The following is a 132,653-nucleotide window of genomic DNA, read 5'->3' as shown; positions in this document are numbered from 1 at the left end:
AGGAGGAGGCTGCAATGCTTGGTAAGAAATGTACGCATTATCCTGCCCATGCAATTGTAACCCCTCTGTACAGTTTGTTCACAAATAAAATAAAATAAAATAAAAAAAAAAGAAAAAGAAAAAAAAAAAAGTTAACACTAGTTAACAGCAGTATTCCCTCCTTTCCCTCCTGCCCCGGTAGTTAGTCCAGGGTGACTTGGTGCTTTCTTCTTGTATATTTTTGGTGTTAATAGGAATTATAGAAAAAAACCCAATTACTATTTCTATTATCAAAATTTTTATTCCAAATTTTAAAAAGAAATCAATAAAATACTGTTGATGAATATTCATGTGATAAATGCTTACGACCTAGCATGAAAAATAAAACAGGAAAATAAAATGGCTATAATTTGATTGTTTTTTGAGAAGAGCAACATTAAATTATTGCTTGCATTTGTCTCTGGATTAATAATTTTTTTCATGTATTAAAATTTTTACTGTGTTTCAAGAATGGGTACACCATTCTTCTAACTGAAAAAATAAACACTAGAATTTGACTTATCCAGTGAACTTGGAACTGGCAGTTGGCGAGTCCACTGGAAAAGTTAATTAAAGCAGTGAATCATAAAATGTGATACATACATACCTTAAAGATTTAATTTTAACTTAAAACAGATGGATGTTCATTCACTTGCCACTCTTTTGATGTGGAGCCAAGGCCCTTTCTTTGTGTTGGGATCTGCTGATCTGACTTCTTTCCTTCAAAGCTACCCATAATGCACCATCCAGAAAGTCTTTCTTTAAGGGACACTCAGCTCTTCAAGACACTTAGGTTTCTGCAGTTTTATTCTTCTCCCAGTCTGAAATGCATGGCTTGCACATTTTCTTTAGTGGTAATCTGATGAACAATTTTCTGGTTTACATATAATAGCAGCAAGACCTATTGTTTAGAAACTAGCATAAAGAGGTGTAGGGATCCAAAGCCAACTCAGTCACCACAGCTGGCAGGAATGGTGATATTGGGACATAAAGAAGAGCATCCTTAGGTACAAACTCTCAGTATGCCTTAGAAATCTACAAGAAGGCATTATAGAGGAAAGAAGGTCCAAGAAGGTCACTAGAGTTCCTGTATAAACATAAAAATGGCAGACTGCAATACAAATATTACTGCTGGATGTGTGGCAGGAACAAGGTCATACTATTTCCTCTTCTTTTACTCACATCTCCACCCACACTGGATCACTATGATTTCTTTTCCTCCTGTACTTCCTTCATGGTTCTTTGGAGATAAGGTACCAATCAATGACCATTGGTAATTTGGGATTTTCCAAGTTCATCCCACTTTATCAGCTGACAATGGCACTTCTGTTATAGAGGGAAGGGAGCTAAGATCTTTTTTTTTTCTCTTTCCTGACACTTAGTATACTGCTTCCATGATCTACCACAGTGACCTTCACTAGTGGCGGAAGTTTCATGATCAAGAAACTATGTGAAGGTACTTCAAAAATTGTCTACTTGATAAAAATGTCAGATGAGCTAGATGTCAGTAGTTCACCCCTGTAATCCTACCTTCTCTAGAGGCTGAGATCTGAGATTTGGACTTCTTTCTTTCTTTCTTTTTTCTTTTTTGTCGGTCCTGAGGCTTGAACTCTGGGCCTGGGAGCTGTTCCTCCGCTCTTTAGCTCAAGGCTAGCATTCTACCACTTGAGCCATAGCACCACTTCCAGTTTTATTGTGGTTAATTGGAGATAAAGTCTCACGTACTTTCCTGCCCCAGCTGTCTTTGAACAGTGCTCCTCAGATCTTAGCCTCCTAAGTAGCTAGGATTACGGGCTTAAGCCACCAGCGCTTGGCTGAGATTTGGATTTTACTGTCAGCCCAAGGAGGAAAGTCTGTGAGACTCTTATCTCCAATTAACCATCAAGAGCTGGAACTGGAGCTGTGGTTCAGGTGGTAGAGTGCTGGATCAGAGACAGCACCCAGGTCCTCAGTTCAAGCCCAAGGACAGGCATCAAAAATAAATAAATAAAAAGACAGTTCAGTTAAAAAATAGTCTACTTGGTTGAACACTTTTTTGGGGGTCTGTGATGGGGCTTGAACTCAGGGCCTGGGCACTGTCCTTAAGCTTTTTGGCTCAAGGTAGATTCCCTAACACTTTGAACCACAACACCACTTCTTGTTTTCTGGTGGTAAATTGGAGATAAGAGTCTCATGGACTTTCTTGCCTGGGCTAGCTTTGAACCATGATCCTCAGATCTCAGCCTCCTGAGTAGTTAGGATTACAGGTGTGAGCCACCAGCAACCAGCCTGTCAAAGACCTTTGATCCCATAATATCTCATGATATGCCCTTACTTTTTCTGAGTCTTATGATCATAGTTCTTAAAAATAGTATGTTATGCTCTATATCTCTGTTGTATATATTTAGGATAATACATGTCCATTTTCCAATCCAAAGCTCCAGTCACAAAAATCCCTTCATGACTGCTCATCTCTAGGTATACTCAGTTTCACAAGGACTACATGTAGTTGTAACTTACACCACCTGCTTACTGATGCTCAACAGAGTAAGCCTGCTTCCATACTGCCATCTCCATGGTCTTCTTCCTAGATATACAGCTTTTACTAGCACAGCTGTTATCCCTTTGTGTCTTGTATCCATTTATACTGATTTTCCCAGGTTCCTTTCTCGATATTATTTGCTTAGATTATTTCTCCTTCTTGCAATTTAGCCACTCCAAGAAGTTGTCCAAATATGGTCTCTACTTCCTAACTTCATCATCTCTCCCTCCCAGCATCACACTTCTTATCAAGGACAAGATGGCTGCCATCTTTCCCAGCCCAATGCTCTTCTCATCTCACTGAACTACTTCTTCCTCCATGGTATTCTTTTTCCTCTACCACTCCAAGACATGCATTTTTCCCATCTCAAGTCAATCTACCTTCCCTCTTTCCATGGGTTCTCTTCTACTCAGCCTCTATGCACTGAAGGAACCTTAAGGCTCTATGCTTCATTCCTTCCATTGGCCTCATTATTAAACACAACTCTATATTGGTGACTCTCTCATTTACTTCTTCTCCCTAGCCCCACCTCCTTGAGTTTTAAATTCATCCATCAACCTACTTGATATTTCCATTTGACTGGATACAAGTATTTCCAATGTTACATAGACAATAAACCAATCAGAATCTACTCGTCTTTCCATGTCTTATTCAGTGGATAAATGACAGCATGATTTTTGTTGCTCAAGGAAAGCCAATCTAGATAACACTGATTTCTCTGATAGCACTGATTTCTCTTTTGCTCACCTGCAATCACATTCAAACATCTTCACATTCTATTTGCTCTCCTAAAGTGTCCGCTTCTTTCTGTAGCTCCTATTATCCCTCTGGCCAAAGTCACTATTATCTCTTGCCAATATATCGATTAAAAGGTCTAAAGGAAGGCTCAGTATTCTGTGGGACCTTGACATCTAGTGAAACTGGAACAGTATCAAAGGGCCCGTCCAGAGGTTCTCTTTGCTCTGCTCCTCTGAGTACTCTCTCCCATGAAAATAATTCCCTTGTAGCAAGCCAAGCCAAGCGGTTTCTACTTATCCCTGAGTAGAAGGTTTTAGTTCACTAGCCTACAGAATTGTTCAAACCAACCAACTCCATTCCTGGGCAGAAAACCATTGGGTACCCTACCCCTTTGCTCCTCCAAAGCCTGCCTCCCACTGTTCTTAAATACAACCTCAGAAACATGGACGTGGTAGCCTCTTCTAAGCTGTCAGCACAGGTAATAATAAATTGTGGTCTCTATTATCTGTTGGGCATCTGCTTTGCTTCCTAACCCTAGGCTGGGACTCCCATGCCCACCAATGATTTGCATAGGAGGTGACTACAATATCAAGGTGCCAGCAGGTTACAAGTGGCTCCTGCGTATAATCCTAGCTCCTTAGGAGGCTAAAGTGGGAGGTTTGTCATTCAAGTCCAGCCCAGGAAGAAAAGTTTATGAGGTCCTATATAAAAAATAACCAATAATAACAGGGCTGGAGATGTTTTCACGTTGTAAACAGTTGCCTACATAATATAAAGCCAAATATGGCCAAAAATACTTTGTGCTCCTGCTATCCCATCACACTCCATCATTTTCTAAGTGATACTTGTCATTACCTAAATTATGGTGTGTGTGTGTGTGTGTGTGGCAGTACTAGGGTTTGAACTCAGGAGCATATGCCTGCTAGGCAGGTGCTCTACCAGTTGACCCACATCCCCAGCCCTTTTTTGCTTAATTATTTTTTTCCAGACAGGATGTCAGGTGTATACCCAGGGCTGGGTAAGGACTGTGATCTTCCTATCTGTTCCTTGTGGCTGGGATGATAAGGGCATGCTACTTATAGCTTATTTATTGAGATGGAATCTTGCTAGATGGTTGCCTGGGCTGTACTTGAGCCACAGTACATCTGATCTCTGCCTCTGTGGTAGATAGTATTAACAGATGTGAGCAACCATGCTTGGCCCTGAACATACATGAAGGTTTTGTTGCTATTGGTGTTATTATGTCTTAGTCCCTGACCTGTATTCTAACTTCTCTCCTTTATCACTATTCTCCAGGACCCTGGGTCTGCTTCCTATTGAGACATTTGCACTGTCACTGTCCTGTGTCTTCTACTTAGAATACTCATCCCTCCACACACTTCCTTCTACTCAGACATCACTGGTTTAGTCAGCACTTTGCTACCATCACAAATGTCTGCAGCAGGTTAGGAAGTGGTTTCTTTAGCTCACAACTTGGTTGATGAAGGGTATACTCAGGCATTGGCTGGTTCTGCTGGGGGCCTCATCAGGAAGTTCGCTTTTCTGAGACGTCATTCCAGAACAGAATTTCCAAGGGCAGCACCCACAATGATCTAGGGCATCCACTGGATTCCTCTTCTTATAGGTTCTCCAATATAACCACCTGGGGCTTAAGCTACCAATCTGGGGATCCTAGAGGAAAAACCTTCATCTCAACTGTCACAGCTACCTAGTCAGAAAAGCTCTAACTTATGCCCTTCACTCTGTCCTGTTACCCTTCTATATTCTTGGTGTTGCCACTTTTTTATGTGACTGATTTGTTTATTCTCCATCTACTCTGCTACATTGCTAAGAAGCAATAGGGACTCTCTCCAGTTCACACTGCATTCCCTAGACCCTAGGTCCTAGGTTACATACTTGAAATACATCGTGTGTGTGTGTGTGTGTGTGTGTCTGTGTGTGTGTGTGTGTGTGTGTGTGTCTGTGTCTGTCTATCCTGGGACTTGAACTTGGGGCCTAAGCACTGTCCTTGAGTTTTTTTGCTTGAAGGAAGCACTCTACCACTTAAGCCATAGCTTCACTTCCAGCTTTTTGACAGTTAATTTGAGATAAGAGTCTTACGGGTTTTTCTTCCTGGGCTGGCCTTGAACCTTGGTCCTCAGACCACAGCTTCCTGAGTAGCTAGAATTACTGGCTTGAGCCACCAATGCCTGGTTTTGAAATACATTTTTATTGAATTAATAAGTTTGGAGTTTTCTTGCCATTGTATCTCTAGCAGCTCAAACAGGATGTAATAAAAATGAAAATAATATTTAAAAATTTCAAATAGTTAGAAAATGACAGAATAATTGAAACTTATCTAGCAGTTACCATATACTGTATGCTGCTTTCAACTATTGATATATGTTTTCATTACTTATCACACAATTTTATAGGATAGGTACTTTTATTTGCAGTGCTGGGAATTGAACCCAGGGTGTCCTACATGCTAGGCAAGTGTTATACCACTGAGCTATACCCTCAGCCCCCAGAAAGGTGTATAAATATCCCAATTAAGAGATTAGGAAAGCGAGGCATGAAGAGGCTGGAAAACATGCCCAAGTCACATGCATAGGAAGTAGAGTCATCAGGATTCAGAACCAGATGGTCTAATTTCAGAGTGTGAACTCTTAACCACTATAAATAAATGGATGACATAAAGCAGTTATCAACCACTTCTCCTGGCAACATCCTCTTATACCCATCTATACACTGGCAAAGGTAGTGACTACCCAGGTTAGTAGCTCTATTTCCTGTCATAGAGGGAGAAAGCAACCAGTAATACTAAATTATTTTTAAAAGTACTACCTGAAACAGCAATAAATATCACAGTAGGACTTGTGAAACAAATTTTAAAGGAAGGTTATATAGCTTTTAGGTGCTAGTTTAACCCATAGGACTTGCAAACCAAAAAAAATATTAAAGATTATATTATCTTTTAGTTGCTTCCATAATCCTCAGAAGGGTTAAAAGCTGCTGCTTTTTCAAAAAAGGAAACTCCTGTATCCTAATTTATGCCTATCTATCTTTTAACTGTCAGCAGGAATGCGGCAGGTCAGCACAGGCTGCACCAATAGGTGTTTCATAAGCTAAATGGTGATAAAGAATTAGATCAGCCCCAAAGCCAGTGCAGCAATGGAAGTGGATATGTATTTCCAGCCAGCCAGGCCTTGCAGGATGTAAATTACAGCCACTCCAAGACATAGTGGGCGTTCACTCAAGTTTCTCTGTGGGTTTTCAGAGCCTTCTACTCTTGTGTTTGAAGTAAAAGTTAATAAAAGTCCAGAAACAAATTTGAAAAGGTATTGGTACCAAGAGATTAATTCAAAAGTCTTTAGAGGAAGTACCCTCCTCCATGAATGACTTTGGAATGAAAGAGGAGACTTACTCCACATATGGTCATTGGGAAAGCTCTAATGAACAGTCTGGCCACAAGCACTTGGGCCTTACCACCTTCCTCCATGGGGGGATGGTTGGGGGCGGGGGGAGCTGTGTTCTGTTATTGGCTCTTAGCTGCAGGTGAAGCTTAGCTTAAGTGTCTCTCCTGCCTGCCATGAGGCTCACCGCCTGCAGTCCATCTGGAAAATCTGTTTTTCCAACTCAATCTGGGTCCACAAAGGGAAGAGGCAGAAAGCAGTGACTTTTGACCTTTAAAGGCCTTAAGACTATCAGCAAGTTTTGTCAACAGAGACCAATGCAATGAGGAGTTGAGACAAAGGCTAAGATCATTCAAGTCCAGTGCAGCACTTGACCCTGAGCTCTGGACCAATAGTGACTTCCCCTCCCCACTCCCTGAAAACTACTCAGTAAGGAACAAAACATTGACTTGAATAGTTCACATCATCTACACCAGTTGGCCATCCCAGGAACTCTAGGAACAATCAGCCCCAGGACTTCACAGATTACACAAAGTATGTTACTGAATGATTGGTTTGGAACCAAACGGAAGTAGCTGAGACCCCACAGGAAGTTTCACTGTGAATAAAGTTGACATTCACATTGAATTAGCCTAGAGAAGTCACATTATGTCTTGGAACCAGGTAAGTAACCATAACTGAAGAGCTTTGAGGGGCAATTTTCACTTCATTCTTTTCCAATGGAGAGCAAATGATCCAGAATAACATGACATTTAAACCTTACAACACAATACAATGCAAACAAATGCAGGACAGCAGGGATTTTCCCAAAGGGAGCTACAAAGAGGTCAAGTGTGGGACTGTGGACAGGTTGATCTACAGCTATCTTGCTACAGATTTCTGATTGCTATTCCTTAAATCCCAAAATTGCTACATCCATAGTTTGAAGAAATTCATAGGTAAAGACCTATGAAATTGTGTCTACATTTAAAGCAGAATAAAATGTGTTTAGAACTTGGTTGATAGGGTGGCTCTAAGGTCAACATTAGAGTGGCATTCTAAAATTATTACATAAGGCTCAGAATTTAGAATCTATGCTAATGGACTCTGGATACTGATTTTAAACAAAAGGCTTGCTCGAGGCAGGTGTTGGAGGCTCACATCTGTATTCCTACCTATAGAGGAGGCTGAGATCTGAGGATTGTGGTTCGAAGCCAGCCTGGGCAAGAAAAGCCAAGAGATCCTTGTCTCTAATTAACCACCTGAAAACTGGAAGTGGAACTATGGCTCAAAGTGGTAGAACACTAGCCTTGAGCAAAAAACAAAAAACCCAGGGACAGAGCCCAGGCCTTGAGTTCAAGCCCCACCACCACCACCACCACCACCACCAACAGAACTTACTCTCTTCGTCTTCCTACCCATCCCGGAAGCTCCTGCCTCCCCTCCACCCCCAGGCTACTAACCCTTGGCATGAAGACAGGACTGAAGCCCACACCAAGGAAAATCCAACTTGACAGGGATTTATGGTGGATCTCCGCATCTCACCTATCCTGAGGACAATTTATCTGCCCGTTGCAGGGTCTTGTGTCAATGTGCCATATAGGTACTCAAGCACACCCCTGAAGTATGAAAGCATTAATGGCTACAGAGATAAACCTTATCAATAGGAGACTAGGATCTGCAGAAGGTGCCCCAGCCTCTCTCATCTTCAGGAAAATTCTCTTGAGATTCTCTAGAGAAGCTCTCTGATCCTCCAAGAAAATGAGCTCCAGTGGCCCATCACAGTGTTGACCAGGTATTGCACTACACCTTGGCTTTTCTTCCTTCTCTGCTTCTTTTCCTGCTCCTCTGGTCTACTTCCAGGAATCTACTCCCAAATAAGCTCCTTGTACCAAAGCTATGCTCCAAGAGAATTCAAATCGGTAGTTAGAAAGAAAGAGGTAAATGCATACGCATACACACATGTACACACACATACACATACATGTACACACACAGTCCTGTGGACTCAGAAGCATCTATCCTGGACCCTTTCCATTATTTGAGCCAAGGAAATCTCCTTCCCGTTTTCTGTTTTGAGTCCAGTGATCAGTATTGGATTTTTCCATCACGGGTAATTAAAGAAGCCCCACCTAAGACAAGTGCTTGGACATGCGGAATCATTGAAAGACTACTGTCCCACTTTTCTCCATATCCTAGGCCTCGCACAGAGTAGATGGATAGAACATACACTGAATAAGTACATCTCGATCAGAACCATATGATACATTACTTCTGTTGGGAAGATTCAAGGGGAGGGCCTGATATTTTTACATCTCTTACTGTGAGGACTCACAATTAGCTGGTTCACATTGGTATGACTACCATGCTATGAACAGCTGCTCCCTTAGCTCCTCATTCCCTACCAGCACTTCTGACCATCCCAGCATACATCTTCCAGATCCCCAGCTCTCTCCATGGTCTAAGTGAAAATAAAATAGACAGCACAGCAGAAGCTCCAGGACTGTATCTGTTCTGATTGGTCAGCACCAGTCTTGCCCCTTGTATAATATTTGGAATATTACCCATGCATAAAGCCTAATATTTTCACTCTTAATGCTCTTTTAAAATTAATCCCTATAAAGCTCTAAACTAATGCAACACAAAGTCCTTAACACAAAAGAAATGTTTTTCTTCCAGACCCACCATACTGCTAAAAATTCAGAGGAAACAGCTTTCTAGATAGTCTCCACATGAATATTAATACTGGTACAATACGCCTGCAGATGTAGCTTAGGCTTTTCATCTGGCCACATGATGCTCTGAGAAACCAACTGATCTGCAAAACTTTCCCCTCCCTCCTCCATGCAGCTCCTCCCGTGAATGGCAATGTGTGATTCTTTCAAATTCTCTTTACCCCACAGCTGGTGCTGTTCAATGGATTTTTTTTGGCACAAGAGAGCGTCCCATCTGTGTCTCAAGTCCAAAATAATCAAGAGATTTTTCACGATTATTTTTCCACGCATTTTCCCTCCTTAAGGATAAGGATTTCTTACGGGAGGCATTTCTTCACCTTTAAGAGCCAGTTCTAATTACTAGCCCTGTGGAAGCAACACAAGAGACAGTACTTTCCCTACAAAGTCTGAGGGAATCTCAGGTAGAGGTTTCAAAGTCAGTGCTCCCACTTGGTTATAACCCAGGTGGAATTCTTCAACAGGTGGACTCAGGAATGGAAGAAAATATACACATGTTCCATGTGTGCCGATGGAAAACCTCCAAAGAATGCAGAAAAAGATAGCTACGAGTCTAGTGTCGCATAGACATATGCAGAAAGCCTAAGAACATTTCAACTGATGAAAGAAATAGGTCCAGCCATCAAGTGTAGAGGTGCCTGATGAGAAAAAGACTGTGAAAGACACTTTGCAGAAAGTAGCATCATGGGAGAAAAAGAAAAGAAGATACGGGAGTGATGCACAATGGATTTGAGTTTCGGATGAAACAATCCATGCCCACAGACTCTCCTACAGCTGCTAAAAGCAACCGCTTTCAAACTTGGTGGCTGAAAAATAACATTCTATGTTGGTACTGGAGGATAGAGGTGGTGCCAACGTCCCCAGCCACTGGGTGAAGAGGAGATGTCGGCGGGGCCACACTGCTTCTGGATTCTAGCATCCATTGCTTGCCTCCTCCGGCTTCTGTTGACCACAAACATTCTTTGTGACCCCATCACTACAGCCTCTGCCTCTGAGGTCACAATGCTTTTCCCTTTCTGTCTCAACTCACCATCTGGTTACCTCTATAAGACATTTGTGATTGCATCTCGGGCTCACTCAGATCATGTAAGACAATGCCTCTGTTTTGAGACCTTTAATTGAATCATATTGGCAAGAGATTTTCTATGTAAGGTAACGTTTCTGGGGATCCGGATGTGGACATATTTTGGAGGGCATTCCTCAGCCGGCCACAGACTCTCTAGTAGAAATGGGACCTACCAGACACGCAGTGCACACATGCTGAGGCGCCTCTCCAAGTAAGTCTGTCCACAGGGTGCTCTGTCTCCGCTGGGCCCAGGCTGGACCAAAGATCCAGGAACTTGATGCCTCAGAGCACAGCCTTCAGAAGAAGCCAGATGGGACTTGGAGGATAAATACTCCAGCTCCTTAGCTAGAACAATGCTGGGAATATTCTCAATCCTCCAAGAGACAGAGTTCTGGCTCCCCCCACGGTAGGCAGCTTCCCTTCTCCGGCTCTCCTCAGTGGCCTCTGGTCCTGTTTCATAGGCCGGCCTCCTCCATATACTGCTTGTGGGCACATCCTTCTTCCAGAGCAAACTACCTATCTCCTATCTGTTCCTCTGTACTCAACATCATTTACAGGAAGTACAGGTTGCGGAACTCTCCAAAGCAATGGGCATATTTCCTTTCCCTTTCCACCTGCCAGGGTCGGGTGAAATGAGAGGAAGAAAAGGCAAAACTGCCTTCACAAATCATTACTTAGAGGACGCATGGTCTGAGGCTCTAAAGTCACATGATCCAGCCCTTGAAAGGCAGATGGGGTTAGAGCTGGGGATGAAGGATCCAATTCTTTGCCAGCAAGATCTTAAAAGAGGAGTTGTCATATTAAGAATTCAGGGCACTCCCCCCCCCAAATTCCTTTCATGTGGGAGAGTCTTACTGCTCTGTCTGAATGCAGACTATAATGGTGTTAATCTCATAGAAATAGAAAACAGCCCCAAATTGTATAATAATTTCATATACTACTTTCTTTGTCAACTTTTTGATTTAGCACAACTTGCTGTGGAACTGGGTTTCATTGTATTATGATATGACAGTAATCTTTGCGGAGGCTTTCACTTTATTTTGTTACATTTATCTAGCACGCCAGATTCACACTCCCACAGAACCATATGGGGAAAAGCCACAAAAGCTGTTAAGTACATTTAATTACTGTTTTGATGAGCTCATATTTTAATTATGTTTATTGATTCTGTGTATATTGAAATCATTTTAGCATTTCCAGAAAAAAAGGGAATCAATATGCAGTCATTACTGAACATTTTCTGATTCTGTGTGTAATTAAAACTTTCATAAACTATTTTTGAAGAACACATCCCCTTAATCCTGTAGTGGTGATTAGCTGAGTTTCTCCCTGTGCTTAGGTAAGCTTTGCTTTTCCTTCTTTGTGGAAGGGAAATCAGGTTCAGTACAAAATATGTTTACTGTCAAATATTTCTGACTTTAAATGTCTCCCTTCCAAAACAGCAGAGTGCACATATTGTACCTTACATGATTTGCTAAAACACCGCTAACAATGATAAAACACAAATTTAAACTTCTTAACAATCCAATGTTGCCAACTCAAAGATTGCTCCAACTGTCAGCTATGCATATGTTGTTGCTAACAGACAGATCCAACCCCCACCCCCAAACCCAATCCTTCAATGCCTGCCTGTATCCTCTACATATACCCTCAACATTTTTTTTACAGTTCTGAGGGAATTTTTACTCAAAAAAAAAAACCTGTCTAAGTAAGCCCCACCATGTGCAGAGAATTAAATTAGAGTCATTTTATTGTGGAGATTTCATTAAACTCAGCCTTTCTGTGAAAAAGAAAAAATAAGCAGCAGAAATAAGGAATCATCTCTTTAATAGGTGATGGGAGCCCATCTGTTCTGGGACAAATATTTCTAGCCCAGATGATCCACCTGGCTTTGTGTTTCTAGAAGGACCATTCTCCTACCTGCCTTCATCACTACCTCCAAAAGCCAACAAGAACCTGCCATTTCTCCAGGCCTCAAAGCCTCTAGAGAGAGCCCAGGAATCTGAATTGTAAATTCAGGTTACTTTCTGGTTACTGTTGTGTGCATCATCCACCCAGGACATGCAAAGGCCTTCCATTCACCTTGTTCTGTTCTTCTCTAGTGGGCTCTTCACCTGGCTCTAGAAACAAACGTAGCTGTGGGCTGCAGGTGCTACTGGCAGGCAGACTATACACCAAGATGCTCTGGGTGGAGCTTCATTCCCCCAATGGGATCTATAGGGTCCCATTCTCCCAAGCAGTAATAGGCTGACCTCCAACAAGAGCACAGAACATCTGTCCCGAGGAACTCTCCTTACTAAAGAATCGTGCATGGCCCTTACTCAACGCAGATTTAGCTGAACATAGTGTTTACAGGGCTGCTGGGACAAAGGACCACAAGAAGCTAGATGGCCTTAAGCAACAGATATTTATTCTCACGTGTGTGTGTGTGTGTGTGTGTGTGTGTGTGTGTGTGTGGTAAGAGACATATATATGCACATATATAATATATATGGGACATATATGTAGATATATGTCTATGGTCATATAAAATGTCCATAGACCCCCCCCCTCACACACACATACACCCATGTGTGTGTGTCCTATAAAGAGAGATATGTTATAAGGAATTGGCTCACATGATTAGAGAGGCTGTGAAGTTTCAGGATCTACAATAACCAATTTGGAGACCCAGGAGGGCCAGCGTGTAATTTCCAGTCTGAATCTGAAGGCTTGAGAGTAACTATTCTCCCAAGGGCACTAAAAGACCCATGTCGCAGCATAAGCAGTCAAGCCACAAGGAGGCCACAAGTCAGGACATCTTCTGCCTCTGTGCTCCCATGGGCCCTCTGTGGTTGGATGATGCCCTTTCAACATTGAAGAAAGCAACCTACTTTATTCAGTGTTAACAGTTCAAGTGCTAATCTCTTCCAGAAATATCCTCCACACACACACACTCAGAGGTAATGCTTAATCAGCTATATGGGCATCCCTTGGCCCAGTCAAGTTGACACATAAAATTAACCATTCCAGATCTCTTGAATAGCATCACCTCCTCAGGTGCTAGGATCTAGGTCTTAACCATATCTTTTAGGGGGGACACAACAATGAATAATGTAGATTGGAGAGGCTGAAGTGCCTTTTCTGCCTCCTCTTGAATTCCTCATGTTCCATGTTTCATCTTTATATACAGCCAGACCCAAAAAGGCTGATTCCCCAGCCTTACTGAAATACTTACAGAAATACTTTTCCTGAGACATCTTTCGCAATTACTTGCTGACTCTTGTTAAGGGACGCTGAAGTAACTCCAAGTGTAGTCTATAGATAGGGCACTGTCCTTAGACTCCCTGCTTATCCCCAAACATAGACATAGCAAGCTATTTCCTCTGCAAGTATTACTCTAGTTTCCAAGGAGCTCCTTGGAGGAAATGATTCACTTTCCCAGCTTCATGATTTTGTTGGACTTAAGGAATCATGGGGATTAGCACTCCTACTCCACTCAACCCTTACTAAGAACAGACTCAGCGTCCAGCACTGGATGAGAACATCAAGAACCCAGGAAGGTCCCCGATGGAAATTCCAAAACAAGGTGGACTGAATGACTCATCATGAAAGGTGCCCAGTTAGGGCAGCAAGGAGGAGGAAGCTCATTTGTTTTCTCATTCATGTCTTTGCAATTAACAAGGAAGGAATGCATCGTGGTTATGCCTATGCTAGACTTGGCTGGACAGTCGTAGTGTATCTACTGTATGTTTTCTTTGTGGTCTTGACTCTGTATTTCATTTGCCACTTCTCTCTAAAGCTACTTCTCTCTAAACCATTCTGCACCTGGGGTGAGGAGCCTAAGGGAGAGACGAAGAAACTAACTCCCAAGGAGACAAAGCTGATGACCACAGACTCAGGGAACAAGATGGAGAATGACATCAGCACCAGGATCACTAGGTGGCTGACCTTGTGCTGTAGCCCCAAGTGCTGGCCTCCTCCTTTTCTGGCTTCTGTTCCTTCCTCGCTTTTATCTGCCTCTCTCCATTAGAGAGGGGGCTAGTTAAGGCTTCCCAGAGCAACTTCATCCTCTAAACGACACTCACTCAGGTCTCAACTTAGGCTGTTGACAGCCACTGACTTTGCCACTTGACTCCAGCTCTTTAAGAGCCTGATTTCATAATAGAGTGATGCAATCCCAGAGGCATTTGTGAGGTGTGGCTGCCTGAGAGTAATCAGGTCCAGACCAGTGCAATGTGTATATGTATGTGTGCATAAGCATTCTATCCCAATGTTTCTAACAGCTCCTTGAATACTATCAGCCTGGTATTAAAAGGAAATAACACTAAGCTCTTGCAGGTTGAGATAAGAGTAGGAGATGACAGAAAACTCAAATATCTGCTAAATGCCAATTCTGTGTTCCGAGACTATATTCTGCCCATCCCTCAAATCCACCTCTGGTCCCTGAACATCACTGTGAATCCCATACACAGCAAACACAATACAGGCAACTAAATGTGCTGGAAGCTTTCATCAGAGGTCTGGTGCCCCAGACCCTCTTCTTGAGAATGGCCAAGGACACACAGGGCCTTCTTCGGATATGAAGAGCCATAAGGAACAAGGGTTAGGAGAGCAGGGTTTGGAGAGTGGTGACGTCTCAGAATTTGGCTCTATACCAAGAGAAATAACCCTTGAGATAGAAAAGAATATCAGAACTCTCTGTGGCTCAGTCTTCTTGCTTGCTCTTGAAGTTATTTTCATCCCACAAAAGATGAAAAGATAACTAGAATAGACCAGCTTTCTCTCCAACATAGCACTGGCCAACATCATTTAAATCTACTCTACTCATCTCTACTCATTGACAAGAGATTCTGACCTCAGAGCTGATGTATGCTCTTCTCAGTCCTATTTTCTGTACCAAACATAGCAGCTGCCTTTTCTGAACTATGTCCAGAACTAAGAACCTTGCATCATGTCACTTAAGGCCAACGGAAGGAATGTTATACTGTGAACGTGACATTATTATATGGAATAAAAAACCATTGTCAATATTTTATAGAGGAGAAAGATAAGTTCAGGAAGGTGAACAACAGCTCCCTCGAGAAGGAATGAAGGATTCAAATGACAATATTTTTCCCTCCAAGGATTTATTCTACTACAAACTATTCAAAGCATAGTTTGTGTAAGCAAAAGTGGTCCAATGCCACGAATATGCTGTGTAAAGGCTTCTAACTCACCAGGCCATTGGAAAAACTCAACCTCTCAGTAAGTCCCATCCTTTTGCCATGTATGGGTTATATATCCATGGGTTTGGCTGTTTTTTCCCACCACAGAGAGGTTGTACACATTTATTTAAAAATGAAAGAAACCCTAATTCTCTTGCATCGCCCCCCCCCCAAAGTGCAGCTCTTCCCTTGACTCAGTTCTATGCCTCCATATTCCACAGATCTCTAGCTCCATTCAGAGCAAGAGCTCACATGTACAAAAGACCCACAAGTACAGATATTTGTGCAGAGAGCATCTGGGTGTGATCCCAGGATGTGTGGCCTAGTGAAACGAAAGCAGATGGATGGGAGCTTTTCTCCTTGGTAAAATGAGAAGGCTCAGCGCCTGCTATGCCTCCTCCTGCTTCCCTCCACTAAGAGGCTGTGACCTGTGTCTGTGTTCTAGTCTCCTCTTCCTACCTGGCTCCCTCAGCCCCCTCTCCTCCTTGTCTACTGCCATGAAAACACATCCTTGGGCTTCTGCCTCTATTATACTCTTCTCATCTGTCATTTCCTAAGCCCTCCTCAAACTCACCTATTGCCATAGATTTCAGCATCAGCCTTGGGAGTCATTCCTTGTGCATTTTTGCTTGTAGAACCCCTTCCCAGAACATGTGAACTCTTAGGCTTTCTTGGTTCAGGTGCCCGGATCATTTGGGACACGATACCTCTATAACTGTAATGTGCCTGGACTTGTACTCTCTGTATGATTAATCAAGTTATGACCTCAGTAACACAGACCTGTTCCAAATTTTATTAGATGGCTGAGAGTTCCAATGCTCTTTGTGGGGGGGAAGATATAAATAGGAACCCCTCATTTAAAAGTCCTCCCAGGTGTTGAAAAGCAATCACCCAGAAACACCAAAGAACAGCAATTTTTTTTTTGCCAGAAAGACTCTTTCTACTTGCAGATTTGAACAGTTCCTACTTTACAAACCTGGATAGAAATCTTCATACATCAATCAACACTTATCTTTCAAACAGCCTTCTGGAACCTGGGTCAATGGAAAATTAATTTCATAATAAAACTACAGCTTTCTTCTGGGGAATTTGAGATGTTTGCTCATTGCCAAGAGCATGTGGCTATAAAAGATCCTCCCCCCTGTAATAGATCCTGCTTCATAAGCGCGAGATCAGGGTAATCCTGTAGAATTTGGGGAGCCAGTTCCAAAGTGGTGAGACCAAGAATCACTGTGGTCTCTGTCCTTGGGTGATTGCCTCAGGCAATGGCCTAGAACATTTTGTCTACATTTGACCCTCTCCGTCCATCACCAGCTTCTCTTGGGAGGCTCTTGAATATTTATTGAGAACCTACCAGGTGCCCAAGATAGTCTTAAGCATCTGACCAGCAAGTCCTGTGGCTTCTACACTAGCAGGAGGGCTCCTCCTCCAGCTTGCTACCTGCCATAAGGTATGATAAAATCTGAAGCTTCCCCATAACCTTCCTGATACAATCTAAACTCCCAAACTGCTCTTTCCTCCTCCTCACCTGGCCTTCCCCAGCTAGCACCCTCCCTGCTACAGTCAAAGGCTTAATCAGTAAGTGAACCATACAATACCTTTATTTACCTTCCCAGCCTTTGTCTGCGCTATCTACCCACTTGCAATGCCTGTATCCCCTTCTCTACCTTCTATATTCAAGATTCACTTCAAATTTAACTTCTTGAGTCCATGTGGGAAGATGATAAAGACCTGTAAGCCAAGGGTCCTATGTCTACAATTCACTAGGTATATGACACAAAATGAGTCATTTCTTACATGTTGGCCTATGACCATATTTAAAGACTTTGGAAGCTGTGGGCGGTGATCTCCTGTCTTCCTGGGTTCTATCAACGCCTTTCACTGTTTTCTAAATCCCCTAAATCCATCTTCACAAACACAGACTTTTTAAAAATATGCACACAGCCAGGTGCTGGTGGCTCATGGCTGTAATCCTAGCTACTCAGGAGGCTGAGATCTAAGGATCACTGTTCAAAGCCAGCCCAGACAGGAAAGTCCATGAGACTCTCATCTCCAATAAACCACTAGAAAACCAGAAGTGGCACTGTGGCTAAAGCTTGCCTTGAGATGAAGAGTGCAGGGACAGCTCCCAAGCTCAGAGTTCAAGCTCCACGACCGACCAAAAAATACACACACACACACACACACACACACACACACACACACAATCAGAACTTCTAGGTTCTAATTATGAGATTGTACACAGGGAGACAAAGTCAGTATCAGTGTCAGAATAGTTAGATGAATGGTAGAACCATGAAATATTAGAGAACTACTAGAAAGAGAATCAGATCCACTACAAATTGTTTCCAAGGAATGTTTTAAGTCAGGAGGAAGTAAAACTTATATACTCATATACAGAGAAACAGGAAAACACATTTTACCAAAATAGCAAGCCCTGAAGGCCTCTTATGTTTGTTAAGATTACAAGAACATGAAAAGAGATGGGCATCAGTGCTGGTGACCTAGATTCAAGGGTAGACAGAGTCAAGAAAGAAGTAACCCCTCCAAAATATATTTAAATAAAAATAATAATAAACTCCCTAATTTTAGAGAATTATATTAACTTACATGAAGTGGTATTTCTGGGCACATTACACTCAACAGGAGATGTGTCTCAAGAACAGGAGAATCTTGTGTGTTCCAGATGCTTTATACAAAGTCCCTGCTGACCCTCACAGCTGCCATGGTCTATTGCTACCCCAGTTTTAGATGAGGAACCAGGCCACAGAGCAGGGCATTAGCTAGCTCCACTCATGCAACTTGTAAGTGCTAACACCCACTGGATCCAGAGTCCAGCATCGATAGAACCACGATGCAATCCTGGCCTTGCTAACTGCAAAGACATAAATGCCATCTTCATGATGGAAAATGAATGCCCTTTCTGTGCCCTCCTGTCCTTAACTGGACACCTTTCACGAAGAATTGTTGCAGCCCACCTGCCAGATTCCTCATTCGAGTCTCCACAGGGCACCTTCCTGAGTTCTTTACTGTCCCATCCAGGGTTGGACACTGAGTCTGTTCTTAGTAAGGGTTGAGTGAAGTAGGATTGCTAATCCCCATGATTCCTTTCCAACAAAATCATGAGGCTGGGAAAGAGTTTGAAACATAATAGCTCTTGCTTTCTGAGAGCTGATGTATATATGGAGAGAGTAAAAAATAAATATGAACTTTATTAAAGTCATTACTGGGTATTAAATTGCAGTTTGAAAACAAAATCTAATGAGATGAGAAAACGATTGAGCCTTTTTATGGAATAGATATTATTTTTTTAAGTGCACACCCAGTGTAATATACATCCTAAATTGAACCTGCCAAGAAAAATGACTTACAGTTACCATTTGGACTGCCTGCAAAGGAAAGCTAACCTTCTGCAGATCCAGCCTCACTGGAACTTACGTTCTCCTGTAACTCATAATTAACATTAAAATCGGTCTAAATTATCATAATTTATATGGTGGTAAATGAGCAGAGAAGTGATAGACTCTTTGCGAACATGTTTGCACCACTCGCATTGTCAGTTGGAAGGGGCTTGGGAGCTGGCCCCACTGAATCCCCATTTCGTGAGAAGCAGCAAACTCAAGCATACAACAACCTACAACTTGAGCCACTTGGGAGATTCATTGAAAAGTTCTTGACCTTGAACAGTGATACTTCTGTTCATTCTTAATTGTTCTTCTCAGCCATGGTTTCTGATTCTCTTTTGGTTACTTTCATGCATTTCCTCTCTTAATTCCTTGTTGCTCTATTTAGTACCATCACCATATAGACGCGTAATGTTAATGAGTGGAGTAATGAGGCAGCACAGGGCTAGGCACTTTATCCACATTGGTTCTCTCCACAGGACAGGCCAATTGGCTGGAAAGGAACAAGGAAGGGCAGGGAAGTTAGGTGACCCGGTCAGAACCATTCACTTCATTTGTGTCCACAGACATAGTCCTACAGCCGGGTTCACCTAACTGCTGCAGATCACTACCCAAAAGCAAACAGGAAACAAAGCCTCATCATCCAGATAGCCTTCAAGCTCTTGATTTTTTAAAAAAAGCCATCTAAAGTTACTAGCTCCCATTCTGTTGGTTCTCTGTCTTTTTTAAACAAGAAGTAAAAGACAAAGAGGCTGACCAAGAGGGTGGGGTGCTCCTGGGTGGAATTGGTGTCCCTGTGAAGGAGGCCCCAGAGGGCTCTCTTTCCTTCTCTCAGCGACCCTGGCTGGCTGCAACCCAGGAGAAAGCCCTCATCACCATCCCTGCTTGCTTGGACTTGTTATTCACAGGACTCTGAGAAATAAGGTTCTATTGTTTCTAATAGGACTCGAGGATGGTGCCTGATTATCTGGGCCCATACTGATAAAGATGTCTGGAAACAGTCCCATGTGGATAACAGGCATGTGTGCTGAGCCACCAGTGAGTGACAATGGAATGATAACTGCCAAATCAAATCTCCCTGATTGGAAGGCAGGGAAAATGGGTTTGGAGGGGTGGACCAGAATGGACCTTTCCCTAACACTGATATTTGTCCCAGACTGGACAGAAGGGTGTACATGCAAACTCAAGAAGACTCAATTTCGGAAGACTGTAGCTCAAGACAGGGTTGTAGTATCCTCAGGAAATCTACAACCATGTTGACAATAAGTATGGGACAGAAGTACCTAAGTGTTACTCTCAGAAAGCAAAAATCTGTGGTACCACATCAGGACAGGTATGTGTGTGTGCTTTGAGTTGTCTTGGGTGTGTTAGCCTCATTGTGCATATAGGTGCATGTGTGTACACAGGTGTGTGTGTGTGTATGTGTGTGTGTGTGTGTGTGTGTATGTGCGCGTGTGCGCGCCCACCTACTGGATTATCATAGGAGCTGAATTCTGATTGCCTGGTGGTACTTTTTTTCTCCCCCAAGCCTTCAAGCAGGTCATTAGGGGAAGGCAACCAGAGCACTCAGGATGCTGGAGAGGAACCAGGCGGATACAGGGGTGCATTCAGCTTCAGATTAGTCTCAATTAAGTAGCATGGCCTGCAGAGGGGTCCCAGCTTGAAAGCAACCTGATAGTGAAGCTAGAATCTCAGTCTATCGATGTACTCAATTGATGGCAATGAAAAGAATCCTTCCTGGACACAAAAGTACACTTGTTTTCAGATTAATATATCCTGAATGTAAGCTTTTCAGCCTGCTCTGAAGGAGTTAACGCGTGCCTGCTCAAGGCCACAGGTAGAACCGGTAGTATTATTTGGTAAAGTATTTGCTTGCAGGGGTGACCTGGCCACTTGCTCATGAATACACTGAAGGACTATTCTTTCCTAACATCTCATGATGCAAACTCACAAGGACACTAAAGAGTTTGTTTAAATTGGGGGCGATGAGGACAGCCCTGGATTCATGCTAGATGGACCTTACATGCTTTCTCCTCCCCCCCACCCCACCCCCAGCAGAGTTGAAGTCCTCTCACTAGACCCCCGCTTTTCCTTCTTGCTGCCCAGCAGCTCAGTTACCTGCTGTTAAGCATCTTGGCCTTATCTTTCTGTAACCAATGCCTGTTTCTCCTTTCAAAAAAATGACTAACAGGAATTCAGGCTATTGTGTTGAATTTTAATGGTTTATTTTGTTTCTCATATGTTAGCTTTCTAAAAGCCCCCAAAGTGGTTTCCTCTCTTCCATTCCTTTATAAAACAGATCAGGACTCTTCATCTTTGATGACAGGGAGAAGTAGCATCTTTCTAATAGGAAGGCTTAGTGGTATAAGATTGGGTTGGGGGAGGGAAACTCTCATAGAAATCAGTATTGTAGATTATGACAATTCTGATCTGGAACTTGCTTAAAGTTAGGAGACGAACAAAGTTAGGGTATGGGGGAAGCTACCTCCAATGTGTGTAAATATGTCAGTTGCTCTCTTGGCAAATGGTGTTCAACTGACGCCAAAGTAACACGACGAGCCATTGCACACTTTGCAGTAAAGCCATCTCTAAGTCTGGGAACACTGGGGAACAGAAGTAGTTGTAGGAATGCAGAGCCACAGAGCTGGACTGGGTCTGCTTGCCTGTCTGCCTTCCTTCCTTCCTTCCTTCCTTCCTTTCTTCTTCCATTCTTTCTTTCCTCCCTTCCTTTCTTCCTGTCCTCTCCTCCTTTCCTCTTTCCCTTCTTTTCTTTCTCTCTTGTTCCCTTCTTCCTTTTGTGCCTCTCTTCCTCACATTATTTCTTTCTGAAACACTCAATCCAGAATTCCACCTTTAAATTTCAATTAATCATTTTGATTCCATGTCAGGAGAAATATTCTATATTCAATCCATTGGTTTAGATTGAACTTCCTGTAAGAATGCCAACATTCCCTTGGACAGCTGTTGACCGAGCTCATCAGAAGGAATTATGCTCAGTTGGCATATTTTTGTTTTCATATGAAGGGCATCTATTTTAGAGAAGTTCTGCTTTCCTGGTTTTGCAAAACAAGGGTAGGGCAGTACACTTGGCTCTTCCCCACTCAGGCTGTACCATAGCTGGGATTTCCTGAACAAAGAGTATTTATTGCAAGCCATTTGGATTTTTGTCTTTATTTGTAATTTTTCTAAGCATGCTATAATGTCATCAATGCATGCACAACTTTTCTGGTAGCTAAAATCCTTGTATGGATAATCAATACTTTGGACAAGAACTTTGGACATCTTTCATTCCTTCAAATATTCACTAGGAACATTCCATTCACAGGCCCTATTTGTCATCATTCTTCTTCCCGCAAAGTTATATTACGTCCATTTCTACTACAGAGAAGGAGTGGGAACAAAGTTGGTTACCTGGCTCTTGTTGCAGCTAAATTTTGTCTTCTGGTCCCAGTCAGAAATCCGTGTCATGCAACAGGCCACATACTCCTTCTCCAGTTGAGGTCAGATTTATTTTGTAGCAAAAACTACTTAATAAGTTCCATCTCTTTGCAGAAAATTGTCTTGAGCTTGCATTTCACAGTTTTGGTAACAGGGTCCCAAACTACAATTCCATCACCATCTCCCTTCTCTTACACTCTACAACTGAACACTATCCCTTCCCTCAAATGCACCTGGTAATTTCAATCTGCAGGCTTCGGGCTGCAGCAGTCTTTCTACCAGGGCTCTGCTTTCCCCCTCTAGCTTCTGCTTGGTAAAATCCAATCACCTATCCCATCCATCCATGAACACTGCCTAATTCTCCTGAGAAATGTGACCCTTCCTATATATGGACCCTATATGGACCTTGTCCATATAGCTTTTCTTTGATACTGCCCCTCATTATAGCCATTGATATACTGGAGATGTCATTCCACACTAATTTTATATTTCCAAAAGGCAAAGTCAGTATCAACTTAGCAACCCAACAATATCTTGCATTTGGTAGACACTGTCTCTTTGTTGCATTGAACTAAAGACTGTTAAGTGCCATCTTTGGAGCCAAATACTAGGCTAAGGTATGAAGAGATCTAGCCTAACCCAACGTTTGATGCCTAAATGAAAATCACTTAGGATCTTTTTCAACGTAAATTGCCTGAAGTCCTTCTCCTAACCTTCTACAACAGAACTTCATTAAAAAATATGGGGGGGGGAGCCTCAATGAGATTTTTTTTGGTCAGTCATGGGGCTTGAACTCTGGGCCTGAACACTGTCCCTCAGCTCTTCAGCTCAAGGCTAGCACTCTATCACTTGAGCCACTGTGCCACTTCTGGTTTTCTGAGTGATTTATTGTAGATAAGAGGCTCACAGGACTTTCCTGCCCGGGCTGACTTTGAACCCGATCCTCAGATCTCAGCCTCCTGAGTAGCTAGGATTATAGGCATGAGCCACCAGCGCCCAGCTCAATAAGATTCTTTATCCCCATCTTCTAGTCAAGTGAGTAAGTTATTTCTCATTTAAAAATATAGGGTAGTGTGGAATAAAGGTCTGATCAGTGGGGCCTCTTTGACCATCACTAGTGTGAAATAACAAAGACAATAAGCTCTGGAACATCAAATGGATATGAACTGAAATCTTGTCCCTGAGCAAGTCTCTCAACATCTTTGAACTTTGGCTCTTTCCCTTAAAATGATTGACACTGCTTGAGTTGCAGAATTCAGTGAGAGGACACATGGAGATCATCCAGTGTGCTACAGCTTAAGGCATATGATAGACACTCTAATGCTCTAACAACTTCGCTCTTCTTTTTCTCCCATGACTCCACACCGATGTCTGACCACATCATCCTCTAACACTCAACTCAGTAAAATTCATTCATTCATTAAAATGTATGCAGAGCTCACATGAGCCAGGTACTGCATTAAACAAACTTAGTCTATCCTACTTAAACCCAAACCTCTCCCACTATCACTTTACAACAGATCTGAAAGTATTACATTAAAGTATTTTATGCTATGTCACCTTTTGCAAACAAATGTCAGATTTAATATCAATCACCATCCACTGTATAAAGGGGTGAAATACCATCAATAATTTCTGTGGGTGGATGTGCTGTTCTTTGGGTGTTTCAACTCAAAAGTGAATGGCTTTTGACAGAAATGAAGGCTTGATATTAATTCTAACATTATAGGATAATATTATTATTTTCACTACTGGGGTTTGAACTCAGAGTCTCACGTTTACTGGGCAGATGTTTACTACTTCTGTCATGCCTCGAACCCTTTTTCCTCCGGATATTTTTGATACAGGGTCTCAATTTTTTCTCTGGGCCAGCCTAGATACTGATCCTCTTAATTTGCTTTCCGCATAGCTGGGATGACAGAAACATACCACCGCATCCGGCTTTTTCTATTGGGATGGAGATCTTATGAACTTCTTGCTGGAGCTGGTCTCAAATCCCAATCCTCCTAATCTCAGACTCCCAAGAAGCTAGGATTGTAGCATGAGCCAGTATTCCTGGCAAATAATTTGATTTTATCAACTTCAACTGAGCCAGATTTTTGCTCAAGCATCTTTCTTCCTTTCTTTGGTGATATTTAATAAAAATTGTATACATTTCATGTTTTTCTTAACCGGGAGAAAATAGAATTACCACTTACATAATCTAACATGGGATATGTAAATAGAATACATACCTTATGACACTGCTAGGCTTTATAAGCAATATCTACTTTTTACATTTCTCTATGTCCCTGTTAGAAAATTTAATCTATTTTCCTAGAACCCAGTTGTCAAGGATATATTGATTTCATAAATGTATACTTTATTCAATGGTTATACGTAACTTGAAGAACCAGTACAACATTTTCAGCTGTTTCACTACACAGATAGCTGAGAAGTGAGAATTGTTAATATAGTTACTTAGCCATGGGGTCTGTTCCAAAGGTTGTCCAGTAGAGTTATAAAATAGTGCCAAGTTTGACAAGTAAAATTTTCTTGCAAAGAAAAACTTGTTAAAGTAGAACAGGCTGAACTATCACTGCATGTAAGGAGAAATAACTGAGGACCAGTAAGTCAAGGACAGCAACAATCACAATAAGATATCTATATTTTATCTATATACACATATATATCTTTGCATTTTACAAATGCTTTCATAAGATTATTAAGGTGGTTGTTAAGCCTTTCAACAAATATCTGAGCATTTAACTAGGTTTCATAGAGTGTGCTGGATGCTAAGATTTGGCAGTGGGAAAACAAAAACAAGGGGTAAAAAAAAAGCCCAGTGTGGTGGTCCATACCCATAATACCAGCTACTGAGGAAGATCACATAGATGGAGGCTAGCCAAGGGAAAATTATCTCCAAGCCCAAATTCAAGCAAAAGGGTTGGAGGCATGGTTCAAGTGGTAGAGTGCTTGTCTAGTTCAAGGCCCTGAGTTCAACCCCAACACAATAAATAAATACATAAATAAATAAATAAGCCTTGTCCTCTAATGGGGAAGAAACAAAGTAATCAAAATGTTACAAAAGTTCCATGAGAGAATGACGGGTTGATTTTTGACTATCATAAAAGGAATTCAGAGAAGGATGCTGAGTTCAAGTGAGCCCTCAAAGAACTTCAACCTAAAATCATACTGCACCCAAAAATTAACTCAGAATGAGCCATAGGTCTATAGCTGTAAAATCTTAAGAAAAATAAAATATTCCTTCATTAGGATTGGATGCCATATCCTTAGATAAAACAAAATGCATTAAACATAAAAGACAATACGGATAAATTAACCAAATTAATAAATATTCCTCAAAAAAAAGCCCCACCATCAGCTGCTGGTGGCCTGTAATCCGTTATTCAGGAGGCTGACATCTGAGGATCTTGGTTTGAAGCCAGACCAGACAGTAAAATCTGTAAGACAATTTTTTTGGGGGGGTCCGGTCGTGGGGCCTGAACTCTGGGCCTTGGCACTGTCCCTCCGCTCTTCAGCTCAAGGCTAGTGCTCTACCACTCTACCACTTGAGCCACAGTGCCACTTTGGCTTTTTTCTTTTTTGCTTATGTGGTGCTGAGGAATCGAACCCAGGGCCTCATGCATGCAAGGTAAGCGCTCTACCACTGAGTCACCTTGCCAGCCCTCTGTAAGACTCTTATCTGCAAAAAAAAAAAACTACTAAAAAAATAATTCCAGAAGTAGAGCTGTAACTCTAGTGGCAGAGCAATAGTCTTGAGCAAAAAGCAGCTCAGGAACAGTGCCCAGACCCTGAGTTCAAGCCCCAGGACTGGCACAAAAAAAAACCTAAGCAAATTCTACCCTTAGTATGCTAGGAAGACAAGTATCAGAATGTAGTAAAATATTTCTACCCAAAGTATATGATAAAGAACTCGTATTCAGACTACCTAAAGAACACACTAAATTCATCAGCCACACAACAACCCAAATTAGAAAGTTGGCCAACTTAATTATACATTTCACCAAGGAGATATATATCTATAGGTAGGTAGGTAGGTAGGTAGGTAGGTAGGTAGGTAGGTAGATAGATAGATAGATAGATAGATAGATAGATAGATAGATAGATAGATAGATAGATAGATAGATAGATAGATAGATAGATGGATGGATGGATGGATAGATGGATGGATGGATGGATGGATGGATGGATGGATAGATGGATGGATAGATAGATAGATAGATAGATAGATAGATAGATAGATAGATAGATAGATAGATAGATAGATAGATAGATAGATAGATAGATAGATGATATCAAAAAGTCATCAGCACTATTAAGCACTATAGGTAGGCAAATAAAATAAGCATGAGTCACCACTATGGACCTACAAGAATTGTCCTTTGAGAATTGCTAAAAAGAAAATGTGCTGACAAAACCAAGTGCTGACAAGGACACAGAACCACTGGGCCATGCCAGAACTCAGTCAAGCACTTCTCCTAAGCATGCTCTACCATATAACCAGGTGATGCACTTTGTGAAATCTATCTAAGAAAGAGCATGTTCATACAAAACGGGCATGCCTGGAGTTTTACTTGTAATAGCCCCCAGTGATAAAGAACTCAAATTACCTTCAACAGTGAGTAGACGAGCAGATCTGTTAAATCCATAGCAAGGAAATTCCTCTGCAACGAAAGGAAGCAATGTACTGATTCACACTAAGAACTTGGATGTGTCTTGAGGAGTTACCTGAGTTTTTATGAAAGGCCCTGCCCAAGGGGTGCAAATCTTAATTGCACATATTATAACATGCCCATTTACACAATTTCTTCCCAGGAGGGAGGGCCAGGAAAAGGCAAAACTAGATAGAGGAAAGAGGAAGTGCCTTTGCTCTAAAGGAACAGTCAGGATCTTAGTGTAGTTGCCAGAAGCTCACTCCTGTAATCGTAGCTACTCAGGAGGCTGAGATCTGAGGATTGTGGTTCAAAGTCAGCCCAGGCAGGCAAGTCCATGAGACTCTTTTCTCAATTAATTGTCAGAAGCCAGAAGTAGAGCTGTGGCTCAAGTGGTAGAATGCTAGTCTTGAGCACAAAAACTCAGGGATTGTGCCCAGGCCTTAAGTTTTAAAACCACCCCCATAAAAATAATCAAAGTATAAGTCAACACCCTTCTCCCCAAATGAATCGAAGTATACACATCCTTAGATTTTACCAGAATAAATGGCATGGCACCACAATCGGCTTCTAGTTTGGAAGCTACACAGTGGTTAGGTCTCTTGTGTTTTTCTAGAGGATAGTGGGAGACACACGGGAGCCCTCAGTACTTGTGTTGTCTTTGCTGTTTCAAAGAACAAAGAAATAGCATGTGTTGCATATAACACGTGCCACCGGGAAGGGACTGGAGCTATGGAAGCTCTGATGCAGAGATTGACGTGGTCCCAAGGGCCAGGGATGCTTGTAAAGGGGCCGAGATTAAAGGGAAGGGTGGAAGTTCATGAGGTGAAAAGGACTGGAGGTCGAATCCAATTCTCTTGACTTTGGAAAAGTTCAATAAGATAGGAAGATAATCCTTCCCCTGGACCTCCAGAGTGGAACATACTTGGAGATGCTGATAAGCAGCGATGGGCTCTTTAAGGTGGGTGGGGAAGGAACAGTGTGGGGGGGAGGGCTGGAAACCGCCAAACTTCTGGGAAAATGACGAAGGCGTGGGGACACAAAGAGGAGGAGAGTGATGGATGCCAATAACACAAGTCTAGGAGCTCTTAGAGTAAGATTGGGGGTAGCTTGCTGGGCTACTGGAATAGAGGATGATCTCTAAATCCCCAGCTGTGTATGGGGATGGCCCCTATTCACACACGTTTGTGGCAGGCAGAGGGGAGCTGGAAGGGGTGATCTAGAAGGTTCTTCAGATGTACCATATTTGAAGAGAAAGAAGAGCAGAAGTCACACTCTTCTGTCATCATCTCCTTCCCCCACCACCCCAACTCTCACAGAACCCCTTCTCCCCAGCTGGCCATCTGCCCAGGTCTCTGGTGCTGGATGAGACCCAGATTCTCTATTTCCCCCCCGCAGAAAGTCACTTCAGCTCCTCGGGCTCCATCTTTCTATAAAGTGAACTTAGGTCAAATGAGCAGGCAGCGGCCTCAGCCTCGGTAGCAGTGAGTCTCTCGCCCTCTGGCACCTGTATGCAAATCACACTTTCATTTTTGCCTCGCAACTCATCTCTGTGAGATACCTGAAGACCCATGGAGAGCGTGCTCCAGAGAGATGCTGTCTTTCCAGACCCAGCCCCCCACCACCTTCTGCTGGAGACGCTTGAGTTAGGATCTGGAAATTCCATAGGAAGCACGCCCAGGAAACTATCTTGTTTCACTTACTCGGTACCAGTGAAAAATGAGGAATTGGATGTACCAGGAGAGTCTTCCAATTTTTTGTCTTCACAAATGATTTGACTGAGCTAATATTTATACATTAAAGTCAAGTTTCAACATCTTAGTTAAAATGCTACTTTGTAACAGTAGTCCTCTGATCAGAATGATTGGAATTACATTCATTAGTGATGTCATGTTCCACTGACTGAAGTCATAACATTAGAGTCAATCCAGCTGATGGGCAGAAATATATTCGCCTAACAAAAAACATAGCTATTGAGACAAATGCAGACATGAATAGGAAGGAATTTTTTTTCTTGGAAAGCTGTCATTTTTTTCCTATTGACATTGCCCCCCCCAAGGAAATGATTATTTGATTATTCACCTTTCCACCCCGTCCAATAAAATAATCACAAATATTTTGAACACTTGCATTGAAAGGTGGATTTAGAACATTCAGGGCTTACAATGGCCAGGTCTAAGGGTGCTGAATGGTTATGTATGGCTTCCTTTTAACTCCCAACCAACCAAAACACAATGTTTATCTTGAAGTCTGTGGAACAGAAGCATCTAATTGATCCCACTTAGGAGACAGACTGTGAATAATGGGCCATTATATTTTGACGAGACACACAATTGCCTTGAACTTGTCAGGAGTTCAGGTGTGGGGATCCCACTACCTGAGGCAGTTGCTGGAATGTGATGCTTTGCGCGCCCCTGATCACGCATCTGCCGGCTGCAGGCCTTGTAGGGTCCGGCTCCATTTCACGGGAATAACTCACCTATTCATGAACAATGAGGTTCAGATTGTACTTTTCCTTAACACAACATTAACTCTCAAAGAGCTGGAAATTCAGCCCTCGGTTCCGTGAGCTTAGATTGCAAATCAGTCACTGAGAACATTATATGAGCCGTAATCCCATTAAATATATCATCTTGCAAATATCTAAATCCAGTTAATTAACTTGTATTGCAAAAGAGCTCAGAGATGGTTTCTCTGAGAGCCACCATACATGTTAGGGCCCTAATACTTAAAGTAAATTTCAGGCTCTAGTTTTTATACAAAAATCAGTTGGGAAAACTGCTTTCTCAGGGAAAAAGTGGAGTGATGGAGGGCTAAGTTTATGAGATAACTCTGCCCTTATATAAATCTTTTACTTGCATTTTAGGAAGCTTTTTTGTTTAAATAAAAGGATTAAACAAAGTCTGTGATTTTAATTAAAATTAATAGCAATACACTGTCATCTTTACCCTGGTCATAGAAATTAACCAGCTCATGGATTTCCCTAGCCTTCAGAGTTCATACTAACTTACCTTTAGCACAATCATAAGGATTTAGAAATTTGAAAAAGCATAATAATTTTATTTCATTAGGTGAAATCTCTAGTACTAAGGTAGAAATAGAGACCAACAATGGCTTAATATTTTTCTAGTGGTCAGTAATTGTCTGGGATATTTACATAGAAATATCACTGAGATGTGACCACATATGTAAACATAAGGACATAAGTGTATTTGTGTGTGTATGTGTGTGTACCAATACTGGGGCTTGAATTCATGAATTCAGGGCCTGGGTGTTGTCCCTTAGCATTTTTGCTCAAGGTAAGTGCTCTACCACTTGAGCTACAGCTTTACTTCCAGCATTCTGGTGGTTAATTAAAGATAAGAATCTCACAGACTTTCCTGCCTGAGCTAGACTTGAATGTGAGCTAGACTTGAATGTCGATTCTCAGATCTCAACTTCCTGAGTAACTATGATTATCAGTGTGAGCCACGGGCTCTTGGCTCATAAGTGTGGTTTTTTTTTGCATAAGTGTGTATATATACACTTGCACATATGCACACACATGCAACCTCTGATAACACTTGCTCCACAACTGCTACGGAATTGCCTCATACCACCACCACACTGGAACTCCATTGGTATCTGCCAGCAAAATAAATCCTCCCAAGATGTGCTTTTTTGTTCTGCTTCATGAAAAATCCACACCCTTCAAGTGTGAAATTCAAGACTGACTCATTTTGCAATAGTTGAAATGCTTGTTACTCTAGACAATTGTTCAACAACAGACATAGAAAAGAATAGCCATAAAGTATCAGAATACTTCAAATATAAATAAGGCCATTCTTCCAAATAGTTCAAATTCTTACCCTACATGAAAATCCATTTATATGTATGAGGACTATATGAAATAAAATCTTTTCTTGAAATCTCAGTGCCAATTGAAAATCTGGGGCAGATACAGTTTTTAAAAGATGTCAACAGGATTGGATTTATTCGTGCTGAAATCCATGACCCCATTTGAGGCATCATGCTTCATTGTTCTGAAGAATAAAGTCCTGAAAATAATCAGAGATTCTTTCTAACATTATCACTCTCCAAATGTCACCAACATAAAACGTATTACTCTTATTAGAAAAATGTGTTTTATTGGATATTTATACCAAAACAGTTTAGGGGAGCTTTTTGTACTCAAAGGCAGACAGGCAGACTTAGAAAAATAAAGAGTTTGGTTGATTACTCAGCTTTCTTTAGAGGCATTGAAACTGAAATCTACAGAAAGTGACGAGCATATAACCCCCAAAATACAAACTCCGTCTGTGGGGTTCTTCAGAGTATAAGCAGCTGCTTCTGGTAATCATGTGACCTCTGTATGTGTATGTGCACGCATGCATGTACACACATGTATTAAAAAGTGTGTGTACTCACTATAGGAAGAAGTTTAGAGACCACCTCTTTGTCTTTACAACCACCTTCTAACTACTTGCTGTAGATGTGTCAGAATTGTGAGTTAATCAGCCCATTTTTCCCCTAACAGCTTCATGAGGCACCCAATATTAGTTATTCCATTTATACCGATGAGGAAACCTAGGCTTAGAAGCTCTTCTCAGTGCCATAAATCTAGTAAGTTTTATGACACTGAGATTCAAACTTGGACTCATCAGATTCTGAAGCCTGTACCTTCAACCACTAAGCTACACTACTCTATGAATACATGGCCCCTACAGCCAAAATAGGACAGTACTCAAGTCTGTCCTTATAAACTTACGATAATTAGAAATGCTAGACTGCTGGTGTTTAGTCATTCATGTGTGGAGCTCAGAACAATTAAAATGATATGCTCCACAGGAAACAGCCTTTGTACACAAACTTTAAGAAGCACCAGCAGGTGCCGATGGATATTGCCTATAATCCTAGCCACTTAGGAGGCTGAGATCTGAGGAACACAACTGAAAAGCAGTGGGGCAGGAAAGTCCCTGAGACTTACTTCCAATGGACCAACAAAATGCCAGAGGTTGAGCTGTGGCTCAAGTGGTAAAGGGGAAAAAAGCTAGACACCAATAAAATCAAGGAAATGAAAGCTGTAAATCCCATTTATGATCCATGATGAATGCACCATAAATGCCTTGCTGATGAGTTTGCCAATGGCAATATCCATACGACTGACGTTGATGCCCTTTACCTGCCATGTGGGAGGAATGGTTACTGTGCAGACTTCCAAACTCGGGGTCTCAGCTTTGACTATAGCCTTCGTGTTGTGTCTGGTGAAGGGTTAAACGCCATCCAGGCCTCCCGGCGCTCGCTGCCTCCTGGATCATGTTGTGGAAAAGCATGGATCCCTGCACCACAGTGAAGCAAGGACGGATCCTAATGATGGCATAATTAGAAGTATCATTGTGGTAATGATTCTTTTCATCTGGAGCACAGGCTGCACAGAAAGAGGCTCTCATTCAGCTAATTCCACCTGTCTCCTTTTTGCCTCTCCCTGGCTTTTCCCCCTAGGTCAGTAACACAGGGTTAATACCAGGTGTTTGACAAGTCCTCAGACTTGGGGCTCATCAAACTAATTAAAGAGAAACACATCCAAATTCTAGTGAATTATCTTACTTTAAAAAATGCTTCCCATTCATTGGGCCTGGTGGGTTTGGTTAATGATGAGGACAATGGGTCTCTTGTTCCTGTAACCCACAGCCACTTGGTTCAGGTTCAGTGGCCCAGGGAGAGCCGTCCAGGTCTCACTCTGGTCTGTCTTTCCGACTTAAAAATCCACAGGGTTGAGAAGTTTCTGATTTTATCAGAGCAGCCAAGACAGGAAAGCAAAGACAAAAGCTATCTTGATCCACTACCCTGTCCTAACTAGAATTTTTTTTTAATTTAACTTAAATACCCTTTTTATTTTTGTTAATTGCCACACATAAAATAAGACAAGGCATTAAGAAAATATTAGATTCATCAATATATTTTAATATGCCTAACACAAATAAACCCAGAAGCCTGTGCAGTATCTGTTGGTTCCACAAGGCCAGCCCAGGACTCTGAGTACACCCTTGAACGTCCTCTTACACCCCAGACCACTAGCAAAGCTCCATAGCTGAACTCAATAAAGACACCCAGGGGCTGAATTTGGGAGAAAAAACCATAGGGTTTTGGGGTTTTTTTAAATTCTTAATGGGAAATTTTTTAATTCAAAGGATTTTTTATTCTTATAGATAATTAGGCATCAAAAGTAAATCTTGGATGAAGTTGTTCACTGCACTCACAAAATATGTGTGCATAATTAACTAAAGTATTTGGAGATAAATTTGAGCATTTAGATTAAAGTTAGATTAAAATGCATGGGCTCCTGCCAGGTTAAAAATGAAATCCAACAGACAACTATGCTAATAAATCTAATATATTTAACAAAGCACAGATATTTAAGATGTGACTTTTAATAACGTTAGCTAAATTCATCATAAGATTATGGTTTTAAAACCCATAAGCCATAAATACCCTCTTCAAGACTCCAAACCCTAAAATGCCAAATTATCCAATCTAATATCTACCCATCCAGTATTGAGACACTGAATGACATTTTAGCATTTCATTAAAATAATCATGTAAGTGTTTGAACATCATTTATAAACCCATTTTCTTTCCAGAAATTTCTCTGAAAAATTTGAAGTTCTTTTTATGAACTGAAATGTATTATTGATTGCAACTGTTTAATTAAAACATCTTTTGCCAATGGAATGCAAAGCCAGTCTTTTCAATAGCATCTCACCAGCTTTGACTAATAATGAGAATTATTTTATGCCTGAGAAATGAATTCACACCTGTGATGTACCATGGTTTCCAAGCTGCAAGTTTTCAGATTTAATCAGTAATTCCATATTCAAATGATCCTCTCATTTATCTAAAGAAAAACTGAATGGATAAAATAGGGTCTCCTGGGACACGGCTTCTCATGGGAATTTGAGAAATGCAGGATATTAATAAGGTTTATGAAAATGAAAGTAAAATTATTTTGCTTTAACTCATTGCATTTGTGTGTGTGTGTGTGTGTGAGAGAGAGAGAGAGAGAGAGAGAGAGAGAGTCTATGTCTGTGTCTGTGTGTCAGACCTAGTTAGAGCTTGAACTCAGGGCATGGACACTGTCCCTTAGCGTTTTTGCTCAAGACTGGTGCCCTAACACTTGGGCCACAGCTCCATTTATGGCATTTTGCTGGTTAATTGGAGATAAGAGTCTCATGGATTTTTCTACCCAGGGTGGCTTCAAACCATGATCTTCAGATCTCAACCTCCTGAGGGGCTAGGATTGCAGGCATCAAGCTCCAGGACCCAGCTTTAACCTATTATTATAAGCATGTAAAAAATACACAGGAAGGTATAAAACAATAAAAAAGTAAACAACTGCTTTAAGCAAACAAACCAAACTCTAGATGAATAAAGCTCTGGGTTCCTTCACTATGGACTTCAGAGGCTTATACTGCAGTCGGTGTAGCTAACTTCTTAGAGAATATGCATGCTTGGAGCTCCAAACTACCTTGCAGCATCTCAGTTCACCTCTAGTGCCAGGATGTCTCACAGAGTGAGGATGCATCATCTCCATGTAGCATTCTCCCTCCCAAAGCAAAGAGCCTGGTATCAAACAGGCATCTGTGCCTTATGCCTGTAATCCTAGCTACCCAGGGAGGCTGAAATCTAAGAATGGAGATTCAAAGCAGAGTCCATGATACTCTTATCTCCAATTAACTACCAAAAAGCTGGAAACAGAGCCGAGGCTTAAGTGGTAGAATACCTACTTTGAGTGAACTAGCTGAAGGACATCACCCAGGTTCTGTGTTCAAGCTGCAGTACCAGCACTAGACAGACAGACAGATAGAAACAGATAGATGGAAAAAAAAAAAAGATGCCTTGGGGGAAAAAAATCACCATTTGAAAATTCACCAATACTTGACATTAATACAGTGTAAAATTTACAAGTATTTGGAGGTAGTGAATAGTATTGTTAAGTAAAACCTCCTTTCTCAAATGAGTTCATATTGTTCTACAACCCAGGTGAGGATCTGAAACTGGTGAGAATATAATCCAAAAAGAATAAATGTCTTGTTTATTCTATCCTTGTCTTAGAAAATTCCTTTAAAATAAAGTTGTAGCAGTTAGACATTACTTTTTGTTTGTTTGCATTTGACAGGAACAGTGGGAGTGGATTGTCAGCTGGACTTTTCAGCAAGAAATTAGTCTGAAATTCTCACCGAGGTCTTGCTCGACGGGGCAGGATGGGATGCAATCACTGCAAAATGTCAGGGTCTGTGTTGTTCCCTTGCTTCCTTCCAAGGTGAAGAATTGGATTTCAGACTGCATGCGTTTCACATGTTAATGTCGAAATTGAATTCATTTGGGAGCGCGCTATCCAGGACAATAAGAAAACTATTACCACAAGGCAGCTGTAAACCTTTCACAAATTTTTAATCTTTTTTTGTTTTAATCCTAATAACCACAAACTCACCCACTCAGTCAACTCTTAAAGAAATTGCTGAATCTTAAATTTTAAAAAAAATAAAGAAAAGAAAATCTTATCTTTTCCTCCTCATTTCTCTACCAAAATAGTTCATTTTTTTTTCCAGAGTCTTCTTTTACCACCTAGGGAACAAAATCTCAGCTATGGATTCAAAATGACAGATTTTGTGGGTTTTACTTTTCAGAGATGATGTCATTTGTGGGGAATTGTTGGGTAAACCATACACCCTTTTCAGAAACCTGCAATTACCTCTCTGAATAAAGAGATCAATGTCATGTTTTTAGAAATAATGGCTAATGATATGTCTCTCGAAAGGAAGTGGCGTTATTAATTACCTCATTGGGAACGCACAGTTTATAGACAGCTCAGAGGGCCACTCGCCCAATTAAATGTAATGACTAAAGCTTCAGTTGGTCCATCTGCACAGCCACTAGATTAACAAGCCAGCCGCTCTATCAGACTTTGAGGCGGGCATGCGCAATGAGCAGTACCCAGGCCATACCTGGGCTGCCCTGGGCGTGACCATTAGAGCACAGCGGGGGGGGGGGGGGGGAGGCCTGCATCTCTTCCTTTGTGATCACCTGGCCTCCTTTCCAGGTCAGCCAACTCCTAATTGAGTATCCAATGTCCATGCCAAGGTACGTTCACCTATACTACACCTTTAAATACATGTTTGTGGGTTCAATGTATAAATGAGAGCAAGGACATAAAATTTTAACATTAGATGTGAAATGATCATATTATAAGATACTAATATGCCATTATCATTAATGTAATTATAATCATTTATAAATTACAATTGTTAACCATAATTTGTTATATATAAATTGTGCTGACATGATATATTTAATAAATTTCAGGTTGACATATATGCTGATATGTTAATTTATGTAAATAGTTATATAAACTCTATAAGGTTAATATGTGCTTTGCATGTGCTTATATAACATACTGATTTGTGAATTATAGATAATTATAGAACTATACCTTTGTATATTATTTAAAGTATAAAAGAAGATATTAATACTACTAATATATGAAAATGTCAGAAACAAAGCACCATACTTTAAGGGACAGTTACCAGATACTAGGGAGGCAAAGAAAGAAGGAGTGAAGTTCAAGGCTAGCCCAGGAAAGAAGTAGTGAGACTATTTTAAAATATAAACAAAAAAGTTAGGACATGACCTAAGTGGTAGAGTGTTTACCTAGCTTTACCTAGCATTCAAAAGGCTCTGGGATCAATCATATACAATCAAACACATACACAGAATATGGGTATGGTGTAATTCCAACACTCAGGAATTCAAAGCAGGTGAATTCTGAGTTTGAAGCCAGCCTGGGCTATATAATAAGACTGTCTTAAAACCAAAATTTAAATTGTGCACCAGTGGTTCACACCTGTAATACTAGCTACTTAGGAGGCTGAGATCTGAGGATTACAGTTCAAAGCCAGCCCAGGCAGGAAAGTCCAAGAGTCTCTTATCTCCAATAAACCACCAGAAAACTGGAAGTGATGCTGTGGCTCAAGTGGTAGTGTGCTCACCTTGAGCTGAAGAGCTGAGGGGCAGCATTCAGGCCCAGAGTTCAAGCCCTATGACTGACAAAAAAAAAAAAAAAATTAAAGGCCTGAGAATGTTCAAATAAGATGTTAACATAGACATCTTTATTATTATAAATCATAATTATTGTTATCTTTCTTCTTATTCAATGTTCTTGTCCTTTCAAGGAGCCGTGGAGACTGGCTGGAGAGTCTTTGCCCATGAATGGGTTTTTAGGATCCTCGAAATCTTTCAGAAAACATCCTACTTCCTCTGCCCAGGGTCAAGAGAATCTGCCCATCTGTGCTGCTCTTGATTTTTGAGTTGAGCTCCAAGGAATGACAGGGACCTTTTAGAATGCATTGTTAGGAATCAAAAGGACAAAGACACCTGAGCCCCAGGACCTGGGCCTCATCCTCAGGCTGGTCAAGGGCTGCAAGGGACCATGGGACTCACATGTTAGGCTCTTAGAACAGTGTGTTCTCAGCTCTCCTCAATCACTCCAGGATCTGTGACTCCTACCATGAATCTGCCCACCACTTGACTTGGTAATACTGCTCACAAGGCTTAGGCAGATTAAGGAAATTTTGTAGAATCGGAAGCTCCGTAGTGAGGAGGAAAGATAGGCCTAGCATCTGTGGGCTTCCTGGGCAGAATAGTCAAGCATCTGCCACTCTAGGCCATTCTGAAGGTCAGGAAATATGATGATTCTCCAAGGGAGGTGGCCATTCAGAGCTCTGGTTGGTCCCGCACTGACACCCAGTTGATTTCTACCTGGCCTCAGCTTTGCTACACAAATCTGGGTGGGGCTCCCTTAGGCAAATGTAGCTTTCAGTGAGCTACAGCCCAACACTGGCAGAGCTCTGGTTTTCAGCCATCTCCCACTCCACATCTTTGCTCCTCCACTCACTCCAATCACATGTCCAGCAACATCCCCTATGAGAAGAATAAGGAATGAGATTACAGTCCCACTGTTGCCAACAACTGATAATTACTATAGACAAGACTCAACCTCTAAGAGCCTCTATTTGTCCACCTGAAATATGGGGACAATATTATTAATATCAAAGATGTGATAGGCCAAAATACTACCCATAAAGTACCTGACATCTTGCTCAATGCAGTTACGACCTTCAGTGAAATCGTGTGCCCTCCATCCTGTGACAAAGGTTGGTCAAAATATTGTGTCTGTTTGTTAATAAGTAAGAAGATGTGTTACTTCCAATTCAGGACATCCTGGCTCTCCTTGGCTCTCACCTGAGTCAAAAAGAAATTCCCTCTTATTGGGGAGTAGGGGCTGACATCACAGAGGAGGAGTTAGGAAACCTGAGTGTCCATTTTCACTGGTGGGTAGGTGGCTGACGTCACAGAGGAGTTTGAAGTCTGAATGTCTATTCAACTGTATAGTTTACTCCAAACTGGATGTCAGAGAAGTCCTGAAATTTTCCTTGACTGCTTTAAATATCCCCATGTTTCTGTGAGAGACTGCCTGGGCTCACTGGATCTTCTATATCTATATGTATATGGGAGGAATCCACCCAGCTTCACCCCTAGAGGAATACTGATTGTACCAAAAGCTCACAGAGCATCACTTGTGGATCAAAAATTAGAAATAACTCAGGTCTTTGCAGTAAAAATGATAAACCAGGGCATAGCTATTCAAATGAGTACTATACAGGACTAAAAATCAATGAAAAACATTCTTGAAATACTTTTGGAATACATTTTGGAATCTTAGATGCCTAATATTCAGTGAATAGAAGCACATTACATAGGGTATGCATTTGTTTACATGTGGGTCACGACATGCAAAATAAAATATGAATATATGTGCATTTTAACCATAAGTGGTTAAAATATAAATAAGGAGATACCAGTAACAGAAGAGTGGTGAGCAATGTATGGGCAATATTTTGATATTTCCTGTTGTAGCTGAGTCTTGGAATTTGTGTTTTCTGGGCACCAATTATGTATACAAAGAAAGATATACATCCAAGAATGTTCATGGTGGTATCACATATAAAAGGAAAAAGAGGAAGGAACCAGATATTCCAATAGGATAAATAAATTATACTGAAATCATTTTCAAAATGAGTTCTTGGCTACCACTTTATAACGCTAGAAAAGTAAAACACTCACGAGGCTCACAACTTCCAAAATACCACTCAGGAGGCTTGCTGTACATGTCCTGAAATTGGGAGGTAGCATGCCTCTTGTTTTTGAGACTATTTGTTTAAAAATACATAACTTTGAATTTTGCTTAGACCTCTGTCCACTTGATCATAACTCAAATAACACCACTCTCACATTTTCTTTCTTTTCTTTCTTTTTTTTTTTTTTTTTTGGTCATGGGGCTTGAACTCTGGGCCTGGATACTGTCCCTCAGCTCTTCAGCTCAATGCCAGCGTTCTACCACTTGAGCCACAGTGCCACTTCTGGCTTTTTCTGTTATGTGGTGCTAAGGAATTGAACCTAGGGCTTCATGCACGCGAGAGAAGCACTCTACCACTGAGCCACGTTTCTAGCCCCTAATCTCACATTTTCTATTTTTTTTAATTTTTTTAAATTTTTTTCACATTTTCTAAACTACATCTTTTTGCTGACAGATTTTTAAAGCCTTTTTAGAAAACATGCCTAGCAAAAGAATAGGCTTTGGATCAAAAGTCTTTAACAAAACATGACAGCGGCTCTTCCCACCAGGACAGGGGATACTGAGACCCGGAGAGGGAGATCACTTTGGTGAAGGGCATTTTCTCCTTTCTTCTACCCCCAGGACCTCACTAGGCACTAATAGATCAGACAGTGCCTCTCCAGGACTGGTGTTCTGCACAGGTCTTGGGTGTTCCAGAGTAAGCAGATACACACGTACCAGACTTGGTCGTCTCCTTCCAAAAAGCACCAGATCCACTTGTCTGGCATATGGATCTTAAGACTATAATGGGTTCTGACACTTGTTTTTGCCCTGAGGCTGTCTGATGGATACCACCTCCTCTGGGCTCTCTTAGTATACCCCCAATCTAAGAACACCCTATAGCAGTACAGAAAAGTAATTTGAGGAGCTGGTCTTTAGAGAAAGGAGTTAGACTGACAGTCCTCCAAATCTCTGATCACTACCAATTAATTCCCACTGTGGAAGCTGAGTAGTCAGAGAGCTTTCAAAAATCTGTGACCATCGAAATCGCTTGCTCTGCAGAAAACCTAGTGGAAGTTGAATCTGACTCTCCATCCATCTGGCCAGCTGGGGCTTAGATAATTCCAGAACACTGAGCTGTGAATGGAGGGAAATGAACAGAGCTTGTCTGGCCCTGGGGGCAGATGGAGAAAGTAATGCTTTTCCAGTCACACTCAGACTCTTCTGGTCTCTGGGCTATGGCTAAAATCCAACAGTCATCTGTGGATAAAAAGAGACTCAAGCTAAAAGTTTCTGATGAGGAGATTCCAATAAATGCTTAATGGAAGCTTCAGTTTTCTAATACATCATTTTGTTACACACCACACACACACACACACACACACACACCTACACACACACACACAATGGTGCCATGAAATAAGAGTACAAGAGAAACTTTTAAACCATCTGTAACTTCACTACCCCAACATATTTCTTTCTGTATATAGTTACTTCTAGACTTTTCCCTTTTACATAGTTCCAGTCATATATACACAACTTGTGTTTTTAAATTTTATATGTGTCATAAACACTCTTCCATATTCTTACCATCCTTTATACATTTAAAAAGTGATATTACATATGACCAACCAAATGACTATGATTAATCTGAACCTTTCTTTTGGGCATTTACACAATGTTCGTATGTTATTATTATGGACAATCCTGCAATTGAAATGTAATGCATCACATTTTTTTCTTTCTCACATTTGGTCAGAAGTTTAATATTCACTTTGACAACATTTCTTCATGCTTCTGTTACCCTATCAGCCGTGCATTACTTCTCATAGAGACACTTCTAAATTCAAATGATCTAATAGGAAGCTGCCCGTGGGTGAAGAAACATTCCTCACAATGACCTGCAATGCTGAAGATGGAAATGGCACACTCAGAAAGCCAGCCAGCTCAGCTGGGATGCCCTGGACTTTTGCCTGGTGAGAGAGACCAGGGTGACCATCAGATCCCAGCTCCATTCTGGTAACAAATCTCTCCCTCTTATATTCACCTTTTTTCCCAAAATGAAAAATATGGCCCTCCCTTAGAGTGAGAGAGCAGGAAGGGCCTGTCCTCAGACAAGAAGACTTCTACTTGAAAGGAGCTCAAACCCAGGCCGGACTGGCTGGCGGTGCAGCTAGAAGGCTTGACAGCAACCTGGTAGGCTCTGCAGAACCCGGTGTCCTCGTTACAAGATACCGGGTGGCCTACACACAAGAGAAATGTATTTCTTGTAGTCATGGAGGCTTGATATCCAAGGTCAAAATCTGAATTTGAGAGGAGCACATTCAAGCCAGACATCTGGGACAAATGGCATTCACATTTTCTTAATCTTGCTGAGTTAGAGGCATTCACCTCCTGGGAGAACAGATTTTAAGGGATCCCAACTTTAAAATCTGTATAAACTGACTAGCACTGGTAAACAAGGGCACCGAAATCAGAAGTGTTGTCTTTGTTTTTCTAAATTCCAATCTAAAAAGTTGTTTATGTATTTTAAATGTTTTTATTGTTATTATAAAGGAAATGTCTAGAGGGGTTACAGTTATATAAGTCAGGTAAAAGGTACATCTCTTTTTGGACAATGTCATCGCCCCTTCTCTTGCTTTCTCCTAGTTTTTCCCTACCTTCCACATTCACACATTGAATAATTTTCAAATTAAGTGTCTAGTGAGTACCACTGCTGCCCTTTCGTTTTGGTGCCCCCCTTTACCCTCCCAAAGACAGATAAACAACAGAAAACAAAAACAACAATAAAGAAAAAGCTCTCTTGTTTTGATCAATATTATTTTATATATGATCAGAGGCACATAGGCATTGAGTCTTTGTATTCCTTCCCTAAGACTATTCTTCAGTCTCACTGTATGTGAATGACTAGAGTCCTGTATAATTTATCATGTCCTTGAGTATTTTAGATCTAACTTTTGCATATGAGAGAAAACATGTGCTATTTGTCTCTCTGAGCTTGGCTTACCTCACTTAACAAGATTTGTTCTAGGTCCATCTATTTCCCTGCACAGAAGTGTTAATAGAATTGTTTGGTGAAGAATTTTCTAAAGATTTTTTTTTTCTTTTGGAAGAAGGTTAGTTTTTTTGTTTAGTTGGATGTTTTGTTTATTAGTTTTTAATGTTTGGCAGTATTGGGCACTGAACTCAGGGTCTAACATTTGTTCTAACACTTGAGCCATAGACCCCAGTACCTTTTGCTTTTAGGTTTGATTTTTTTAGATAGAGTCTTGCTAACTTTACTCTGAGCAGTCTTAAAGCATGATCCTCCTTATGTCAAAAAATGAACTTTACAACTTTGGCCGGGGTGGGGATGAGGGTGTGTGAAGAGGGTGGGTGGAGGGGTGGTTGGGAGATGGGAAGGGATAGGAAGGGGAAACAAAGGAGGAGGCAACAATGCTTGATAAGAAATGTACTCATTACCTTGCCCATGTAATTGTAACCCCTCTGTACGGTATTTTCACTCACTCACACACACACACACACACACACACACACACACACACACACAGCATGATTCTCCAACCTTCCCCTTCCAACTAGCTGGGTTATACGTGTGACTCATTACACTTGACTGAAGAATAGTTTTTAACAGAGAGGGGAAAGAGGTTAAAAGGCACAAAGGACTGTCTTGAAAAGTTTCACCTTTGACAGCTCTGTGAAAATAACCTACTATAGTTTCTAACTCTTCTAAGCATTAGGGGTTATAGGTGACAGCCCTGACAACTTTGATAAACCTAAAGAATGACATTTCTGAGAATAACTTCTATCAATCTAAGCATAACTATCAATGGAGAATTCATGTTACTATAAAATAAAACAAAATGCCAAGGAATTCACTTCTTTACTGTCAAATTGAGATTTGATGGAAGAAACAGCCAGGCAATTAATTATATTTAGGAACCATGTGTCTTGGCTTTGAAGTTAAATGTATTTCCCTGTGGCTTTATATTGGGAACAGCTTTTATTAAATTCAATTACTTTTCCCTCTGGCCTGCTCCATAAAGGTGCACTCGTAGACGAGGATGGCTCTTAACAGAACTATTTCCATTGGAAAAGATGGTGACTGAGTAGGTTTGGCCATTAAAAAGGTTTGGCCTTTTATAAGAAAAATAACAGATGGAGGGGTGGGCTTCTGGTGGTCTTCAAGTTTCACTACTTTCTCATCAGCCAGCAAAACAAAGCAGCAGCAAAAATGGAAGTATCTTGATTTCCATTTTGCCTGCTCTTGTCTGTATCCACCCCTAATGCCCTTTCCTTGCCCCAAAGGAACTACTCAATCCATCTGCAGCCCCCTCCCCCGCCAGAGACTAACAGGGGTACCATTTTATTGGCACTGGGAAAAGCCAGAAAGATCACTGGGAAGAAAGTCACCAACTCTAAACCCAGGTCTGTCTGTATCCATGAGGATACTTGATCATTATTTGCCACCATGAACCTATTTTCTTTATCTGACTAGCCAGAAGCCAGGATAACTCTGGACCTCCCTGTCTACAGGGCTGTGGTGAGGATCAAACAAGATAATAAACAGGTGATGAGTACCGGCCATCATTACTCATAATTTATGAACTAAGAAAATGTCTATGTCGGTACCATTTAAAATAAATGGGGTATCTCTAACAGTCTATGTGCTTGGCTGTGTCTTACTATAAATAGTGATTTCCTTTACCTACAATGAACAGTGAAGAGCTTTTTTAATCTAATATATGATGTGGTCAGAACATGACTGCAAAAGTTGTATCAGCCAATCAGGTGCCAGCTCACAATGAGAGCATTTCTAACTAAAAGTATAATGTATTTTTGTAATAAAATCACCAATTTTACAAGTCCCGGGCATTGCTTAAAAAATGGTTGTATTAGGATCAAAAGCTTTGGTGCCACCTGGGACCAATAAGTGGTCTGTTTCTTCCAGAAACATCACCTCCTTTAGCCCCTATCCTGGCTTAGTGAAATTAAGAAGCACGAAAAAACACAAAGCAAGCTTGAAGAACTCATAGAAGAATTATGTAGGTAAAATTTGATATGATGGGCAGTAATTTTCCTCCCAAGTTTGTCTCAAAAAAAAAAAAGCCAAAGTTAAACTACAAATGGCATGCATTCCACCAGCCAAGTCTGTCCGAAGCTGGATTCAAAAGCTCAGCAGCAAAATCCATAGGAAGTGGCAGGGTTTCATGCAAATTGAACTTGGTTGTTCAGACTCTGTGTTGTCCTTCCTCAGTTTACTTTGTTATGTCATCATGGAAATCAAAAGCAGACTCTAAATGGCTAGCATCTTGCCACTGAGAAAGAAGACTCCTGATCACAAGAGATCATTAAGCTGCTACATCTGGACTTCAAGTAGATGGACCAAACCTTTTAAAACTCTTCTTTGGGTATATTGTCCCCACCAATTCAGCTGGTTTTTAAAAGAAATGAGAACTTTAGACAGCCACATGTGTTGACATGAGATCACTGAAGAGCTCTGTGTGTTGGTTTATACAATGGGACCAAGCTGGGACACAGAATATAGTCCTGAGCTTAATGCATTTGAATATAGCTTTTCCACCACAGAACATACACACAGTTGCATAAGTAGTAGAACAATGGTATGGAATGATCACCTTGCTAGTCTACTGAGTGTGGGAAAGTTTGTCTAGACTCCTGGAGAAAGATACAGTAAATCTTCTGGCATGCAAACACAATCTGGTAAAAGGCTGTATCTGTTTTATAGTAAAGGTATTCAACCCTAGGTAAAATTGTAAGTCTAAGAAAAGAAAAAGAGCAGAAAGGTGCAATTCAACAGACTAACAGGTCTTATTTGGGATGAAAGCCTGGGAAGAGCAACCATGTCTCCTTCAGCCAGGCTGAGGGGCAAGTGGTATGACCCCCCTTCCCTTTCAACTAAGGTTCCTTTAAATATTAGGCCAAAAAGTGAAGTCAGAGGGGGCAGGTGGAAGCAGGGAGAGATGGAGATGGGGTGGGAGAGCAATCCTATTTTGAGTAGAAGGTTTCAAATTTCCAACAACGTCTGTGTTCCTCCAGGGTGTCAGCATCAGATCCAGCCTTGGTCTCAAGCTCCCTTCTCCCAGACCATGGGACAGGGTGTGTTTGCTCAGGGGGAAGGAGAAGGGAGAGGATTCAATGGGGTTGGTGGCAAAGACAGATCTAAGGTATGGCAGTTAGGGGGAGAGGTGAATGCTTTCAGTTTAAGTCATTTTCCATTGTGGGGAAGGCCAATTTGCATTGTTTTTAGAAACCTCTAGAAACCTCACCACTAATCACTTAAGTATGTGCAAAATTACTAGTATTTGATATTTGCAGTGTTTGAGATGGGATATATCTACAATGACTGTTGGTGGGAGAATCGGCAAGTTGGGGGAGGGGGCTAGGAGAGGGTGATAGGGTGTGAATATTATAGAGGTACATTTTATATATGCATGAAAATAGTATAATGAAACCCTCGAAAGCCTATTTAAAAAGGGAGGAGGAGGAGGAAGGAGAAGGATTTGAATAAGTAATCCAGACAGAGTGGATTTGATCAAAGTGCATTATATACATGTTGTGAATATCAAAACACAGCCCCACTGCACAATTAATTTATGCCAATAAAAATTAAAAAAGCAGCAGCAAATGTGTATATAATGATATGAGTAAATCCCAAATGTACTTTTAAATGGCAAATGTAAGCATCTATGTAACCAAGCCCCTCATAAAACAAAAAACATTGTCACCGGAGAATTTCCTTGAGGCCCAGTTCTAAATCAATCTGCTTTTAACATCCAAAGGAACTACACTGATTTATTTTCTACCATAAGAACAGTTTTACCTGTTCCATAATGTCATATAAATGGAATTATATACTATTACAACTTTGTGCCAGGCTTCTTTTACTCATATAATGTAGTGAGTTCCAACTATAACATTGCTTCTTCCAGTAATTTTGTTACTTTTAATGGCTAAATAGTATTTCATTGTATGAATATCTCCTCTTAGTCTGTGTGTGTATACTCATTATTTTAATGAGTACTACATATCTTAAAATTATTTTATTTTGAGATAAGATTCATATGTAGTTCTAAATCCAGTTTGGCTAATTTTTGTGGTTGTTGTTGTTGCTGTTTGTATAGCATTTAAAGTCCTTGGCTGGTGAAGTCTGAAATTTAAATCATCCATGAAGCTTTCTCTTACTATGGGCCATACTGAATGACCTCAGAGTCGAGAAAGCCACAGAGCCATGGACAAAGGTGACAAAGGAGTTTTATTAGCTGGCCGGCCACTGCCTTGTCCTCAGAACTAAGAGCAGCCAAGACCTCCACTGGGGGCACCTCCAATGGGGCAGGGTTTATAAAGGCCAGAAGTACATGCAGCAAGCAAGCAAGCTGATTTACAGAAGCTCAACGAACATTAGGGGCAGGGATATTCTTCAGCTGAGGTCAGGACAAAGCAGATAGCATTCTGCCAAGGTAGTTGGAGGCTGGAGATTTGGGACTTGGCGGGTAGGGAGTTGACAAGAAATGGAAAACTGGGTTCTCACAATACTAGTGAGCCTCTTTGCAAGTCAGGAAGTTTTGCTGCATGATGGTAACATGTACGAAGGACCTATGGCTTCAAATAATGTCTTTCACGGGGGTGGTGGGCTATTCCTCTGTCAGGCAGGTGATTTCCAGGTCTGCTCTCTGAGAACCAGACAAGGCTTGTGGTTCTGAGGTTTGAACTTAGGGCTTTGTGTTTGCTGGAACTGGCATGCTACCAGTTAAGCCACATTTCCACCCTGGCCATTTCAAGAGAGTGTCTGGTGAACTTTTCTGAGTAGGCTAGCCTTGAGCTGTGATCCTCTGTGCCAGCCTCCCAGCAAGCACTGTCGATGAGAGCAACCATCACCTGCCTCTTTGGAAATGAGGAGAATGCTTTTTGGTCAAACATCTCATGCTTCAACATTTAGCCACTTTCACAGGTGACATTATTGTCTACAAGGAAAATGTAAAAGAACGGACCAAAATAAAAGCCAATAAAATACATGACCTCTGAGAACTGTTAAATATTAACAGTTTAAATTAAGTTTACAGGAGATAAGGTTAATATACAAACACTAGATTATTCTACATACAAGGAACAAATAATGAAGGCTGAAATAAAAAACACAACATCCTTAAATTAGCACCCAAAGAAATGAAATATATGTATATAAGTCTAAGAAAAGTATGTACAAGATCTATATGACGAAAATGACAGAACCCTGACAAAAGAAACCAAAAGAGCTAAATAAATGACTTATTCTATGTTCTGGGATAGGAAGATTTGTTACTGTCAAGATGTCAATTTTTCCAAATTTTGTCTATGGGACTCTAATCAAATTCCCATCCTAGCAAGACATTCTGGAATATGAACAAACTAACTCTAAAGTTTATATAGAGAGACAAAAATCCCAGAATACATGATATTGAAGAAGAAAAGCAAAGCTGAAGGATTGATACGACTAGACTTCAAGAGTGATTACAACGCCACAAGAATAAAGAGCATGTGTCAATGAAAAGAGAATAGACAAAATAATGGAAGAGAAGAGACAGTCCCAAAAGAGGTTCACATGGAATTGATCTCTGGATGATAATTTCCAAAATAATGGACAAAGACAAATTTCTTCAGAACATGGTACTGGAATAATTGGGCACCCACATTAAAAAAATTAAGATACTGATCTTACATGTTGCACAAAATTTACTCAAAAGAACCATAGACAAAAATTTGCAGCACAAAGCCGGGCACCAGTGGCTCATGCCTGTAATCTTAGCTACTCAGGAGGCTGAGATCTGAGGATCTTAGTTCAAAGCCAGCCTGGGCAGGAAACTCCATGAGACTCTTATCTCCAATAAACCACTAGAAAACTGAAAGTGGTCCAGTGGCTCAAGCGGTAGAGTGTTAGCCTTGAGCTGAAGAGCGCATGGACAGTGCCCAAGCCCAGAGTTCAAGCCCCATGACTGACAAAAAAAATTTGCAACACAATGCTATTCAAATTCTCATAGCAGAAGAAAATCTAGATGATCTTGGGCATGATTATGGCTTTTGGGGTATGATAGCAAAGCCATCAGGTAGCTAAGAAATAATTAATAAACTAAACTCATTAAATTTTAAAACATGCTTCCTGATCACCATAATGACAACAATAAGTAAAGGCACAGATTAGGAAAAGTATTGCAAAAGATATATTCTTGTCAAAACCAACAGGTTATAGAATACCCAAAAAACTATAAAAAGGCATATCTGATAAAGGACTGTCACCTAAAATAGACAAAGAACTCAATACGACAGCCTAATCAAAAGTTGGGAAAAGGCCTGAACAGATATCTCAATAGAGAAAATATATAGATGGCAGATGAGCATATGAAAAGATGTTCAGCATCATTTGTTATTAGGGAATTTGGGATTAAAATAAGATAGTACTACAGACCTATTAAGATGGTCAAAATCACAAACCGTGACCATGTCAAATCCTGATGAGGCTCTGAGCACAGGACCTCTCATTCATTGTTGGTGGAAATCCAACGTGGGGCTGCTACTTGGGAGCATAGTTTGATAGTTTCTTATAAAATAAAGCATTCTTCTTCCAGTAAGATACAACAATTTCGCTCCTAGGTATTTACCTAAATCAGATGAAAACTAATATTCACACAGACATTTATGGCAGCTTAATTCATAATTTTTAAAACTTGGAAGCAACCAAATATATGTCAGCAAGTACATGGACGAGTAAGTTAGACATTGGAATACTATTCAGTGCTATGTATATAAAACACACACATACACACACACACACACACACACACACACACACACACACACACAAATCTGGTGCCAGTCAGGCACCAGTGGCTTACGCCTCTAATCCTAGTTACTCAGGAGGTGGAGATCTGAGGCTCATGGTTCAAAGCCAGCCCAGGCAGGAAAGTCTGTGAGACTCTTATCTCCAATAAACCACTGGAAAGCCAGCAGTGGTGCTGTGGCTTCAGTGGTAGAGTGCTTGCCTTGAGCTGAAGAGCACAGTGACAGTGCCCAGGTCTAGAGTTCAAGCCCCACAACCAAAAACAAACAAACAAAAAGAACTTCAAGCCATAAAATGAACCTTAAATATATCTTAATTAAATTCATATTGCTAAAGGAAATAAGCTGATCGGAAAAGGCTGCAGACCGTATAACTCCTATGGCATTCTGGAAAAGGCTAAACTACGAAGACCATAAAAAGGATCTATAGTTACTAAGGGCTATAGAAGAGGAAGAGTAAACATGAGAAACAGTAGATTTTTAGGACTGTGAAACTCTTTCACTGGGTGCTACCATGGTGGATACATAAACACATGTGTCATAAGCGCACAGGACCCTCAACCCCAAGAGTGAGCTCCAATGTAAGCTATGGAGGACAATCAGAGGACAACACTGACCCACAGGAGGTTCATTGGCTGTAATACATACACCATTCTGATTATACTGATGGTCACAGAGGAGATGTGTGAGTGACTATGGAAATCTCTATGCCTTTCCATTCCATTTTTCTGTGAAACTACAAACAACTTTTATAATAATAATAAATAAAAAGCTTACCAAGATCACAAGGGGAGGCTGTCTATGTACTTGTGCCTAACGTGCTCCTCTCAGCAGTTTGTCCCCTGAGCACCAGGAAATTGTGAAAAGATTTCAGTCTGTCATTTAGAAACGTCACACACCACATCAAAACCCAGCAAATGAGCCTGCCGCGTGTCTGAGTGTTCCTGCAGCTGGCTGGCTGCTCTTCCCCCAGGGGGCTCCCTCTGAAGGAAACCCAGGCTCTGTCAGCCCATGCTCAGCCCCTGGCAAATGCATGTGTGGAGAATGAGCACTTACCTCGAGTCATGCCAACATGGAGGCAGGCAGTGGTGTCTCTGCCTTCCAAGAGTGGCATCACTGATTAGATAGCATCCTTTAGAGTTCATAGTGTCACAATTCCTTTATCTGGAATGTGGACAAAATTAATGGATCTAACAGTGGGATAATTTTTTTCAACCATTTTGAGGAAGAGGGGGTGTTGTTAGGAAGTTTGATAGAGGTTTAGACAAGCAAAGGGCTGAACCTTCTCACCAACCATCTTCTCATTGTTCAGGAATTTGGAAGACTATGTTATTTCATGTGAGGTGATGAATCAGAACAGAGATACATAATGTCATCTAATAAAGACAACATGCCTTCTAGGCTTTCACTATTGGGCTATAACCTAACTTGATGGGTTAATCTCATCAATTATGAGTCAATCACAAAAGGATTTGTGTTACCAGCACAGCAGGAAGGACAAAAGCTGGTCCACAGAGCTTAAAGTGGGAGTAATTAGTTCTATCAAATACCTCAGACTCTGGCTTGTCAGGCATGTGGGCAAATTGTATTTCCTAACTCTGCTGCTGTAGAGCTATTCTATTCATCTAGATCAATAAGTTGTCACCCAAAAGAACGAGTCACTTCTAGGCTGAAGGATTTAACTAGATTCTCTAGAGAGATCTTTCTTTCTTCCCTTATGCAGTGCCTGATCTGTTTACCCAGGGTCCTAGAGGGCAGACATCTCAGAGGAGAGCCCTCAGCCATCCTGGAATGGACAAGTAGCATTCATCAGAATTTCCAGTTTAACTGGCATATTGTATTGGTATCGGTATTGGTATTTGCTCAAGCCTCTGATGTCTGAATAACTTCGTTATTCTTAACCACATCACCCTATTTTCTACACTCACTAACCCCAATTTTATAGTATATATGGATATATTTGCTTTTTATTGTTTGTGACCCCACCTATATACTATTTAGCATATACTAAAACCTCAGTGAAGGCCTATTATATAGCCAAAGACCAATAATTATTCAAGGAATGAATAAAGGAGTATTATTTTAGCTTGAGTTAGCATCCTCTCTCTTTTTTCCACTTCTTCCTAGATAAAGTGGTAAGTTTTCACCTTAATGAAAAGACATTTCACAGACCAAAGCAGTAGCGTATGTAATCATAATCCACTTAGTTCAGTAATTATACCTTAATGTGATTAAATCCAGCAGATGGTGAATTGAAGAGACTAGGTGTTGAGTAATGTTAAAGTAATGCTAAAATAAGGAATGTTGACACCTTTCCAAATGATAAAACCTCTAGGAAAAATTAAATAAAAGGAAACTAAGGAGAGAGAACGATAGAGAATGATCTGGAAGTTTAATGTCAGGGGTTTTGGGTAGATTTAAAAAACAAGTGAATGTCAGTGAAATGAGACAGAAATACCCTGATAGAGATCTCAGGAAAAAAAATCTTCAGATAGGCCAGGTAACTCCCGGTGTCCAGTAGGTGATGTGTAATAGATGCATTTTCAACTTGATGCGCTTGTAGCATGCATTGTCCCACATGCAAAGACTACAGAAACACTTTGGAAAAGCTAAAGTCCAAGCATGAACAAACACCCCGCTGTTGACCTAATAAATATGGTGTCGTCACCTCCAGAGGGGAGGTCAACAAGTGATAATGCTCAGAGGTAGAGACGGTCATGCAGGTTGGTAAAAGGAAGGTAAGCGGGATGTCCAATGACAAGAATTCCTCAGGAGTGGCCACCACCTGTTTGCATATCCACAAACAACCAGGAAGAACACAAAATGTGCTCAATTCCTGGTCTCCTTTACTGTAGCTAAGGCCTCATGAGGCTGAGATGATGCAGAATGTGTGAGCCAAATACTCTGAAATTTGCTTTAGGAATATTATTCTTGCTGTTCTTGGATAGGTAAAGGGGCTGTTTAGGGGGCAGGAAGGTGGATTTGCTGAAACCCATGAGGAGTCTGGCAAAGGTGTACTTGCCTACTCATTCTTGGGAAGGAATTTCCCAAAAGTCATCTGGCAGGATCAGGTGATGCTCTCCTCCCTACCTTCCGGGCCTAGCCCTTCAACGTGGAGTTCAATGCAATTAAGCCTCCTATCTCTGTTGTCTTTGGTGAAGCTTTTAGGTAACTTGGCATCATTGAAAATCAACAGTGTTGTGGTGGCATCTGGAAAGAATTTGTCTAGAAGTGGTTGTTTTGTTTCCAAAGTACTGTATTTCCTAGGAAGGTGTAGAAAAATGTCAGCACACCCCACACCTTTCCTCTCTCTCTCCTGTAATTTCCCGTGTGAGATCAGCCGAACTCTGAATAAAAACAAAATCACCAAAGGCAGCCTGAGGGGAGAGAGGATGAGAGGAGGGGCCTTGTGTATTTCGTAGATGTATATGTGAACATCTACCTAGTGTGCTAATCAGAAACTTTGGGGTACAATCTCTTCCTCTTTCAATAGCTCTTCATAAGTTTCCTTCAACTATTATAACTGTCCCTTAATTATACCCAAAGCATTGAGAAGATTTGCAGTCTCTTCTGTGTGTGTATGTGTGTGCGTGCACGCATGTATGTGTGTGCGTGTCCATTCTGGGAGAGTCAGACTTGAAATGCAGACATTTGAGTTCATTATATTAAGTTCATAGAAAAGTATTATTATTGTTGGATTCATGACCCCTTTTTGCACTGTTGAATTGTGTTATTTCCCGTCACCATCATTTCATGCTCCCCTTGCTTACTCTGATCATGTATCCACTCCAACTGAGTAGATCCTCCATTTGCATATGTTCTTGTGAAATAATTCTGTTGTTTACATACAGATATGCTCATTTATGTACCTGGTGCTTTTATATGGGTCTTAATTATTTCTTGTTTATGGAGGAAGATCAACATTACAGGTTGTTTTTCAAGTCAGTGCATCATGTTGTGTATATACGTCTATCATGTGACTCTCAGCCACATCTATAGTACACCTGCTCTATGCCTTACCTCCCCACCCTCCCTGGTGGCCTCCCCTCTGAGAAACATGATTTCAGTTAGACGTTACCAGTCCCTTTGGGACCTACTTGCATACCTGCATGGACACATGTTAAGGGCGGTGCACTCCAGCTCTGAGCTTGGTACACACCAGCTAGCTGCCCAGACTCTCCAGCAGGGTAGCAAGATGCCAAGACTCCATTCCCACAGATACCTGGTACCCTTCCAGCCCAATGGAAAGTGGCATTTCATTGCTCTGTGAATCTAACCAGTACTCTCAGGATTAACAGGATTTCTCTTGGAAATCTCAAAAGACATTAAAAACTCATCGTGTTCATCCTCAGACCCGGAAGGCAAGTGCCCCTCTTCAGTTTTTAGTTGACTCATTCCACACCAAAAGGCCAGGACCAAAACATTTCTTTCCCTGTGCTGAGTGCTTCTGAGATTTGGACCTGTTAAATCCTGTGATTTTTCCACCTGGCCTGAAGGAAAGGGTCGCTTCCACCTTTTCTCTCATTGGAACCCTTCACCTGTTCACCTGTATATCCTAATCACACTTCCTGAGTGGGAATAACAAGCCTTACTTTCTATTATGGCTTCCTGTCAAGTTTGGAAATGTAAGTTACCTAAATAGAAACGCAGAACACTGATGACCGAGGGAAACTTTCAGATGGTTTTGTAAAAGAAAATGTCACAGTCCCTATATAAGAGGAGAAAACAGTCCAGACACAAGAGAAGTTGTCCTAGTTTAGTTGAAGAATGAATAATATTATATGTTACAGAGTCTTGAGGAAAGCTGTTCTTGTCATTATAGAAGTTCTTCCTTTTTAATATGGCATAATGTAATCCTCCAAAATGTAGGTACTTAGTATGTTTTTTTTCTCCCTCATGCAGCAGGAGTGATTATCATGAATGAGTTTGTCTGAATTAGTGCACCATCAAACAATGGCCAGCAATCTACAGGGCTGGGCCTGGGTTGGGCCTCATTGCCACTTCTTGGCTCCCTCCCCTGGGTGGATATGGTCTTGTAGTTCTTTTCCTGACATTGCAAGTATATTACATGTAATCTAATATTTGCTCAAGTATTGAAAACTCCCTTTAATTGAATAAATTTACTGAAAATCTTCATAGATTTAAATGGTCTTATGAGTCATTTGCTAGAAAAGATTGATTTCTTTAATAGTATCCAGTTGTAGCTTGCCTTGAGCATTGTACAAATTCTTCAAGGGGGGGTACCAAAGGCTTTTTTATTCTTTTAGTTTGGATTTTTTGTCAGTGTAGCTGAAAGTGATACTCAATCATTATATTTATCAGTAGGGAAAACTTGTTTAAACAGATTCAGAATGCTGCTCCTGTGTTTTTTTTTTATTGAATCTAATCCTTCTGTTTCCCTTGTTAAGAAGGTTTAAACATAAACACAATCAAATTTGTTTTATGCAAGCCCAACAGTAATACAAAGCGGACCAAAATAGCTCTCCCAGAATTCATATTAGGGAGGCAATGCTATTTATTTCTGAGGCAGAGTGATATTAGCTAAAGAGGTCAGGATGAGACTAGGCAGAAACTTGGCACAATTGTATAAAAGACAATAGGATTTTAGAATCATAGATATTAGGTCCCTGAGAGAGAGACCAAGTCTTACCTTTCTTTCCTGATTGGGTCCCTGAAAATGAGCCGGGCTTCTGACGGTAAATGTTGACTGTCCCATTATTCTGGAATTGCAGTGGCCAGGATAACGGCTCAGTCTTCCCAGACAAGAAGGCACAGACAGCTGGAGACTAAAAGTGTCAGCTTGACCAAAAAAAGGTGGATAAGAAGATTCGACTTCATGGTGCAACAGCAGTGGCCTCTCTCTCCTCTCTCCCTCTCCCTGTCCCTCTCCCCCCTCCCTGTCCCTCTCCCTGTCCCTCTCTCTCTCCCCCTCTCTCCCTCTCCCTCCTCTCTCTCTCTCTCTCTCACCACCCTATCCATCTATCTGTCTGTCTCTTTTGCACGTATCGGAACTTGAACTTAGAGCCTGGGTGTTACACCTTGGCTTCTTCACTCCAGGCTTGTGCTCTACCAAATGAGTCACTGCTCCACTTTCAGCTTTTTGTTGGTTAATTGGAGACAGGGGTCTCAGGTGCTTTTTCTGCCTGGGCTGGCTTTAATCCTCAGATCTCAATCTTCTGAGTAGCTAGGATTACAGGCCTACCTTCCAGCACTCAGCAGCAGTGGGCCTTTCTGGATCTTTTATACTGAATTACATGGAGCTAGTCTTCACACTCAAGCATCTCTAGCCAACAAACAGACTCCCTCTACAAGTCGAGACTGTGCCACTGAGATGCCCTGCGATGTGGGAACTCCTCCAGCAGATTGCCTCTCCAATGGGCCCTTTTTCTTCCTGAATTGGCCCGCAGGTGTGCCATGCTCTCCTGAGTGGGGATGAGCAGAGCGCTGGCACCTCCCACCTGACTTCCTTCCTGCAGGCAGTGGCCACTGTTGCCTCTCTCTGGAAATACACAACCACGGAGGGAAAATGTATTAAAATGGGGAAAGTGCTCTCAAAATTATATTTTCTTCTTTCTAGAAAGTCTTCATAGGACTAGAATTCTCAACTTTACTCATAACTGGAGTAAATTGTAAGCAAACACCACTCCCTACTTCAGAATTCATTCCATTGCTTAAATCCACGTTTGAAATCTGTCTTCTATTTAGTTTAAACCATATTGTCAAAGGAATTACTTGATCATCCTTTTATGAATATGTTCATTTGAATTTTCTTGTCTCCACCACAATTTGGTGAAACTTTTTAGTGATCTGCCACTTGGCAAACTCAAGTCATTTTACATTGAGGCAACTACTGAGATTGTGAAACTGTTCTTTACTGATCTTCATTGGTTGGAAAGAAAGCTCCCTGTCATAGTGTGCCTTCTATTCTGTATTGGGTTTCTGAATTTCCGGATGTGTGACAAATATTAAACAAACAATCTCTTTGATTTGGTGATTTGGGCTCAGATCAAAGGTACCATCATCAAACACTTAGCACGAGGTGATGACACCTGCAATGGCTGTGCAGTGCGGAATGCAGACAGCAGGCAGGGGCATCCTACAGAGGGCTTCTTGAGATCAATGAGGAAGACCTTGGTGTGGATGTACTGCAGGTGTCTACTCACATGCTAGTCTTTGATTTCCACTGGGCTCTTTTGATTATATGTGAGCCTTGGGTTCAGATCAGGTTTGATTGCTCAAAACAGAACCACTACAACTGTGAAAAATGAGAAGGCCTCCAGTTGAGGTTTCAAAAGTTATTTTCTACACTTAGTGGAGGCATCTAAAGGTGTAAGTAACTCGAAACATCTAAAATTCATATTTATCCAAATGAATTCCAGGAAATGGAAACAGGTTTTGTTTTGTTGTTGTTATGGCTGGTGGTGATATTTATTTTTGCCTTTTGTTTTTGTCTTTTTAGGGGGGGGTCCCAAAAGGGAGCATAGAAATGTGAGGGAGGAGGAAAGGTGAACAAAGGCAGTCATTGTATTCAATATAGACAATGTTAAATCAGAACTATGCAACTTGTGGGCAGGGTTGGGAGGGGGGACTGTGGGAAATTCAAGGAAGAGGTGACATTGGGGTGAGTTGTACTCATTACCTGATGTAGGAAATGGGAACCCCTTTGTATAACACCTTAATAATAATTATTATTATAAGTATTAATATTATTAATAATTAATAATAAAAAGTATATTTTAAATGTATTTTCTATGTAAAATACATACATATATTATGTATATATGTATATACACACATTCATATACACATTACATATATGCATGCATACATATATAATGTACATTTGCATATACATATATGTAGTGTATATATTTATATCTATACCTGTATCTGTTTCTATCTATTATATATCTATCTCTGTCATCTAATGATCCATGACTCTATCTGAACAATGTAAAACTCCATTTCATTGTCTTTAATAATCATTGAGTTTCAGGTCTAGGGAAGACTTCATAGGTCATCCAATGTATTAGTCCCCAACCTACTTCTTCATTCTGCCAAATAAAGAAATAGAAGCAAACAAATTTATTTATTGGGTCAAAACTATATCTACAGCCCTATATCTACCTTGATATTAACCTGTGCCTCCCAAATGTTGCAAACACAAGGGAAGAACGTATGTGGGCACCAGCCCTCTCCACTCAGAAGTTCTGCATCCAGCGGTGGGGGTTCAACCAACTTTGGATTGGAAATATTATAAAAGAAATGCATCTCTACTGAACACGTACAGATTTCTTTATTTAAGCAATGTGGTACAGAAACTATTTGCATAGCAATTATGTTGCATTAGATATTATAAGTCATCAGGAGGTGATTTAGTTTCCCAGGTGTTAGTAGGTTATATGTAAATGAGGCAGTAGGTAGAGGGGACCTGAGCATGTGCGGAGTTTGGTTCACCAGGGACGTCCTGGAATCCGTTCCTGGCAATGCATGACAGCGCCAGTGCCTGGCAGCATCTTCCCAGTGTATTTTACACTCACCTCTGTACTGTTAGCCTCACTCTAGATCACAGCTAGAGTGGGAAACCCAACCGAGCCAAGTGCCCAGAAGAGGCTGAAACGACTGCGGACACAGCTGACTTTCTGGAGAAAGCAAGTTGGAGGGCCGAGGACCCCACCAGTACACCCCTATTGACATCTGTGACGGGAAAGGCCTGGGGAGGGGGCATTTCCACCAGGTTTTCCTGCTGTGTGAAAAGACCACGGAACTTTCCTGCGACAGCTGCATACTAGACACCTGGGTATCCATCCACAGGCACATGCAGGGAAGGGGGCAGGCAAGGCCAAGGACGCTGACAAGAAGCTCGGGATGATCCCAGAGGGGAAAAGGAAAGAAAAGACTGGAGAGGCCCAGGAAGGCTGCCCAGGTGGCAGCTCTCCAGTTTAATTAGTCAGGGTGAGTGGGGGAACGGGAGGGACATGTGAAAGTAGAAACACCTGGGGAGTGAAGGAGGGGGGGGTCTGGGGCAAAGGTTGAGGAAAACAAGCCACCTGGGATCCCTGAGAGCACATTCCCCCCCAGGCTGCTCCAAGAGAGGTCAGGGGGCTCAGAAAGGATAGGTGGCTAACACGAATTCATGCCTTTCTCTTATTTATCCTGCAGTATTTCTGTACTACCAATACGGGCTTGGGAAAGCCAGATCAGGGTTTTTGTTTGTTTTGTTTTTTTAACCTCTTTATTCCTTCATTTTGAAAATTTCAAACTTGGAGAAATGAGTAGAAAGATAAATACACTATCTGTATACCTTACCTAGGTCATAAATTGCTACCATCGTTTAGTTTTCTGGCTCTAAACTCTTTTCACATTTGAATATAAGTTGCAAATATCAGAGCATGTCACTGAGATTTGCAGTTTATAAGAAGGTTATAACATCATCAATATACCTAATCTAAGTATCATTTTTTATTTAATATAAATTTCATATTCAATTTCAACTGTCCTCCCACCCCAATCTTTTTATTCACAGAATTCAGTGATATTTGCCTGCTGCATTTATTTTTTAGTCTAATGTGGAAAACTTGTTTATGGTTTTCCATTGGCATAGATATTTTGAAAGACAAGTGGACAGAATATACCACATATATGATTGTTTCCTCATGATTGGATTCAAATTAAAGACCTAGAGATACTGAGATGCCAGTGGCTCACATCTGTAATCTTAGCTACTCAGAAGTCTGAGATCTAAAGATCAATGTTCAAAGCCAGCCCTAGTAGAAAAGACCATGAGACTCACCTCCAATTGACCACCAAAAAGCAGGAAGTAGAGCTATGGCTCAAGTGGTTGAGAACCAACCTTCAGCACAAAAAAAACCCAACACCCCCCCAAAAACTCAGTGCCTAGGCCCTGAGTTCAAGCCCCAAGAACCACCCCTCCACACACACGAAAGGTTGTGGCAGTCCTAGAGGGAAACCATTCCTTGAGTGTCTGTTACACACACACACACACACACACACACACACACACATATGGAAGTTCTCAGCTAGGTGCTGGTGGCTCACTCCTGTAATCCTAGCTACTCAGGAGGCTGAGATCTGAGGACTGTGGTTCAAAGCCAGCCCAGGCAAGAAAGTCCACGAAACTCTTATCTCTAATTAACCACTAGAAAACCAAGTGGTGCTGTGGCTCAAAGTGGTAAGAGTGTAGCCTTGAACAAAAAAGCTCAGGGATAGCACCCAGGCCCTGAGTTCAAGACCAATGACCGCTACCCCCCCCAAAGTTCTCATTATTGTCAAATGAAGCACGTTCATTTCTTTACTGCCTCTCCTAAAGATGGACAATCTATTTTGGTCACAAATAATTGTTAACTACCCACTCATGTAGCAAACCTTGGATTTGCTATCTATGTTCCAGTCAAAAGAAACAGACCTTTAATGGCAGTAATTTTTAGAACTCTGAAATAATGTTAAAGGCAATGGTTTCTAGAACTTTTCCATCCAGCAGAAAGCTGGACCAAACTCTACAGGGAGTTTATCAGAGAAACCCGGAACAAACCTGAGGAGCAGCACCTGGCACTGGTTCCATAGCAGAGGCAGCACTATGTTCACAGAGCCTGGAGTGTGGGATTCTGTCCTGTGAGGGCTCAGGCCCATGGGTGCTCATTGCTAAGTATGAGGGTAGAAAGCTGAGAAGTCATGAGAACTGGGGAGCCAGATTCGTACACTTGAGGACATTTTTTTTTCTGAATGTGTGTTCAAATGGAGTCCCACTGTGTAGTCAGACTGGCCTCAAGCTTGCAATCTTCCCGCCTCCTGAGTACTGAGATTATAGATAGGAGCCACCACTCTTGGCCAGACCCCAATTCATGACCATGCATGAGTCCCTCACATCTGTGAGACAGTGACTTATTTGAGGCTTTCTACATCCCCCCCCCAATACAGACTCCAAATTGTATAGTTACATACACCTAAAGCTAAGAAATAGCCAAGATGTTCTGAAATAAAAAAATACCTTATTTAATTCTGAAAATGGTACCTTCATATGAGAAAAAATTAAAATAGACCAAAAAGGGCTTAGGAAAAGTTCTTCTGTCTCCAATGCAAATACCTTCAAGAATATCTTATTCTTCAGTTACAATCATCATCAGTGTCATCTATTCTTTCAGGAATGGTCTAGCAAATGCACCAACGCACATCTATATTTTCATGTGAAAATTCTAAGAGCACTTGTTATATATTTTCTGTTGCCTTGTTCACCCCCCCTTTAACAGTGTAACTTGGATATTTTGGCATGTGGGCTTAAATCCCCATTTCATGCTTTCTCCTTGATGCATAAGTTAATAAAAGTTATTTAAATATTTAATTAACATTGTTGCTTTTCACCATTTTTGTTGTTATAAACAATATCTCAAGTGCATGTTTGTGTTGATGCCTCAGGATATTTATAAGGCAAATTTCTAGAATAAAACTGCTAGGCTAAAAGGGTTTGCATTTGATATATTAATAGCCTATAATCCTAGTTACTCAGGAAGCTGAGATCTGTGGACCCTGGTATGAAGCCAACCCAGTCAGGAAAATCTGTAAGACTCTTATCTCCAATTAACCACCAAAAAGCCAGAAGTGGAACTGTGGCTGAAGAGGTAGTGAGTGAAAAAGCTCAGGGATAGCACCCAGGCCCAGAGTTCAAGTCTCAGTACGGGAGGAAAAAAGATTTTAACAGACATTGTGAAATTAATTACCTTCCAAAGAGTCAATCTCCCTTTCCTCTATGGATACTTACATTACTTTCTCTTAGCAAGACTGGCATTCTCATGAATGGTTAGTGGACACTTCTAAGTTGAAAACACATAGAAGGTTACTTAGATTTTTCCTTCACTGCCTTGTTTTAATATTTTCCTACTGTCTTGTCTTCTTACTACAGCTATAAGAAGACTTATTATGTAAAAGAAAAATTAAACTTTCCCTAATATTGTTTGCATTGTCCCCATTTTGTCATATGCATATTGATGTATATTTTTAAAAACCCTTAAAATGTATGTGCACACAAATGTATAGACTTATTCAAATATATGTATATTTTCCCTTCTAGAATTTAGGTTCTGCAATCTGAATAGACAGGTCTTTTGTGCTCTGAGGTTAACAGAAAAGCTAGAATAAAAACCACCACATTTTATTTGGTATCCTTAATGTTTTGTTCAAAATTTTAATCCACATTGAATTTACTTTGGCATAAAGACTGAGGTATGAATTTGAATTTATATTTCTTCCAGATGATGTTCAATTGCCTCAAGTATATTGATACAATATTAACTGATATATTGATAATGTTGGTATATTAATAAAATTTTGATCCCATTCGACATTTACTTTTCATTTCTTGAAAGTAATCATGTTTCATTTTATGAAAGTAATTAGTCTCAGTGTATGAAAATTTTTCAGTTACTGTTATTAATAAAATCCCTTGTATACTAAAACCCTTACGTCATTTGGTGATTTGGTACTTGTTCTTTTTTCCAAACCAAAGAATTTGCATGTCATAAACATAGATCAAATTCTCTTAAACATTTTGCTTTCATTCATCATTCCTTTCTAAATGATACAGCTGCAGTTCCAAGTAAAGAATGACAGTCCTCTGTCAGAGAAAAGGGTCACAAGCCACTGATATTGTAACTGCAATTAACCAGGAATGACCCCTACAGTGACCTTGAGATGGTTCCATTTCTAAATTTTGCTTAGAACTATCTCTCAGGGTCAGTTATACTTATTGTCAAAATTAAAGCCACAGTTTAACTAACAGAGTCATGGAAAAGTCACATCTATGCCCATCACAGTTCTTTATGCTATTGGGTGGATTTGTCACTAGCTCATCGCTCCAACCTTACCAGGACATAACACTCATGTACCAGCAGTGGATGTTTCTATGGTTAACTCAATGCAATGGAATTCTATGCTTCCATCAGAAAGAACAATACTGCCCCATTTGTTAGGAAATGGAAAGACTTGGAAAAAAAATCATACTAAGTGAAGTAACCCAGTCCCAAAGAAATTTAGGTCCCAAGGTTTCCCTTATTTGCAATAATTAGTAACCATATAGGATAATCTTATCAGATGAGATGAAAAGCTCAAAAGCCATGTACGTATGACCATATAAGATGATGCTAAGTATTATTTACCATAGCTAAGATATGGAACCAACCCAGATGCCCCTCAGTAGATGAATGGATCAAGAAAATGTGGTATAGATACACCATGGAATTCTATGCCTCCATCAGAAAGAATGACATTGCCCCATTTGTTAGGAAATTGAAAGACTTGGAAAAAAATTCTATTAAGTGAAGTTACCCAGGCCGAAAGAAACATAGGCCTCATGGTTTCCTTATTTGCAATATCTAGTATATGTCTGAGACAAGCAGAAAAGGTCAGATAAGTTGATGTTAGGCGAAATGAACCCCAAGATAAGTATTCAAATGTTTTTCCTTCCATGCGATTGTTTCTAACATATTTATAAGATGATTTCTTTGTTGTTTTGTATGTCCCTCCCCCACGGTATAATCCCTGCTTTCACTGTATTTGATGTTAGTATAATTTGTGGAGGGGAAGGGAAAAAACGAATCATTTAAATAGGGATACAGGTGGACTCATTGCAACAATGAGATGTACAAGTCGTTATGTTGAAAAACAAACTTTACAACTTTGGCCTGGGAGGGGAGGGGTGGGGGGGCAGAGGGAGGAAATGGGAAGGGATGGGAAAGGCAAACAAAGGAGGAGGCAACAATGCTTGGTAAGAAATGTACCAATTATCTTGCCCGTGTAATTGTAACCCCTGTACAGTATTTTCACAATAAAAATTATATTTTTAAATGAAAAAATAAAATAAAATAAATTAAAAAAAGATGATGCTAAGTGAAATAAACCCCAAGATATGGATATAAGAGGTCTATCTGTATTGTTATTATTTTAGACGTACTGCTTTATTTTATTTTTTGTTGTTGTTTCCTTTTTATGTTCTTCCCCCTATGGCATTTCCTGTTGTTACTGTACCTGATTTTGGTGCCCTGCATCTTGTATATACATTTGCCTCATCTGAGGAGGGCAAGGGGAATAACAAAATGCTGACACAAGGACACAGGATGACCCATTGCAACAAGGATATCCACAGGACGGTATCTTGGAAACAAACTTTACAACTTTGGTGGGAGCGGGGTGGGGAGGAGTGTGGGATGTGGTGGAGAGAAGGGATAGTGGAACAACAAGGGAAGGGGTAACACTGATCAACAAGTAACGTACTCATTGCCTTACTCATGTAACTGTAACCTCTCTGTAAGCATCTTTACAATAAAGTTTAATTTTTTTTTTAAAGAACTGGTTACTTTAACTAAAGTAGGCCTTACAAGATTAAAAAGTGCTCCTTGAAAAGCGAGCATTTGGTAGACAGCATGAGTTGTTGGTAGACTCCGCCAATCCATCATGGCATTATTCCTCTTTTTCCATCTTATTCAATTTTGTATCAATAGCACATAAAACAGTGTGTTGCACACAGCACCTTTTCAATATGTATTTGTTGCTGAATGGAGGGAAGACAAAGATAGATAGATGCATGCTGGGTTGGGCGGATGGGTGGATGGATGGATGGATGGATGGATGGAGAGCCTCATCACCTTCCACACACCTCAGCAATTCTTGATCAACTGATGATCAAAATTCGAAGATGAGATCTATTTATCACTCCATGCTCATTTCCTCACTTGTCAATGAAAGACCTGTACAGTAAATAAAACATTTCAGTCAGATGAGGCTTTCTTGCTTGGTCTCACCAAAATGATATATTTACTTTGCATCATGACACAATTAAAGAAGCTGTTTTTTTTTTTAAATGTCTATTGTTTCTACCAGACTCCAGAACAACAACAACAAATAGATGGGTACTCTCCCGTTTCAAGTAGGGGCACTCAAGGCTTCTTTCTCATTAATTACAAATATATGTCAAATTAGAACGGGAACTCCTCCCTTCATCAAGGACAATGGGAAGTGTTTTGTAATAATAATGCTTGCAATATTTTCGAGTGCAGATAATTAAAATCTCAGCATGCTGCCATCCAAATCACATACAATGAAAAAGTAAGACCTTTCTTCCATGTCATTTCAAAGAATCATCTATCCAACACTCTCCCCTCCCCTCTTTTCTCAAACATACATTTACTGAAGACCGGAAGATGACATGCAACCTAGATGTAGTGGGGAAGCAGAGGTGAGCAAGTATATTCCTCTGTTCTGAACGCATGTGGTTCAGCAGGGTACCCGGACAAGGAAACAAAAACCCAGGAGAGCTACAAGCTCTCAACAAAATGATAAATAAGTAGATTGAATATGAATGTCAAATGTGGTGAACTGCCTAAAATTTTAAATGAACATTTCTTACTGTGTTTACAGTTCTCTCTGCATGTCCCCAGTTCACACTGCCATTCCTAGTTCACTCTGGCAACCATCATTTGTTTTCTTGGGCCAACTCCCGATGCCTATTTAACACTTTTATTTTTCTTCATTTCAAGGAGTGCTTCCTTGTAAGATAACATCACTGTGTGAAACAGATGTTCAAAACAACCAAATAGATCTTAGTAAAACAATTTTGTCATTTATCCAACAAATATTTACCAAGTACAACCATACAATGGATACTGCATGAAATGTCATGTCAAGAATACAATAAAGCTCAAAATCCTTTGCCAGGAATTCTTAGTGCATTTTTTAAAATAAAATATCTACTAGACCCAGAAATAAAGACAAATAAATACATAAGATGGGAATTTGCAAGAGATCAGCAAAGATCAGATGAGGTGTTCTGAACAGAGTAGAATGAGCAAGATTGAAAATACAGGACTTAAAATTTTATTCCCAGGAAGTGCCACTGCATTAAAGATTTGTGATAATTTACAAAAACACACACAATTCAAAATGATGAAATAAACAAGCTAGGACAAACATGGATATGAAGATACTAATAGTGGAAATGTATCTGCCATGTAGGTATGTGTCTGGAAATCCACTGTTAGCAAATGTCAACCCACAAAACTGAAGAACTAGTTAGGTAAAACTTGTTCAACATCTCGATTTACTTAACCAATAAAAAGACGTAGGGGAAAGGAAACTGAAAGCCATATATAAAGTGATTGGTCAGCCTGTGGAAATTAAGAGAAAGGAGCACTACAAAGTATTTTATGTGACAATATTTATGGGGTCTGTGATAATGCAGGTAAGAGTAAGGAAGTGGGCAAAAGCTGAAATAATATGCTAAATGATAGATATAGAATGCCTAACCAGAAGTTAAAACTAGTTTGAAGCCTTTGTGTGAATTTTGACACCATGTGCTCTGGGAGAGTGAGGAACAGCCATGAGTGGGGAGAATGTTCTTCTGTAAAACCAACAAGTAGCCTATGTTTAATCCCAGGAGGGATTAAGAGCATGAGGGTTAAGAGCAGTTAGGGAAGGCAGTGTGAAAGGCCGTGCTAGAATTGGGAAATTACAACTGCCTATTCTCAGGATCTGGTAGGGCAAGCTCTGTCCCATGTTTGTACCATCCCACCACATTCTTGAAGGGGCATCTAGGTTGAAGTAATGAGCCCCCAAAGGGCCTGGGGAAGTCTACTTACAAGCATTCATCGCTGCAAGGTGGGTGGTTCTAAGAATCTAGCTATGTAGGCGTGTGTCACAACCCTGCCACTGACAAGACCATGGTAATAGACACCAGACCATGGAAGTGAGGTTTGGGGCACCAGGGGCCTGAAGCCTTCCACCAGCTTTCAGGTGCCTTGGATCCATTTTACAGGGTATTTACTGAGTAGGGCACAGGGGTGTATATGTGCAGAAAGTGAGGTCATAATGTCATTGAAGTCACAAGCACCAATAACGTGGTATCTTAATCCATATCCTTGAAGTCACAACACCAATCATGTGGTATCATCTTACTCAAGTGATAAATAACTTCTTTATCTTAAGAAGCAGGTGGAAACAGTAAATGACTTACAGTTATCACAGATTTTTGTCTACTCCCAAGTTCCCAGGAAGTCTGGTGTGGAATTAGCCTACACCCAGGATAGAGATCTGATTTCCCATCAAGCCAGGACTGATTGGACCACTTCAGGACACTCACAGCATTCTGAAAATTCATGTTGGGAAGAGGCATTCTATCCTCCCAATCCTTTCTGGACTCACAGCTCGGATTGGGGGGGACTTAAGGAAACTCAGTTCCAAGGTCCCTTGCTTGGAGGTCCTAGATAGGGAGTTATCTTCCCTTCATTCTCTCCAGCTCAGAGGAAAGAAGCACCTAGCAGGATCTAAGTTACCTTTCAAGGCCTAGGATTCTGTGGTGAGTCACTGCACTCATTATTGCAAGGATAACAGAGGACTGCTAGTGTTGTCCAGATAATTTCACCCATGGCTGAAAGTAACAGCCTGCCTGGTCACAGACTGCCTTTGCTTCACAGACAACAATGTACTCTTCAGGGGCCCCATGTAGCGGCCTTCATTATTCTGTACTTCCCATGTCACAATAATGAGCTCTTAGCAGCACGATTCTAATTCATAGTAATTCCCAATATTTTTCACTTAAAAAAATCAGTCTACATCACAAAGTTAAAAATGGCATTTTGACGCTGTCTCCGTACAGCCACTTGCCTGGAAGAAGATGAGAGCTTCATTTGGGGGAAAAATTCCTGCTAGGTTTCAGGCCACATTAAAAAAAAAATTAAAGTACATGGATTGTCTTCATCCTGGATTCTTCCTGAATATTTCATGTGTTCTGTGCTTTATTTGCTGTACATATCTTCACAGTGTGCATATTATTCAAATATTCCTAACAGATGGCCTCAAGCGATACATATTATATAGCATTAAGTGAATAGCTTGGTAAACAAATGAGATGAGGATTAAAATATTTTGCAGCTTATAAATCATGAAAGATGCTCAATAACAGTACATTAATAAAAATGTTTAAATATAAACATAAAAACACTGAATGCCATTCTATTGGATTAGTCAACTGTTCATCACAAATGAATTATGTCTTCAAAGAAGTACCTGCCCTGTAGGGTCTCTCAGACTATAACCTAAATGAATCCAAGTTTGAAAATGAGTGTCTGGGTGAATCAGACACGCAGCTCCCAGGGCCTTACTCTGACATGTCATTCCCACAAACATCTCCTTCCTAACTGGGAAAGGAAATAAAACTCATTTACCAAGTTTGATGCTTTTAAGCAAATTGTTTTCCCCATCACTTTTTATTACACAAAATTATAGGCTTCAAGTAGTAGAGTTTTTGCCTCATGAGTAAGCACAAGACTCTGAGTTCTTAACCTAATACCGACAGTTTCACGCTGCCCTTTTCATAATGTACATAACATACTTAGATCGTACTCAGCCCCTATAATTCTCTCATGCCTCTTCTTCCCATTCCTGCTGATCCTTTCCCTTCCCATTCCTCCTCCCCCTCTCTGTTCCTAATTCCGTATCTTTTCTTAAATCTTAGATTCCATATGAGAGAAAGCATGTGATATATGTCTGAATCTGGCTTGATTTGTTAAACATTTTTTTCCTCCAGAAAGAGATTGTAACTATAGGTTCACATGGGAGATAATCAATTTGCTGTGTTTTTTATGACCTGTGCTCTCTGCTTCTCTTAAGTTTCTCGAACAGGCTCATCTGCTATTTGATACTGAGGTCTCTATTGAAGGTTTGCATGAGTGAAAGAAACACAGAAAACAGCCAGTTCACTATGATGGCCAGTGCTCAGATGTCTTCGGACCCATTTCACACTGTTACATTACCAACATTATCCTCTGATGAGGAAAAGGATCCTCCAGGATCCTCTCCCTGTGTGTCCTCTCTGACCATCTTTGAATTATGTGACTCAGTACACAATGACCTCTTCCACTCAGTGTCTTTAATATTTGATCAAAGACCTAAGGTGACTTTTAAAATTACAATCCGTATTTCCCTAGGAAGTAAATTTCAACCCAGTTTTGATGTGAAGAATGTAGGGTTTTTATAAAATTGACAGTAAGATCATTTCCATAGCAAAGTTAGAGTGCTCATTGAGAAAAAGCTTCATTAGCTCAAGGCCCATTACACAGGCTTAGATGTATATTCCACACCCTCCCTTCCCGCTACCCTCTCCCTGCCCCCATGGCATCCTCTATTCCTTTTTGGACACTACTATCTTTTACCTCAGTTAAGGCCTCTCAGAGGCTGGGTGCAGGACCTGAGAACTCATTCTAGAAAATTCCTAGGTGCTGTTCTGGGGACAACCTTTAAAGAACCAGTGATTTAAAGCACACTTTCCCAGATATGGCTGGGTCCAAAAAGTAGTATGTCGAAGGTACAAAGTCAATGATTAAAAACCATTAAATGGAAAAAATTCAGAAAAAAATCCATACAATTCCTGTTTTAAAGTGCACACCCTTCTGAATAGAGCGGGATCCCCTGGGGATTGCTCTGTCTATACTGGACCAGGCATCGGTCCTCTGTAGGGGGTGTTCCCTTGTGTCTCTGCTTCCAGCCTGTTAGTCACTTGGTAGCCAGGGGTCTTGGTCATCAGATCAGCTGTGTCAGTGCTGCAGTGCTTGTGTGCAAGTAATTATTTATTTGTGACCCCTAAGTGCAAGTTGTGACATAAGCAACTTTATTACAGTAGATACAACTTTTGTTTCATTATTATTTCTCACTTACTGTGCCTCAGTTATAAATTATGCCTTCCCATAGATATATATCTATAAAGAGAAAAGCATGGTAGATGTAGAGTTTGGTACTACCCAAGGTTTCAGGTCTGTGTTGGGATCATGGAACATGACCCTTGGGGATAAGAGGGTGTTACTATATCTAAAAACACATCCTCTTTCTAGGACTGAAAACTCATGCACTGCATGTGCTTTAACTGAAACACAACACAATAAGTGATCTGATATGTGGGGCACTGTTTTGTCTCATGGTTTTTAACCAATAAGTGACAGGATACTGATAGTTCATAGCTGTCATAGACTGAGTCAGTAGTGGCCCTAGTCTGTACCTTGTCACCTGTATCGTTTTCTTCATCAAAAGCAAGAACAGCACAACCAGGCTCAGGAACAGGCCTTTGTGTATTTTTTTAATTAAAAAAAGTTCCTGTGTTAAAAACATTTCACATAAAATATTTACTTTCAACAAAATTTTAAGTGTACAAAATGTAACTGTGAACTGTAGGCACGTTTTTCCTGCAGATCTATAGAATTTCATGTTCCATCACTGAAACTTAACTCCCGTCACCCTTCATTTCCTCCCTTCACATGCTCCCCACACGTCACACAACATTGTCACATATGCATCACATGACCCTCTGTCAACTCAGCTTTTGATCACCCATAAAATCATTTGTGGCTGAAATAAACCACTACTTCCTCTGACTTGTCACAATGGTGGTGACAATGACTGGCAGTCAGAAATTCTGATGAGACTGCAAACTAGTAGCTCTCCAGGTACTTAAAAAAAATCCATGAGCTGCCAATATTTACATAATTGTGTTTCACATAAAAATCCATCTCTTCAGTGGAGTGTGAGTGGTTTAAGTGCATGATTCTAGGTACTCAGGAGGCTGAACTCTAGAGGTTCATGGTTCAAAGCCAGATTAGGTAGAAAAGCTTGCAAGATTCCATTTCCAAAATAACTAGTAACAAGCCAGGCTGGAGATATGGCTCAAGTGGTAGAGGGCCATTTAAGCAAGTTTGATTCAAACCTCAATACTGCACCTTCTCCCCCCGCCCAAAAAAAACAAAGAGAATCTGTAATTTCAGTTCCTCTAGGGAGATTGGATTTAGCAACGTGGCCTGGTTAATTTCCAAATGACCAGGATGAGCTGGAGCTGAATGGTTGCTGCTCCCTGTGGTAGGCACACAGAGTCCTAGACTGGCACTCTTCTACCCTTATTCTTTTATGCCTGACGTGGTCTATCATGCCTGCCTGGCCATAATGTGCATGTGTGATCCTGCACTCAGGTACAGCCCTCAGGAGAATGCCTCCAGGTAAGCACCCGGCAGGCAGTTGCATACTTTTCTGTCATTCACCAGAACGTAGCTGAGTGAGAGTACTATCATAGTAACAATAATCTATAATTTTTCAGCTGTGCATACATTATAAGAATAATCCTATTTTATTAAGAAATCATTTCTAAAACTTTGGTATGTAGTAACAAACCATATCTTACCTTATATTTGTCAACACACGTGAATTGAAAACTTCTGCTGAAGAAATCTGCTATCTTGTTTCACAGAAGAAGTTCTGGTCTTTTATTAGGACTAATGAATGATAAAACCATTGAACATCAAATTTTAGGATGTGAGAAATCTAAGAAAAATAACTTCTAGAACTGTATATTAAAATATTGCTTTTTACTTTTTTTTTTTGGTCGGTTGTGTGGCTTGAACTCGGGGCATGGGTGCTGTCCCTGACCTCTTTCGCTCAAAGCTAGTGCTCTACCATTTAGAGCCACAGTGCCATTTCCAGGCATCGGGTGGTTAATTAGAGGTAAGAGACTCATTGAGTTTTCTGTCCATGATGGCTTTGAACACAATCCTCAGATCTCAGCCTCCAGAATAGCAAGGACTACCGGTATGAACCACCAGCATCCAGCTTTGCTTATGCATATTAACTACATAGGTTAATATTTAATTATTTTAAGAAAATTGTAAAATGTTGGGATTGAGACCACAAGCCCATTTAAACAGAAATTTTTCAAAGATAGGCATTTTAAGATCTACTGGAAAAATTGCCACTGCAATAGAATAAGAATAGCAGGCTTCTCCCCAATTTCCCCAAATAGCTTTGCCTTGGCAGACTAAAGAAGAAGTAATATGCATACTGTATGAGGCACCAGTGGCTCACACCTGTAATCCTAGCTACTCAGAAGGCTGAGATCTGAGGATCATGGTTTGGAGACAACCTATACAGACAAATTTAAGATTTTGTTCTCCAATTAAACGGCAAAATGTTGGGACTGGAGGAGTGGTTCAAGTGGTTGAGCACCAGGAATGAGCAAAAAAACCTGAGAACAGCTAGAGGCCCTCAGTTCAAGCCCCTGTATGAGCATTCAAAAACAAAGAAAAAAAAGTGCACTACAAGCTGGGGAAAGTGGAAGGGGGAACCATCTAGAGAAATGTACTAGTGACTGTGGAGAAGGTGAGATGGATCCTCCAACACTGACAGCAGTTAGAGAGCAGGAAGGTTCTCTGGCCTGCAGAGAAACAATCTGTTCCAAAGCCATAAATGGATATTATGACTGCATACCAGTCACATCTCACAATCTAGTAATATGACTGTCATTTACACATTCATACAGGCCTGCATACACAAACAGACATGTGAGACCTCCTTCCCCTACATAGCACCTCAGATGACAGGTATGCATTTGGACATCCATGATGGGGGCTGGAAGTGTGGCCAACCTCTACCTCATGCTGTGGGATAAGTGCTGAGGAACTAAGAGGGGCACCAACCCCACTCTACCCTTGAGTACCACCAACAGTTTTTAAAAGTTAAATTTCCCCCGAAACCTCATATGCTCCTTACTTTGGGGCTGTGATGCAGAATAAATGAAATAATGCAGATACAGAAGGCACTTGGCATAGGCCATCACCTGAGTAGAGATTCAAATGTCATTTTCTACCAAATCAGGAACTCCATCCCTCAGAGCATGCCCTTCTAACATCTGCTGAAAAATGTTCATTCCAACGTTCTTCTAGATGACTTCTCAAAACCACTTATACTGTGAATCAGGCTGTGGCTCTTACAGAATACTGTGATATAGATGCCCAGAAGGGGCATTCCATGATGTATTAAAGAGAAAACTAGGACTCACGTACAAACATGCGAAGGTAAAATTATTTCGATAATGAGAAATTCTGACAACTGGATTACATTTAAACACTTTAATCAACTATAATAAATAATCATATAATCATATAAAAATTGATTCATGCATCAATTACGTAAATTATACATACAACTGCCACAATATACAATGTTTATATGCTTTTGATTTCGTACCTGCAAAAACATGAGTTACTAGAGCACTTACTTAAGGTCAATGTAATACTCCACCATTATAAATAATGCTTTTATCATCCAAGTACCTTCTAAGTACACCCATTTGTAGATCTGTAGCATTTTTTGTATCATCTACAAGCTTCAGAGATGAATAGAACCAAATGTATCATTAGTTAACGGACTTCAATTCCATTGTAAGAGGATTTTTGACAGAGAAAGTAAATGAAATAAAACGTCAACTTGAGTTTAATGCTTGAAGAGCTCCTACACTTCTTATTAAATACATCAGAAAATCCTTCATACTCAGATTAATTAGTTAAGGTGCTACCTATTGCATATTAAATACTTCCAATGATTGCATCTGGATTATTAATGTTATAAATCTGTGAAAATGGGGGCTTGCGATGTGTGCTGACAGACCCACACATCTACCCCAGTGAGCCAGCAGCGTGATCCTTTCCCTCCTACTTCACAGAGATCTAGTGAATGGGCATGCTTCCAATTCACACACAAGTGATACCTACTGTATACAGGACATACAAGTCCATGGACACAAGGAAGTTTCAGCTAGCTGTACAAATCTAAGGCAAGCAGCTTTTCCTAAAAACCTATAGAGGAAAAGAAAAGCTCTAGTGGAACAATCACTATACACACATTAAAGACAGTAGTTGTCAGTTCTTTTTGTTTTTTAAAAGATTCTCCTTGCTGAAAGATAAGCACCCTTATGGGGATTGGTAGACAGGGGAATGTGAGGATGGGAGATGATAAAGGGAAGGACTTGAAAAAGCAGGTCTGTCACTAATGAGCTTAGTTTACTTAGGTTTTCATTCATGAAACCCTTTTAAATACAAGGCAACATTTTCACAGTTGGAAAATTACAACTAAATCTTGACTTACTGCCAAAAGCAAAAGTTGTAGTTATGTATAATCTATGAATAATACACGACATTCACAGATGAAGGGCAAAACTAGGTTCAATGCAGAATATAGTAGCAAAAAGCAATACATAAAAACACTTGTCATGACTGGGTTATACAGTATTTTATATACAATATGAACTATATGACCCACCTCCTCCATAGTGAAATGTGAGGCTTATGTAGTGGAATGGTATTGTCAAGCTTTCAAAGCTGAACTTTAGAACTGAGAGGAGAACTGGTTTTAAAGCAATACTGGTTTTAAAGTAAAGCAGAAATAGTTTAATTATGTAACAGAAGTACATTAGTTTAAGATAGTCTTAAGTATCAATCTTACAATAGTTCACAATCTTGTTTGTAGAAATGGTATTGAACAAACATTTTTAGGAATAAAGACAGAAGTAAACTCTGAATATTGTATTGTGCATTATTTATGAACACACACATATATATCATTTGCATTTCTTAGCTGAAACAATAAATCATTAGAGTTACATTTTGGAAAAATAACTAAGGTGATCCTTTTGGCCTTTTCTCTAAAATGCCAGAAATGAATACTGTTTGCACTTCTGCTTAAACACTGGAACACTGGTATGTTTACTTGGAAATCTGTTCTTGTTTTTCACTTTTACATAGACTGATCGTGAAAATATGTAGCAGGTTTAATCTGGGTCAAGAGTAAAAATTCAACACTGGAACAGAGTACTTTCAGGCAGCTGTTAAGTGGAGTTTTAGTTCTAAATACAACACTTGTCTCATATTTTAAAGTTAAAAATACTGGTTGAGCTTCAGCCAGTCACTCATGGATGAGTTAGTCTACTCCAGAACATTTTTCTTTACAGAGGCAAAAGAAATGCTCCTTAAAAATATATTCTCTCATAAAAAAGAACAGCATACTTTTTATTGAGCATTAAGGCAAACATATTCCGTATGAAACTGACATATCACTCACTCTAGAAGAATGAGTCTGGCTGAATGAAGCTCATTATGCTATCTTGCCTAATACGGAAAACATGTGCACTGTGGTGTTTTGAAGTTTAAGAATAGTTTTAATAATAATAAATGCTAAGAATTTTATAACATTTAATAAATGTTAATGTAAAATGGTACCAGGTTAAAAAATAGTCATTAATAAGACCACAAATGGAAAATAAAATCCTGCACTAGAGTTTCAGCTTTATTACAGAACTTGAATTTCACACGGAGAGAAAAACTGACAAAGGCATTTTCCTTCTCCATTTAATTTTAGAATATTTAATTTACTGTACTGGGGATAACATTTCAGAGTTTCAAAATGCCTGTTCTCACAGGAAAACTAGAGTAACACAGAAAATACAGGTAACAAGAATCTGCAGTTTATGAATGTAAACTTGGTCAATAAATAAAACTACCTGCTTCTGATTTAAATTACAGTGAAATCTTTCTAGAGGGAGACTCTAGGGTATAAAACTCACTGCAGGCCTAGTGTGGAGATGAACCTTTTCCTTCAAATTTAGAAAGACAGATACACTGTGTTCACAGGAAGTATACTAGGTTTTTTAAGGGTGAAAAATAAGCAGAAGATTACTAGCATTTTTTATTATTGTGTTCATCTTAAATTTCAAAATTGTTTTATAAAAATCCATTTTGCTAATCCATGGATCCAATCCACACTTTGAGGGCGTGGACTTTAAGGAGGAGTCTCTCATACGGTGCTTACTTCCTCAGGTCTTGGAGGGACTGCTCTAAAAACTCACTTCTGCTGTGAAGAAGAACCAAAGGCAGCCATCTGTTCTATTATTTAGGAAACTTGAAACCAAGCTTAATTCCTCATTCCTAGTTTGGCTTTGGGTACCAGACAGACACCTTCCTCTTTTTATTCCTAAATTATTTTCAGATATGACTTTGTAATATTTTCTTTACTAATGATTTAAAGGCATGCAGAATTTCAACAAAACAAACTGCATTAGCTTATCTTCTGCTAATACCTTAAATAAGAGTCAAATGTTAGGTAAAAATTAAACGAAAGACATTCATGCTGCTGTAAAATGAATTTATCATTTTTGTCAAAAAGACTTTAGAAGGGCTGGGATATCTTTCATGGTAGAATGGGCCCACAGCAAAAAATAAAAATAAATAAGAAAAAATCCACAGATTATCACTTTGGGAAAAGGAACAAAGCTGTGATGATGGAATCACTCTGAAACTGACATTCACAGTCGAGAGTGATTCGAAGCAGCTTCTGCGTGCTGAGCCAGAATAGTAGTGGTGATGTCCTGTTTTGCATTCACAGAGTGAGCACACATTCTTAAAGGAACTGGTATCTCAACCTTAGAGGCAACCAACATTTTCAAATATTCTAAAAACACATGTATACATGAGGTATATGCATGTATTTTATACACAAAGATACATGAATATATATTCATGTACATATACATGTATATAAAATAGGGATGTTTTAGTAGTGTCTATAATGAGCTGTATTCCTGAAGCTAAGTTTGTCTACAACTGACTTGTGAGAACCTTGCCACAATATCGCTTCTGCTTTAGGAAAACTATTCCTGAGGGATAACTCATGAACTTGAAAGACATTGTGGGCCTATGGCAGATTGGTGGGTCAGCACCAACACCCACGTGAATCCTAGAAAATGGCTGTTCAACAAGACTATGGCCCGTTTTCACCTTAGAAGTTTAGAGTATTTTGTTCACTTCCAAAGTCACTTTTCAGAGTCTCTGCTGATATTTACAGGTGAAACAGCTTTGTACCATGAGGGAGTGCTTGTAATGAAACCTGTCAAGTGTGGTCCCTTCCCGTGACAAGTTTGTCCTTCCTCCTTTCTTCCCTCTTACACTCTTTCCAATTGGAAATGCAATGTGCTGGGTTTATTAACTATTGGAGAACTTGCCAGCTTTCCGGGACGGTTCATACGGCACTCTGAGGATGCTGGGCGTCTCCTCCATCACCCGGACCAAGAGGTTGTCAATGTAGTCCTCCAACTCCCGGATGTGGGTGTCCTTCCTCCGAAGCAGCTCTTTGTGTTTCACCAGCTCCTGCAGCACCTCTTCATAGGTCAGGCTCCGGAATCCTGCTGCAGCGTCAAAAGGATTACTGTCCTAGAACAGGACACTAGAGGGTTACTTCAATGGACAGGATATCAAGAACAGACATAAAAAAATTGCTCAGAGCTGGGTGAAGGTGGCTCACACCTGTAATCCTAGCTACTCAGGAGGCTGAGATCTGAGGATCATGGTCAGTAAACCACTCAGAAAACTGGAAGTGGCCCTGTGACTCAAGTGGTAGAACTCACCTTGAGCTGAAGAGCTGAAGGACAGTGCCCAGGCCCAGAGTTCAAGCCCCATGACTGACCAAAAAAAAAAAAATGCTCAGAAAGCCAACTTATGGTTCTCCTCAATCCTTAGCTAGAGTATTAAGGTGATAGTTCTCAGACTAGCCTGTCAGTTCTGGGCATCAACAAGGACAGATGCACCAAAGGCTTGTTTTCAACTCCACATTCAAAAAATCTCTTTTTCATAGTGTGAAAAATATCCAAGTGCCAGAAACTGACCACATAATTTGCGATAAAATTAGTGTGAGGGCCAAGGGTGTAGAGCTCAGAGGAAGAGTGCTTCTTTCTGTCTCTCTCTCTTAAGGCTCCAAGAGAAACAGAAAAAGAGGTTGTAAGGGAGGAAATACACCATAATTTAGGACAAGTTAGCCACTAAGGTTAAAACTGAAGATATCTAAGAATGAGCTCGGAGGAACTATAAGAAGCTATTAAAAACTACACATTTGATTGAACTTTATACTTCATGGGATTGCTACCACAAAGTTGTGATTTAATATTATTATGCCTTGGCTTTTTATTGAAGACAGCTGTAAGAAGCAGGAATATCAAATGTGCTTCTCCAATTTGCTATGAAATGCTAAAGAAGACACTTGGAATTAAATAAATGAATATCCTTATAAAAAGCCTCATGGGAATAACTTGTTTTAATTTAGAGACAGGCAGAGCCTTTTTTCCTCTGAGTATCTAGTCTGTTTCCTCCTCCTACAAAAATACCTAACCAATTTATCTTCTTTCCCTTTTTACCCTTCTCATCAGGAAACTGAGTTCAACTTCAACTATAATAATGTTTGGTATATCTGCATTCTCTCTCATTTCATTCATTTTCTTAACTTCATTCTATAAAAATTCTTCTGAAACAAAAGCATAAATATAACCAAAAAGTAAAAAGGATACTGAGTTAATTCATTTTTGTTACGAAGTATTCTTAATATTAATGTGATAACAAAAGTGGAAGAAAAATATTCAGAAATCAAGAAAGGTACAGTTACAGTCCTTTACTGATACTCTCTGTAGCACTGGGATTATTTTTTTATTATATATAATGCCAAATAAAAAGTAGCAACCATTATGCCTTTTAAAACATGGTTCAACAACTTAAAAAATAATTCATCACTTTTGTTCAAAACATTTCCATTTTGTTTTAAGGAAAACCTACAGAAAACTGCGGAAGCTGCTTTTCTTGTTCCAAAGGACAGAAAAGACTGACATGTTCAAAGGAGGATGTGGTAATGTGACCCGGGACTGGCAACAAGAGAGAAAGGTCTTCTCTCCACAGGAATGAAATCTTCCCCATCTGCAGTGTCTACTCAGATCACACCAGAACTTTTCATCAGTGAAGCTAAGTTGAACAGCTCATCATGCTCCCACTAGTCCTTCCCTTCAAGGCACCCCACCTCTGGCACCACCAGAAAAACCCTTATCAGTTTGATGTTTGGGTCACTGAAGCACACACCCTTTTCCCCAGGATAAACAGAAACTTCCCTCACTGCCTAAGACCTTGGACTTTGTGGAGGAGAGCATGAGCTAGGCCCCCTGAGACTGAGACTGCAGGCAAAACACAACGAGAATTTCGAGGTTGGGGAGGAGGGCTGGGGGGGATGATCTCCCTGTTCAACTAGGAAGCAGGGCTGAGGCGCTGAGGCCCAGTGGCCCAGTGGCCATGGCCCAAACCAGCAGCCAAGCACGCTGGAAATGAAGTGGTGGGTCAACTACCCCACAAGGATATTGAAGGCTGTCATTAACAAGTTTTAAGACTTTTTCCTGTGGGAAAGACACCGCTGTGGGTTCTAAACAGAAAGGATAGGAATAAGCTCTGTTCAAGCAATTAAAATGGCTATAGCATGTAACACTGGAGAAGGAGAGATTAGTTTGAGGGCTACTGAAATGCTAAAGATGAGTTTTGATGAGTGATTATAGAGCTTATGAAAGGGAATTAAATTCAAATTTTCTAAGATACCTTTAAAACAACACAGGCATTAGAAAGTGAGAAAGAAATGTAACTACCAATTAATATTACCTTTGTCCCTTAAACACTATTTTATTTTTTAGTACTGGGGTTTAAACTCAGGGCCTCATGTTTGCTAGGTATAAATCAATGTAAGTCTTACTTTCTTTCCTCCCTTAGTCTCTTTCAACTCAAAAATTCTGTGGTCTACAGAATGATTTTTCTGGACTGCATTTTTAAAATAACATAGTCCAATTTATGTGCTTCCATTTTTCTAGGAAAACATCTACTGAAAAGCTTTATGAGAACTGAAGGGATTAATGAATTTGAACTAAATAGGATGCTACTGATTGGGTGATTGCTTTGTTTTTTCCTTTATTTAATATATTAATATTTTTAACATTAATATTTATTTAATAACAGCATCTGTTCCACTCTCTAATTGTAATGAAATTATATATAAATGAACTGATTTCTTCAAACTAATTAAGTGATGACAAGCTAAAATATCATTTGTGCTCTTTACATTTAAACTTTCAGTAGTACTAGTTAATGTAGTTAAATGATTTTTTTTTCACTGAAGAAACTGAGAAGACATAAAAAATTCCTATTTCCTATTTTGACATTCTAAATTAATGCCATGATCCAAATCCACCTCATCTTTCAACATAATGAAGTATTTCAGAATGCTGTTCAACATTTATATCTCTAGTTGAGAATAAGCAAATGTATTTTGTCTTACTTTTCCCCTCACAATGGCCTGATGCTAATATGTAAAAGACTTCCTGGAAATGCATTTCTTTCTTTCAGTGAGCTGTCCCTTTGTCCTTTTAGGTGAAAAATTGACCCCATATTGCAGCATCAAGTTTCTGGGCAGGAGAACATCTTAGAAACACATGGACTATAAATTATATTCTGGAAAAGAATATAAAATAGTTAAAAGCAGTTTCAGACTTAACTCCAGGTTTTAATATTTAAAAACCATGTAAGCCTAATTTTAGGTATATAATTCTTAATTTGACAGATTGCTCAATAAATAAATAAATATATATGTCCTTCTGTTGATAATTTCAAAGAAAACAATAAGATTAATATTAACTAATATAAACAATAGAAAAATAAAAAATTTTGGAGCTACAAAAACTAGTCAGAGGAAAACTCTTTAAGAAAACAAACAATTCTTGGAGAAAGTGGAAATGAAGTGCTCTACAAACCAGTGATGGGCAAATGAGGCCCACAGTGGAAGCCCTCAGTGCTTGGGGTTTTCCCTGAGCAACCCACTAGACACCGATGTTTTTAAGATGTCTTCCTATTTTCAGATCGAATGCAGGTTCGTTCACAACCCATTCTTTCTCATTCCTACTCTATCTCTGTTACCAAAAAAAAAAAAAAAGCCCATTTACAGATATCAAATAAAGGGGCAGTCAGAGAATAATGGAATTCTGACATTTAATAATGTACTGAAATTAATTACTAAATTTAATGCTTATTTTAATCAGAATTTTCAGTAATACACTTGTGCAAAAGATGGAGAATTACTAGTGATCCATTTTAACTTATTCATAATCTAGCTCTTTAAACTAGGAAATATACATTTTTTACAATATTTAAATTTGCACAAAAGAAAATTATTAGGACTCAAAATAACTGAAGATTTAAAGAAAGGTTGTCCTGGTAACCAAATATTGGTAGGGTACTAGCTGACATCCACAGCAAGTGGAAGAGAGCGAGAAGATGAAGGCTTGGCATTCCCTGATCATCTCATTATTGTTCTAATGAGGAACTTTGCTCTGGGAATATCATCTCAGCTACTTTCACATCTTTTGTCCTCCTCCCTTCAGCTCCCTTTCAGTTCTTAATTAGGCCTTAAAGAGCTCATGCTGCCCTTTCAACTGGCTACTGCTCCTGCTTAAAACACTGTGCCTTTACCGACAGGTGTTGGCACCAGCACAGACGACATACAAACTTAATTACAAAATACTGTGTGCAGAAGGGGAGGAAATACCTTGGCGTATGGCTATGGCTGGAGAACTTCATGTAAATTACTTCAAACATCTTATAATCTTCAACATGAAAACTGTTCAAATACCTTTCCTCAATAATCAGTGTGAGGATGAGCTTTCTCCTCTCAATTGTATCTTGCAGTAAATTAACAACACCTAGTAATCCTTTAACTGTCGTTTAGAATAGTTAGTATTCCAGAGCAAAATAATCACACATCAAGGATTCTTTTATCACCTTTAAATCCTTTAACTAAAACAATTTTCACATTTTATTTCTTTAAAGAATTGTAAGGATGCTTTTACAGCAATAAATTACAAGATTTGGAAAAGTACATACACAAGCAATAGAAATTGTAATTAAGGTTACTTAATAAACAATAGCTACATGTTAAATCGATTTTTTGATGTTGCATTTTGTTTGAGATTAAGAAACTGCCTGATAGAATTCATTCTACTATCTGATCAAAGGCAGACTTCATATATTCTGACATTTCTTGCCAGACTGCTATATTATAAAGACTTGAATATTTATAAAACATCAAAACTTACAAATCATTTACATAAAACAGCAGAAACACAGTACAAAGTCCTGTGCTTCTACAGTGTTTTCTTCAATTGTAAAAACAGACAACTGCATTTAAATGGTTCATAAAATCAGCTCTAAGTCCACTTCCACTTCTCAAGGGATAGCCGTCCTAGAAAGTTGGAAAAGGAGTTTGCCTAAAAAATTCTTATAATACACACCTGGGTCACACACAGCTTAAAGGCAGATGGTTGAAAGAGCAACCTCCAGCCTCTAGAAATAAAGGCCCTATTTCTGTTCAGTAAGAACTTTGTTCTCTACAAAGAATATTTGCCTGTATTTCTGTAAAGGTTTAAAATACCCAGAATTGACTACAAATGCAAGGAAATCTGAGACTTCAGACAATAATAAAATGAACTTGCGATCTCTGAACAATCCTGACAAAATGTGTGGCTTGGGGCCACTCCTGTTAATCTATTTGGTTTTACTAGGATTTGGAAGGTTAAGTGTCCTAAAGTTTTTACAAATACTTTACAAGGTAAGTGGCTCTCCTGCTAGGTGCTTTTCCTATTGATGAAGGCTGACAAGAATCTCTATTCTTTCTTACATCCTCATCCCAACAACAAAACACAATGGTTTTCTCCATATGCCCTTCTCTATTCCATAACTGTTTATGCTGACTTTGACATGCAGCGTTCACATTAATTTCAGAAGTTTGCAAATAAACTATGCATATTCTAGATTGGCTTCAATTATAGCTATGTTTGCTTGAATTTATACCTATCACATACAGAAACATATTCTCTAATACCTTAAAGGCAAAGTCTGATTTCACTTCCCTCCTTCCTCCCAGCTTAGCAGGCTGAGCTTCCACACTTCTGTGCCTGAGGCATTCAGGGACGGAGGTAATTTTTGGGAATGTGTGCCATAGAGAAACTCAGCTTGTTCTCTGGTAATTCTCTAACCCCTTGAAGACTTACCGGGATTTTCCTGAGATCTTCATTGCTTGTCGGATTCATATGAAAACTAAGAAAACACATACATAAACAAACGTTAAAGTGTGTCTAGACCATATGGGAGGAAGCACAAAACAGAAAATTTTTAATCTTAACATTGCAATAAAAACTTCTAAAGCCCAACCTTACTCAGTAAGTGAAATTTAATCCAAGATGTAAAGGAAAATAAAACAGTATTTACACAAGATTTTAAAGCCATTTATAATTTTAAACTCTGAAGGAAAACCCTTCAGTTATAATTAGAATTGAAGAATCATACAGCTAAATATGTAGCTTCCAAACATCTTTAAATAGGGATTTAACTCAGCAAGAGACCTTATAATAGGGTGTTTTAAAAAAAATAATGTATGATTCATTTTGTATATCTATACACCCACCTCAGGCCTTTAAACATGAAAATGGAAAAGTAAGTAACTTTAGGTTTGAAAAGATGACAGAATGAAAAGAGTTAACACTATTTGCTTTAAATGCTAGCAGTACAGAAAAAAAAACCCTGACTTTCAAAACATTACCCTATCAACCATTTCTGTCATTAGTATGATTTCTAAGTATATACACTTTCAAAATTTAAATGTCGAAGCAGACCAAAACAAAACAGATTTCTTCCATGTGGAGAAGAAGAAAACATCACAGCTTAATGCCTAAACCATTCTCTTCTTTGAAACATGGCCATTAGGAAGGGGACTACTACCCAAGAGAAGCTCAACTTCAAAGCAATCTGATGAGTAAATATTTCATCGGTGCTCTTCAAGTTGAATCTTTACCCAGCACTTAAGAATATTAGCCTTAGAACTGCTACAAAGCATTACTGTCTTAGGATCCTTTTTATTACACACACACACACACACACACGAACTGCTACAAAGCATTACTGTCTTAGGATCCTTTTTATTACACACACACACACACACACACACACACACACACACACACACGAACTGCTACAAAGCATTACTGTCTTAGGATCCTTTTTATTACACACACACACACACACACACACAACACCCTTAACTGTGAGATACATATTTCTTATTGCATACTATCAGCAAAATAACTAGAGTCCTTTTAAGATTTTAGAAATTCATTTTTAAAAATCTTATAATTGTGTGACAAAAATACAGATACTGAGTATTTATAATCACAAGTACACATCATATCCTGAGCTGCAAAATCTACATGGTATATGTGCACATACAATCACATTATGAGAACTTCCCCTGTGGGAAGTTCTCAGATTTGTAGTACTGACTCCCAAGAACTGGCCACTGGCCGTTTCCAGCTAGAGCTTCTGTGGAAGGCAGCAATTCTATATGGCTGGGGAACCCCATAAATGAGTGGAATATATATTAGATGCATACAAGACAACACAGACAGGAAGATATGGCTGCCACATTTCTGTTTCTGTATGTTACCATCCTTATGGTAATCTGCACAGTCCTGGACTACTGTCTAGGCCTAGGCTGGCAACACCTAAAGAATCTGATAAAAGAGTGGCTGAAATAATTCCAAAAGGACATGAGTAGTTCCCTTAGGCTTCAGTGCCCTGTTGGCCCTGCTGACACATGACTCCAGTGGTCTCTCTACTTTTCAATCCTGGGTAGTGGAATAAAGGGTTCAGTGAAACTAATCTCTCCAGACCCCTTTATCTCACAGCATGTTTTCTGTTGAGCCAAAAAATACATTTTGTTACATTCCTCATCCTCTCATCTGACTGAGGTGTTCTGAAGGGCAAGGGTTTTGCACTGCGACCTGACAGGACACTAGGTACTCAGGTGCGCTGCCGGGTCCAGCAGCAGGTGCTGCGAATTCCAATTCTGGTTCTGAACTTGCTGCAGAACCTTGAGTGAGTTACTTCACTTTGTGTCTGTAAAAATGGCAAAAGGATCTACTACGTGAGACTACTATGAAGATTAAATGAGTTAATGTGAAAAACACACAGAACCGTGACAAGCGAATAGAACATGGTCAATTATTTGGTTTCATAAACATTATGTAACACTTAATCTGTTTTAAGTTAGAGACCATTTAAAACACTTAACCAAAATCAACTCAACTTCATAACTCTTTTAGGGGATACTACTATGGTCTCATATTGTCATATCTTTTCCACCGTTTTAAAAATGAGGGAGCAAAGTTACAGAGAGGTTAGGCAACTTGTCCTTGGTACCTCCCCTGGTAACTAGTGGAGCTCACTGGCTCTGGAATCTGTCCTCTCCTCCTCCCAGTGACACTCAGCCCTACCCCTGCCAACCACAGACAAATCTGATGGGCCACATGGATTATCAGCCCATGTGTCTCCACATCCTGAGGTATAGTGGCACTTACTCCATGCAATTCTTCAAATACAAACCAAGAAAATACAAACCAAGAAAAGCAATATTCTCTCATGGCAATTAAAGCAGGGGAGGCCTATTTCATGGAAAAGGCAGGGTTTGAGAAGGTTAGGTCTGGGGGGCTAGATGAGGGCTCTACAGACAGTGGCACTTCCACAGGCCATTGGAGACTGGGATGCCAGCCACAAGGGGCAAGGAACTGACAGGTACTGAGGCCAAACACAAGGACCACATACCTGATCCATGGAGCAACAGGCAAGTTCTTTGATATGGCTTTCTCTCAGGTTTAATATGACAAATGGTTCATGTGAGACATATCCATTAATTTCATCCTTGAGAATGAATACTAGCATCTATTCAGTATCTCAAGAAATCATTAAAGAAAATTTATGCTATTATATAGACATATGTGCTCTATAACCTTACTAAAAACTTCTAGGGAATAGGATCTAGAACAAAGATTGTATCAATATCACAAAACTAAGCTTAATTTCTGTAGTGTGTTTCATAGTATCTAACAAAACTTAATCAGCACTAAAAAAAATGTCTGAAGACTCTTTTAAGAACTATCATGTCTGCAAGGCCACACTTGGAGTTGGGGAAGGGCATGCAAGGCAGCAAGCCCAGCCCCTCCCAGTGCACTCTAAGCAAGACTCTCACATCACGTATTGTCTGAAATGCAAAGGCTTAGCCCTCCCTCGTGGTCTGCTTTATGTGCACACACTGACGTGTCAAACACATGACCAACTCAGTCATTCATGGCTGCCTTTTTTCATCTGTCTTACAGGAGAAAAAAAGAGTTAACTGAACTGGATTGAATTAGCCTGGTGAAAAAATAAAATGTCTCTATTTATTGAAGTGTGGCACCAATTTGTGATATCTTTCTCTTTGGACTGCTGTCCTCATGTCAGACAAGATATCGAATAATACAGTCTGACTGCTCAACTGAGCTGCTGACAGGTTAAAGAAAACGGTGTTTTTAATCAGCTACAAAACAAACTTGGATGTGCTCACACTGAAAAAAAAAAAAAAGCTACAGAAACTGAAACTCCAGAATTTAAGAATTTTTTTTTAAAGTAGAGCAGTTTGGAGGAGATAGAATTTTAAAGTAACTTTTAAACTTGAAAAAAAATGTTGAAAACTACCTTAAACTTATAAAATGCACTAATCCTAATATTCTGAAGTCAATAAGGAAAAGCTTCAGTATTTTTAATTTGCTGATGTTTGTGAATTTTAAAACAATTTTCCATGTAAATTTGAATATTTGAAATATTAAGCTACTAACTTTAAAAATATTAATATCTCTTATATAGTATCACATTAATTTATCTTGGAGTTAGAACAAATGAACGAGGAATTTAAATTGTCCCTCTGTCTGTAGTATGAGCTAACCTTCCATACATAAGTCAGAAAAACAAACCAAGGCTATAGAGAGAGTATTGTGACTGTCACAGCATCACAAGGGCAAGTAGCAGTGGTTAAAGTGATCTTTTTTCTTTTTTTTAAACAAGTATACATGCTTTCAGAAGAAGAAATCTTTAGAAGGAAAGGAGACTATTCAGGATGAAAAGTACAAAAAATAATAATAACCCCTAAGAATGAAGGTCTATCTTATGGCTGGCTGACGCTGCTTGTAGGGTTCAGTGGGAACTGTGCCACCTCCGGCCTCCAGGACATTAGCTCTCCAAGGAGGTCTCTGGCTACACTTCAATCTCCTTACAAGCCCTGTAACAGGAAGATGAGTAGAGCATCAGTGCACCCCCACATCTCTTCCCAACCAACTACTGTAGAAAATAAAACGAAGTCCATTTTGACCTACAGCTTGACCAAGTTTGTAACTATATGAATTCAAATTAATTGCAAACTAGAGGTTTGCCCCCTGACAGAAAGGAGGAAGGAAGGGAAGGAAAGAGAAAAGGGGGAAAGGAGGGGTGCAGAGGAGTAACTTTAACTGGTCAATTCTTTACTTTGTATAGGAAGTAAGGAGAATTTCAGACAGTAATTATTTTCGAAGGACAGCATTCTACTGATCTTGGGCTCTAGAAGCCTATGGCTTGCCTTCAGTAGCAAAGATCAGTGAGAGGAGGTACATACCAATATGATATGAAAAGAGAAAAAGAAAAATACTCCATTTACAGCTCACCAATACTTCATCTACAGTGACATACAGAATAACGACACAGAATAATGACACTGCATGAATTGGGACTTTTAACTCAATCCCTGTAAGAACCCTATGAAGTGAGTGGTGTTTAATTCCCATTCCTAGGTGAAATGGGCACAGAGAAGTTAAGCCACCCACCCATGGTAACACAGTTATCAAAGTAGCAGAGTCAAGATAGCACAGAGAAAGGTAGCACAATTCCAGGCTCTTCAGCAGCTATTTTCACTCCCAAAGAGGCCCTCAACTGTGCACTCCTACCGTAAACTCCTTGGCTGGCTTTAAAGAGTCTAGTGCTATTTCTGGATTCTTCCAACCAGACATGGTTTAGAAAAGTCTGATGCTTCATCCTAAAGAAAAGGATGATGGCTGATGAGCATGACTTAAGTAGCCATGACTATAACTGCATACTCTTTTGTTTGCCCTTCCCATGTTATTCCCGTCTGCCCCTCCCTGGGTTCCATAGCCCACAGGCCTCCTCAGGGCCTACCACTGGGTGGAGGGACAGCTAGGTGAAATACCTGACCTGAGCACCATCCACTACCTTCTCAGTCCCTCCTTGCTGGGCCACACCTCTATTTACAGTCTAGGCTGCCACAGCAACTGTTCCCTCACCGCGGGTGGTAGCAGTCGTTTTTTGGTTTTGTCAGTCCTGGGGCTTGAACTCAGGGCCTAGGCACCACTGTCTCTGAGCTTCTTTTGCTCAAGCCTAGCACTCTACCACCTGAGCCACAGAGCCACTTCTGGCTTCTTTTGTTTATGTGGTACTGAAGAATTGAACCCAGGGCTTCATGCATGCTAGGCAAGCACTCTACTACTCAGCCACCTTCCCAGCCCTGGTAGTGCCTTCTAAAACTGCTGGCCCTGGTAGTACACTGTCTTTGCCTCGACATCTTTTGATCCACACTAAACTTTCTTCAACTATTTTGAGTGTGTTGGCTGTCTCCTGCTATGACTCAACTGACACAGGAATAAACAAAAAAATGCCATTAACTACTCACTTAATAAACAAAAAAATGCCACTAACTACTCACTTAATAAACAAAAAATGCCATTAACTACTCACTTAATAAATCAAGCTGACAAAAGGATAAATGTGTGCTCTTTTTATTAGAAAGAGCAGTAGTGTGGATGGATGGAAGGAGAGAAAAATGATGTGATACAATTACTCACGTGCATTATCCTGCATTTTCCCCTTCAATTTCTGACTTATGTTCTATATTTATTTAAACAATACTTTTTCTTCTCAAAATATATAGCCTCCCCTTTTGTAACAATTTACCATTAGCCTAGCCTTCTCAACATTTTTCACACTCTCAAGGCCACATTTTTCAATGTAGGATATTTTAAAGATTCATTGTTTCTATAGCTTGAAAGTAGTATAGCTTAAGTGACCTGAGTTTTGATAATACCACATCAGATTTCTACTAATACCACATCAGTTTTCTACTGTTTCACACCTGAAAACGTATTTTCATATAGTTTGTGAGCATGCCTCTGCAGCAGCAGCAGTCAGTAAGGAAGGCTGGAAAAACTCCCTGCACAGTCTCACCCACAATCAAAATCCCCAGGAACACTGCTTGGGCTCTCTCTTCCGATGTGACCTTTCTCACTGCCAGTGTCTCCCAAGGACACTCGATTTCACCTCCCCTCCCACAGAGTATCTGTACAGTCCATTTCCTCTGGTGCACTCCAGACAGGTACCCTGTCTCAGTGGATTTCCCATATACCTATACCCCAACACCAACACTCACTGTGCTTAGATGAGGGCCCCCATAAACTACTTTAGGGCAATCATTTCTCTTTCCTCAACTTCTCAGCTCCATTTCACCCAATGACCGTTTCTTCTTTTTTTTTCTTTTGGTCGGCCGTGGGGCTTGAACTCTGGCCTGGGCGCTGTCCCTCAGCTCTTCAGCTCAAGGCAAGCGCTCTACCACTTGAGCTACAGCGCCACTTTCGGTTTTCTGGTGGTTTATTGGAAATAGGAGTCTCACAGTCTCTCCTGCCCGGACTGGCTTTGAACCGCGATCCTCAGATCTCAGCCTCCTGAGTAGCTAGGATGACAGGCGTGAGCCACCAGCACCTGGCCCGTTTCTTCTTTTCAAGACTCTTTCTGGCAGCACTTTTCCCCAACTTTATCAATTCTTCCTTTCCCTTGCCACCTTCTTCCTTACTTGATTGGGTATTTCTTGGGGCTGTCTTCACACCTTTCTGTGCTCCACATTGGTGTCTTCCCATTCTCCCACTAGTTCAACTGCTCCCACTACATGGATGGATGACTACAAGATCTTTTCAAGCACCATGCCTGGCAACAGCCTCAGAAGAAGAATTTTACATACCTCAAACCAATCACTGTGTGGTCTAGTAAATTGCCTCTGTCTGCTTATTCTACTTCCCTAGCACACCACTAGTCTCCTGAGCACTCCCAGGGAAAATGGAAGCTCCCTGCACCCTGGCCTACAGTGTGCCTGCCTCACTAGCTCCTTGATGCTCATCTGCTCACTGCTGGCTTTCTAATCACAAAGCCAAATACCTGCTGCCTTGAGGACACTACACCTGATAACACTTAGCCCACTTCTTCCTTGCCCAATCTAGCCTAGGTATGGTTGACTGGCATTCTCAAGCTCAAATCAAGCCTTGCTACTCAACCGTCAAAAACCTCCTGGTCTCTGACTTCCTTCTGAATTACCCCCCTTTAACCTAGACTTCAAAGCCCACGCACTTTACCCAATCTATCTCTTCAGATCGATGGTCTGCCTATATTATTTTAATTTCAGAGAATTAAGATTAGAAAAGGGTTAAAAGAAACAATAATGAAATTGTTTTGAAGGACATCTTCACAAGAGAGCTTTTCATCTGTGACTGGGAGCCCTTGAAGGCAGGAGCCACAGCTCCTTAATCCTTCAGTCCTTGCCCCTGACACTACCCCATGGCAGATGGCTGAGAAATGGACACTGAGTAAATTAATACCCAGGAGCTAATAAAAATTCATAAAAACCAGGTAACAGGTAAATCAATGGTAGGCTAATAGTTGTTCCACCGACCAGAGAAAATGCCCTAGGAGAAGAAACCATTTTCCTCATTAGCAAAGATAATTTATATATTTAAATGGGAGATATGTCAAAGGAATATACTGCAGTTCTAAGATGGGGAGAATTATTCCAATATTTTCAATTGCCAATGAAAACAGACATAAGTTTTCAAGCTGTCAACTCAACTAGCCAACAGATTCAGCACCTAGCAGGACTACCAAGTTAATAGCACAATCCAGATCAACCTGAGATTCTTGTGGTAAATCCTAAAAACAGTTCTTTTCATATTTATTACCCATGTAGGCTACCTGTTAAAGTTTTTTAAACATCCGGTAATGCCTAATAATAATCTAATATAGTAAATAAATAATAAATCCTCTTTCTAAAGCCCTAAAACAATGTATTTAAAGAGACTTCACCAATAAATGTGTTTAACACTTTCTAATTATATTTATATATTTACAGGCAAATAGGGTTGACCATAAAAAGTGAAAGCATTTTTATTTTCTTTTCAGAAAAAAATTCAGGAATTCAGGACCAAGTTGAAGTAGTGACAGCCCGGAGTGAAATGCTACATTCTTTCTCCTGGGACTGGGCACATACACTAAACACTCAGATGACAAAACAGAACACACAAGTGTCTCTTGGGATTAAGAGTAATTGACTTATTATTATTCTCACAGGATAGCTTTATGAAATCTCAGAGGCAAGGCAATTAAAAACTGTGGTCAGTGACATTGAAGATCATGGACAGCTAATTCAGACCCTTGCAACTTTTCTGTAATGAATGGTAGCAAGTTGCTGGAAAGGACCAAAAACTCACGGACTTAAGAGAGCAGCTAGGAAATAAATATTTAACTGAGTTGTCAGGCACTAATGGCTCATGCTTGGAATCCTAGCTACTGAGGAGACTGAGATTTAAGGTAAAAATAAAGACCAACCCAAACATAAAATGTGTGAGACTCTATCTCCAAATTAACCATCATAAAGCATGATTGGAGGTGTGGCTCAAGTGGCCAAGCACTAGCTAAACAAGGAAGTGGAGCAAGCTAAGGCTCTCAGTTCAAACCCCATTATTGGAAAAGACAGAGAGAGAGAGAATATTCAATATTATTTTCTCCTATTAAAGAAATGGTAATTATTTCAAATACAATTGACCGATTTTCAAATGTAAGCTCAAACTCTAAATGGATGTCAGTGGAATATCTGAGATCCAGAGAGATCCTAAACTTCATTCATTTAGAGCAACGCTTTCCAAGCTTTTTTCTTTGTAGTACCTCTCTCAGTGATGAGAAGAAATCCACAAACTTCTTTGAAGTTTTGCAATTCACACCACAGTGCAATGAGACTTGATTTAAAAGCATTTTTTTGTTTGCAACTTGGAGAAAGGATGCTTGGTTCTGTGGAGACACTGGCTTTCCACTGCCACACACTCAACTAGCAGTTATCTTGGAGGAAATAGAGACTCAAATCCCTTTTATTTTATAAGCAAAACAGTGACAGTGGGAGGAGTGATGGGAACAAGAACCAGCACGGTCCCATTTGCCTCTGAGATCAAGACCTATCCCACCAGCTTTGACCTGCCTGTTCCTGTGAGTGGTGGAAACAACCTGGGCAGAGGTAACTCAAGGCATCCTTGTGGATCCTGGGCCACAGGGCCCACACCACCTTTGGCCAAAGCACCCCAAGCTGTCTAGCTGTGTCTGAAACAAAGCCAAGCCTAGAGGAGAAGCCATGGTACTTTCTGATCTTCAGGAAAGCCTCAGCTGTTCAAGAACCACTTGTTGTGAAGGTCCTCAGGCCATAATCTCTGCAAGGCCTAAAAGACAAGGAGAAGACTCCATCCACAGCATTCATGTTTCTTGGGGCCCTCCCTTGTGACATAAGTTGCAGGCTCCTACCCCTACTTCTTTGTGGAAGCAAAGCTGCTAGGATGGCTGGGTAGGAAGTCTAGCCTTGAAACACATTTAGCAACCATGTGTTTGTCTCAGCGAGGTGGTGAGGATATAAAAATCTATTCCTGCTAGAATACTGTTTTGTATAAAAATAACCTTTACAGGCCTCTCCAAGCACAGATGAGTAAAATCTTGGTGACCATTCAATAGATGCTGAATCTAGCAGCTTTTCTTGAATGTTTCTTTATGTAAAACACAGGCCTCTAATTTAAAGATTGCAATTTTAATATACTCTAATTAATCTACAATTTCTTTTGTGCAATAATTGTCCCACTGTCCCAACCCTATAGGTTTGGTAAGTAAAATTCATTTGAGTCCTGCTTGTCTAAAATCTCATTTAGAAATTCCACCTCATAGCTGGGTGCCGGTGGCTCATGCCTGTAATACTAGCTACCCAGGAGGCTGAGATCTGAGAATTGCAGTGCAAAGCCAGCCTAGGCAGGAAAGTCTTATCTCTAATTAACCACCAGAAAATCAGAAGTGTCACTGTGGCTCAAGTGGTAAAGCACTAGCCTTGAGCTGACAAGCTGAGGGACAGTGCCCACGCCCTGAGTTCAAGCCCCAGGACTAACAAAAATAAAATAAAAATAAAAAATATAAAAAAAAGAAATTCTGCCTGAGCTACACCTTTGAGGCCATGGAACTCTCCCTACTCAGACCATAGTATTCTCCCTGCTTTCTAAGTTCCCTAAAACAGCAATTCATCACATTACTCATGGAACTCTCCCTACTCAGACCATAGTATTCTCCTTGCTTTCTAAGTTCCCTAAAACAGCAATTCATCACATCACTCATGTAGGTTCACTATTCAAACATTCCAAGTTCCTAGGAATGTGGTCCTGTCTCTTCTAACCTTCGGCAGTTTTAGACAGGTTGTTCCTGAGAGCCATCTTCCTTTATAGCCATTATTCCCCTCTCTTTTCATACCTATCCTTTTAAGATTCTGGTAATTCCACCTTTTCCATTATGTCGACACTGTCCAACTTTATCTACCTAAATTCCTATCATTTGAGACAGCATGTGGTTATGTGGCTTCAAACTCATCCTCCTGCTTCAGCCTCCTGGATGCTAGGATTCCAGGCATGTGCCACCACATGCAGACTAATCACCTGTAATGTTTCACTCCAGTAGCACTTACCAACTTTATGACCCATTGGGACAATTACTATGTATTTTGTACCTACTTGCCTGTGGTCATAAAGACGGAGACTGCCTCATGCAGCCTTTGTGTCACAGTAGCAACAACTGTTATGCAGTAAAGAAAAGCAACATGTAAAGGTAAAATGTCCACACATTAGTATCAAGTTGAAAACAACCATTTTTACCTTTAAATCCTTCTTCTATATAGTGTTCAAAGACAGTGGTCCAAAGACAGCAGGCCCATGAGATGACATAGAAAGATCCTAGGATATAACTCCATAAAATAACTTCATGACAATACAAACATATTTAACATTCAAATTTTAGTTACATGTTTTTCTATTAAGTGAGAAATATCTGCTTTTTAACAAAGACAAATGATAAAAAGTGATATAGTTACTATCACTTCAGGCCTATTAAAGAACCCAGAGTCCAGAAACTACTTGACCAAGTCTGATATTCATGGCAAAAAGAAGAGAGCCCATACTCAGCTCCTGGTCAGAAGGGATCCACCAGATGCAGCCTTGAATTTCCGAAGGCAAGTGAGCTTTTCCCAAAGGAGACTCATAAGTGTCCTGTTCACCAACCCTCCTCTATCTTTCTTCCTATGAATGTTTGAACTGCTTTCTTGAACAAATCCTCACTTAAGATGTTTTTAAGTTGAGAAGAATTCCATCTGACCTACTTCAAGCAACTGTCCCATGTTACATAGCAGCTGTACAGTAAGATCACACCAAGAGCTCAGATCCAGACACACCATGTGCTAAACACTCCACAGCACACTGGGCACTGCGTTATTTAGTCTCTACCTAAGGCTTATCCCCATTTTACAGTTGAAGATTGAGGCTTTGAAAGGTTAACACAACCTTATTACCACTCAACACTCAAATCCAGACCTGACTCCTAAATCTCAACTGCCTTCAGAATATTCTACATGTGTATTTATAGTTTCATGTTATGCTGTGATATCCCTCATTGAAGAAGTAAATCAAATAGATCTCTAAATTCAAACTTATATTATGTTCTGTATGATTTCCATTTTTAATCATTTCAGGCAATTAATTTCTATGAAGATGAAAAATCTGTATGAAACACACTGTATGCCTCTGATAAACAAAATATGTGATTAACTTGAACACCCATTCCCACACCAGGCTCCACAACAAAGAGTTCATTATACTCAACACCGAGCTGCTGCAGGGCACCCGTTAATTGGCTCTTCAGTAACCTACAGTACAGCAGCAAATCTACCTCTTCAGGAACCTTCCAGGCAGGGAATAACAGATTTTAGTGTCCTATCTCCAACTAGAAAAGTAGAATTACTCAGTTGTCAGTAAAGAGCTAATGATAAAATAGTATGTATACTATTTATAAAAATAGTCCTTCAAAATCTACCTAATAGCTTTTGTTGTGGGTTCTGTTCTTGTTTTTTTGAAACAGGATCTCACTAAGGTACCCAGGCTGCCTTGAACTCTTGGTCTTCCTGCCTCAAACTCCTCACTGTAGGATTACAAATTTGAAACTTCCTGAGTACTGGGATTACCAGTGATTATAGATGTATGTCACTACGTAACATTTTAAATGAGCCTTGCTCATTAATAAAACTGATGCGTTTATAGTTCATTTCCCCACTTATAAAATCATATTGAACAGTCAAATCAACTCAAAGATCTCTTCTTTAGAAGCAGTCCCCCAATTTCCAATAGAATGAACTGCTCCCTTCTCTACCTACTCACATCAGACTCCATGTTCAACATGCATTATTCCATGTTCACTGTAGATCATTTCTTACCTATCCCTTTCCATAGTCAGGAACCTCAGCAATCTCTAAGTCATACCTCCAAACTTTACTCTCAGCCCTAGTGGAGCTTAAAACATGTTTGTCAGTCAAAAAGAAAAAGTGGTAGTTCAAATTGTTTTGCTCTAAGAGAGCCAAACCAAGTCAAGTAATTGCTATTTAAATGGTATCAGTACTTTTTATCAGAAAGATCACTAAGGTTAAAATAAGTACGTACATAAAAACATTTTGTTTTATAAAAATTTTAAATTTTATTTATAATTGTATAGTAACATTACAGTCACTACAACAAATCAAAGAGAAATAATTCATCCTTATGGTTCAAGAACACAAATACTAAATGTCTGGATCCTAATATTCTTGAGAGATTAATTAAATGCATGTAAGGAAAATTGTTTCATTATTGAATTAACTACTTTATGTATCCATAAGCTATTTACACACCCTGGCTACAAGGTAACTAACTATGGCCATAAACTACATAGACAGAAACACTACCTGTACCTCAAAGCATAAAGCTTTATTAAGATGAAAGACAAATGCTCACAGGTGATCTGGTCAGATGGCCTAACTAGCAATGTTCTAAGCTTGGGAACTTCATGAGGTCTAGGAAAGCCAAAACCCAAAAAATACAGTTAAGTGACAAACTGAAAGAGTTCAAGAGGGGCAAGGTTTAGAAGGCTCACCTTACTGAAGAGAAACATGTGAGGTAATTACAATGCTAAGAGGAAGACAACTTAAATGCACAAGCTCATAAGCAGTTACTGAATTGTGCATTCTTGTGTTCAAAGAAGCCAAAGTTCATTAGTGTTGAAAAATAAACTTTCAAGTACTATATCGTTTTCATACTAATATGCTAGTCTCAAATCAAAACACATCATTCCAATTTTCTAAAAACAATCTAAAATAAACAGTACCTCATGAAGGAAAACAAAATTAAAAAATCCAAACCTCTCCATCAATCCTGAAATTTCAAATCTGATTCAAATACAATAGTCTGACATTGTACTAAATACAGTATTTTTAAGGCAACACATTTCACCAAATTTAAGATGTATCATTAGAATATTCTAAGTTGTATCTCCTCCTTTACCAATCCTCCATCTTTCCACTAACCTCAAAACAGAATAGTGGGCAAGGCCTATCTATTTCGGCCCAGAAATAGCTCTCAAATCACTGTCAAATGACCGCTAGCAACTCACCTTAACAATCGCAATGACTTCCACACAAGTTTCCTTGCCTCAGTCCTGATCCTCCCCCACACTGCACCCTCACAAGGGCTCCATGTTGGCTGAGGGCCTGGCTAAGATATTAATCAGAGCACAATCCAATTTGTCAGTGCTCTCTATTATTTATACACCTTTTTCTATTAGCTCAAATAAAATGATTAATCTTAGTAATCTGATTCCTTTGCATATATTTTTAAAAATGAAATATCATTTGTCAGAGTTGAAATTGAGAAAAAAAATCATCCTGAGACACTAGAGGAGTAAGACTCCCAGGGGCCTTCTTGACCTTTAGAGAATAACATTTACTCCTGACCTGTAGAGTTTTAACATCCTTCCTGAATGTGGGAACCTACTGAACCAAAATTAAAGCCATATCAAAGCTACCAAGAAATAACTAGACCTAGTATTTTCAAATGGGAGTATCAACTCTCAAGATTTGAATAAACCATTGGCTCCTAACTAAAGGAACCAGCCTGCAGGTTCACACCCAACTGGATCAGGGAGAGTTGTTCTCAGGCCTGGATTTTGGAGAGTTTAAAGCCACTATCAGAGCAAGGTTCATCTAGAATAGGCAATTTTAGCTAACCAGCCACATTGAACAGTAAGTGTCTTAAACAATTTGGGAATCAATTTGTTTTTTCAATGTATTTTCCTCAAAATAGCTCATTAATGGCAATTAACAAAGATTGTTAATCTTCATTAATAAGCACACTTGCTCCTTAGTTTTACAAAGAAATAGCTCTCTCAAACTCTACCTTAAGCCTTAAACCAAAAAAGCATGCATAATGATTCATAAAAATTGGCACACTGGGGTCACTGGAATATAATCTTAATACTTTCTATCAGAAACCTCCAGTGGACTTAGGGACTCTATCTCCTATCTGCTCGTATCATAACAATCTGTCCTCTTTAACTATTGGACTTGCTATGTGTTATCCAGTGTCCAGTGCCTAAGAGCTCGTTAATTACCTAAACTATATCTCCATAGGTCTTGTTAATTACCCGTCTCCTGTCTCAGAGGACCTTGTTAATAACTTGTACAGTCTCTCTAAAGAGGTCCTAACAACACATTAAAATTAAAGATGCTTTTCTTTTAGCACCTGTCAAGTGCTGTAAATTGAGAAATTTTCACATCAGTTTATTAGCCTACAGTAGTTTTTGTGGGTTTTTGACTTGTTTTCTTCTATCTCACATAATTTCTCTGAATCTCAATCTCTAGGCTCAGGGAAAAAAAAAAACAACTTAGCGAATTTCGTCTTTTTTGGTACAAGCGTGAGTGTTTGTGCGTGTGAGTGCACATGCGCGTGCGCACGCACTTGCATGTTTTCAATTTCCAGGTCTAAAAATATCAATTTGCGTTTAGTGTGTTAGGAAAAGGATAGCATGGTTGGTATTTGCAAATTAACCCATTGGGAGATGCCCCAATTAATGAGACCTATATAATGAGTATTAGGATGACAAAGGGTAAAAAAGTTTCCAGGAGACTCTGGGGAGCAGAACCCAGAAGTTGCAGTTGGTGTTACAGGAACTAATCACATCACACATTTCATGTACCCAGTCACTGTTACATGGGAACATTCTGAAACCCCTGTGCACTGATGGATTAAAGGCTCTAGAAATCATCTCAAAAGTTTGTGCTTCAGTTCCTAAATGAGGCTGAAAAGACTTCTGGCCCATCATGAATAACAGGCAAATTATCTTAAAACAAACATGGACAGAAAGTAAATACTGCTATTAAAATAAACCATGTTCATGGAAAGGTTGATAACAGCAAAGGTTGAGCATTAATTCACAAAAAAAAAGTTTATAAGGGACATTTTAAAAATCAAAATTTGAGAATTATGAATTGAAGTTTTCTTTGTGAATCATTTGCTTACTATGCTTTGCCAAATCAAAATATAACCTTACATTAAGAAGTCCATTTTCCTGGACATGTTATACAACTTCCTAAAAATGGCTAGCATGCTAGTAAGTATAGGGTGAAATTGGATCTTTGGAAATTAGAAATACACTTATACACATTCTGGATAACCTATTTTTGTAGCATGTATTGCACAATAATAGCACATAATCAGTTATGGAGGAAAATAAAAATGGGAAGGAGGATAAGAGGGGGGTCGACTTGTTCTAGAAAGCTATGTAAAATTATATAAACTATTAGCGATGATTACAAGGTCTTCATCTTAGACACTCTTTCTGTCCTGTCCTAAATTAAATGCACACACATACATTTGGCCTAAGTTCACCAACTTAATAAGGCCAGCAGGCACTTGTATGGGATCTGATGAAATCAATAATTCCAGGAACAACATTAGGAAAAACACCACCAAGCCACCCTAGAAGTAAAATGTCCCATCCCAGTGTTCATAATTGCAAAGAAGCACAAAGTAATGGAGAGGAGTGTGCTCTCAGCGCAAACCACTAAGACTGGTCCCCAAAGTTCCCTGGTAAAAAGTATCATTTCCCAATAGTACTTGTTCTTTGACCTATTAATCCTCTAAATACATTAGCTCATTTCACAAAGCTCTTATTACTGACATTTCAAACTTTTCAGAATAAGACATACAGAAAATTTCTCCTTATGTTAATGAGAATCCTCTTACCTAGATGGCAATCTAAATTTTATTTTTACTTTGTTTTTGAGATACAGTCTTGCCAAGTTTTTTCCCTATTAGCGTCCATTTCCTGGGTAGCTGGGATTACAGGTGTGTGCCAGAGTAACTGGCTTTAAAAATGTTTTCCAGTGTCATGCTTCACTACTGATAAACAGGTTTTTACCTGAATCCTAACATCCACAGATATCATAAATAAAAAACAGTCAGACATTTCTACTTCTCTTCAATGCTCACAACAAGGTATGTCTTGTCTATTCGGCCAAATTCACCTCTTTCTCCTTTGTGCATCTACTTCTACCAAGCTGTCTTCCCTACTGTGTGCCCTCTATCTCATGTAGGGCCTGGTCCTGTAAGAAAAGCTAATAGAAGACTAAATTGCCTGTTCAAATAGAGCTTAACAGGAAAACTCCTGATTTCATCATCAATAAGAACCTACTGGGGCTTAGGAAATAGGTGATGTAGTTAGATCAGCAAGTTTCCATCCTTACTGCACACCCACCAGTGGAGAGTTTTTTAAATGGTGATTTTCCTTTCAAGGCCTACTCTCCAAAGATCCTAATTCATGTGAGGTGAGGTCCAACAAACTAGTTTTGAAACTCCCCAGGAACTCATAATGCACTAAGAGATGTACTGATCTAGGCTAAGTGCCCTGAGAATAAAAACTCGGCACAACCATCACAAAATGAATGCTGCTCAGAGGAATGGCTACGTGAACCAGACACATCACACACCATGTAACTGGTACATTTTCTCTATCAGCAGAAAGTTAATACTAAGGAAGCATTGCAGGTTTTAGCATCAGATAGACAGACTCATGACACTGAATCAAGTTAAGAGCGTATCCCTCAATGAGCCCAGGGAGGGAGATGGCACAGCTTATAAGGCCCTTAGGAACAGACTGGTGCACTAAGGAAATCAACTTAACTCAGGACAGTGGGGAGAAACAGCAAAAGTAAAGGTGAAAGAAATAGGTAGAGAAACCTAAAACTGTCAAGTCCTAAAATTAAGGAAGAAGAGTCTAGATTTGGTGTTCTTTGACATTTTTTTTACCTAGGCTTTTAAAAATAGAGCCGGAACTACCGTGACTCATGCACCCTGCTTAGTAGGATAAATATCAGTAAGTGCTATAATGAATACATGCAAAACCCTCAGCAACTTAGTATTTGAGCATTTCTGCTGCACACAAGGTCCACCTGGTTGTTCCCAGTCCAGTGCTCTTCCTGTGCATTCAGGGACTCAGGATGCTCCTATCTTATAGCTCTGCCCTTCTCAAAGACCCTCTCAATTCAGCTAGTGGTGGAAGTGACATGACATCTCTAGAAAAGGCCAAAGAATAAGAATGTGGTGGTGACACATGCCTGATAATACTTATAATCCTAGTACTGATGAGGCTGAGGCAGAAGGATCCAAATGGAGTCTATCCTGGGCTATACAGATACTATACCCCCAGGGTGTTCATTGTTTTCAAAGGGAAACAATCAAGCAGGTGGTACATGTCTGTAATCCCAGCACTCCGGAGGTTGAGGTCAAAGCACATTGAGTTCAGTACAGCCTGGACTACATAACAAGTTCTATGTCATCCTGAGCTACAAGGATGTAGTTAAGACCTTATCTTGAAAGCAAAAATAACAAAATTGACTTGGTGAACACACCTAACATTCCCATTTCCAATTTTCAACTTATTTAGAACTTGTTAAGCACTTAAAGTGGTATAACAAACACCTCGTATACTTGTTTTTAGAAAATAATCATCTGCTGGGCATGGTGGTTGCATACCTGTCATCCCAGAGATGGTGGAAAGTAAAAAAAAAAAAAAAAAGGAAGATTATGGTCCAAGAGCATTCCTGGACAGGAAAAGAGACCCTATCTCAAAAATAACAAGTGCAAAAACTGGCTAGAGATGTGGTTCAGCAGTAGAACTCCTGCTAGAGAACGCAGGCCGAGTTTGTTAAAACCAATGTTTTCTAAACTTACAAAAGAATTCTTTTTTAACTTTTAGTTAAGATTTATTTTATCATAACAAGATAAAGTAAGGAGAAATGTAAAAGAGGAACATTTTATGCTCCTCACATAGGAAATGGGAGTTAAAAGATTCTTTAAAAAACTTTTTCTAGAGAAAAATATTTTGTTAATTAAAAAAAAAAGCTATGCTTTCCAAGTTGAGGGAAAAATATAATAACCAAGGCCCTACATAGGTTAACAAATGATGAAGATAAAAATTGAGGCTGGTGATGCTAAGTCTGTGATCTTTCTCAATCAAAAGCAAGAATAGAAGCCTGGCATAGGTGGCTCACACCTGTCATCCTAGCTACTCAGGAGGCTGAGATCTGAGGATTGTGGTTCAAAGCCAGCCCGGGCAGGAAAATCTGAGAGACTCTTATCTTCAATAAACCAATAGAAAACCAGTAGAGCGTTCGCCTTGAGCTGAAGAGTGCCGGGACAGCACCCAAGCCCAGAGTTCAAGCCCCACCACCGACCCCCCCCCCCAAAAAAAAGCAATAGTAGCAATTTTTAAATACAAACTCAATTCTAGTAATAAACTGTCATTTTCCTCAAAATTACAAGAATTCCACCTATACTTCATGTGCTTGTACAGAGGGGATCTGCAGATGCCAAACCACTGACTTAGCAGACAGCTGAGCTGGTGTCTACAGCACACACACGCTGTGCTCTAAACCCAATTCTGCTTCCTCTGGCATGCTACTAAACCTTACTTCTGAACTGGTTGCTGGTGTGGTTGGCACTTAACTGAGCTATGGACATTAGGACATGTAAAGAAGTATTGCACACCACTGCCAAGCCTATACAAAGTCCCACCTGCAGTCTTCACCATCTCCAGGGCTTCAGTGCATAAGCAGGGGCCTTTATCACAAGAAGGAATCCTGGTTCCTAAGAGACCCCCCCCCCCCCCCCCCCCACGGAGCATAGCAGCCACTCTTTCCATTCCCATTTCCATGGACTGCTTTGTGAAACACTATGTGAAATGATAAGACTTTGACTGTAATACATCACTGATATCTGGGGTTAACTACAGTGGATAACCAACTCTAAATATCTTGCTTTTACAGACTTTAGTTATGTGCTACTTACATTATTAAATTTAAATTTTTAATTCTTCCATTTTTCTCAGAAATCCAGGACCTTGTATATGAGGAACAAACACTCTACTGCTGAATTAAATCCCAGCTTTTAAATGTTCAGTGACTTAACCTAATAGTTTTCAACGGGATGCTCAGAAGAAAACGCCACAGCTCAGCAAACTACTTCCTCATCCTTAGAGTAGGAAAGGCTTCCAAGAAGCAGGAGTAAGTTAAGAGAAAGGACACTGTGAATTATTAGTTCTGGGAAGTGTTTCAAAGAGCAGCACACTTTGTAGAAGGAACCCAACGTAAAGCCTAATTTCCTCTATCAGTTTTGCACAACATTCTCGGAACTATTCCAAAAACAGAAGCGACATAAAGTAGATTTTCTGATTTCCAACATGATTTCTTTAGATTAATTTTACACACATGAAAAATAAAAACCCAACTTCTAAGAGGGGGAAAAAGAGCTTTAGAACATTTAAAATGCGTAAAGTTCGGAACATAAAGAGAAAGTTCTAGTTTTCATCACAGATCACACGCTTAAGAGTTAACAGAGCTGCTGTGTCCCTGCAATCAAGGTGAGCCAGTTCATTCACCAAAACAAATTTCAGTTCCATAGTGACTTATTTTACTCTCAACATCTCGCTCAGTATTTTCACAAACACTGGTCACCAAGAGTCCAGGAGACTCAGTAAGCACATCTATTTAGCACTAATGGAAAAATAATTTACAACATATGTCTGAGTAATGTTGAGTTCATAGCTTCAAAAGTGTATTTGGTTTGGAGGCTAATGTGAGAAAATACAAAATGCCCCACATAACTGGCAAAGATACAGGGAGGATAAACAAGATAGAGGAGACCCTGTACATAAAGACAACACTTATCTTGACAATATCCTCCCAAATCCCACCCAGACAAATCTGCTTGCTGAAACTGGGCAGTACTCTTTTTATGTGCCTAGTTGTACTCAATTCTGTCTTTTTACACTATTAATTAGAATAACTTCACTGCAGATGTTTTATATTTGCAACAAAAATGGCTTATGACATAAAAAGAGTAACTTCCCAGGAATTTACAAGTTTTGTCCTCATATCTGGCACCTCATAAATATGAATAAAAGAAAGTCTTAACATTAAAAACAAAATTATTTTTACACATTTGCAATCACGTTGTGCATCTATCAAGAAACCACTCTAATTTTGATAGAAATGGCATTAGTACTGAAGTAACGCTAGACAAAGACTGAATCTACCAATGGCCATATGTACTTTTAAACCCAGGGCAGGCCACATATGCAGCTCAAGTAGAGGGCATTTAAAGATTTGAGGGCAGTTATTTTTTTATATATACACTGATACAGTTTTAAAACTTTTTTCCTATTTCTCCTTTTCTTGCTTTTTTGTTGACTTTGAAATTACCTAAATTATATAATCTCTGAGTTACCTTAGATATTTGTTTTCAACGATCTGCAAAAGAAGTTTAGTAAAGGACAAAAGTAGGCAATGTGTTTCTATTTATTCCCATAATTTAGGATTTAACAAAATATGTGAAGTACACTCTGTGAAATACCAATATATTTTAGAACAGAATATCAAAACTTATGAGCTCTTCTATAAAATAGATACCATATGATACAACTTATTTCTTTTCTGTATAGTTCTGAATGCTTCTTTCTAAAGTAGTGGCAAATACACATTTATTGATTAAAGAATTGTACACTTCCTTTCAAAAATTTTAAATGAATTCTTTTGAACACATCATAGAAGATATATAAGAGATGGATGAACAAATCCTAAAAGACTGGCTGCTAACACTACATTTTCTGCTCATAAAATGATATGACAACACATAAAACATAACCCAGGTCAAGTATCCCATACTCAAAATGCTTGCAATGCAAAGGCCTCATATATGGGTTTTCTAGATTTTGGAATAGTTGCATAACCTTTTTACGCTGAGTGCCAGTGATAGGGCTTGAACTCAGGGCCTGTCCCTTAGCTTCTTTACTCACGCTGATGCTCTACCACTTCAACCACAGCTCCAATTCTGGTTTTGGAAACTTACTGGAGATAAGAATTGCATAGACTTTTCTGCCAGGGTGAGCTCTGAACCGCAATCCTCAGATCTCAGCTACCCAAGTAGCTAGGATTACAGACATAAGCCACTGGCACGTGGCTAAAATACTAATACTTTAGTACTTCTTATAGGAAAACATTTCAGATTCCAGATTTTTGGGTGAAAGATGTTCAACTTACAACAGTTAGCTTTTACAGATTCTCTATCTGGGGATGGGTTTTGTAATATGTACTTCACGTACTATTTATCCTCACTGAATCCTATAGACTAAATACTATTTTGTTTGTTACAAAGATAAAGATTCTGACCTTTACAGAGGTCAAAGCACTGTCAAGTCTAGAGTCTGTATCTATACTTTACTGACTGGAAGAAAGCTGTCCATTATATGGCAAACATTCAACCATTCTCTTCTACTATAATTACTTAAGACTTCATTAAATTCATCTTAATTTTTGCTTAAGAATTCCTTTTTACTTGGTTTGTACCCAGGTTTTAACGCAGGGTCTCACACTAGCTCGACTTTCTTATACAGTAGGCTCTACCACCTCAACCACACCTCTAACTGCTTGTTATTCTGGAGATGGGAGTCTCACAAATTTTTCTGCCCAGGCTGGCTTAGAACTACAATCCTCAGTTCTCAACCTCCTGAGTAGCTAGGATGATAGACGTAAGCCACCAGCACCTTGCTTAAGACTTTCTTAAATCAGCTCTTTTCCACCATTCACTTCTATAAAATCTGTCATTGCACTTAAATGTGTATAGTTTCAACTTTTACTTAGAATTAAGTACCGTATATACCTAACTTAAGAACGTAACCTTTATCATGTTTCTATGACTATGTTATCCTGTAGATCAGTGTATTTATTGTACCCAAAATCGTTAGTGAATTCCAATAAGCATACTCAAGTTAAAACTGTTTCTAATCAGTCATTTAAAAAGGACAATTAACATCTATTATGAAACCATTAGTACTTAAGAAGTTAGTGTTTGTTAAAGAATAGCCAGCCCATGGGCTCCTATTGGTCTACTAAATCTCTAAACAGCCCAGGAATTAATCCCTAGAAAATATCTAGAAACACATTTCTGGTTTCAATTAACACCCATGACTTACTCTCACCCATTGCCAGCAAAAGCCATGCTGTGTCCGCCCAAAGTTGTAGGGAGTCTCTGGCTAGCATAAATGGGAGTAGACTAGGACAGAGGAAGAATCTTCTATCCTTCCAAGATTAAAAAATTTAATTCCAAGGATGTGTGTAACACTGCTTGGTTCTGTAATTCCTTATTAAAAACATATTTTTCAAGAAAAATAAAAGGAATTTAAAATATTCATGTATTTAAACTGCATAGTTAATACTGTCAAGCACAAGGTTTTCCCAAACAGCACAACTTCCCTGTTATGAATCTTACCTTGAAGATGGCATTATATTTGAAGCCCTGAATTTTGTTGTAAACGGATTAGTTGACTCATAATCAAAATAGTCCTGCCGGTTTTCAGTAAATGCACTGGGCGATTTTAAGTCACAAGGACTATCAGATCCCCCATTGTTAAGTCTGTCAGCTCTTCTGCTATCTTTTTTCCCCGTCACTCTTTCAAATAAGCTCACTTTCTCCCTTTTTTCTCTTTTATTTTCTTTTCTTACTTCAACTGATTTTGAAAATAAACTCAAGCTGCTGTCCCATGATTCACTGCTTTCTTCAAATGGATTTTTCTTCCTTGGCAGTGTTGCAAATTTTTGGGGTAATGAAGCAGTCACGTTTGTAAATGGGTCATTCTGTCTTCCAAAGGAGGATTCACCTCCATCCACAATGCTGTCAGGCTGGTTCATTTTAGAAGTATCAAAGCTTAATGTTCTTCGGTGTGGTGACTTGAGACTTCCTACAAACAATTCTATAGTTAGTACATAATCGGTGACACATTACATCAATATTTAACACACTCTGTGTGTATCCTACTGCTTTTAGACTCATAGCAATTAGCTATTTAAAGGTATTAACCTTTAAAGTAATCATGGAAAACAACCTTGATGGTAAGGTATAGCAGTCAGAACTATCTAGGCTAAGAACAATCAGTGTATTGTTGAAATAATTAGTAATTTACTGAGCTCAGAAACCATTACATAAACAAACTATAATGTCAAAATCAACCAAGCTATTGGCATGAAAATGGTGCAAGTCCTCAGACTTGTTTCATCATTAGTATTAAATTTCCTTTCTTAATTCTGAATATAAAAGTTTTTTTTCTCCTGAAGTCTTTATGATGTAATGGAATGTTCATTTATGCTGTAGCCTTTTGAGACAGGAGAAGCAGCAGTAAAAAAGCCAGACCTTGAGAGGAGACTGGGACTCATTTTATTATCATCTAATAACATAAATACAAAACAGACAAACTTTGCCCTCAATGACTTTAGCAATTTGAGGTTTTGTAAGCACTCAAACTGGATAGATGACTAAATGTAGCGAATATTACCAAGAAACCGAGGTTTTTATTGTCTAACTTAAAATTTTAAACTATAAACATTGAGCGAGCTGTTGAGGGGACAAGTGGAAAGGAGGCAACACTTACCACTTTCTGGCACTACTCCAAAGGAATCTATCTGGCGACCAAGAAGATGTGTTTGACCTATGGCACCAGGCTTCAGTTTCTCAGATGTGTGGGATGCAGTTAAATCAGACATCGAGTGTGCAGAAGAGAGTCTCTGAGGACCCAAAAGAAAAGGCTTTTTTGGCTTGGATTTCATCTGTATTTCACCACTGGAAAATTCGGTATTAGAATCAGGCATGTGAGTACTTGGAATGATTGCAGAAGATGTATCAGAAAATGTCCCATCATTTTTTCTACCTTTCATTTTGTCTTTTAATTTTGCAAAGGGAGATCTTGTTTTGTCCTTCATTGATAAGTCAAACATACTTGCTGTCATATTGTTCCTCATAAATTGAATATTGACCTTTATCTCACCCCTGTTTTTGATTCTTTTTCCTTGTTTGGATTCTAACCTAAACCACCTTTAAAGAGAAGAAAAAAAAATCTATTGCAATACACACTGTAGCAAAGATAGCAAATTTTTGTACAAATAACTTTTTAAAAAACTTTTTTAAAGGGGCCATACATCAAGACAACCAAATGACTGAATGTCATTCACTCAATTTAACTTACAAATATACACACATACACATACATACACACACACACACACACACACACACACACACATATTCACTGCCTCTGTGATGTGAAGGTCTTTGGCAGTATGAGGTTTCTGAGATAAGCTTTTGTAATTTGAGAATTGTTCATCATTAAAACATTCCATCAACAATTGCTACTATGTTTCCATATGGGGTGAATGCTACCAGCTGCTTAACATTAAAAAACAAAAGAGGTAGAGACTATTCAAACTATTTCTGAGTACTACACAATGACAAACAATGATCACATTTTCATAATACTTAGTCTTCTTGAAAATACTGCTTATATGAAAGTAAAAATTCATTAACAAATGTTATAATTCAGATTCACATAAAATAGAGTAAGATACTTGAAATGAGTAAACTGTGACAAACATCTTGTAAAGTTTCCAAAGGGGAAAAAGTTATAATGATTCATTAGAAACTGTATGCTTCATTTATTATTGCTACTGTACCACTACTGAACAAAACTTAGTTTTATATATGTATTCAAATCTTAGGCTTTCAGTCCCTTCAATGTATCCTATTGCCTGTTTTGAAATGAGCTGTAAGAAGTTTTCCCTCTCATCTTGTTTACACTGGTTCTATCTCTGAGAAATACAGGGCAAATGGCCAATTTGAAAAAAAAAAAAAAAAGAGCCACCAAAATCGTTTCTACTATGTTTTCACATTACTTAGCAATGAAGCTTGATATCCATTCCTGTAGACATGTTATTATTTAAATATAGCTCTAAAATACTGCAACAGATTTTCTTAGCTACAGTGGAACACCAATTTTATGTCTCTCATCTGTACCAATAGGATATGCCAAAAGAAGACGGCATTCACTATACATCCAGTAGAAGACTGGCTCACAGGCCGTTCCAGGAGGGCCAGAGAACTGACACAAAATATATACACACACACCAGCTACAGTAAAGTAACATGCAAGAGAAATAATCTCTTCATTAACTAATTTGAAACAATTCAATCAAGAAATGGTCAGGTGAAAAGCAGTTTAAAATAGAAAACTTTAATCTGACCATTGCATTGAGAAAATTCCTTAAAGTAGTAACATCTGATCAGAGGCCAAAAGAAATGACAGTAATAAGGTGTAAGATAGAGAACCTTAACAATAATACAAAACTGAGTTCTCAAAATGTCTCAGAATGAAGCACAGGTATTACACCTCACAGTTTTGGAAAAACAAAGCCAGTTCAACAGGAGAAACACTTCTGGTATCTCAGAAATACTCTGCAACATCTCAGGCTATACAAAAAACAGGTGAATACACCTCAGTTAATGTCCCTTAAAGAAGCAAACAAAAACAAATATGCAATTCCATGCACACGACAAATGATGTAAATCTGAGAAGAAAAAATATCCCACCACCACCAAAAGGAAAAGGGGTAAGATAGACAAAATTCACAAAAGTTTAGACAAATAAAATCGCCTATTTTAACATTCTTATTTCATTGATAAAGGAAACTAAGGTAGAGAATGACACAACTTCCTAATGTCAGCTAAAGTAAGGGGGGAAAAAATCTAGCTGTCAGGACTAACATCTGCAGGAATATAGAAGTTCCTCCTATGTGCTGAAACACATGTTAAGGTTCTCCATGTGGCTGCACACATCACATTCCCAGGATACTGGATTTAATCAGGAGATGTAAGAGCCAAAGAGGAAGGCAATATAGATTTTGTACTACTGAGTATAAGCTTTCTTCAAAACACTTTGTTCTTAGCTAAATAAATGTTGGTTCCGTTCCTGTTCCTAAAACTGTAATTTTTAAGACCACCAAGCTAAAACTCAGTGACTGTGTGTCTTGTGTAATTTTTTTTAACTAGGGAACTCTAAATAATTAGGCAAGCTTTAAATAATAAAGCAACTATGCATCTGAATTCACATCCTGTAAAAATAGTGTTTTTCCGTCACTCCACCACAAACAAAAACACCTGCAAAGAATGTGAACACATATTTAAAAAGTAGGCATCGCAAGTAACTTTAACTGCTTTGTTTTTAAATTGATCTGAAGGAAGTCTTAATGAGACCTTCAAGCATCATTCCTGAGATAGCATTTGTTTTCCCAGGGCTTCAAAAAGATAAAATGAAGACACAGCATTTGGGAGCTTACTGGATTAATGCTGGTTCTTTTCACCTCTGGAGTGTTGAATTTAAACTGTACATGGCCTCTGTTCAATTTTCAGTGGGCACAGGTCCATGTTCAGAAACCACCATGCATGTGGGAACAATTCCCAAGCAATTGGTACTGTGTGGTCAGAAATGGAGCAAGAATGGCAGAAAGGGTGCCAGAGGCCAGAAGGCCAGGAGGCAGGTGCACTGCAGACCCCCAAAAAGCCCTTACACTTGCATGTGTGAGTCATTCCTAAATCTGGGGACTCTGACAGTTATTATTTTTCACAAGCATTGAAAAAAAAAAAACCAAGCATCACCTACTTAGGTTATAAAAAAAAAATCAATGGATACTACATAATAGCATCAACGATTTTACCATTCTATTGTTAAACATTATATTAGTTCCTTAAATCTCTTGCCAAAACCAACCCAGACATCCATTAAAGGGAGCAATACAGAAGTCTCTTTCCGCTCACAGGGTTCTGGCTCAGGCCCTTATCCCCATCTCCTTGAAAGAAAAAAAATATTTTCAAGGTATAAAAATAAGTAAACTAATAGTTTCAACCATCATACTTTGCTGCCTTTTATGGAATAAGTGGAAGACACGATGTAAATACTTGTCATCTTCAATGTCAAAAAGGAAAGTGTCACACCCAGAAGTTCCATGGGACTTCTAAATCAGCTGGTAGCCTTCATCACTCAGACTCGTTTTCTAAAAAGCACTGGGGAATATGCTGACAAGGTTTAGCAATGTGCAGAATATTAAATATCTTTCTTGCAATACACTAGTGGCTCGAATCTGTCTCTTACTGTGCCACATGTACAGCTGTGCTGGAAAAGGAAGCTATTAAATATATTAAAAATCTAGAAATATTACCAATAAAGATACCTCATCAAGTATGAGGTCCCCATCTATCCACAAAAAAAGTGAAGTATTTAATAACATATGAAAAACACTTGAATGCAATAACACCACAAGGCTTGTTGATAACATTTCAAAGCATTTCCCCCAAAAAAGTTCTAACCAATTTTATACGGAGACCACAATATTAGAGCAGTGCTCATGGCCAAATTTAATGTAACCTCCATGCTGGCAAAGACAATAATAAAGTAAGAAAAAACTTTAAAAGCTATATTATGCTCAGAATCTTTGGGTTCACAATTGGGCCTACTTAAACATGAAAAATTGATGCTTTAGATGCCTGTGATATATTATTCACCAAAACTATACAGCAAGAAATCTGAAGCTACCATATGCTTAAAGTTTATACTCAAAACACTTTACACAGTATGTATTAAGTCACCTAAAAATGACCATTTGAAACAAATTATTTGCTAAGTATTCATTTTAAATCTGATAAAGAATCCATAGGAGGGTAACAAATGCCACTTCAAAGTATCAGATAGTTCAGTTATAATATTCATTGATAAATAAGCACTTTTTAAAAACATCCCTCCCTTTAAAATATTTTCGTCTCCTCAGTTTAAGTATCTTTCATTCTTTTGCATTTTTGGTATTTCTCTGTCCTTTTATCTGATGTATATCAAATCCTAGGTAATGAAAGGACTGATTAGAAACAAAAAACAAAATTTTATAAAACTCCTGGAGTCTTTAAAAGTCTGCTGGAAGGTATATGGAAAATAACAGAAGATAGATGTTTTAAAATACAAGAAATATAAACTTAAAATTACCATTGTAGAAAGTTTTTCTAAGGGTAAATTAATTATAGCTATGACTGGAGGAAACACCAAAGCTATTTTGGAAATCTGAAGTCCTCTTACAAGATGGACCCATTTTTCTCCCATAAATTCCAATGACCTTCACATTCCCTCAGACTAGGAAAATGCTAAGTTTAAGGATGGAGCAAGTTTATTTCTGAAAACATAATTTTTTCAGTTGAAGACAATTAACATCCTAGTGCTCATATTTTGTTTTTTATTAATACAAGCTGGAAAATAGATACTAAAAATACCATGTTTCCAGTGACTAAGTTATTAACATCAATGCAATATTTTAATCACTCCACTCTTCCAGCAGTTAATATGGTCAAAACACATCAGCTTTACTAAACTCTATCTAAAGAAAACAATACTGCCACTATATTGCAAAATGAACATGTCAGTGGGTTCAAGACTGAGGATGTTTGCATATACTTCCAAAACTTTTTTCTTGCTACAACTTTCTACTCTATGAAGATGTACTGACCCTCAAAAATGGCTGAACAAAAATAAAAGCCAACAGGGTTTATAATGCTGAAAATAAAAGTCTTAAATTTGGTGATTTATCTTTGCCAGCCAGAGTTCAACTCATATAAATATTAAGTTGGTGAATTTAATTTTCTGATTTTCCAGCTCACGGAAAATTGTATTGTTTAAATATCACAATTTATACCTATATTAGTTTTCGTTGATCAACACTGTGATCCAGGTCTCTTACAAAAGAAGTAATAGTGCCTTGAAATCTAGTGCAAAATATTCAATTAACAGATGTGAGAAAGTAATAATCACTAATCATTCCACTTGGTAAAAAAATTCATTCAACCAACAGCTATTTTTACTTCAAAGTCATGCAAATAGGGTGCTTAAAACTGGGTCATACTTCAAATGCAAGACCAATGTCACAAGTTTATAAACAGTTTCCCCCAAACAGCAAATCCATAAATAAGCTCCCCCCAAATCAAGATAAATTACATAACTTACTCTGTTTTCCTTCTTTGTTTGTCCTCAAAGATGTCATTGAGATTGATGGCCACCTGACCTAAGAATTTATCCAAACCCACCAGGGACCTGTGCATAACTATGAGGAAAAGAATGTATTTCTCGGGGTTCCCCTGCATGAGTAGCCCCGGCAGCTCAAAGGAGGCCTCTTCCTTCCAGACCGGCTCAAGGGTTTTCTCGGCTACAGACGTGGAGTACTTTTCTTTGCCCAGCTGAATTATAGTGTATGTGTCATTGGTGCCACTCCTGCCTTTTGGCTTCAGATCTTTGGCTTGGAGCACTGTGACCTGCACGTGGGTTGGGAACCACTTTTGGGCTTGCTCGGACAGCATCTTTCCGGCCCTAGGACTCGAGGCTCCCGGCGCAGGCGGTGCCCCTCCCGCAGGGAGAGCTCGCGGCTCTAATCAGCGCATCCTACGGGCTGGCTGGGGGCGGGGGGCGCCGGGGCTCGGCTGCTCCGGGGTGGGGGTGGGGGGTCCCTTTCCTCTGCAGCAGCACCGGGGCCCACATCACCTGGCCGCGCCGTCCAGGCCTCCGCGCGCACGCCCCGCGCCTCCACGGTCCCGCGGGCGCCCGCCTCGGAGCCCCGCACCGGGCCGCGACGAACACCCGGGCTGCGAGCGACAGGTGAGGCCCGGCCGCCCGCCCGAGGCCCGCGGTGGAGGGCGGCCACCCCGCCCGGCGGCCTACCCCGGCCTCCCGCCGGCCTTGCCTCGGCCGGGCCGCACCGCCCGCCGCCTCCGCACGCGTCCGCACGCCTCCGCACGGCCCCGCCGGGGCCCGCGGGCTCGGCCCGGCTCCTCCTCCGACCCCGATAGTACGAACCGCCGGCGGCCCGCGGCCTCGCCCGCGTTCTCCCGGCCCGGCCCTCCGCCCCTCGGCGCGCCGCGGCTCCTCCCCTCGGGCGGGGGCGGGTCACCGAGCGCGGAGCGGGTCGGCGTCCCCGGGCCGCCCGCGCGGGCGCCAGCGGGACGCGGAGAGGGCCTGGGGTTGCAGAGCCGCAGGCTCCGCGGGCTCGGGGCTCGGCCAGGCCCAGTCGGCGGCGCCTAGCACCGGGAGCGCGGCGGCCGCGGCACTTCCGGGTTAGCCTTCTCTAGGTTGCTCTCCGCAACGCGAGGGGCGGGGCCGGGCGGGGCCGCGGGGTCAGAGGTCAGCGCCTCCCAGGTTGCCTTGGCGACAGGGGCGCGGCGCAGGATGCTGGAGCCCGGAGCACCTGCCCCGGTCCCCGACCGCTGCCTGGGCCTGGTGGACCTGAGAGCCCGCCAAGGGAGGGCTGGGACCCTGCAGACCGCCCTGACGACGAAGAGACCAGGTTTCTAGGAGGAGGGGGACTCTGCCCTTGTTCTGCCTGCCATGGGTGCACAGTGCCTGGGCCAGAGTTGATGCCCACCAAGGGTGGATGAATAGGCCCTCTTCATTGATAGCCAGCCCGTATCCATCCATCCGTTGTGAAGAGACCAGAGCCTGTCAACTGGCTAAACATGACAGCCTTCGCCCAGACAAAGAGAGAAGGAAGCAGATTACGAGTCCAGAAGGAACGGAGATTCATAAAGAATCGTGGAAGGGGCTGGGCTGGCGGCAGAAGGCAGGCCTGGCTCTGGCTTTACCTTTGCCACCTGTGGATGGTGCGACCCGTCCTCCTTGTGACATAATGTATCGCTGCGAAGGACATGGCTGGGGGGCCCACATCCAAAGCACCCCCTGCGCGCTCACCAACAAGCACCAACTTTAGGGAGGTGAAGGGAGAGGACTACGAGGAGATGATGAACGACGCACACTGTGGGTGCAACTCTGAGTTCTCTATTTCTGTCACGAGAGACATTTAGATGCAGCATCTTTTGCCTTTATTTTTGTACATGTCTTCCCTGTCCACTATCTGGGTGTACCATGTGAAGCCTTCTTTGAGCTTAGCATTCAGTAGGCACGCTAGCTAATTTATTGGATGATTTAATGTCTTCTTCTTCCTTTACGGGAGTAATTTTGAGAGGAAAATAATATGAGAGATGTGAAAGCAATTTTCTTCGACATATACAGTATCATGTTTATTGCTTTCAGGCCAGGTTTCAAACGTCTCCAGTTGAGACAGAATTTTTCATCCTTGGGAAACAACATAGGAAAAGACCATGTGTGAGAAAAGCAGAGCAAAATCTTCCTATTGAGCTTGTAGCATCTGGATCCCAGAGTGGGCAGTTGTCAACTCAACTTGAAAGAAAAATATCCCTAGGGATTTTTTTTTAAGAGTACATTCGAATCGTCAGGAGTAGAATGTCACCAGGATTTCTAAGGAGAAAAATTTGACACCTGAAACAAAAATAAAATAGGCATCATGAAATCCAATTTAATTAAGTTTAAAAGTTTTCTAAATTGCATTTTAAAGGCTTCATATCTCTATTAAATGTTGTAATTAAATAAACAATAAGCAATTAGTTATAATAGTAGATGTGTGTTTCTACAGAGCTTAAATTGTTTGGTAAGCTTTATTAATGATTATAAACTTGTTTACAAGTATCATTTCACTCATCTCCATAAGAAAGCTATCTCTAGGGTGGAAGCTGGCAGCAACGGTTCATAACAATGCAATAACAGATTCCAACACAATCCAAAGAATACTCTAAAGGCCAAAGCTGAACAAAACTGGATTACTAACATCTTCCTGTCACACCTAAATTTCTTTTGGGTTTTCCTCAAATCTGGCTAAAGCTCAAATGATTGACTCTTGCTTACTGGCAAGATCAGAAGTTTCTGAGTCAATGTGTTAAAGCCAGAATAAGAAAATAGTGTGTTTTTGCCCATGGGGGAAGCAAAAAAAAAAGCTATATAGAATCTGGAATTTCATTGTAAAAGGAAGTCATTTCCTAAAGTATTTCTTTTTTATTACATTAAGAGGATAAAAAACATGTTAGTTGAGCCAAGGATATGTTTGGCCCATAGTAAAAAAAAAAATAACAGTCATTACATAAGACCTGAGATCAAAGCAGTTCTGCAAAAATGTTTATTGTCTTGCGAGACAGTTTTAAATTTTTATTAATTTTAAGATGTATGTAGACAGTAATTTAAAAGGGAAAGAACTGTGTGCATACAGACTACAGGCCAGAACTCATGACAACCCCCCCTTTTTAATGATTATCATTATCCTATTACTTAATGATATATCTGGAAATGTTTTGTACCATTCCAAAATCAAGAGCTTGGGAAAGTGACATCTTTTGTGAAAAGAAAATGCTGGAAGCTCTCATTTTAAATAGGTACAATACTCCTTGTTTTGAATGCAGTAAATGCAAATAGCTTAAGAAGAAAGTTGAAATGATCAACATTTTCCCCCAAGAGTAGAGGATTTCAGACAAAAAAAAAAAAGCTGCACTGTGTGACACTTCTCAGTAAAGCCCCATGAGAGGATTTATTCCAAGCATTGTGGAAGACTTTCCTGTTGGACATGAGTATATCTAAAATCATGTAGTACACATCTCCTGTAGGAAAATTATAATGTTCTGTGTTTAAATAGCCCTCCAGGGCCAAGAGTGTTAATGATCCCATATACATTATGTAATGGGTATTATTTTCCAGATGGAGATGCAGAAACATAAGGTCAGCAAGAAGCTTTCCCAAGTTATTACACTCTTCAGACCTCAGATACATACACTCACAACTGAAATGTATATGAAGTTAATATATTTACAGTGAAATCCCAGCCAGAATTACACTGGAGATACCTACATTGATAAATCTCTACAGAACTGACAAAAAATAGAAATGTAGTTGGGAAATGAAGTTATAACAACAATGGACTGGTAAGAGGATTTAGGGTAAAAGTTTTGGTTTCATCACTGGACTGATTAATTTGCCTTCTGGTCAGGAGCAGTCCAAGGGTGGGGTCCCTGATGGATAGGAAGGTACATGACCAGTCAGCAGCCTGGGCCTCAAGCCCAGGTTTGCTAGATCTTTAGGGAAGTGATTTTTCTTCATTTGGGTCATCTATAAGAGTCTATAACAACAGCCACCAAAGCATTCTCTAACATTTAGTAATTCTAACTAGTACTTCCACAATGTAAAGAGGCAACATGCATGATAACTCTTCTTTGAAAATAAAGTAGATTTCTTTTTTATGTAACTTACTAATAAAGGATTCTCTAATTCCGTGGGGGGGTGGGGGAGAAGAATATATTCTTCAAGATATACTGAGTGTTCCTTCTCTCAAATGAAAGTAATTAATTAGCACAGAGGAAATAAATATAACTTTCCTTAATGTTCCCTGCATGAGGAAATTAACACCAACAGTTCAAGAAAGAAGAAATTACATGCAAATGGAAGTTATTTTGAAAAGCCTTAAGCTTTTCACTTGTAGTAATAAACATAATTTCCATTCATGTCACTTGTAGCTTCTTTGAACTATGAAGACATGTGGGAGAAAAGTAAGAACGTATGGAACAGAGAGCTACATAAGATGTCTCATTTTCTTCTTTATGATATTATACTATTATGTTGTACAATTTGTACTCCCCCAACAAACAATGCATATTAATGCATTGAACAGGAATATATTTCCCTTAACTGTTATATGGTATTGGATGAGATAAATAAGCTCTATTTAATATCTTGTCCTCCCCACGGATGTTTAAGTTGTTCCCAATTTTTTTCAACTATCACAATACTGCTTACATGTACATTTTATGTCTCTTGGGTACAAGTACAGAGGTTTTTTCATTTTATTTTATTTTTGTCGCCATATCTCTTTTGACAGTTGTCCAGTTATTGTAAGTTTGCTAGTGCTGTTGTGAAAAAATCCATCATTTCAGGTGTCAAAAGAGCTGAGTTCAAACTCTGGTTCTACAAACTACAGACCTGGAAAAACCTTAATTGTCCAGGTCACAGTGACCCCTTTCCAACTTTATTGCTCTCAAATTATTTGTCTTCAATTTTTGATTGTGTCTGTCTTTCCAAAATTTTCTGGAGCATTGCTACTGATAGGGACTTAAGTGGGAGTTAATAAGGACTGGAGAATTTTGGTTATTACTTAAAGAAATGATTATCAGCATTATGTTGACTTGTCATCCTTAAACATTGCAAACACTTGTGAATTCTATGTATAAAGTCAAAAGTATGGGCTGGGATGTAGCTCAGTGGCAAAGCACTTGCCTAGCAAATACAACGTCCTGTGTTCGATCCCAGTGCCAAAAAAGAAAAGACAAAAAAAAGTCAAAAGTAGGATTTTTTTAAATAGCAAGGAATACATATAATTTTGGACTAAATGCCCATTTGGAAAGAGTTTAACTGGTGGGCTACTAGCAAAAACAAGTGGTTGGCTTGGCACAGTGGCCTCCGCCTGTAATCCTACCTACTCAGGAGACTGAGATCATGGTTCCAAGCCATTTGGGGCTGACAAATCTAAGAGTATCTTATCTCCAGTTAACAAAGAAAAAGCCAGAAGTGTAATTGTGACTCAAATGGGTAGAGCTTCAACCTTGAGTGAAAATACTAAATGAAAGCATGAGTACCTGAATTCAAGCCCCAGTACACACACACAGACACACACACAGACACACACACACACACACACACAGACACACACACACAGACACACACACACACACACACACACACACCATGATAATGTTTGTCTCCCTGTTTAAGATCAAATCCTTCCTGCATTTTCACTTGCATTGAACAAAATTAAGAGCTTTTAAAAGTATATTTATTATATTCTATCTTGTTATATTTTATGTTTGATATAAATCCTAGAGGGCAAAATGTTACATTGACAGACAGATTAAACTCTTCTCATTCCAAGGTCAATGCTAAATCATTTCTTTGAAATAGTTTTCAACTGACCTAAGCAATGTCTTCACCTATCTGAATATCTGATACAAAAGTATTTTTGACCTAGGTTTCTGTGCTTTATCTTTCCCATGCTCTGGGTTAGGTCACCTTCAGAGCACCTGCAAGTTAGAGAAGAATCATTGTAACCCTCATTTTCTAGCAATCAGAATAATTACGGCCGTGTGCACAGCTGAAATGAAGCATAGGACATTCTGCAGGCCTTGCTTACATCACACTTAGAAAGCAGGTCCTCCTCATCTTTTGAACAGCTCTCCTACTTCAATTGGCTTTAAGGACTATCAGAGCATCGTTACCTAATGCCGGGGCCTGAAACAGCTATAGTGAAAAGCACAGAGACAAGCAAACAAAAAGTCATCCAGTTTTCAACTGCTGCTGTTCTCAGGTAAGTAGCAGTCTGTGCTGTGGTGTTAGGCATCTGTAAATGACAGAGGAACAGAAATGTCTTACCAAGCCTTACACATGGAAAGAGTCATCAAGGACATCATTAAACTCTTCAGCTTCCATGATGAAAAGACACAAATGTTAATATTGCCCCCTTGGTGGGAACACAGTAGATTTTCCTTGAGGAGACCAGGCTCACATCATCCCAGCCTAGCTTAGACACTGCTGAAGACTAGAGCACAATAATGTATGTAAACAGGAAGAATTTGACAAATAGGAACATTTATCATAGTTTTAAGCTTATGATACTAGATGTGTACATATTGGCAGTCACATTTTTTCCTCTAGTATAAATATTTGCTTACAGTGATACCAATTGAACTGATGAAAAAGCAAGAGAATTTTTGTTTACTATCACTTAAACTATATTAAAGCCAACCCTACCGGGCACCAGTGCCTCACGCCTGTAATCCTAGCTACTCAGGAAGCTGAGATCTAAGGATCACGGTTGAAAGCCAGCCTGGGCAGAAAAGTCCGTGAGACTCTTATCTCCAATAAACCACTCTAAAACCGGAAGTGGGGCTGTGGCTCAAGTGGTAGAGCACTAGCCTTGAGCTGAAGAGCGTAGGAACTGCGCCCAAGCCTAAGTTCAAGTCCCACAACCGACCAAAAAAAAAATTATATAGCACTTGAAAAGCACAAATAGGAACTAGGTAGCTATGTAAATAAATACATGTGATGGATCAAAACTGGCCAAAACAAAACTATAAAATAATGTATAAACACAGAGAAAATGCAAATTTACTGTAGAAGTACAGAACCAATGCCTTCTTGGGAAAATGTGCTCTAACAAGTGCATGTGTCTGAAAGGTCGGTAATACCCTTTTATTCTTGGTTAGTCATAGGGCTTGAATTCAAAGCCTGGACACTGTCCATAAATAATTTTGCTCAAGGCTAGCACTCTACCACTTTGAGCCATAGCCCTACTTCTGGTTTTCTGGTAGTTAATTGGAGGTAAGAGTCTCAGGGATTTTACTGCCTGGGATGGCTTTGAACCATGATCCTCACATCTCAGCCTCTGAGGAGCTCAGGTTACAAGCGTGAGTCAGAAGCGCCTGGCTAAGGTTGGTAACATCTTGAGCAGGGCTTTCTCATTGCTAGTCATTGACATTCCCCTGTGACTCTCTTCCTAGTTTCAGACAGGGATTAGAAAAGCCAGACTTAAGACTAGAGATGAGAAGCCAAGATATACAAGTGTCATTTCTCAGCTTTTCCATTTCAAAGTACAGGAGGCCCCAGCATCTGTGGGTACCTGGTTCCAAGAAGAACATCATTAAGGAAAAGCCACAGATGCTCACTCAGGATGCATAGAACACAATACTCTAAAATCACTGTTAATTTACCTCCACCATACTTGGAGTAGCACTGAGCAGCTACAACCTGAAATCACATGGGGAAGGCTATATCACTGTCAGAAAATTTATTGCTGTACACATTAACACTGCTCACCAAAAACTAGATCTTATTCCATGTTTCTTCTCTCTACTAAAATAGATGCTTGATTTATTTCCCCTATAACTTCTGCTAAAGACATGCCACCTGTCCTCAAATCTCAGATTTTCACTTTATTACTTCCATTAAATCCATTCACTTTTCCCTTGCTTTGGGGTACCATTTGCCTTGGGGAATCAGATCTTCGCAAAATTAAGGGCAGGGAATCAATCCGTCCAATAACACAGAAATGAAAGCGTGTCTGTGTCCATGGAGCTGTGTGATATGCACGTGGGAATTTAAATTGGGGGGGGGTGCTATTTCTTTTTATTTTCTTTATTTTTGATTAGTTGAAATTACATGTTATAAATCTGCATTTAAGACTGACTTACTGTACACAGTGGGGAAGAGGTAACAAAAGTCAAAATTCACATACAAAGTAAAGAATTTGGGAAGAAGGTAACCAATAGAAGAGCCAGGTTGGGCCCGAGTGTCACTGTGGAGGTCGTCAGAAGGTCAAGGTGGTTGGACAGGTGAAATTTCCAAGACCTTCCCCCCCCCCACATTCTGTCTCCTCCCCACTGAGCAATACGTGGGAAATTCCAGATAACTGTGGGATGAAAGCAGTTCTTCTTAGGAGGGATGCTCAAGTAGGTAAAGTCTCAGAGCTCCCCAGACCATGCACTATGTTTGCTCAGAGCAGCCATGGAAACAGTAGAATAGGGACAAAGGTGACTCTATGCAGAGAGGGTCTGAGGCAACCTCCTGAGCCTCCTGACATCAAAGAGGTCCCAAAGAATCTCTGAAGTTTCATCTCTTCATGAAAGTGGTTGCAAGAGAGATGCTAGACCTAAAAGATCCTCTCGGTTGGGATTCCTAGGTCTAGAGTCCATGAGTCCAAGGGAGTTGGACTGAACCTGTGGGAATGTCCCACAGCTGGATGGTAATGGGAATTGATGCTCACAGTCATACATCAGCCAGGCTCCCCCCTGAGCCTCAACTTCAGCCTTGTTTTTAAACCTTAGTCTCTGTTCCAAGGAAAAGGAGGAGGAAGAAACGCTTACCTGAAACATTTTTATTAATATTTACAGTTTAGGGGCTGGCTCATGCTTGTTATGCCAGTTTGTCAGAAAGAGCAGATGAGGAGGATCACATTTCAAGGCAGAGCAAAACCTTAGCAAGACCTCAAATCAACAAACAACTAGGGGTAGAGTAGGTCACCTCTGTAATTCAGCAACACAGGAAGCATGCAGGAGGATCTCAGTCCCAGGACAGCCTGATCAAAAAGCAAGAAACTCCATCAGAAAAGTAATGAAAACAACAACAAAAAGATGGGGTTGTGACTCAAGTGACAGAGCAAAGGAGAAGGCCCAGAGTTCAAACCCCAGTCCCACTAAAAAATAATTATAGCTATTATAATTATAGAAATGAACTCTATTTTCTTATCTCTCATCTGAGCAGGAGGCCTGGGTTATTATCCCTGCTACAAGGCAGAGGGGGTACATTATAAGTAAAGAGGCATGATGGCCAGACCTCAGTGGTTTTCCATATGTCATGAGATGGTGGTGTGTCCCTCTTCTGTCAGCTTCTTGGGGTGAGCACTAAATGTTATAAGGGCATAGGTATAAACTGAAGTGCTGTCTCCAGTTAACTTTGTCTGAAGAATTCGCTACCTGTACACTGAGCACCAATGGCCTAAAGAAAACAGACAGGGCAGGTTGTCACCGTGGTAGAAATTGTGTCATGGCAATGATTCTGGCAAAATTAATCCAGCTTTGGAGTGCAACACTAAAATATATCTTTCATGAAGGTGCCTCACTCCCTCACCTCACGGTGTTCGCAACTGAAAACAGTTTCTCTATACAGGTCATAGAGCGAATCCCTTCCTGTTTTGTCTATCATCATCCCCTTTCTCTCTTGAACATTCTCTGCTGGTCAATTTTATCAATATACAAATATTTCATATTATTTCTCACTTTTTTAAAATTTAATTTAATTTAATTTGTGAACATACTGTACAGAGGAGTTACAATTACATGGGCAGGATAATGCGTACATTTCTTACCAAGCTTTGCAGCCTCCTCCTTTGTTTACCCTTCACATCCCTTCCCAGCCTCTTCCTCCCCCCCAATCCCAATCCTTATTTCTCACTTTTTTAAAAAGAAAAGAAACAGAAGAAGAAGCCAAGCACTAGCATACCACACCTGTAATTCTAGGTACTTGGAAGGCTGAGCATGGGAGGACCACAGTTGGAGGCCAGACCAGGCCGAAAAATTCCTGTCGAGACATGATAGTACACAGCTGTCATCCTAAGCTATGTGGGAGACAGAGTTTGGAAGAATTATGCTTCCAGGTCAGGCGATCAAATCTTTGAGATTCCATTTCAGCAGAGGAAAGCTAGACAGAGTGGTGCATGGGCCCATTATCCCAGCCATTCAGGGAAGCCTAAAATAGGTGGGTCACAGTCCAGGCAAGTGAGATCTTATCTCAAATATAACCAGCAAAGAAAAAAACAGGACGAGAGGCATGGCTTAGCAGTTAAGCACTTGCCTAGCAAGAGGCCCTCTGTCCAAGTCACCAAAATCAGAAAAGAAAAATAAATTACTTGATTATACTGTATTATATACTTGATTATGCTCCTGTAGTTATTTCTTTTTTTGAATTTTATTTTATTGTAAAAATGCTGTACAGAGGGGTTACAGTTACATGAGTGAGGTACTGAGTACATTTCTTGTCGCGCACTGTTACCTCTTCCTTTGTTGTCTCCCACTAGCCTTTCCCTCCCCTACCTCTCTCACTCCTTCCCCCCCTTCTCTGTTTTTTTCCAAAGAAGAATGTCTTGAAGACTTGTACTTGTTACTCTCTCATGTTCTCTTGAACACACTCCAAATTAGATTTTTGCCATTATTCTATACCTATATATTACCAGGGTCCATTTTTTTGTCTTCATATTAGTTGGCTATTTAGCACCGGCCGATATTTGTCATGCATTGGTAGTTAAATGTATAAAGTGAAGATATCTTAGAAGAGTTCCCAGATTCTGAGCAATGACCCACTCCATTTTAATATCTGGTCTGTTGCAGTATAGCAGCATCTGACATATGATAAGTGATGTAGACAAAACCAAAGGCTGGTTTACTATTTTTAACATCTAGTGCATTCTTTAATTATGTATAAAATGTGTTTTATATTCATCCAATGTACCAGCCATAAAATTTATTAGGTAACTTAAATTATTTGTTTCTATAAAAATCCCGAGTGCTAGAATCCTGTGTAATTTGTCATATCCCAGTGTGTTTTAGATCTGACTTCCGCATATCAGAGAGAACATGTGCCATTTGACTCTGATCTTGGCTCACCTTGCTTAACATGATTTGTTCTAGTTCTGTCCATTTCCCTGCAAATGACATTATTTTATTCTTTTAGATGGCTGTGTAAAGTTCTATTGTATATAGGTACCACATTTTTTGGATCCCTATATCTGTTGTGAGGCATCTGGGTTGTTTCCAGATGAAAGTGAACTGTACAACTTGTGGGTGAAGATGGGTGAGAGGGAATGGAGGGAATGGGAGAAAATGAGGGAACAATGACACGGATGAAAGGATGTGTACTTATTACCTGGTGCACGTATATCACCTCTATAACAATACAGTAAATTCATTAAAAATCCTGAGTGCTCAAAAGGGCACTAATTTTATAACTCTTGAACAATACCTGTATCTTGGATACAAGACCTTGGATCTTGGCATATATCTTTGTGTCCGAAGATATTTCTCAGCTCTAGTGACATAAAATAAGCCTATAATTTTATGAACACAGGGTATACTATTTAACATATATATGCAATTTGTATATGTTCAGTATCATATGTTATTACAAATATATAAGTATTACATTATGTTGCTATATTATAAATGTAATTCATAAGTATATAATTACATAAAAACACAATATAGACTATATATAATTAATGTTTCATTTTATACATATGCATATGATTATAGGTTCTTTGGCTGAAACCTGAGACTCACAGCAGTTCATTTGTGTAGCATGGTTTCATTATGTTGACCTACTTGAAACAAAATTAAAGACAAAGAATTTCATGGTTATTTAAACCTAAAAGCCAATCCTGGGCTACACTTGTTGGGGAGCAGAGCTGGGGCTCCAGTCTTGCCAGCAGGAGGCCATGACTGGCATAGGCAATCCATATGCTCCCAGCCAGTTCTTTTCCCTGTGTCACTATCTTCTCACTGTCACCAGGTGCTCTACCTCATCGTCTCTGTTGTATTCTTCATCTTAATGCTCCCTCTTCTTGTGGCACTGCCTGTAAGCTTTCATTTCAGAGGCTGAGAGACTTCAGGGCCCACCTCCATGCTTCTTGAGGCAGGTCTCATAGTATCTCAGGTTCTAGGACATGAAGATGTGCAGGAATGGTGAGAGAGAACTGGGGCTCCTGGCCAGCAGAGAAATTTCCTAGTTGAGTAGTGATGTGCAGGGCCCAGTGCCCTTGGACCGTACTATTGGTTGACAGATGTGATGATTGATAAATATATAAAACATATTAAAGCACAGGCATCAGAGGCTTTTGGTGTCATTCAAATTTCAGGGTCAAGCTTCATTTATGAACAAAGATGCATTCTACTTCTGAGCTTAAAAGAGAAATAAAGTTTTCAAAATCACTGACTGTAAGCTCTTTGAGATGTTTATGAAAGATGCACATACTACTCCAAGTATTTTGTTCTCTACTCTATTCATGTTTATAGATTTTCTTCTTTCAATGGTTGGATTGATAATAACTTTGCAAATTACAATTGCTAATATTCTCTAGGGCAGAGACTTTTATCAGATCACCTTCCAGCATTAATACCTATTTAAACTTTTAAAACACTGAGTTATATTAGGAATTTCTGGATTTGTCTGTTTGTCATGCAAATATTCAGCCCTGTTCTTTTTATGATAATATGAAATAAAGTAGTTTCTCCCACTTACATTGTAAATCATTTGCTTTCTATTACATGCAGATGGTTTTGTTACTGTAATGATTTTCTATGTGTGCATATTGCAAAACACAAAAAGATGCAGTGTGATATTCTTTTATTCAGAATTTATATGCAAGTTTTATTTGCCTATATATAAGATAATTTGGAAACATAGTGATAGATCGCAACGTATTTCTTTTTAGTATGAATCTGCATTGAGGTAAAAGAAATTCTAAATTTCTGAAAATGACAAGCCATCTCTTTTTGTTATATAGACTACAGTTTTCATCTCCCTGAAAATTCTGCATCAAAATCAAAACCAGCTGAGGTTGTTACTCGGGTGCCTTCCTTCAGCTTATTCAAAGAGTATAGGATGAACGGTAAGAATTAAATAAACCACAAATTATTTTGCAGTGTCTGGTTTCTATTATAAATAAATTTTTCACTGCTGGTTGTTTTTTCAAAAATATTGCCTGTATTTTTGATATTCATTCCTATGATCTAATGTAAACTATGTCCTACCAGTTTAATGTATTTGTTAGTTCATGATTACAGTTTTTTTTATTACATTCATCTGCTATAAATATTCCTCACTTGGCTCTTTGGATCTCCCCCAAATAGCAATGGGCTTTAAGATATATCATGGAAAATGTTAAGAGAAATTTTCCTCTGTCTTTCTGTTATGCTGGCGCATGCCAATTTCACATGTTCAATAGATTCTAACCATACCACCAATGGAACATCTTCTTTTAAGACACCAAATTAAAAATTAGGAAGAAGCAACAACAACAACAACAAAAACAAAAATCACTCTGCTTTCAGCACTTCATTCCGTATTGGTCTTGGCTAGAATTTTTAAAGAACCTAATGATAAATTTACACTAGTTTGTAGTTTAGTGAAGTCACAGTAGGTTAGATTTTAGTTTTGAGGTATAAAATCTAGGCCGGGTTGTCTTGTCTGGCATGTGTAAGACCCTGGGTTTGATTTCTAGCACCATAAAAGAAAAAAACATATGGCCAAATATTGTTTGTGGACCTTTTTGTACATATTTAAAAATACTACACTTACATGACATTGTCATCTTTTTACTCTTAGTTGCAAAGGCAATATTTCCAATAAGATACTGAAGAAAAATGACCAGTTATTTTCTTGGTGATATTGTAGCAATGTATTTCATTGCCACTACTGTGTTTCCTTTTTATGACCATTGTCCAGAGGGCCTCTGTGGCTCTCCATAAAGGAACAGAGCTTATAAGAAGTAGCAGCACAGGGACATACTACCCCAGGAAAGGTTTCAGGGAGACAAGAACTAATGGAGAGGGTGAGACTCTAGGAGTTGGGCATCAGAGATACTGACTATCCTCAGAGAAAGCTGTACCCCATTTTGACAAGAAGTCTCTGTACTGCTGCAGATAAACATATGTAGAAGCAAGCCAGAGCAGCAAAATGACTAACAAGCCCTCACACTGCTGGTTACTGACCAGTGACCCAAGAAGGTCCTTCCTCCTCCTGGAGGGCATTAGGGGCTAAGAGCTCCTCACACCACACTCTTTTTCCCTTCCCATCTCAGCTCTGTTTAAACAGAAGACCAAGCTGCCACCCCTTTTCAACTCCCTTGAGCCACATATGGAGGGTAAGGAAATGTTGAGTGTTTTGAAGTGGGTCTGAGCTGAATACTGTAAGTCAGACCAGGTATGTAGTATTCTAATTGCTGTGTTCAGATAAGGAACATGCTCAAGATATTGTTCCTAGGTCCACCCATCAAGCCAAGAGTAAGGGAGAATAACCTCATGGTAGAGTCTTGGCCATGTCTTGAAGTGGGGATATTCGAAAGAGAGTCACAGTGAGTACTGCAAGGAAGAAGAAACCCTAGTGAGATTAGGTGATGTGTCACCACCTCGTAGCTTCAGGTAAGGGTAAATCAAGGCTAGAAACTTAAAATGAATCCTTTGAGCCAACTGCTAGTCTGAGTCTGTTAATTATTTGAACTTCTGATTCTGAGAAATTCAAACAATCTTTTCTAGATCACGGCTAGTGTTAATATGCCTAGTCTCAGTATTGTTGAACTCAGAGAGAGAAAATAGTTTTTATTGGTCTCAGAACTGATTAATACAGGGACAAAAATTCTAAAGGTTTTAGATCTTAAATGAGAAAGGTAGATTTTTTCCTCCCAATAATGCTGAAAAGCAGTGACTGGACAAAACCATTTCATGCTTGAACTCCAGCTTTGCTGAGGCTTTGAAAAAAATAAATTACATTATGTTATTATCCTCATTTGGAATTGGAAGCTCAAAGAGGTCAGGAACTTGTCCAAGGTCACCAAACTAATGAGTGGAGGAGCTGGAGTGCAAACCCAGGTCTGTAGGAAGATGACATGGCTGAGACCCTCGCTGCCTTACTAATTACAGGATTGGTACTGTCTGACCTCACAGTTTTCCTTGTTTGTTTTTTCTCTGCTATATACATTGCTTGCAAAGAAGGTAAAGTGACATAAAGCCATTCTTCTCAGCAAAGATTAGGTGCAATTTAATTTTAACTTTGGGGATAAAACAAGGATACATCTTGGCATGACACATGTCAGCACTTTGTCGCATACTTGCTTGCATAGTTCTTTATTTTGCATCTCTTCTCTTGGGAGACATGTGAAGCCATGATCTACCTCCCAGCCCAAAGGACGAGCTCAGTGATACATTGAAATAAACCGAAATGCTTACCTCTGACTTCAGCAACAATACTTCCACGATAGAGTTTTAGCTAGCATTTAAGGCTCTGCTGTCCTGTCAATTATTTGCTTTGAGGAAAAAGCAAATATTCCCAAATATGTTCAGGCAAGCAATTACTACTGAAAATAGATTGTTTTTACTGGAACTTCTTATACTGAAGTTACAAAAAAGGAAAAGAAAAAGACAAAGGAGAAGGAAGCGGTAAAGACGCAGAGAAAGAGAGAAAGGAAGGAAAAAGAGAAAGAAGGAAAGAAACAAGGGTAAAAGTAAACAAAGGAAGGGAAAGATGAAAAGAAAAAGGAAAATATTTATGGAGTCTTAACTGCATCAGAAATAAAGGAAGACCCTAGAAGAATTTTTAAACAAAGACCAATTGGCATTTCAGTTCCAAAACCTACAATGCATTTTGTGTAGCAAGCATTAGTCAAAGATCCTGTTTTAGTTCTTGTCCTGTGGTGTTAGCATGGGATGGCACCTATGTTCCTTATATGGTGTTTTTACAAAATCATAACACAGGGTATGGTGTGGGGTGGGAAAAAGGAGAAGACATTCTCTGTAAACCAAGGCTTTTCAATGCTCTTATCAGCCCTTCTTCCCTTCCAGAGACCCCATGCTGACTGCCCTCACCCATCCTTTAGGACTACCTCAGAGAGCCACACAACTTGACTCCTCACCTAGAGGAAATGTTAGCAACTGTTCTCTCACACATTCATCTAGAGACAGTTAGGGCTACCCACTATCATTTTGATTAAAATTATTTGTTTTCCTTAAGATTCTGAATTGTTACAAATAATCACCAGGTAAGTGGTGGTTGCTGAGTGGTGGTAGTTTGTGGAAATGAGTGAGACAAAGACTCTTTGTCACCATTTTGGTAGTGATTATGGATTTCTCAAGACAGAAAGGCAGGTGGAAGTGTCTGATAACCACTAGTAATGGAGACACCAGTGCAGATTGGGGTTCCCTCATTTCCATGTCTAAGATACTATTGGTTCTGTACTTCCAGTCAAGATCAATCTGCAGAGTAGGAGAGAAGGCTGGCTAATTATTTAGTGGTAAATGCTTTGATTTGACATTAATTAGATGATATATGCATTGTGTTTTGGGTGGCTGTTGTAGAAACCTTTTCAGGTCTTTGAATTATTTACCCAGCAGTTTTTAATGATCCATCGTGCTAGTTTGTGGACTCTTATTCAATTATCATGAGAATGGGAAATAATACTAGGCTTCCATGAAGAATTTCCAAATATTTGAGGCAGTAACAGAGAGACACTTTTTCAATTGTATGTCAAGTGAACCCTGGCCCCTACCTCTGAGAGAAACATCTCACCCCCCCCTCCTGATACTTTCCATTCACTCTTCTTCTGTTTTTCTTTCCTTTGTCTACCCCTTGCTACATAAACAATATGTTGCTACCTCCACTTCTGAATGTTCTGTGTTGTACAGACAAAACATTTTATTGTTTGATTAAAAAAAGATTCCATTTTCATTCAAAATCCCAATCAACTTACTGCCTTTAATTTGTATTACTGTTTCTTTCTTATATATTTATCTCCACTGTAACTTCTACAAGACAGCCTTAAAAATAAACTAAAATTATATTTTTCCAAGTGGGCTTTGAATGAGGGAGAATTCATTGTAAAATGTTTTATACAATTGCATGCAGTTCATACCCCTGCCTTTGCAAGCTAGATGGCTGACATGGTTGAAATACAGGAGCTGGGCAGAGTTTTGTCTCAAGCCATTTGATAGCTAAGGAATGGACACCTCCACTCTGAAAGTCACCTATCCCACCAGTCCTTCAGCTTTTATCTCTGGTTTTCGGGGCGTTGGCTTCCCACTTGATAGAGTCTTTGCCCTTGGTCTGTGATCTAACCTTCTCATAGCAGGTCTATTTTGTATGCCTCCTGAGAGTCCTCATTCTCTCCTTCTGTCCTCTTGTCTTGACCTTCAGGTATTAACCCCCTTGACTTGGGCTACACAAACCTCTAGCAGAGGCCAGCTGTTAACCACCCCTCCACCCTCCGCCCAGGCACAGGGCCACCTCCCAGAATGTAAGCTGCTGCCTGCTGCTCCCACTAACCAGGAACAGACACCTTAGCTTGCTTAGCATCTTCCCTCAGGGAGCCAGAGTGGAGTTCAAGTAGGTTAAAGCATTACATTTGTAAATTTGTAAAGGATCAAGTTGTGAAAAGAAGGGCAATCTTGTTCTCTGAGACTTTATTAGCCAGTAAATGCAATACGATACATTTATAAGAGGGAAGATCTAGATGTTCTGAACTGCACTGAGTCTGAAGGATATGTTTTATTTCATGGAGTTTATAGAATGACTGAGTGCTACATAGGTATATTTTACAAGCAACTACAACCACTCCAGGTAATCATAAAGCAAAAATGAGCAAGCAGTACCTTTCAGTCTAAATATAATTTATTATACACATTTACCCAATCAAATGTGAAAACTCAGAGCCATATGTTTTAAATTCTTGGTTAAATTTTTTAAGTTTCTCAGCTTGCTTTTGCTTATGTAAAAGAAGCATGAGCAACTTTTTTACAAACTGCTTTTCACAGAACTGTTATAATAAAACACCCTAACTACCCTAGTCAGCACTCTTATCATTATAAAATGATATGAGGTAACATTAAAATGTCCTTCAGTGTGACAAAAATAACTCAGAACTGTATCACAAACTCCTTACAGCTTGCTATCTTTTTGCTAAGAAAATAAGAGCCCCTGGAATCTCTCATACTGGGGAGCTCAACACAGGCAAAAAAAGACTTTCCAGATGGTGTTCAAATCCCAAGCTGCATCCTAATATAGGTCTTTGATTTCTAGTTCACTATGGACTTCTGAGAAGGAAAAAGTAAAAAAGAGAAAGAGAGAAAGAAATTAAAATCAAAAGAAATATGAATAACTAAACAATATAAATAGAACCATGAGATAGGTAGATGAAATGATAGATTAGAGAGAGAGAGACAGAGAGACAGAGACAGAGAGATAGGATGGATGCATGGATAGGTGTATGGATGGATGACAGACAGTAGATGGATGGTAAATGAATAGATAGACACATAGGTGGATAGATGGTGAATAGAGGGATGGATGGATGAGGATGAATGATGGGTAAATGGATGGATGGATGAGTGGATAAATAATTTTGTGTTGATTTTGAATGTCTTATTTATATTTATCATAAGCTAGAAAAGTAACTGACTCCACAAATGATTTTTAATGAAGAATAATTAAATCCAGGTAAAAATTACTAGGTTTTCAATTATTAAAGTGAATTTTTTGCACTTAAAATGACAGCAAAAGGGAGATGGCACTTTAACCATTTCTATTTCCATTATGCACTTGAACCAAACAAATCAATAACACAGTGCAAGGCAGACCAGTCTCACTAAACAACTCTTCCTCCTCTTTTTTCTCCTCCTCTTCCTCTTACTCCTACCAAAAGAATGAGTTAGATGTGCATTATCCCAGTCATGTATATGTATGTATATATGTATATGTACATATATGCACATATGTCTATTTTATCTCTTGTTCAACTTTTTCTGTTGAATATACTACAGAACTCTTTTTATGCACACATGCATAAATCAACTTCATTTCTTTTACTGGTAGAATTTCACAGCATGGTGGTATCACATTTGAGTTCACTTAGATTATTTCTAGTGCCTCCCTGTTACAGAAGTGAAAATATCCGTCTATGATGCTTTGGAAAAGTAGACGTATTTCTTCAGGATAGCTTGGTACAAATTAAATTGCCAGGTCAAATGGCAAGCATTTTCTAAAATGCTAAAGGTTTGAAATCCTGTTCTCTTCTTCCTTGACTGCATGTATGGTCATCTCTTCACATTGTTGAAAGATCCTGACTACAAATGTTTTGTCCTCTCTCTCTAATTGTGTGAGTGAATATTTATATTCTTTTACATTCTCATTCCCTTTCTTCCTTCCCTTTTGTCTTATACTCATCATCTACATAATCTACAAATGGAGATTCTGGTCAGATTCTATTCTTTTTTTCAGATTCAACATGGAAAAAAATTCACTGTTAACCTGTTCAAAGTCAGACACATGATTTCATTTCCTCGGTGCTGTGAATGTTCTTGAGAAAAATGTGGGTACATGGCTGTATCTCTTGAAACTTACTGGTGATCAAAGCCTGTTTATCTCAAGCTTAGCATGTTTTGACTTTCTCCAACCTTCCCTCTTGTCAGTCTTGGCATTCAGTTCCTTTTCTATGGGAAGGTCTGTCTAGCCAGCAATGCTCATGCCACTTGACAGCTCGATTCTCACCTGCCCCCGCCTTGCCTGTGTTTATAGGTGTCAGAATACATTTCCAGCTCGTTTTCCAACCTTCACAGAGCACTTTTCACCTTTTCCCTCGAATTATTATTTCTGTACCTGTCTTATCATATATGTCTAGAGGGAGAACGTCTTCAATGCTTAGGTCTGTGTGTGGAAAACAGTAGACCCTGAATAAATGACTCAGTGACCGAACAGTTGTTAGAATTTGATTGCTTTAAAGATATTTGATCTGGTTGGTTTGTGGATTGGGGATTTCACAGAGGGATGGAATGGAAGGATAAGCTACGGAGGGTGAATTCCAAATTTCCATTTCCATTCTTTGTTGTTGTTTAGCTAGATGCCAGTGGTTCATGACTATAATTCTAGCTACTCAAGAGGCTGAGATAGAGGTATTGCTATTTAAAGTCAGCCTGGGAGAAAAGTCTGTGAGATAGTTACCTTCAATTAACTACCAAAAGGCCAGAAGTGGAGCTGTGGCTCAAGTGATAGAATGCTACCCTTGAACAAATAGGCTCAGGGATAGCACCCAGACCTGAGTTCAAGCCTCAGGACTAGTATACATATGAAAAAATGTTTAAACAATTTATCATCCTCACACACACACACACACACACACACACACACACATATATCATCATGTACTATGCCTACATTATGTATATATCACTACAAGTACCATAACAAAACACATATAAAGGCACAATAGGGCTTATAAGTGAGGTTTAACATTTATAACAAAACTCAAAGGATAAATATCAACATAAAAAATTGCTCCCTTCCCCAAATGGATTGATGGGTATTGACGTGATTCATGAACTTTACTCTTTGCTTGTCTCAGTTAGCAGCAGATTTTACACTAACTAACACAGCTTTGTGTTTTGGAAATCACTGAGCTGGTGTGACCTTTCACTCCATAAAAGTGTTGTCTTTCAACCACCTTAGACAAGGTCTGCTGTTGTATATCCAGTCCTCAAAGAGCTTCCTGAGTCATGCAATATGCTTAGCAAGAAGGTAAGAAAGAGAAAAGCAATAGATTTTTCCCCAAAGTCTACCTTCTGCTTTCTTTGCATTCAGAAAAGCACAGCTAGATGAACCCACAGACCTATAGCCATCTAATCTTCGATAGGAGAGCTAAAAAAATAGAATGGAAGAAAGACAGCCTCTTCAGTAAATGGTGTTAGCAAAATTAGTTAATCACTTGTAGAAAACTAAAGCTAGATCCTTATATATCACCCTACACCAGAATCAACTCCAAATGGATCAAAGACCTTGGAGTCAAAGCAGACACTCTGAAAACATTACAGGATGGAATAGGAGAAACCCTAGGTCTCCTTGGCACAGGCTGAAATTTTCTTAATAGAGACCCAGAAACACAACAAATCAAAGAAGGTTAGACAAATGGGACTACATGAAATTTCAGAGCTTCTGCATGGCAAAGGACATAGCTAGCAAGATCAATAGAAAGCCCACGGATTGGGAGAAAATCTTCACTAGCCATACAACAGACAAGGGTCTCATATCTAAAATATACCTGGAACTCAAAACATTAAATCCCCCAACAATGAATCTTCAAAGAAACA

General features: G+C 39.8%; 1 protein-coding gene across 3 annotated transcripts; it reads right to left on the bottom strand.

Annotated features, from left to right (window-relative positions):
* Positions 1-72,045: 72,045 nt before the first annotated feature.
* On the bottom strand, positions 72,046-111,752 carry Rab11fip2 (RAB11 family interacting protein 2 (class I)). Of its 3 annotated transcripts, none has more exons than XM_013021939.1 (5): positions 111,334-111,686; positions 105,898-106,337; positions 104,742-105,210; positions 81,876-81,921; positions 72,046-76,191 (listed from the first exon to the last, which is right to left on the bottom strand). In XM_013021939.1, exons 1-5 carry the CDS (start codon positions 111,681-111,683, stop codon positions 75,964-75,966), a joined length of 1,533 nt encoding a protein of 510 aa, XP_012877393.1. In that variant the 5' UTR covers positions 111,684-111,686; the 3' UTR covers positions 72,046-75,963. The 3 variants fall into 3 exon arrangements, with proteins under 3 accessions (XP_012877393.1, XP_012877395.1, XP_012877394.1); XM_013021941.1 differs by having other exon boundaries at positions 76,067-76,166; positions 111,334-111,752; XM_013021940.1 differs by lacking the exon at positions 72,046-76,191 and adding an exon at positions 80,404-81,067 and having other exon boundaries at positions 111,334-111,752.
* Between the last annotated feature and the right edge of the window lie 20,901 nt (positions 111,753-132,653).

This window comes from Dipodomys ordii, unplaced genomic scaffold (assembly GCF_000151885.1).
Source record: "Dipodomys ordii isolate 6190 unplaced genomic scaffold, Dord_2.0 Scaffold58, whole genome shotgun sequence".
Lineage (NCBI taxonomy): Eukaryota > Metazoa > Chordata > Mammalia > Rodentia > Heteromyidae > Dipodomys > Dipodomys ordii.
The sequence above is the reverse complement of the archived record's forward strand: the minus strand, read 5'-3'. Positions and strand labels throughout refer to the sequence as shown.

Bases quoted from the DNA above. Each gene is read 5' to 3' on its own strand.
- Rab11fip2 (XM_013021939.1), bottom strand. From the start codon at position 111,683: ATGCTGTCCGAGCAAGCCCAAAAGTGGTTCCCAACCCACGTGCAGGTC. The intron at 81,922-104,741 runs GTAAGATTCATA...GTGTTTTCTTAG, and splicing joins AATATAATGCCATCTTCAAG to TTTTCATATGAATCCGACAA. The intron at 76,192-81,875 runs GTAAGTCTTCAA...GTCCTGTTCTAG, and splicing joins AAGATCTCAGGAAAATCCCG to GACAGTAATCCTTTTGACGC.